We start from the raw sequence: 142,757 nt of genomic DNA on the forward strand, positions 1-142,757 counted from the left end.
CCCACCTGCAGAGCTGCCCCAGCCCTGGGGAACAACATCAGGAGGACGTGGAGGTGCTGGAGCAGTCCAGAGGAGGCCACAGAGCTGCTCCAAGGGCTGAAGCCCCTCTGCTCTGAGGACAAGCTGGGAGAGCTGGGGTGTTCACCTGGAGAAGAAAAGGCTCTGGAGAGACCTTAGAGCCTGTTACAGGGCCTAAAAGGGTGTCAAGAGAGCTGGAGAAGGACTTTGAACAGGAGTCTAGAATGAAAGGAAAAGGGGGAATGACTTTCCACTGCCAGAGGACAGGGTTAGTGGACAGTAAGAAATCCTTGGCTAGTACACTGAAGCCCTGGCACAGGTTGTCCAGAGAAGATGTGGCTGACCTATCCCTGGGTGTTCAAGGCCAGGCTGGATGTGGCTTGGAGCAACCTGGTCTAGACAAAGATGTCCTTGTCTATGACAAAGAGGGGAATGAGATGGATTTTAAGGTTCCTTGGAACCCAACCCATTCTGTGATGATTGCTTTTTCTAAATTAGTGCCATTCATTTATTCTTACCAAGTTTTGTTGGTTCTGCTGTTATATTCCTGATGGACAATTCTCCTAGCAAGCAAACCAGATGGTTTCAATGCATGGTACTTGCAAAAGGAATCAAGAGCCTGGCTCTTGGATTCTGCCTTGGATTCTGTGATAACTTGTGAAGGATGTAGTCAAATGGTGGGCACTGTGCATGCTGTTGTTAAATGAGCCTTGAAGCAATCATTAATGGTAAGATCAGAATCATGAATTGCTCAGTTTCTACCCCCTGTGCCAGCTGCTGTTGACTAATGCATAGAGACTGAGACCATGCAGTCAGCTCTGGTGCACCGAACAAAGCAGCCAACAAAGTATGGGGCACCATCAAGAGAATGAGAGCACCAGCGTGGTTATATACTGTACTCTTTGGACTGACCCTCTGTGACCATAAAACACTCCGACATTTTGAGCACTGTGGATTTCTGTAGAGCGAGATGTCACAAAGAACAGCAAACACAAATGGAAGGGATGGAGCAGCATCCTCCCAAAAACTTAAGAGTTTGAGTCTTTAGTCTGGAGAAAAGGCTTGGAAAGGTATGATCCATGACTGAAGTGAATGGTATGAAGCTGTGTCATGGGAGGTGTAGGTTGGATATAAGGCAAAGATTCTCCCAGAGGTGAAGAACTGACCAGGCTCCCCATGGCAGTGGTCACAGACTCAAGGCTGCCCGAACTCAAGGAGTGTTTGGACAATGCTCCCAGAACCAAGGTGGGATTGTTGGGCCGTCCTCTGCAGGGCCAGGAACCGGACTTGATCATTCCACTCAGGATATTCAATATTCAGGCTGACAGCATCCCAGAATCATGTCCTAGAGCAGGCGCTGCATGGGAATTGCTGCTCCGTGAATGGCCCGAGCAACGGCACTGTCAGTGAAGGACGTGGCACCAGGAGCAGCTCATGGCCTGCCCGCCTGGCATCCGCAGCCACAGGAGGAGGTGCGGAGGGCAAGGCCACGCACGGGACGGAGACCCGTGGCTAACTGGCCCCGCTCCGACGGCCGCGTTCGCCACGGTATACACGGTACCCGAGCCGTAGGGAGCGATCGGGCCAACGGGGCCCCGTAACGAGCGGGCGCACTGGGACGCTGGCCAGACCGCCCGCCCGGAGCTGCGGACCCGATCGGTAACCGAACGGGAACCGACTGAGAACTGATCGGAAACCAATTGCGAACCGCGAAGAGTCCGCGAGTCCGCCGGCGACGGCCCCGCCCTCCGCGCACGGGCGGCACGGTCGCGGAGCGGCCGTAAATCGGGGTGTGCGCGGCGCGCGGGGCCCGCCGTGAGCGGTGCCGTCCGGCCGCGCGATGCATTGTGGGCGCGGCTGAGGAAGTAAAATGGCGGACCTGGCGAACGAAGGTAGGCGGGAGCTGCAGGCGTCGCTGCCCCGGCCCACGGCGGCCCTAGCCCTGGCCCACGGCGGCCCTGGCCCTGGCCCTGGCCCACGGCGGCCCTAGCCCTGGCCCTGGCCTCGCCGTGCGATCTGCGTTCAGGGGTGCATCCGGGAGCGCCACCTCCCCGCGGCCGTGCAGGTCCCAGTGGGGCGAGCGGCCGGACAAAGGCAGCGCCTTGGCCGGGCCATCGCGCTGTCCGCGAGGCGGGGGCGGACGAAGCCAGGCTGGGGCCCGCGTCTTTAGGTGCCTCTCGCGGGTCGGTGGCTCTAGGCCCGCGATGCGGCGAGTCGAGGCCGGTGGCCGCCGGCGGGTCGGTGCTCCATGGACAGGGACAGCGGGCCCAGCGCTGGGCACGGGCCCTGGAGCGCGGCAGCGAGCGCTGCGTCTCGGTCCCGGGTCTGAGCCGCTTTGTGCCCCGCCTTGTCCTGTTGCTTTTTGAAGTTATTGTCCACAACTTTCACACCACTGTAAATATTTCCTTTGCTTGCAGTCATGTTAATCCTGTCTTTAGTTAAAAGGATTAATAGAAGGGCTGTAAAAAAAGGTGGGGTATCATTGTAGGTCGATGCATTGTGATTTTTTGAGCTGAAAGCATCAGAGGTCCGCTAATAAAGTGGCTTCATTTTTTTTTTCTGAAGAGCGTGAGGAGAACCTGAGCTGCAGTACTGCAGTATTTGGGTATTCTGCCCCAAGGTGCGTACGGTCGTGTTTTAGGTGGCAGTAGGTATCTATATTTTTGCCTTTGGGAATGACAAATGTCTCTGTGTTTTGGCAAAAGCCAGTTTGCCCTGTTGTCTCTGTTCTCATTATTCCTCTCAGCTAATGGAAGAGGGAAAGAAATGCTCAGAGGAAGGTTAATGAAACTGTGTGTGAGGCCCCTTCTTTCAGGACTGTCTCTTACTTTTGAACTCTCTGTCAGTGGCAATTACTGTTCTGATATTAATGTTAAACAACAGGAAGCAAATAAATATTGCAGATGCAGCCTTTGAAGATGAAGCTTATGAGCAGCTAACAATACAATTACACTTAAGTTAACAAATCCTGTGATCCATGTGTTGGGCCGTTGGCTTCCAGACTCAAGATGAGTTGTCAATGCCGGAGGAGGCACGGCAAGTGGTGTCAAGAATAGTAGTAGTCAAATCTGTAATGACTATTTGTGAGAAACTTAATGTTAGTATTTAATTTTTATGCTGCCATTATAATTACCTTATAATACATTTTAATGGGTTTTTTGTTCTCTTAGAACCAGGAGCTTGGCAGTAGCTATCTTAAGTCATGCAAGCCCCTCACTTTACCTCCCCTTTCTGCTGGGGAACATTAAGCCCAACCGTTTAACAATATTTATTACATCTTTTGATGATGACTTGTCGTGTATTTCTATGTCTACTTCTGTTTTTCTGCAGGGTCTTATAGACTGGCTGGGATGGCAAAGGGGAGTGTGATCCAATCCTTACGACCCTTTCCTACCTCCAGAGAGTTACCTCACCTGTAAACCTCTTTAGTTTATATTCGCCCGCCTTTCCAGCGTTGTCACCTTCATTTGTTGGTGTTGTTTCTTCTTGCATTAAGAGTGTGATACAATCTTTCCTCAGATGAAGCAAGATCTGCTTGCTTTGAAACTGTCCTCTCCTCGATATAATATCATTGACTGTTGCTAGTTTTGTTCAGTTATTTTTTTGGAGGTGTATGTTCTTTGCAGAACAGTGAAAATACATGCACTCCTGGAATTTGTATCTTTTTGCTGAAACTCTAAGAATTCTGTAGTCTTTCTACTTGGCTTATTTGCAGTCTCTGTCACAGCAAGGATCTTCTAAGGTGACTGTTTTCTCCTAATTCTTAAACACATCAGTTAGTTTTATTTTTCCATTGTTTAGGTGAATGCTTTACTTCTTTGTGCCCAGGTATTTTCATCTAAATATGTTAAGTAACTATTTTGGTACTTATAATTCTTTGACATTCTGCTTCATATTGTTCTTCTGTTGTTTGTAACATTTGATAGCTCAATATTCATGTTCACAAAAAAGTGTGATTACAGCGAAGTTCTTAACATTTCTTAATCTTATTGATCCGTACAACAGCGTTGCCTTAATCATACTTTGTTGTGAGGTGTGAAGCTAATTATTCTTTGACACATAGTAGACACAAGTACCTAGAATGGGGTTTCAGTCATTCTTGCAGACTGTTTTTGTTTGGCATGTTTAAACAGTAGCTTTTACTGTCTGTTCATGCAGGTGAAACTCAAGGTTTTACCTGTTTGATTACTGCAACAAACCTTTTCCTGGCTTTGAAAAGTGCTAAGTTTCATGCTGCCTGTGTCCTCTCATCTTATTAATACAAAGCTCCTTTAACCTGTAACTTTTACCGTGACACCTGTCTTTCAATTCATGGATTGGTATTTCTGTTTCCAACAGTACATTAGTTATCTTCTAGGTTCTGATGTCTCTTAGACTACTGTATGTCACTGCTGAGCTGTCAGTACCACCTCCAAGTAACCATATTACCAATGTCCTTTGCAATTTTGAACTATTTTAATGGATGATCTTCTTGTGATACATTTCTTCAAAACTACAAACATTTCCTCTAATAAGTACTTCTTTTTTTTTTTTTCATTGTTACTGTTCCTCAAATCTTTTTCACCCACTCATCTTACCTTTGTTTTTAGTGAGTAGGTGAAACTGCTCCTCTGTCTCTTAATATTGGAGTGATGACCATCTGTATCTTGACAGAAAAAGGTTCTTGGTTTAAGGAGATCCTGTGCTGCATAGAAGGGGGCTAAAAGATGAGGTAATCTTAGTGCCACTTTCCGAAGAAGTTTGTACTGTGAAGTTTCCCAGGATCCTGGTCTCGGCATTGCCTGGCGTGGTGGGAGGTGGGCTGGTAAGTGTGGAGCTAATGAAGAGAGGAGAGAGTAATTTCTCCCTAGCTGTGTGAAGTTTGATTGACTTTGCTGCAAAGATTTAGTGACATTGTGCTAAAGGTTTTGGGGACTGTCATTGTGAGGGTGACTATTAAAAACCAGCATTTTAGATGGGTAAGCACAATTGTTACTACTACTATTATATGAAGTAGTTACTGAAGGTTCTTAGAAACTTTCTTTGAAGTCTTTGGTACTTCACTGCCACATGTGTGAAGTGTCGCTTTTAAGACAATCTAGCTAGAATACCAAAGAGGATCAGCACCTTCCTGTTGGTCCTAAATATTTATGGGAACCTGAATGCTTTTCTCATTAACTTGCAGCTAGAAATTTGCTTGTCTGGAACTTGCTGCTGAAGCTGTGCTTTTAAGACAACAGGATCCCCTTGTGTGGGGAATGAATTACTGTATATTTTCAATGGCTGAAAGGTGATACAGATTTTTCTCAGGGCTAAAATTTGATGGATGTGTTCACATTTGCCTTTCAGGAGGTGTCTGCAACTTACTTGGCTTTATGAAACTGCTGAGCATACAGTTCACAATTGTAATAGGTTTATTATATGTAACACCCTTAAGTTAATTGGAGGTTAGAGAGCAGTGGTGCAGGAAGGGATCCGGGGGTTCTGGTTGATGGCAAGTTGGATCTGAGTCAGCAGTGCCCTGGAGCCAGGAGGGCCAGCTATGTCCCAGGGGGACGTCAGGCCCAGCCAGGCAAGGGAAGGGATTTGTGTCTCTCTGCTCTGCACTGGGGCAGCCTCATCTTGAGTTCTGGCAGCCTCACATTGAGTTCTGGCAGCACTTTGGGCACCGCAGTATAAAAAAGACATTAAGCTAATAGAGAGTGTCCAAAGAAGGGCCACAAGGATGGGGAAGGGCCTAGAGGGGGAAGCTGGATAAGAAGCTGCTGAGGGCGCTTGATTTGTTCAGCCTGGAGAAGGGGAGACCTCAATGCAGTCTTCAGCCTCCTCATAAGGGACAGGTACCAGTCTCTACACTCTTGTGACCAATGACAGAGCTTGAGGAAACAGCATGAAACTGAGTCAGGGGAGGTTTAACTTGGATACCAGGTAAAGGTTTTTCGCCTAGAGGGAGATTGAGCACTTAAGACTTCTCAGGGCAGTGGTCACAGCACCAAGCCTGAGTTCAAGAAGTGTTTGGACAATGCTCAGTGACATGGTGGCCTTTTTGGGGTGCCCTGTGCAGGGCCAGGTGCTGAACCCAATGTTCCTAATGGATCCCTTCCGACTCAGCATATTTTAAGATGAGCAAACTGAAGTAGTTCTTTTCAGACTAACCAGTATCATTTCTTTACCAGACTTGTAGGATGCTGACATTGTTTCTGTGCTGTTTTGGTGGTGGGGGGTGCAAGGGGTTGGGGGTTGCCCTGACTGTTTATTCTACTTGTCATGGTAGCTTTTGGGTACTCATGGTAGCTTTTGGACAGAGGAAAGTCTGCTGTTACTTTGAGGGAAAATGTGGCATTCACCACTGACTCTGCAGACTCTAGAAACAAGATATTTTTTTTTTTCCCCCATGGTGACTTCAGATGGATTAGTGGGTGCAAAGTTAGGCTGAGTGACATGTCCTAATAATTTACGCCCAGACACCATGAAGATCTATTTAATTGACAAAACAGAGCTATCTAAATACTTTAATACTTGTTAACACTCTTGAATTCTTCGTGTATATTTTATCTACATTACAAAAGAGTTGGCCTGCCTCATGTGTTCTTTTTTTTTCTCTCATATGAAAATAAGCTACTTTTTCTTTTCTGTCTTGTAACATTTGCAGCAGTATCTTTTCCCCATGTGAGTTCTGTTCTTCATGACATCATTTGTGAAGTTTGGCCATAAATTATCCAGTTGTGTTTCTCCTTTCTGACATGAAGTATGGCTGGATTTTGCTTGTGGAGGTTTTCTGCAGATAAGCTCTTAGTGGCAGCTCTCTCTTTGCTTTGAGTCTCTTGTTAACTATTGGAAGAGAATCTTGTTTTGTTGTTGTCAACACCTTTTGAATTTTATAGTGCTGCAAATTGTATCTCTTCATATGTTACATTTAGCGTGATTATTCTGCTCTTTGTAATGTAAATGTGAAAAAATCCCCAATAATATTTTTTGTGGCCTGCAATGTTCCAATAAGCATAACTAAACCTAATTCTGAACTTTTGTTTTCTTGACTCTTAGGTAAGTGTTTCAAAAGCAATAAATTATTACTGTGAGGATTTTCAGTCAGGTAACAGCCTAATTGCTCTTCTTTGTAGTACATTCGTTGTTCACAGGTACACTTTTTCTCTCTGATGTACTACAAAGAGTTACAGTTGGAGTAGTTATTCTCAACTTGTATGCTTCTGTGGTGTCAAGAGTGCTTCTTGGAATAAAAGCAAGGAGTTGCTTGCCAAGCAGTTGCACTGTAGGTTTTTTTTTTCCCCTGCCTCATGTAGTTTTGCATGTAATCAGGCACTATTCAATTTCTAAATGTAATTTGGAGTAAATTTTAAAAGAAAAAGTGTTTGAAACATTGTAGTTCTTAGCTTTAAAAATAAATTCTCATCTTAATAACATGGCTACAGCAGATCTGGCGGGGTCTTGAAAGTTGTTTCATTATGTGGTTCCTTCTAAAATGTAAAGATTAACATGAGTTGCCAAGATATTTGGTGATCTGGGTTGCATGTCCTGTGAGGAGACTGGATGTGTTCTACCTCGAGGAAAGAAGTCTTCAGAGAGGCGCATCCGGAGTTGTGAGGATGTTGTAAGAGATAGATGAAGGCCCTTCAGAGCAGTGTATGTTGAGAGGACAAAGACAAAAGGTGAAGGGTGGAATGAGATGTTCTGACTGAAAATAATGGAAAGGTTGGGTTTTTGTTGTAGAAGTAGGCATAAGCACAGTCAAGCAGTAGAGGAGAGATTGCCCTGGGAAGCTGCTCAGCCTCCAACCTTGGATGTTATGACCAGGCTAGATAACCGATTCATCTGGCCTGATACCCTAACTGACCTTACTTGAAGCAGGAGATGGGACTAGAAACCTCCAAGCTGATTTATGCTGTATCCTTATGGCAGAGGCACAATGGATTCAGCAATGAAGCAGGTGACTGCTTTTTTGGACCTTGTTACTGCTGTGCCATGAATGTTGTCAGGGATGCCATCCACAGGTCCAGGAAGCAACTTGTACCAGGGCCTCACCACCTTTGAAGGGAAGAATTTCTTCCTAACATCTCATTTAAATTTACCCTCTGTCAGTTTGAAGCCGTTCCTCCTTGTCCAAAATCCCTCTCTTGTGGAGACCCTTTACGCCCTGTAACAGGCTCTAATGTCTCTCCAGAGCCTTTTCCTCTCTAGGTGAGCACCTCCCAGCTCTCCCAGCTTGTTCCCGGAGCAGAGGGGCTCCAGCCCTTGGAGCAGCTCTGTAGCTTCCTCTGGACTGGCTCCAGCAGCTCCACATCCTCCTAATGTAGTTCCCCAGGGCTGGGGGCAGCTCTGCAGGTGGGGTCTCACCTGAGTGGGGCAGAATCTCCCCTCCCCTTCTGCCCATGCTGGGGGCTCAGCCCAGCACAGAGGGAGTTTCTGTGTGCCCGTGGCCAGGGCATGTTGAGCTTCTTATCCCCCTGCACCCATAAACCCTTCTCCCTAGGCCTTTTCTCAATCCGTTCTCCACTCAGCCTGTGTTTGTGCTTGGGATTTCCCTGTTACATGTGCAGGAGTTGTTCTTGGCCTTGTAGACGTTCATAAGGTTTGCGGAGTCCCACCTCTCCACCCTGTCCAGGGGCCATCCCTTCCCTCCAGCATATTAGCCACGCCATACAGCTTGGTGTCATTGGCAGACTTCCTGTGTGTGCCCTCAATCCTACTGTTCATGTCAACAACAGAGATACTAAGCAGTGCTGGTCCCAAACTTGGTCTCCACGTGGACCCTGAGCTATTGACTGCAACTCTTGAGTGTGCAGCCACCAGCAAATTCCTTATCCAGGAATTGGTCTGTCTGTCCAATTTAGAGAGAAGGATCTCCTGTGGGACTGTGTAAAATGTTTTGCACAAGTCTAGGTAGATTGTCAGTTGCTCTTCCTTTGTCCACCACCACTGTAACACAATCATAGAACCAAATCGGTCAGACATGGTTTGCTCTAAGTGAAGCCACGTTGGCTCTCACCAATCAGTGCCTCATTTTCCATGTGCCTTAGCGCAGTTTCCAGGAGGGTCTGCCTGGTGCAGAAGTGAGGCTGGCTGGCCTGTAGTGCCCCAAGTCTGCCTTTTCTCTGTTTTTGTAAATGGGGGTTATGTTTCCCTTTTTCCAGTCACTGGGAACTTCCTCAGATGGCCACGACTTATTGAATGGAGAGTGGCTTTAGCCACTTCCTCTGACAGTTCCCTTAGGACTCATGGATACATTTCATCAGTTCCCATGGACTTGTGCACCTTCAGCTTCCTTAGATGGTCTTAAACCTGTTTTCCTATAGCAGATGCTCCTTCGTTATGCTAATCCCTGTTGCTTTCTCCTTTTATTACCCAGGTGGAGTGTTTGGAGCACTTCTTGGTGAGGACAGAGTCAAAAATATCATTGAGTATCTCAGTTCTCCATATCCATGGAAAAACAGCTCTCCTGTTTCCTGCTGGAGAGGGCCCACGTTTTTCCCAGCCTTTCTCTTATCACCAGTGTACCTACAGAAGTTTTTCTTGTTGCCCTTGACCCCTTGGATTTTTTTCAATGAGTTATTTCATGCTGCAGTAATAGTGTGACACCTTGTGGCTGCTAGAGGTGCACCAGCTGCCGTGGTTACGTTTGTGTGAGTGGATGCTTTGTCTACCTGTGGGAAATGTGGTTGACATGGGAGAATTAGCTGCAGCTGATAGTGGTCATGCATCTGGCTTAAAAACCTCATAGTAAATAGTATATATGATTTAAAGATGGTATCTCTGCATCGGATATAGAGGTAGTAGTTTCTGTTTCTGCATTCTGATTTCCACAGCTTGGGAAGGAAGCTCAGCGGGTTTAATAGTACATGTTTTTCTGACATCACATAGGGCATTTATCAATAGTTAATGACGTGATGGTAAAATATGTTAAAGAAATTTAGCCTGTGAAATCCAGCTCTTGAGGTTTTTGTAGTTATTCATGCAGGTTGAAATATCTGCAAAGTGAATAAACTGCAGGAAGGAGTTCTGTGGATTCAGTTGGTTTTTGGTTGTGGATTCAATTTGATTTGACAGCTTAAAATCATTCATGTTTGTAAGGTTTCAGATCTTGAGATTGGAGAAGTACTGTCTCTGATGCTAATTTTTGAAGTCTTGCTTTTGTTCTTACATCCCTGGACTTTATCTGAACACCTTTATCAAGACTGACTTGGTCAGAAAATTGACATTTCTCTAGATCTTTGTTTTGTTTCTGGCTGCTTCTCTGAAGAAAAAAAACAAGTCTAATCCTTAGTTTTTAAGAACTATATGCTCTGACTGCTCATCTCTTCGTGAAGGAGATCTCATGTTTTCTTATATGCATTCTAACTGCAGTTTGAAGGTTAAGGGTTTTCCTTTATATATCATGCTTTATTTTCTTTTTAAGTTGCTGACAGTTTAGTGGCCCTGGCAGATCCGTTTTACCATAGGTCATCCTTCAGACACCCTGCTGTAACAAAAGCATGCTCAAGAACATGGCCGTCTGGCCCAGAGGTTGATTAGTACAAATAACAATGGAATTCTTGTTTTGGACCAGCACTTGACTGGAAAAACTGAAGAACTACTTAACATCTGCATTTTTGATCTGTAAAAATAAAACCTGGTGTGGGGGTTCTTCAGTTGATTGAAACATGGTATGTGTAAGTGCTTTTGCACAAAAAAAATAAAATGCTAGAGAGCTCTACATAAATGCATTTAAAAACATAACTAGAAACAAGAACTAAAAGCTGGAGCTGGATGTTTGAATGGGAAAATTCATGCTAGAATTGTTTCCCAGGTGCAGAAATGGATGATTGAGGGCATTAATACTTTGTTTTTGATGCTGTCATGGGTTAGTACAGTTTAGTTTTTTAGTCATAGAGAAATGTGGAGTGATTTTCTGGGTGAGGACCTGGGAATTGCTTTAGAAAAGACAGGGACCTATCAGAAGATTAGTTGGAATATTGGCATCTATTTTGACCACTGAAAATTGTCGGCTACGACTTTGGGAAGTACTGTATAAAACCCCTTGATTTCCTGCAGGTCAGCCTTTTCCTTTTTTCCTTTGGCCAGAGAGAGACAGGTAACATTGAGTTGGGCCTGCTGGTCCCCCCTTTTTGGGGGGAAGATGGCCTGAGGCCTGGCCGGATTCTGTTGGCTCCCAGGGAGGGGGGGGGAAGGAGAGGTTGCTGCTTTACAACAGCTACTTTCTCCAAACTTCCCTGGAGCAGGGAGAGATCTCTGCTGGGCTCCTGATAAGGGCTGTGGGCACCATTTAGGCTGAGGCCACCCTGATTTACACCGAGGGGTGGGCTGAGAAGGCATTTATGATCCTGCCTGTTTTTTATGTGATTCCAGACTGCCTCGGTGCTCTGATCTCTGGTGTTTCTCTGTGAGTTCTTCCTCACCAGCTTGGCCTTGACCACCTAATACTATGAGCTACCTCGGGAGAGAAGAGACTCTAGGCAGATTTAACCCTTTCCTGGCAACATGAAGCTTCCAGAGCTTGGCCCTTCTCTGAGAGAAAAGGACAGAGTGAACATTTAGAAGAAAGAGCATGAAGTCAGTAGAGCGAGAGTGAAAGGACTATTGGGAGAAGGGGTTGCAAAGTTGGTTGTTCCATTCTTCTTTGAGCCACGGAAATGAACTCTAGATTATTCCTTTCAATCATGGGACAGATATGCATTTGGGGAGATGATTGTTTAGATTTGTATGTGGATTCGAGCAAAGGTGTTTGTGATGGACTAAGTAATATTAAATCCTATAAGATACTTGAACAGAGAAAGAGATGAGAAGCCCTCTGTGCCAGTGAAGAAGTGAGAAGATATCTCTGTACCTTGAGGTGAAGAATCTTTTGCTTTGGAGTTATTCATCTTTAAAAGGTGACACCCCAGTATGCAAAAGTCTAAGACCCATGACCCATAAGCAGCTTGGGAACCTGCTCCTGGGAGGGGTGACAAAGGCAAGTTTCTCTGGGCAGTTGTTTTTGAGACAGTTTAAAACCCACAAGAGAACTGTTCTAAGTTGTCAGTGGGATCCATGACTCTGAAAGATACCCTTTCAGATAGTGAAACTGACTGAAAATTACAAGTTTTGTCTGTTTATGTTGTTTTGTAAGAAAGTGAACAGTTTGTAAGGGGAGGGAAGAGTGTTTTTGGAGTTTCTCTGTTTTGTTTTAGGTTTTTTTCCCAACTTTCTTTTTCCATTCTTGTAGTGTGTGTTAATAAAACTATTTGTTCATTTACAAGGTTAAGCTTGCTTTGCTTTTCTCCTAGTCTCTCTCCCACAGAAAAAGAGTGAGTACTAAGACCAGAATTTAGTGAACGTAAAACCACTACAGATGCCTTCAATGAAAATGCTTATCCAAGATTTAAGTAAGGCTGAGAAAAATATGCAGTATTTAATATAGGTGGTCAGATTAAGCAATCTAGTGATCCCTTCTTGCCTTGGGCTAGAATTAGGGAGATGTTTCCAGCACTGTGTTCTTGTTGCAAACTTCAGAAGGGACACAATGAAGAAGTGTTCTCTGTGTCTGTTCCTGAGTAAGCACTGGTACAGTTGTTAGCTGTGGGTGCCTGTTGTCTCATCGTCATTCCTGACCCTGTCAGGTGGTCTCACAGTCAGCAAGAGCAGTAGTGAGATTCTTGGACCTTGAATACTGCATGACTGTCCTTCAGTGGACAGAGACTACCAAATATGGTGCCAGTGGTCCCTTCTTCAGGCTTACTAACAGGCCTGGCCATAGTGTGCTTTATTAGATGCTTTTGCCATTCTTATTTGTCATAGCTGGACACAATCTCAAATAGTTGGAGTTTTTTCACTCTCTTTTGTTCTTTGTTCTTTCATCTATTTAGTTTTTTTTCCTGGGAGCTTTCTGCTGTTCCTGGCATCTATCTTCTTTTTTTCCTGAGTGCTTAGTTTTCAATCACTGGACTCCATCTCCTATTTGTTATTTCGCATCAATTTCTCTGGCTACCCTTTCCATCTTTCCCCAGTTGTCCAGTGCTTTTCTCTGCGCTCTGCATCGTTGTTGGATCTTTTCCTTTGCTTACTTCTCTCTCAGTACTTCAATCCTTTATTATGCACTAGACAGACAAGTAGGTTTTTTGTTCAGTTCTCCTTGGTATTTGTGGAATTTGATGCAGGAGTCTCTTGTAAGGTGTGCATGATAATCAAGTCCCACATTCTGGTAGATCTCCCTATTGATTGTTTTGGCAGAGGGCATGCTGCTGTAGCAGTAGCACTAATGAGCACTAAAGTATACCGCATGGTACTAAAAAATAACTGTCACTTTGAAGTCAAGGGTTAAAAGCTTGGCCATTGCTTCATTGAAGCCTCCCACAGGCAGGTTATACCGAGGCCAAGGGAATGAAAATTGATCCCTGGCTTGTTTCAACACACTCTGGTTTTTGAAGCAGGTAATACATTTAAGGGTCTGTATTGTTTTTACTTCTTAAATGGATTGTCTGCATTGCTCTTATTAATAAACATTTTTAAGATTCAGCAGTATTTGATGGCGAGATGAACTTAAAAAAAAAGGGGAAAAAAATAGCAGGCAAAATGATGTCAAAAGTAGCTTAATTTCTTGGTTAGTTTTACCATTTGTAAAACAAGTTATGCCAGTCTTGCAAGATCAGTCTTGCAGTGTTTTTTGGTATTGCTGACTTATCCCTTTGAGTTAGATCCTCAGAAAAGTAGAAAGAGGCTCTTCTACCCTCACAACTAAAATGCACAGTTCTGTTAATAATTTTGTATATGTCAACTAAAGTTTCACTTTTTCAGCCAAACTGATCTAACGCTAGCAGTTCCCAAATGGACAGTTTCATCCCTTTTTCCTTATATGGTGATCTAAGTACTTTACTGATGCTGCAATTGATTTATGGAAGATTTTGTGATACTGTTCTTTTTTATTTTTGGTGCAAGGTAGCTTTATATATATATATTTTTAATGCTAGCCTTTCAATCTGTGAAAGTTTAAAAATTTTTGATTTTCTTAGATATCTAGACTTCTTTATTAGACTGGATAACTGCAAAGGTGGAACTTTTTGGCTAATTCATTTACAAATAGCCAGATTGGAAGCTCTCCCTAAATGCCATTTTTCAGACTGAAAGACAGACTGAAATATTGTACTCATCTTTAGCCCGACAAATATACCGGAGGGCTGCTGACTGCATAGTGTGTGTGCAGCTTCTCTTCAAATATAACTCACACACATCAGTTTGTTGAACTCTCAGGAATTCTCACCTCTGCTTTATCACACACACTCTCCTTGTGTATGTGTACTTTTGTTATTCAGGACACTGAGGTAGGTGTTAAATCTCGAAGGACAGTGGAAATATACACTCATTCTAGACATTAGTTCTACTCTTGTAGACTACATGCTGATGTGCTTATTTAGAAAATAGCATCCTACTGATACTTGGTTCAGAGCTTTAAGATGAAATCACATGTGCTCTTAAATTATGCAGAAAAGACTGGTTACTCTGTAATATGTAATATATCTGTTTTGAATTTTAGACCTGCTAATATTGATTTGGGACTTTTCTAAAGTTTTCAATGATAATACAAGTGTAATCAAATGTCAGTGTCGGCTGACCTTTAAGAAAGGGGTATGTGGGCGTGTACAACAGACTCTCTTTTCATTAATGCATTAAATGGGGAAGGAAAAGTATCTATTCAGCTAGTGAACTGCTGCAGCAAAAGGTCTTTTCCTTCTGATATGGTAAAAGTACTAGCTTGAGAGTGATCTGGAGGGATACACAAATGGCTTTCAGATATTAGTAGTGTTGTTTGCTTAAAATATTCCTTTTTACTTTTGAAGATAAAGTCCTTAGAAACATCTATTACCAGGAACTGGTAGAAACAATATGTGTAATTGAGATTTAACCAGCTTAGGGATTAATTGTTGGTAAAAGCATCATAGAACATAACATTTTCATGATAGTCAAATATGAATGTGGTTGGAAAAAACCCCAATGATTTCTCTTTTTACAGAAAAACCTGCCATTGCTCCACCCGTCTTTGTATTTCAGAAGGATAAAGCACAGAAGGTAAGGAGATATTGATACTTTTGTTTTGTTCTTAGCACTGACTCCTTCCTTCCATGGTGATCAACCCTTTGTCTATATTGTTGTGAAGCTGAAGAGGGCTAATTAACATCATTAACAGGCATAGGGCAAGCAGGTACTGAAGGGCTAAAAGTGGGAAGATGTATGGTGGTTTCACAATGCAGATAGCTCTTCAGACAGAAGATGGACCGATGAGGAAGAGAAGTATGGCATATCTTGAGTAAGTGGCAAACCTGAGTTGCATGACAAAGCTACAAAATTTTTCTGATGATAGGGTTAAGATAAAGCAGATAAAACTGGTCTAGATTATTGCTTTTCACTTCAGTGTATTTAAATGTCTCTCATATATTTGGTTAGTATGCTGTGAAGTGTCTGGTTACCTTGGGAAATGGTAATTCTGTTCCCTCATGTCAATATGGTATTTAATTCTGTCTGTTCAGTAGTAAAAGCTATTAAGATTTATGGGGGGAAAAGAAAATCAAGGTTACTCTTGTTTCTTTACTCTTGTTGAAGATGGTTGGAACCAAAAAAAGTGCATGATACACTTTCTGTTGGCTCACTGGATTGTTTTGTTATCTGTGGAATCAGAAATGTTTGAGTTGAAGTACTGAACCACTTATCAGTTGATAGCTTTTCTTTGGTTTGGAACAAGTACCAGACTCAAGCTTTCTCACAGGTTCAGTAGGCATATTCCTCAGCAGGAGCTTGAAGTAGTCTCTCAGCTTGGAAAAGATTTAAGTCTGCTGTCCTCCTAATATTAGCTGATGAAATTAAATCTGCCAGAGTAAGTACTTTCAAGACATTCTTTTAATTACACTTTTTACAGTGAGTGTTTATGTATACCTTGGAATGAAGGGAGCGGTAGTGTTTGCGCTACCAATTTTGATCACATTTCCTTTTAGGAAACAGCTCCCAATCACCTACTCTTGCTTAGACTGTTCTGAAGTCCCTTCTGAGTTGCATCATGGTGAGTGTTCTCTGCTGGTGTACTTTACCCTGGTGGTGATCATAGCCGTGTGCAGTACGGGCAGAGTGACATGGTCCTGTGTCCTTTTTTGCTGGCTTGGTCCTTACATGCCAAGGTAGCAGTTCTTGTATTCTCAAGTTCATTTATACCTTTGTTTCTGCACCCCTCCAGCGGCCTCTACACTGCATGTCTTCAGCATTAAGCTGTGCAGGCTCCTACATCAGGCTGAGACAGATCTGTTGTACTCTGATAGGTCTCAACAAAATATTTGTAAAAATATATTAATTAAAGGTATAATGTATTTTGGGGCTGGCAGAGAGGATCTAGGAAGGGAGATCTGTTATTTAATCTGCCCAGCTGCCTCAGAGGATACTGAGTTGGTGCTGAGTAGGTAGCTGTATTCAGGACTGCTTCTGCCTTGGCACAGACAGAAAGTCTGGCTTTATTGGATGGAGAGTCTGGGGGTTCATGAGCATCTTGAAGGTGCAGGAGTTAGAGATAAGTTATAAATTGATCTAAATGCCAAGTGGTGGTGGTGCTGGGGCTACCCACTGTTGCTTTGGGCATGGAATAAGCCTGGCTTGTCGGGAATAGGGCCCGTTCCTTGAAATAGATCAGAGAGTCTAATAGTAGCATCTGTCAGTTGCCAATTTTCAAAGCAGTAACAGACATAAATGCTTATGCTAAACTGTGTATTGCATGGAGATGTAGGATTTTTTTAACGGGAAGGGGGAGTGATTTATAAAATTAGTCACTTTTATTGTAATGTATTTGACACTGAAGAGAAGGACTTGCAGAAGCATCAGTACTGTGCTTCTTGCAGCTTGATTAAATTAAGATCTTGTTGCTTGTGCCGGTAGTTGTTTTTTGTAGTATAGATACAATAATAGTGTAGTCAGAACATGATGCTGTGAGCCCAAAGTAACAGCCACTTGATTTATGCTGTATATGCCGGAACCTAGCATTCAGGCCGTCTTTAATCAGCTTAATTAAGGAAGGGTGCCTCAGGTTACATACTGGTTGAGATCTTTCACTGTATTTTCAGAATGACTTAATAGTGTTTCTGAGAAGGGTAAACTCCATTACCATTTCTGTAAAAGGTATTTGGTTAAGTGCGTTGTCTACTGCAAAAACTATCCTTATTAAGGTTAACAAAGGCATCCTGTAAACAGGAGTTTTTGTAGAGCAATGTTTTGAAGAAAATGCAAAAGTAACTTCAAAGTAGTTGTCAAAGAACACACACCTTGAATATGTAATTTCTCAATGTAAATTACAATTTTAATTTAGCAAAATGTCTGTCAAGTAACTTTTTTCTGTAAGCAAAAGTGTTAGTGGAGGCTTTATAGTGCTGACACAGCAGACAATAAGCTGAGGGGGAGGAAAAAGCATTGCATTGTGTATTCAGTTAACTGTCTGTGATTGTTTATATGTTTGCCTGGTGTTTTTCCACATGAACCTGGACATCCTGAGCAGAATTATTTCATTTCAGCATCTACACATCCTCTTAGTATTACAGCTGAGTTGATATAATTCAGTGGTCTTACTGACTTTTCTGGAACTAACAGTAATGTCTACTATTAAGTTAAACAGTGTTCTTTTTCTAGAAATCTCAAGTTTGTGCTTAGAAGGTGTCTGACATTTGGGTCATACCAACACCATGAAACGCTTGAGGCTTGGAGCAGAGTGGCTGGAAAGCTGCCTGGTGGAGAAGGACCTGGGAGTCCTGGTCAATAGCAGCTGAACGTGAGCCCCGGTGTGCCCCGGTGGCCAAGGTTAATGACACCTGGCTGTACTGGCAATAGTGTGGCCAGCAGGACCAGGGCAGCCACTGTCCCCCTATGCTGGGCACTGCTGAGGCATTTCAAATCCTGGGTTCAGTTTTAGGCTCCTCATGACAAGCAAGTCATTGAAGGGCTGGAGCATGTCCAGAGAAGGGCAGCAGAGCTGGGGGGAGGGTATGGAGCACAAGGTTGATAAGGAGCAGCTGAGGGAGCTGAGGAGGCCTCAGCTTGGAAAAAAGGGGGCTCAGGGGAGACCTTCTCACTCTCTACAACTCCCTTACAGGAGGGTGGAGCCAGGTGGGGGTCAGTCTCTGCTAGCAGGGAAGAAGGGACAGGATGAGAGGAAATGACCTCAAGTTGTGCTGGCATGGTTTAGGTTGGATATTGGGAATTTCTTCACTGAAAGGGCTATTCAGCCCAGTTACAGCTGCCCCAGGACAGTAGTGGAGTCCCCATCCTTACAGGGATTTAAAAGCTGTGTGGATGTGGCATTCGGGGACGTGGGTTAGTGGCGGACTTGGCAGTGCTGAGGGAATGGCTGGACTCTGATCTTGGAGGAGCTTTCCAACCTGAACAATTCTATGGTTTTATGATCTTTTTCTCCACTAGAAATTGGAAAATATTCAGCATGTTCTAGGACAAAGTTTGTACTAGCCTGGAAATTAATTTTTAAACTGCATCTTTCAGCTAAGGATGTGTACACTTGAGTAAAACATTAGAACTTGAAATTTGACATGTTTATTTAGAGGGGACAAAAAGCGCGTGGTGTTCATAATGCTGCCCCTTAATTTTACTTTCCATAAGGAGGTTTGAGTTTTCTTTTGCAGTTAAAGACAAGATTAGTCTGTCCTTGTTTTCAGTTTAGATGTCAATTAATGTGGATGTCAAGTTGGTATTACTAAATATGAGAAAGTCTGCATTTTCATGATTTTCATGTCTCCTTAACTGTTTGAGAACTATTTTCACAATGTGTGAAATACAATCTTGCAAATATCTGAATAGCAGCACTGCTGTTCGTGTTTAGCAGAGCTTCTAGTGCGGACACCAGTTGGAAAATTGCATCGGCTTAAGGCTCAAACTGTTGAGATCTGAATGGAATATTTAAATTGATGGATACAACTTATATCTATGTTTAATATTAGACACTTCTTTATCTGGTGTTTCTGCTCTGAAACTGATTCTAGCTTCTGCCTTAAAACCATTTCATGACAAGTTTCTGGCCGTGGGCTACTTCAAGTCATTTTCTGAAGTTATCTTTTGACATGCCTTTCTGAGGTGAAAGTATTCTGTTGTTTTTGGATTGACACGTTTTTAAGCAAGTATATTAGCTCAAACAAATTTAATCAGTAGTAATGTAAAGGAACATTTTGTCCAGAAATGTTTTTCAAGTAGTGTCATTTGTTCTGCAATTGTGAACAATGGTAATCTGGTCATTACTGATTGTCATTATATAGGAGGATCATTATGATCTCCCTAGTCACAAGTATAGGAAAAGGTGGATTCTCCACAGACTTAAAAAATTTTTGCACTTGAAAATGCGGTTGTTTATGATATAGCTTGTGTCTTGTCCTCTTCCCTCCACCAGTCTGGGTTGGGGTATTGGTAGAATATAGAAAAGAGCGCTTTATTTCTAGTTTGTTGTATAACTAGTTTTGATCAGTGTACTGCTTTCCATATGTGAATTGATAGTGGTGGTCTTTAAATACTGACTCTGAAAGAAGGTAGGTTATGTGATAGTTGGGTCATGTTCCATACTTAAGCAGTACAAAGAGGTTAAGGGGTAACTGGGTCCTAAGTGCAAAGGTTCAGGAGTGAATAAGGGGTTATGTTGTTAAATTGTTCTAGCTGTCATCATGGAATGTCAATGTCATCATGTCAGCCATGGAATTTTAAAACTAGGTATGGAGTTGTAAAACTGATGTAGGTGATTAGAAGTTGGCATTCCCAGGTAGCCTGGAAAGCAAAATCGTGAGGGTTTTTGCAAAATCATGAGGGGTTCTTTTGTTTCTTGGAGGTTTTTCTTAGATATGTAAAGTAGGGATTTGTTAAAGTCCTGCTTTGATGCAGTGTTATTTGGAAATGCTTGGGTTTTGGTGGTTTGGAGAGGTGGATGACTAGAAAAGGTTCTTCATGTGTGGCCATGACTTACAAGTTTAGGATAGTGGCAGAGAGAATTATGAATTAAGTAATTTGTGTGTGGAGAGGCAAAGCATTCCTTTTCCCAGTCTGTCTCAGCATTGTTAGCATGTCTGCTAAGAGGCTTTGTTAGGATACCCAGTGGAACTGTATTGTAAGTCCATAGTATACTTAAGGAGTTAAAATTTATGCTTAAGAGTTCATAATTGTGAATATATTGCTGTATTTAAAAGAGCAGCTGTGAAGCTATTTGGACAGACAGTCGTGCGAGAAAAAGCTTGGAGGAATATAGAGAGGCTGATGAAGTCAAAGGCTGTTAGGCATATAGGCAAGAGTTGTCCCCTTGGCTCTAAGCAGGTAAAAAATGTGAAAAGATATGCTGGGAGTAGTCTTTTTAGACTATTGGATAGAGGTGCTAGAGTGAGGAGAATGAGGAAAGGAGTTGCAAATAGCTCAACTTTGGACTGGGAGGAAGAGCTGGTCCAAGAGTGCTTGTGCCAGTCTTTATTGAAAAAGAATATTATTTCCTTGCCTATATTTGGTGACTGTAGTATCATGCGAGTCTTAGCTTTTAAATATACCTGCATGTCTCTCCTTATTTTCTGCAATGCAGAAGAAGTCAAATATCCAAATAGACTTAGCTGTATTTAGTCTGTGTGTGCTATTTTTAGTTTTAATAAAATAGAAGTTGCTTAATCTGGCTGAGCAAGGTGAATTTGTGTAGGTGGCTTCCTAACATTATTCATCTCTCCCTTGATATTTGCCATAGTGTTTAAGGGACAGGAACAGGTTTCTATCAAGTTCTCCCTAGAACAGTATTTTATAAGGAATGTTTTCTCTAGAGAAGAGGAGGCTCAAGGAGGGACACATTTCTCAGACAAAATATTCTATCAAAAAGGAAGAGAGTGGACTGTTCACAAGCTCCAGAGAACTTCCAGAAAGAGCTTAGATCAGAATTCTTGAAGCTAAGAGACTAGGAAATGCTTTCAATAGTATGCATGACTAAGGATTAAAATTAATTTTAAGAGTTCAGTTTTCTCTGGATATGCTTTTTTGAGAACAGCTGTACATCATCTGCCTGGAGCAGTTCTGGTTTGATAAATCCTTGATTCCTTTGTTGGTCTTGTCTTCTATTACTTAAACCACATGCTATTCACAAAATTCTGAAACTTACAGTATTTTCAATTAATAATTTTTTTCTAATAAATTTTATGTATTTTTATGTATTTATATATTGGCCATGAAATTCTTATCTTGGATTCAGCTTTTTCTTCATAGAAGTGGTGGTTTGCAATAAGTATTTTTTGCCTCTTTCTTTTGTGGGTCTTGAAGCAGATATTACAGTCTTGCTTACAATAGAAATCAGATTTATGCTTATTTTCACTTTTTGAAATGCTTGCCACCAAGTGTTTCAAGTATTACAAGAGTTATTAAAATCTGTTAGATGTTTACTTAGCCTACTTTAGGATATTCGTAACTGTGTCGAAATTGTACTTTCCAATTTTAAGTGCTTAGCACAAGTGTATATTGAATGTTCTTTCCTCCTCTTCATTATTAGCAATTTTCTGAACTGTACCTAGAAGTCAGTGTAAATTTTTTTTTACATCTATTGTCAGTGCTATGGCCAGTTCCAGGTAGCCTTTTCCTGCTGTTATCCCCAGATGAAAAAGTATGGTTAGGTTGCTAGACAGCTAGATTTTATTAAATGTTAGGTGAAAAAAATGCTTATTTCTCTCCTCATTTTGTGGGGTTTTAAGTTAGTGTTTGGGTCTGTTATTAACAGCTAAGTATTAAAATGTTAGATAACTTTGACAGAACAAAAACCTGACATCCTGAACTTTTACCGGACATCCATAGTATTATCCCCATAAATATATTTTTGACTATTTTGAGCCTTAATTATAGTATTTTCTTGCACGATAAAAATTTATATATTGCTGGCTTTTGTTACCAGGACAGGACAAGTGTTACTTGAAGAACTTTGCTTGTAAGATGTTAGTGGCTGCTGTTTATTTTTGAGGCTATTGCTTACTTTCTTGCATGGACCTGGGCAATGATGAGCAATTTTAGTCTCTTTGTTCTACCAAGTATTTTCTGGGTGCAAGCCAAGGTTGTGTGCTTTTGAGGGCCATCTTTTCCTTACTGCTTAATTCTTCAGATATTTCATCATAAGATTCAGGGAAGCTCAGCCCACAGATTGCAAGTGGGAGCACATCTTTGGCCTGCATGTTATCCATGAGCTGTAACTTAGTCCTTAATCACAATACAGTTGTTTGTGCTTAAAGCCTTTTTAACTTTTTCATTCTTCAGATGTGTACAGAATATGATAATGCTAACTTGTACAAGCAGGGATGTGCAGCATTAAATGATGTGAAGGAATGAAAAGTCTGTGGCAGAAGCTCCGCAAATACCAAGTCCCATTAGGGTGCACTAGTTATCCCTCCTTGAAATAGATTGAAACTTGCTAATTTTTGAAAAAAAGCATCGGTCTTGCTCTTCTGATAACTCACTGTTTTGTGAATATGAAGGGATCCTGTGTCTTGTGTGAATGTTAAAATAATTAAATTCTGTGAGAGTTTTATAACCAACCTCACCTCCCTCAAAAGTGGGCTGAAGAGGCAGCGATAGGCACTTATTTAGAGTAATTGTCTAACTTTTGTATCTGAATGTGTGGGGAAAAGCCGTAAGCTGTCCTTGAGAAGGGGAGAGGTTAAACCCCAACAGGTCTGTAGCAGGCAAAATCCTCTTTGCTGCAAACACAGATTATTTTGGTAACTTTCAAAAGAGTGCCGTTTCTCCAACTGAGGCTTTTCGCAGGGAGGGAGCTGACTCTGTCAGCAGGTTCTGTTACAGAGTTTCTATGTGTATTAATTGGTGTCTCAGCAACAAGCAGCTCCTTCTGCCATACTGTGAAAACAGTGTAATTTAAAAATGGATCCTCTCACTAGAATGACCAATCTCTCATGTTGCAGCCTTGCATTGAAGGGACATTGTCTTTTCTGCTCACAGTCCCCTGCAGAGCAAAAAGCTTTGTCGGATACAGGCGAGGACCCCCAGGCAGAGGTTGAGCCCCCCTACCATGATCTGGGTCACACAGAACCAGCTGGTGAGTGCGATTCTGAGCACCCTGCTCCTGCTGTGGCCTCAGTCAGTGCTACCCTGAGTCCTGCTTCTGAAGCCCAGCTTGCTCCTATTCAACAAGAACTGGCAGGGGTAAGTGTCAACCTACCAAGTACTTCTGCTGCTGAGGGGATTAGAGGAAAAAGTCCCTTCCGCTAGGTGGAATCCAATACTGTTCACTTTAGGTAGTGCAAATCACAGTCTGTCTGGTTCTTTGATCTCAAGTCTTAGTCCTCTAAACCCTTGTTCCAATTAGAAGAAATGTAATTTGTGAGTCTCCCCAGTAGCGTAACTGTAGAAGACACCTCAAGTGTTTTAAAATTTAAGGTTTAAACTGTGTTTGCTAAGAGTAAGAGCACCTCTAAATAAGTGAGAAAGCAGGTCTATATTTGCTTCAAGCAGTTAGAACTCTTTGTTCCCTCTGGGCCATAATGCTGCAGCTTGACAAAGTGAGCAGCTAATACTGCTTCCAATGGATATGTCATACCAATCCATAAGGTATTTAACAGATTAAAAACACCAAGCATCATAGCAGAGTTTTGAATTTGGGTGTTTGGAGTGGGAAGGAAACCAGTATCTTGTGGAAAAGCTGTCAGTGCTTATAAATTGATTTTTCTACTGGTGATGTAGCAAGATCTTCTCTGAAAGACTGGATGACTAAATGATTGCTACCATACAGTCTTTCAGGGCAACTTTAGGTGTTGCTGATCTTTCTGGTTGGTGGGTTGTGTTTTGTTAGTGCAGGTGGGTGTCGCTGTTCATTCTGCATCACACCCTAGGCATGTTGCTCTTTGCTACATCTTTAAGGCTGCTTCACCTAATACCTGCACCCTTTTCTTGCACTGGTTGGTTTGGGGTTTTTTTGTCCAAGAATCAGCCACTTGAAGTAAACCCAGTACTGAATGGATTGTCATGACAAGGTTACTCATGTAGGTTACTGTAGGTTACTCATCTCTTAATGTTCAGACTGTTGCTTGATTACCTGCAGAAATCTTGCAGTTTCTTTTCTGAAGGTTAAAATTCTCAAGGATTAATATTTTGAAATATAGCTGGTAAGCATGTGTGGAAAATCATGCTCTGAAAAGCTGATATCCATAAAGGAAACAGAGGAGTCCTGCAACTTTATTCAAATAAAGGGAGAGAGTCCGCTAGGACACATGCCCCCACTGGGTTTTCTCTCTCAATGTTTTGGAGGGCACAGCCTCCCTTTTATCCTAAACTCCCAGCTGCACGGTGCCCTCTTCCTTTCCTCATTGGCTGAGGTACTGGGAAGGTACAGCCTTCCTGAACCGCCTACCACATATTCCCCCTTCAACCTGTCATTTTACCCCAAGTTCAGAAGTTCAGACTTGTGCAGAGTCCGCCACTTGTCTGTTTCAGGGGTCAGGCTATATGGGCACTGGAACAAACCTGCTGCTTGAAGTTAGTGGAGACATTAAGACCCATTTCAAAGACGTTAACACCCATACCCTCACCCACAGAATTGTTTGTAAAGACCTTACCACACATCTTTCCTATCAAACAAAATCATAGACTTTTATCAGTTTTCTGTCATTTGAAGTTGCAGTGTTACTAGAACTGTCCAAGACAACGGTATTAACCAGACTCTCAGGGAACAGCAGCAAGTGCTTATCGTTGTCTTGTTATTAGCAGAAAATTTTACCCCAGTTAACCCTGTTCTGAAAAAAATTTAAAACCCACAAACGCTGTTGGGGATTGTATGCCAAAATTAGTGGCTGTACGGAACAGCTGCTTCAGCATTCTTCTTGACTCCAGTTAAATGTACTGAATTGTATGGTGCTCAGTATGGGCATGTAACTGTCATGCAGGCATGTAACTGGCATGCACTGGCTAGTACTTCTCAAATTATTCCAGTATCTTAGAGTAAAGCCATCCCTTACCATGAAATCTAGAGAAGGTTGATGCATCTTAAGAGTACTTGTACTAGTTCATTGTAGGGGCAGTTTTCATGCAGTCTTCCCAGGGCCTGGGAAGTTAAATGAGTTAAGACAGAAAAAGAGAGAGACACTGCATATTTCTTGTTTACTTGTTTGTACACATGCTGGCAGATATTTTTGATACAACATTAATTTAGTGTAGCCATAGACACAACCACTTGCAGAGCTGATGGTTATGTCCTAACTCTTTGCTAACCCACACCAGCCTCCCACAGCATGTGGCCGTCCCACAAGACTGCTGGTTAAGAGGTTCTGGAGCAGCCTGTAAGCAAACCATGGCAGTTCAGTAATACCCATGTGTGTGCAGAGTGTTTGGACCGAAGATTTACATTACTGTGCTCTGAAGTCCTTTATATGTGGCTTTTTGCATCTTAAAATGCATTTTCAAAGATAAACACTAGGAGTGTACTCTTAGAGCTTTCCCCAAATTACACTGACCTTTTCTGCTTTACCCAAATTCTCCCTTTCTGTCCCTGTTTCTGCTCACTAGTGTGAATAAGCAAAACCTGACAAATTTGTTGAAGATTTGAAATTCTTCTCTTAGCTTGATGTAACAATTGTGTGAGGAATTTTTGTATTTAGTTGATTACTGTGACTTACACTTTTAAGAAGCAGTTGGTAGCTTTTATGAAGCTAATTTTCTTAACTAGAAATGTGTCATAATTCTAAGAGCCTTATTTATATATAAATGTAACTTTTCTCTAGCTGGATTTCTGAAAGCCGGGGGCAGAGGGAATAAGTGATAACTGGCTTCTGGTCTTGAATGAGAAAATTCTAGGTATTCTAGGTTGGATTTTGCTCCTACCAGTTTGTGTCTCTTCAGCATCTAAATCCAAAAAACTGAATGGAGATAAATTTAATCATCTTGGTGGTTTCTTACAGGATGAGATGGTCCTGCCTTTTGTTTCCATTGTGTGGGGTATTTGTGTAAAGCACATGTTCCTGTAAAATACAGACTGAGCAGGTTGAGAGAAGAAGCCTAAAATGGAGAGACAGGGCTCTAATGCTGTTCATTGTCACTAAATGTAATTTGCTTTTTTTTCCAGTCTGTCAGGCTTGTCATGCATATATACCTGTTTTTTGTCTAGTCTATCCAGTTGTCTCTGAAGCAGCACTGGTATGCAATTCTTCATGCAGTGGCAACTTACTTTATCTGTGGCTTCACAGAAAAGTGAAGCTTTATGCTAGTACAGTAGATCTGTGTCCCCCCACCCCCGTGGAATCTACCTGGCATCTGTTTGTCCAAAGGTACATAGCTTTAATCTCCCAAAACTCTTGGGCCTGGAAGCATGGAAATAACTCAGAGCAGACTCTCTGTTCTGCTTTGCCCTCAGTAGGGTACAGAGTTGGTTTTGGATATTGATACCTGTTGCCCACTAAACATGGTGATGGTACATTAGTTGTGCTTGTTAGTTACGACATTACAATAAGATGATATGAGGCTTATGCTATATAAGTTTGACTTTTTTATATGTGCTAATTGAGCATTAAGAAAGAAGCATATGTTGGTAAAATCTTAAGTTTTTGACATTCAGGTGGAAATCACTTGTTTATTTTTGAGGACTTTTGCATATAGAGATCTACAGTTCCACTCATGCAAATTGTTTATCTAGTGTTTTCTTTTTGCTTTCAGGATTTTTGATAAAAGTGGGAACAAATTGCTTGTGTATGAGTTAGGACTTAGGTTTCTTTCTCTCTTACTTATAGATTTTTTTTTCCCATAAGTTGCTAGAAAATTAACTACTAGGTACTTATGGGTAATTAAGCAAAACAGAAAAAGTGGCCAAAGCCAGGAGAGGAGTGTAGCACCTGGCTACACTTCTTATGTCTCTAGGAGTTTATCTCTGAGAGAGAAGATACTATGAGTTTTGCAGGGGACAGGTAAAAGATGGAGCTAGGGCCAGCTGTGCTCTTGTTCGCTCTCAGCATCAGAAAGAAGAGGGTCAAGCTGTTGCTTACTGTGGAGAGAACTCACTGTCACCACTAGAGTCCAGTCCTAAAATTCTACCACCATCTGCTCATGTGCCCAGGAATTCTGAGCTCGCCTTTTCCTGCCTTGCTGGGAGCTGGGCCGCCACTGTCCTGCTCCCTGCTGCTTCTTCAGCTCTACTCTAAGTCTTTTCTACATGGTATCCCCGCACCCCCTGCCCTGCCTGGATACCCTGCAGTTCCACCTACCACCGTGGTAGCTGGTACAGCTCATCCACTAGCCCAGGATTTCTGCTTTCCTGCCATTCCAGCTTAGTGCTCCTCAAAGTCCTGCAAAGGGCACCAGGGTCAGACTGCCCCGGGGTTTTGTGAAGCAAAGCCTCTCTTCCATCCTTCCAGTCTCAGCCGAGAAAGCTGTCACAAAGTTCCTAGCTCTGTTTTTGTTGTTAATGCCATAGTTATTGCTGTTTGCCTTGTTAATACATACTAGTAAAGAACTGTTATTCCTATCCTCATATCTTTGCCTGAGAGCCCTTTAATTTCAAAATTATAATAATTCAGAAGGAAGGGGTTTGCATTTTCCATTCTAAGAGAGACACCTGCCTTCCTAACCAAGGAGACACCTGTATTTCCAAACCAAGACAATATGTGACAACACTTAAAGTGCAAAATGGAATCTTTTCTGAGTTCAGATGCTGGTTGCTGAAATACATACTATCGTGGTTTTCCATTTTAGCCTTATCTTTTGGGAAGGTATTGTGTGTTGGCAAGGGCAGTGACTAATAAGACTGCCTTCTGGTAGTATTATGGACTGCTTGACTAATTATGTGGGAAGAGCTGTGGATCATCAAACACAGTATTAGCACAGCTAGGCTGATAGGTGTGTGTGAATGCAGGGAGTTGGGTTCCAGAACTGTCAGTAGCTTCTTATTCCCAGTGTTAAAGGTTTCGAAAGTACTCAGCTAGGATGCTAGTAAGGTAGATACTTTTCTGTGAACGTAAAATGAAACAGAAAAGCCCTTAAAGGTAGTTAAATAGGCAAAGTGTAAGTGTGAGTTTTTATTAGCATTTAGTGGAGCACTGATAGTATAGTTTATCTGGGTTCTAAATGTGTGCAGTGCTACACAGAAAGTTTTGTACTTTCTGTTATTCTTACACCCAAGGTATGCCTCAAATGTCAGTCCTGTGTGGGCTTGGCAGTCCTGTTTGTCAGCCTGCTCTCAGTGCTCAAGTGGGTCAAATCATGGTGGGGAAGGCGGTTTGAGGAGTCAGTGGGCTCTGCCCATGAGCTGCCATTCCTCCATTTATCAGCCAATCTCTAAATTGAGACTGAATGAGATGGGGGAGGTGTCCCTTGCATGTCCTGGGGCAGGAGTGGGATGAAAGGGTAGTCTTGGACTAGGTAGATTGTCCAATACATCAGAGCTATCTGAAAGGATGGTGTAGCAAAGGGGGGGTTGGTCTGTTCTTCAGGTTGCAAGGTATAGGACAAGAGGAAATGGCCTCAAGTTGACCCTCAAGTTGAACATTTAGATTGGATATTAGAAAAAACATGTTCCACAAAAGGTTTGTGCAGACCTGGAACAGGCTGTGGTGGGGCCATCATCCCTGCTTGGATTTGTAAGATGCGTGGATGTGGCACTTGCGGACATGTTTTAGCATTGGGCATGGCAATTCTGAGGGAATCTCTTAGACTTGGTGCTCCTAAAGGTTCTTGCTAACCTAAGCAATTTGATTATTCTAAGATGTTTTGTAATGAGATGAAGATGCTGATGCAGCCCTAATCACCTTCTGTAGTGAAAGCAATCTGTCATGGGGTTATTTTTTTGGAGGAGCAAGGGAGATTATATTAGTTGAGGAACTGGCAGAGACATAGGAGGAAAGAGCCATAGAAATCCTCAGAAAATACGTAAAACCTTTTTTCAAGGACTTTTTGAATATCTATGATAGTTGGTAACCTGTGCTGCTTCTTTTTTTTTCCTGGTACTGTAGAAGACGTTGGGGGACTATCCATTGCTAATTCCAATGAAAATAGTGTCATAAAGGTTTTATAAGAGCATGCTTAGAAAGACATTCCTCCAATGTTATAATTTTGTTGAAGGAAGTGACATCACTTAGAATAATTAGGTAAAGTGCTTTAGAATGAACTCCCAAATAATGGGTATGTTTATGTTGAGCTTGAAACTTTATATTTTAAAAATGAAGCCAATTTTGAAAATTGTCATTTTCAAATTTTCAGTATATAGAAAATGTAACTGTAGTGATTGTCACACAGTCCCTAAAGATATTAGTGCTTGGGATATAAATTTTCAGGAATCTTCCTTTGTAAATATTTTGAATTTATTGTATTTGATAGTATCTGTGTGAAACTCTATGCTCACATGTAAGTCACAGAAGATTATTGCATTGAGTGTATATCATTGATAGTAAAGAAAAAAAAATCTCCTAACTGATGCTTAAAGCTTTTGTATGAAACTGAAGAGACTGAAATGTTCAGTATGTGATTTTTGTTTGATCAGTGTAATCTGATTTCAGAGATCTGCAGATGGATCAAGTCCAGAAGATGGAGATGGTAAGAAATTTTATTGTAAAATTAAAAGCCATCAGTGTGTCTTGCTGGGATATTTTGCATTTTCTCTAATATCTTTTTTTTTTCCTACAGAATCTGATCGAGAGGATGGAAGCTACTGTCCACCTGTAAAACGTGAGAGAACTTCATCTTTGACTCAGTTCCCTCCTCAGTCAGGTAAGTGTTGCTACAGTATTATATATGAGGGATAATTTTCATTCCTAGACATTCTTTTCCCAGTCATGTAAGCAGTCTCATTACTGTCTGCTGTGCTTTGGGTTAAGATCACAGCAACCACGTACTTGTGTTAACAAATTTGGTGAAACCCAAAGGAGTTGATAGGTTTTTAAAATCTTTCTATCTGTAAGTTTATGTGTATTTGTAGTTTCAGCCTTTACTCTTGTGCTGTTAAATTGCAGAATTAACCAGAAATCTTCCTGATTTGTTGTGATCAGATTGCTTCTTTCCGAATTTATAAGTGCTACCTTTTTCTTAGTTACTCTGCTGCCAGGGAAATTTTTCAAGTCTCAGCTCATATTTTAGTACTTTTCTTTTTTCCCATTCCATTTCTTAAACACCTGACATACACAGGAGAGAATGACCACAGCCTGTGTGTGTGCACAGTCAGGGCAGTGAAATCACCAGGGTAAATTCATGCAGTTCACTTGCACAGAAATGGTCATGTTTGATATTTGTTCACTCACAGGAAGAGTCTAGATTTGTGCCATCTCTCCTCACAGATCATATGAAGATTTTAGCTTTGGTCAATGGTTATGTTAATTAAGATATGTCAGTGTTTGAGGCAGATTTTGGGACTGCTACTTTATTTCTACCATCTTAAGTTGAAATTGAGGAGATCAAAAACCTTGAAGGAGAGAACTATAAAAAAAATTCCTCTTTTATGCAGCACATTCTGTAGATGTGACTAAAATGTGAAAGGCCTAGTTGTTTTGATTTTAATTTTAAAGACATAAATGACTATGAAGTCAAAAATGTAGTTGCTGATACTTTATGGGCCCAGCATTCTAAATTCATGCACCAGTGCTAGTCAGGGGAAGAAGCCCTTCTCTTTCAGATCCCAGTTTTCTGGTGTGCAGCTCAGTGGGTCTCCAGATCCTATCCTGTGGATTGAGTAACCAACGTTGTTGCTGTCTGCTTGCCAACCACTCTTAGTAAAGGAATGCACAAAAATAATGGGGTTTTGTAGATTGTATGTTGGAGTAACAGTTATGTTCCCCGTAATCTCTAACACTTCCATTCCACAATGTCTTTGTCTTAAAAAATTAGAATCTCTATGCTAACATCTGTTAAGAAGCGAAGGAAAACAATTTACTCAACTTTTTAATGGTTAAATACTGGATGTTCCAAGAGTCCAGTATCCTTTCTCAACACTGCTTCGCTAATGTATTTTGAGAAGATGTGGTAATTTATTCCCTGACACCTTTGTTCTCTTCTGATGTGTGTTGTTGTCAAGCAGTGACAACTTTGATTTGAATTGCAACTTCCATAAAGACCTCTTTGAATATTATTGACATTATTCAATGGCTTTGGTTTCCAGAAAATCTTTTACTTTCCCACCTTCTTATTTATTTTTGTGGGGTTATGTTTCTCTTAAGAATAGGAAAATTTAACTTACATGAAAACTGTGTCTTGTTTAAGCTTAAGGCAGACAATAATAAAAAGAGAAGGCGGAATTAAAGGAAATATGAAAAAATATTTAAGACTTAATTATAAAAGGTAAATGCCACAGCTCTTAGTACAATGGTGTTCAGAGATGAGCTTCATTTCTCTTTTCAACACACTTAAGCTTTCTCCTACAGCCTTATAAAAGATAAGAGCCAGTAAATACTGTTATGCTTTTCTTCATGCAAAATGATCTGTTGGAGAAATCTGTCTCCTTCTCTGATTATTCTATTTCATAAATGGTACTGTGATTTTTCTATAACATTGAAAATACTAGGAACTGCTGGACAGGGCATCAACAAAACTCTTTATTACTTGCTTCTTTGGTCCCACCAAAGGGTGGAAAAGGAATGCTGTCCTTTGGCTGTTTTTTCAAACATTTTTTTCCCTTTTGCTGACTATTATGCTGCTGAGGTGACATCTGACAGTACTCTGATGTTCTCTCCTCTGTTTCTGTAGGAGTTTTGTCTTTGCAGGGTAGTTCAAACCTAAGTTGCCTCTTGGTGCAGACAGTGCAGTCCATCAGAGCTCACGTGTTCACTCCTACTCTCAGGCAGTACCTGTACATTACTTTACTTTTACCTTTCTGTTCTCTCTCTGAAGGGGCCTTTTGAAATGGTATTATACATTTTGCAATGCTGTTATATATTCTAACACCACTTCTAATTCCTAATTCAGATACAATTCAGATTGGGAATCCTCTATTTATACAGGAGTCAAAAAAAAAGATTTGTTCTTTCTCTGTTTCAGGAGACGCTGAGAGGATTTTATGGACAGTGGCTTGTTTGCTACTTCAGCTTTAATGCTGTTTTAGTTTAGAAGAAAACAAATTACTAGAAAAGTAATTTTCAGTTTGAGGTCTGGGAACAGGTTTATAATAAAGAGCAATGTACACAACTTCCCTTTTTATTCTTTTTCCTTGACTGCAGTAACAAAGAACAATGTCTTTATGCCATCAAGCTTCTGTGAACCCTCTACAGGCAATTCTGACTCAGAACCAGGTGAGCTTCCTCATTTTCTGCTTTTTTTCTTGAACTGTTGTTAATTTGTCATGATTCAAAGTACTCTGATACTTCAGAAGTAAGACCCTATCTGTGAGAATGGAAATGATGATGGTTCTGATCTTAGAGCTGTTCTCTTGCTCACTTCGTTGTTCAACTTCACCCTTGATGGCGGTAATTAAAATAATATCAGAATTGCTAAATGTGTTGGCAGTGATGATAGAATACTTCAGTATGACCCTTTCCTGCTAGCCTCACAATAAAGCATACAGGGAATTCTCATTTATCTACTTCGAAAACTATTCTTTTGTATTGGAAAGCAGAACAACTGTAAGGTATGGTCATGATTGTGTTCAGCTGTGACCTGTGAGCCCTGTGTTGACAGAACTGCTGATTTTGTTAGGGTAGTTCTGGTTTGGTTTTGTTAGTGTCACTGTAGTGCACATCAGTATCGTATGCTTGTATCCAAGCACAGTGAGGCTGTAAGATGGTGAGTTGTCTTATTCTGAGTACGGATATTAAGGCCCTAAAAGGAAAAAAGTATAATTATTATAGTTCTTTGGAACTTGATTTTTAATAGCTGTAGATTTTGAATGCATTTTTTTGTGATTTTGGTACTCAATTAAAAAATTATTTCCTGAGTGTGAGCAAAGGAATTTCTTTTATCTTCGTACTACAAAAGCATGAGTAAAAGCTTATTACAAGAAACAATAAGCAATTAAATTTAACTTAATTTATGACAATTAACAGTTAGATACTTGTTAGCAGCTGTCGTGTTCAGTCATAATTTTGATAGTTTTCTTTAGTTTGATTCTCACTTAAAACCTTTATTATCTGTATTAGGTCCTTCACAGAAGGACTTAATGTCTTCATGTCTTAATGTTTTAATGTGTTCACCCATTTATCTGGTGAACACAGCCTTTTTCCTGTTTCTTTTGAAAAAAAAATCTGAACTTTTTGCTTGTGACACCATGTGTTTATCTGTGATGTATATTTGCTGTGATGATCACTGGTAATTCAGGTTTCTTTGAGAAGAAGAGAATTTGTTCTTTGGAAATCTCTAAATAACTGCATATTTCTAGAACTTGTGGATTGTTATAATGGGGAAAACACGAGGAATTTTGTGACTGAATATTTCTAATATGTTATGGCTTTGTCCTTGTAATTTTTGTATTTCACTTCTAGAGGAAAAGAGCAGTGGATTCCGGCTGAAGCCACCAATACTTATCCATGGTCAGGCACCTAGTGCAGGTGAGTTCACTGTTTACTGCAACAGTACAAATAAACCAGCTCAAGCATTTTATTTAGTTAATAGCTTCATCAATCAGCTGTTGTAAATAGAAGGTGGCAATACATATGTGTCTGCAGAAAAAAATTTTGTCTTATCTAGGGTGGTTGTGCCCATATCCACTGTGTAATGAATATTGTTGCATCCATGTTTTGCGTTGGATCAGCTGTGCATGTCTGAAGTGCATCTCCCGGCTGTCGTTGCTTAGCAAGCTCCTGTTTGTGCTTGGAGTAATCCTACAGACAGGGAATGCAATTCCTTTGGTGGCAAACTGTAAGAAAAAGGGTGTTCCAGGAGTGCCTTGAGTGGGTTCTAGCCATTGCTGAATGTTCAGTCTGTGACCAGGCCAGGGCAATTGTGTCAGAGAGCACACACTTCTGCTCTCCCTGGCTTTTGGCAGCAGTGTGAGCGGCGGGTCCTTGATCACACTTGTTCTGCACTACAGGTTGGCCATGACTGAGTTTCTTGTTTACTGTTGCAGATCCAGTCACTGTCAGAAAGATTACAGCTCCGTAGGAATTTGAGGGAGGGAAAAAAACAACCCCAAAACAGTTTAGGTAATGAAAGCTATTATTGCATAATGTCCTAGATGTAATAATGTAAGATGTGCCCAAAGTATGTATTCTGTCACCATCTACATGAGCTGTTGAAGCTAGGTTGGGCAGTGTTTCCCTTGCTCCCTCTCTCCGGATTATCTTCTGTTAATGGGCCATCAATGCTTTGCCTCATGACTCATAGGTAATTCCCTCTGGGAGCTCTCTCTGTTTAATTGGCAATCAAGGACCCATTGCAAGACTCATAGAATGATATCAGCCCATTGTGAGGAGCTCTGCCTGGGGGAGCATCTAAGCATTCCCACCTGGATATAATCTGGGATTTGGGACAGCACAAGGAGCATTACCCACTAGATTCCCAGAGGACAACAGCTACCAGACCTTTCTATGGGATCACTGCTTCAACAAGACCACTTCATCTGGACTGCTACCACCACTCTAACTAACAGGGCTTCACATTGTATTCTGACTCTGTCAGTACTATTGCATTTATCTTATTTTACCTTTTTTTTTTCCTTCTATTAAATTGTTTTTCTGACTTGCAGTCTCTTGCTGGTTTTGCTTTCAAGCCAGCACATATTTTTTTGTGCCCACTATGGGGCACAAGGTACTGAGAAAAGTAAGAATTACAATTTTGTATTGAGAAAAAAACCCCACCTGCGCTACGATGCTCAACATGCTTACATGTCTTATACCTAGCTCTCAAGCTTTTTGCACACATGGGGCAGTATCTGCTGGTCTTAATGCTCATGTGTAGACCAGGGTATGGTACCCAAATTGCTTTATTGGTCTGTTATGTCTACTGTATGATAATCTCTGAGGCAATGAACATCATTTAGAATATATACTCAATTTTGTTTGCTTGTCCTGGTCTAGGATGCTACATCTGGGGCTTCAACAATTGCACCCAGCCCCTGTGGGGAGGGGTAAAGAATGATTTTTTCCAGCCTTTCAGGCCTGGCACAGCAGTTTTCAAAAATATTGAGTTGTCTCTGGGTGACAAGGACAGCATAATATTGTTAGTTCTGCTTTGTCTTCTCTGCACGGCCTGCACCATCCTTAGAAATCAAACACTACATGGTGTGGTGCAGCGTCTTCTTGAGGAAGAGGGAAAAAAAAACAAATGCAAAGCATCAGTGTCCGTGTCTACACAAACTGTCACAGAGGAGATAGGAACCGCATCTACGTAGACTGTCACAGAGGAGAGAGGAACCAAAACCAAAGCAACAATGTCAGTGTCTATGCAGGCTGTCAGAGGAGAAAGAAACCAAAGGTGCCATCAGCATCTCCATACAAACCGTCACTGAAGCAGAACAGCCTCAACCAGTAGCAGTTGCCCCTGCTCAGAAGAAGAAATTGAAGAGCAAATCTGTCCGCATAGTGACTGATGAGGATGTGGCAGGACCTTCGCACCCAGCAGAAGAGACAGAGCCAGAGATCATCACCCTCTCTCTGTCCCTGGGTGGACTGCGTGACCTGCGGTGGGAATTCACCTGCCAGACAAACGAGTCAATCCTGACTTGGCTGCTCGGCATTTGGGACACTGCAGCCAATGACACCATTCTGGATGGAAGTGAGGCCAGGCAATTGGGATCACTGTCCCGGGATGTGGTCATTGACCAGGGGATCGGGAGAACCCAACAAACTCTCAGCCTCTGGCGGCGACTGCTAACAAGTGTGAGGGACAGATACCTTTGTAAAGAAGACCTCCAGGTGCACCAAGGAAAATGGAGCACAATGGAGCAAGGCATGCAATGCCTGAGGGAATTGGCTGTGCTGGAGATCATTTTCTCAGAAGACGAGAGATTTCCTAAAAGCCCAGATGATGTCCAGTGCACATCGCAGATGTGGTTAAAATTCGCACAGCTTGGACCAGAGATGTACTCCTATTACTTGGCAATGCTGCAATGGAGGGAAGGCGAGGACAAGGTGGGCATCTTGCTCAATAAACTAAGAATTTATGAGGACACTGTCGCTGCCCCATTTCTTGTCCATGGAAACAAGGCTGGCTGAGCAAGTCCAGAGCTTGATTGAAGGGGGTCATCAGAAACTGAAAAAGGAACTTAAGGAAGAAATTTATCACATCTCACCAGAGTTAACAAGAGTCTCTGTCATTAGGAGCAGGCATCTGCCAGCCAGGGAGAGAGGATGCACTCCACAAGATAACCTCTGGTCTTTTCTTCAGGAGCATGGAGAAGACGTGAGGAAGTGGGATAGAAAATCCACCTCCTCCTTAGCAGCCCGGGTACGTGAACTGAAAAGAGAGACACCTACCACAAGGAGCTCATCTAGAGTCAATGCTGCTCCAGTCTCTCAGGCACAGAACTCCAGACAGTATAAAAATGGTGATATGACTGATCCTCTTGAAGGGATCTCAGGAACATATTTACAGAAAGAGAGCAACATGTACTATGACCAGGAATATGGGGGCCCTGCCTCTAGCCAGGTGGAGGAAAGGGACAGTTGGATCTATTAGACTGTGTGGATCCGATGGCCTGGCACATCTGACCCACAAAAATATATGGCTTTAGTTGACACTGGCGCCTAGTGTACCCTGATGCCATCAAAGTATGTAAGAGCGGAATGCATTTCTAATTCTGGGGTGGCAGGAGGGTCCCAGCAGCTGACTGTATTAGAAGCTGAAGTGAGTTTAACTGGAAATGGGTGGCAAAAACACCCCATCGTGACTGGCCCAGAGGCCCCATGCATCCTTGGCATAGACTGTCTCAGAAATGGATATTTCAAAGACCCAAAAGGATACCGTTGGGCTTTTGGGATAGCTGCTGTAGAGACAGAAGACGACATCAGACAACTGAATACCTTGCCTGGTCTCTGAGATGGCCCCTCTGCTGTGGGACTACTGAGAGTTGAAGAACAACAGGTACTGATTGCTACAGTAGCAGTACACCGTTGGCAATACCGCACTGACAGAGACTCTTGTGATCCCTATCCATGAGATGATTTGTAAACTGGAGAGCCAAGGGGTGGTCAGCAAGGCTCATTCACCTTTCAACAGCCCTATATGGCCAGTGCATAAGTCCAGTGGAGAATGGAGACTGACTGTGGATTACCGTGCTCTGAATGAAGTCACCCCACCACTAAGCGCTGCCGTGCCAGACATGTTGGAGCTTCAGTACGAGCTGGAGTCCAAGGCAGCAAAATGGTATGAGACCATTGATATTGCCAATGCCTTCTTCTCCATTCCTTTGGCAGCAGAGTGCAGGGCCCAGTTTGCTTTCACCTGGAGGGACGTGAAGTACACCCTTGAACCGACTGCCCCAGGGGTGGAAACACAGTCCCACCATCTGCCATGGACTGATCCAGACTGCACTGGAAAAGGGTGAGGCTCCTGAACATCTACAGTGTCATCATCGTATGGGGGAACACAGCAGGGGAAGTCTTCGAGAAAGGAGAGAAGATTATACAGATTCTGCTGAATGCCGATTTTGCCATTAAGCGAAGTAAGGTTAAGGGACTGGCTCAAGAAATCCAGTTTCTAGGAGTCAAGTGGCAAGACGGACGTTGCCAGATCCCCACAGAGGTAATCAACAAGATCACCACCTTGCCCCCACCTACCAACAAGAAGGAAACACAAGCTTTCTGTAATGGTTTTAATTTAATAAAACCGGGCAGAAACACCAATTAATGTAGGGGTTTTAGTGTTAATATTTTTGTGGGAGGGAGAGATCAGGAGAAAAAATAAACAAAGCAGGCTTAAGCTTAAAAAGGAACAAACATAGTTTTATTAGCATATATTAAAAGACTGAGAAAAGAAAAAAAAGTTGAGAAACAAGAAAAACTTAAAGTAAAACAGAATGATACCTTAAAACACGCTTCTTTCCTCTTGCAAACTATTAACTTTCTTATTGAACAACATAGAAAGACATAACTTAGGGTTTTCAGTCAGTTTCACCACTTAGACATAACTACTCAGTACTTAGGAGAAGAGTCTTTCTAAGATCTTTTTGTGAAGACGTTTGCTACAAGACAAAATAGTCTAATACTCTCTGTCACACATCTGCTGCCGCCTGGAGTTTTCGCAGACTGTGATGTTCTATCTGCGGAGCTTCTCAGTGTATGTGGGGTATTATTTACGAATACTTCTTCTGATCTAAAATTATCTTTGTCTCAAAAGGCTGAGACCTCCGTTTTGACTCAGGAGCGGGGGTTTCAAAGTTCCCAAATAAATCTCTATTACATCAGTCCTTAATTTTGATTAGAATAGCATTCTACCCAAATAATACTAAGATGCTGCAAAGAACAGTTAATTTCTTCATAATTTACCTTAGAAAAGTCCGGTTAAAAATGTGCACTTCTACAATCCTATTCCAATATTGTTAGTTCTTTCACTTCTCATCTGACATCATGCAGTATCTGTTCCATGTACCTTCTGTTTTCTTCTTTCTTCTTTCTCTCGAGGAAGAATTGTGCTTTAAAAGTTCCATGTTGCCAAGAAAGGGTTAAATTTGTCCAGGCTTGCAAAGGCCATGTGCACGCTCCGGGCTGCAGGGTGGAAGAAAAAAAAAAGTGCAAGGCCATGCTGGTAGAAGAAATTGACAAATGTCCTTTTCTCCACCCCTCGGTCCTATCCAGGGCGGTCCAGCTCGGAGCTATCACTAAGCTGCAAAAAAGGCTTCACCCGGGCTGCTCTCATGCGAGCAGCAGTTCTCAGAGGCTTGGCAGGGCTGGGCCCAGCCGCCCAGAGGCAGAAGGGCCTGACCTGGGCCTCCCCGGCGCTGCATGCTGGCAGCAGTTCTCAGAAGCCTGTCCGGGCCCGGCCCAGCCAGCAATAGGGGGCCCAACCTGGTCTCCCCCTGCTCTCCATGCAGGCAGCAGATTCTGAAAGCCTGGCTGGGCCCGGCCTGGCCACCCAGAGGGGCAGCACAGCCTGACCCGGGCCGGGCCTGGCCCCGACCACAATGTTACCTCATGACAGATCACCGAAGCAAGAGAGTGGGCGGTCAGCAGCAGATTAGTTTTAAATGTTCCTTCCAAAGTTGCACTGACAGTTCTCATTGGTCAGCTTAGCTGCCAATATCCCAGCCTGCTTTCTGATAGGTCCTTGTCCTCCCTCCCAACCCATGCTATGGTTAGGGCAGGGAAAAAACATTTTACATTTCTCTGTATCTAGAAAACAAAATTGTGTCAACCCATGATACTTTCCTAGGCGCCATAGGTTTCTAGAGGATGCACGTTCCTGAGTACAGCCAGATTGTGAGGCCTCTCTACCTGGTTACCCACAAGAAGAATGATTTCCACTGGGGCCCTGAACAGCAAGGAGCCTTTGCCCACATCACCCAAGAGACTGTTCATGCGGTAGCCCTTGGCTCAGTCAGGATAAGACCAGGGGTGAAGAATGTGCTCTACTCTGCAGCCAGGAACAATGGCCTGTCCTGGAGCCTTTGGCAGAAGGTGCCTGGGGAGACTTGGGGCCGACCACTGGGATTCTGGGGCCGAAGCTACAGAGTGTCCGATGCCAGATACACTCCTACAGAGGAGGAAATCTTGGCCCCCTATGAAGGAGTTCAAGCTGGCTTGGAAGTAACTGGCACTGAAACGCAGCTGCTTTTGGTACCCCAGCTACCAGTGCTGGATGTTCAAGGGAAGGTTCCTTCCACATATCCCACCACCGACACCTCATGGAGCAAATGGATTGCCCTCATGACACAGTGCGCCCGTATTGGAAACCCAAATCACCCTGGGATTCTGGAAATGATAACAAACTGGCCCAAAGGTGAGACTTTTGGATTATCTTCTGAAGAAGAGGAGGAACAAGTGATATGTCTTGAGGAAGCCCCCCCCTATAATGAGCTACTGGACACTGAAAGGCAATATGCCCTCTTCACTGATGGTTCCTGCCGAATTGTAGGTGCTAACCGGAAATGGAAAGCTGCAGTATGGAGCCCCATACGACAAGTTGCACAAGCTACCAAGGGATAAGGTGGATTGAGTCAGGTTGTAGAACTTAAAGCCGTCCAGCTGACTTTGGATATTGCTGAATGAGAGAAGTGGCTGAGGCTCTATCTCTACACCAATTTGTGGATGGTAGCTAATGCTCTGTGGGGATGGCTGAATCGCTGGAAAAAGGCCACCTGGCACTGCAGAGGGAAAGCCATCTGGGCTGCTGAGATTTGGCAGGACATTGCCGCCTAAGTAGGGAGGCTGACCATGAAGGTTCGACATGTGGATTCACATGTACCCAAGAGTCAGGCTTGTTGTCGCAACAACGAGCAGGTGGACAAAGCTGCCAAGGTGAAAGTATCGCAGGTGGACCTAGACTGGCAGCACAAGGGAGAAGTATTCCTAGCTTGTTGGGCCCATGATGCCTCTGGTCATCAGGGGAGAGATACAACATACTGATGGGCCTGTGACTGAGGGGTGGACCTTACTATGGACAACATCTCACAGGTCACCCACAACTGTGAGACCTGCGCTGCAATCAAGCAGGCCAAGTGGGTGAAGCCTCTGTGGTACATTGGATGATGGTTGAAGTACAGGTATGGGGAAGCCTGGCAAATTGACTACATCACCCTTCCCCAAACCCGCCAAGACAAGTGCTATGTGCTGACCATGGTGGAAGCAACCACAGGATGGTTGGAGACCTACCCTGTGCCTCATGCTACTGCTCAGAATACCATCTTAGGCCTTGAAAAGCAGGTCCTGTGAAGACATGGCATCCCAGAGAGAATTGAGTCAGACAACAGGACCCCTTTCAAGAATGGCCTTTTAAACACCTGGGCTAGAGAACATGGCATTGAATGGATATATCACATCCCTTATGCACCAGCTGCTGGGAAAGTTGAACGGTGTAATAGACTACTTAAGACCACCCTAAAGGCGCTTGGCAGGGGGACCTTCAAAAATTGGGAAGTGAGCTTAGCAAAGGCCACCTGGATGGTCAACACCTGAGGGTTGATCAATCGAGCTGGTCCTGCCCAGTCTGAACCCTTGCCCACAGTGGATGGAGATACCTTTCATGTGTACCACAGGGATTTTATTTTAGGAAAGACTGTTTGGATTAATCCAAATCAGGCAAAGGCAGACCCATCTCTGGGATTGTTTTTTCTCAAGGACTTGGTTCCACTTGGTGGGTAATGCAGAAAGATGGGGAAATCCATTGTGTACCACAAGGAGACCTAATTTTAAGTGAGAACAGTGTGAAAGGTTTCATTCTCTACGTATGTATATGTGTATCTACAAGTATGCGTATATCTGTCTGTAAGAATGTATTCATTTGGGTGTGATAGAGATGGCAATAGAATAAGGGGTGGATTATGTCCTAAGTTACAATGCAAAATGGGTCCAAAGTATGTATTCTATCACCATCTACATGAGCTGTTGAAACTAGGCTGGGCAGTGTTTCCCTTGCCCCCTTGTGGTGGTTTCAGGCAGATTTTGGGAGAAACCCTCCCACTGGGCCCCCCTCTCCTGCCCCAGCCGGTTCGGGAAAAGACTTCCTCAGACAGAAGTGGTTTAAAAACCTGTTTATTAAACAGGCAAAGCACTCCCAGCACAGTACCTGATGACAAGAGCTTCGTGCTGCTTACGGAAGGATAACAAACTTAAAGAAAGAAAGTCTCCGCTTGAAGATAGTCACTGTGCTCCGCTGCTCCGTCTCCGCTGGCGCTGGGAGAAAAGGAGATGTGCAGGGCTGGTCTTGGTGGGGTGGGTCCCCTGTGGAGGCCCCTGGTGCTTCCCCCAGGTCCTTAGTCCGGAGAGGTTGGCACAGTTCCGAGGAGAGGGCAAAAAAGAAAAAAGGAAGGAAGAGAAAAGGAAAAAAGAAAAAAAAAAAGTGGGGGGGGGGGAAGGCAAAAAGCTTCAGCTATTCTACAGCGTCTAACTACGCTAGCACTAAACTAACTAACTGCCAGGGAAAAACAACAGAGCCTCTTTCATCTTGCAGTGTTCCAACTCCCCCGCTTCAAGGTCACTCTGAGCAGCAGAGCTGTCCTGGGGAAAAAAACCCTGTGCTTCCCCTCCCCTTTGCGCCCAATAGACCATTGGGGGATACACAGTCACCCTAGGACACCCCTCCCTCCGGATTATCTTCTGTTAATGGGCCATCAATGCCCTGCTGCATGACTCATAGCTAACTCCCTCTGGGAGCTCTCTCTGTTTAATGGGCAATCAAGGACCCAGTGCAAGACTCATAAAATGATATCAGCCCATTGTGAGATGCTCCACCCAGGGGGAGCATCCAAGCATTCCCACTTGGATATAATCTGGGATTTGGGACAGCACAGGCAGCCTTGCCCACCAGATTCCCAGCAGACAAGAGCTACCAGACCTCTCTATGGGATCACTGCTTCAACAAGACCACTTCATCTGGACTGCTACCACCACCCTGACTAACAGGGCTTCATGTTGCATTCTGACTCTGTCAGTGATCTTTTGTACTACTGCATTTATTTTATTTTACCTTTTTTTTTTTTTTTTTTTTTTTTTTTTTTTTTTTTTTTTGTCAGTGATCTTTTGTACTATTGCATTTATTTTATTTTACCTTTTTTTTTTTTTCCTTCTATTAAATTGTTTTTCTGACTTGCAGTCTCTTGATGGTTTTGCTTTCAAGCCAGCACACATAACTATATGGAATCTTAATTTCACTTGCAAGTAAGAGTGATAAATTAAGAAAAGAACAAGCTGTTTTGAGCTTCTGAACATTTGAATTTAGGATAGCTTTATAATCTGATGTCATACCTTTTGAATATGGGTGACCTGAACTGGAACTAATTGCCATGAGTGAGTTCTGTTGCAGTATTTAATTTGGTCAAGCGTTCATCTTGACTTTTTCCAGTGAAGAAAACTGAACCTCCTGGGCTTGTCATGACCTTCTGGAGTTTGTTACAGTGTTTGGGATTTTTTTCATTAGGTTGTTTAAGGTCAATTAGCTTTTTGAATCATAGCAGAATTAGAGTTATAGTGCTGTGCCTCTTACTATTATAACAACCAAAGAGGCCAGGTTAATTCAAAAAGCCAGAAGATTGTTAAGTGACACAACACAACTATTATTGTAACAATATGTTTGATTGTATGGATTAAAAAAAAAATCTTACTAATGTCTGGAAATTCCTTTATTGGATGGAAAAAAGAAGACTTGGAATGTGTAGCTGAATAAAATGTCAGTGCATAAAAGTAGGATTACTGGTGTACTGTGTGTTTCTCTTACATAGTAGCTTTTATTTCTGGATCAGTACTAACTTCTGTTCTGTGCTTTCCTAGGTTAGGTAGACGATATGTTTTAAAGTGTCTTTTTTGGCTAGGAAATTGTCTTCCCTATTTGGGACTAACTCTTTTGGGGCAGAGTAAGGAGGGATGGAAAAGAAGTGAGTAGAAGCTTTTCTAGTGTCTGGTTTTTTTATTGTGTGTTCTGTTGGAAGCAGTTAGAGAAGATTAGATGAAGCTGAATTTTCCAACTTTAAAGCTTTATACTTCTTGAAAAAACTTTGCACTTGCAGGTCTCCCTAGCCAGAAACCGAAGGAACAGCAGAGAAGTGTGCTTCGTCCAGCAGTATTACAGGCACCGCAGCCAAAAGCTTTCTCACAGATGGGTAAATAATGCCTTTGCATTCTAAATACAGTGGAGAGAGAACAGAAATACTGATTTGTTTAGTGCAGTGATCTGGTTTTACTCAATCCACCTTGGCTGTTCTAATTTTCTCCTTTCAGAGAAGAAACATCTTAAGTGGTAAGTGTATCTGTATTATATGAAGGGCAACATAGTGGAACCTTCAGGTCTTGTGTAGGATGACTGACTGATGTTGGCAGACCTCTAACTTTGTTGTAGTCCATGCTTGAGTTTTGGAATAAAAAGACTTTTAAAAGTGTGGTATAGCAGTCAATCTCAAATGATCGCATTGACCATAGTGTAATAAGCTGTTACTGGTAGTTGATCAAGTACCAGTTGATAAAGTACCTATATCAGTGGGAGGTGCCTCTGGGCTTGGGGACCATTTTGGAGTTGGGACTTTGAAGTACAATTTTAATTCTGAACATAGAATTTTAGTTTTTATGTTTGGTCATTCATATAATGCTTATTGTATTATGGAATTACATACAGAATTTTATATAGCTGATGGAAATAGGCATGATTAAAGTGTGGAAGTTAATGCAAAAAACTGTTTAAAGTGTCCCTGTCTCCTAAACCCCATGTTTCCCCAGCTTGATGCCATTTGTTATGTTTAGTTTAGTTGAACAGAAACAGGAGTAACTTCAGTAAATACAGATTCTGGCATAGAACCAAACATTTCTAGCTTGATTTCTTGACGTGCCTCCTGACACAGACTAGTCTCTACAGAGGACTTAGTATTGGGGCAAAAATATTCAGTGGAAGTTCAGTATATGAGCAGGTAGATTGGTCTGAAGAGAAGTCCTGCTGGCTGTGAACAGTATTAGATTGGAGCAGGATGGTTGCTTGAAGTTTTGCACATTGGAGTCCTTAAACATTTGTATAGAGTAATTTGCTGACTTGGGTTTCTGCATTTGGAATTTTGATTCTGCTAAGAAGTGCTTGAATTGTGGTCATGTCTCTTGCAAAATACTATGGGAACTTTTTGGTTTGCTTTGCAATGTTTAATGCACTTAAACAAGAAAATTGCATGCAATTTGCATAAGAAAACTTATGACAGTCTAAGTATCTAGGGAGTTAATGTATTTTTTTATTTCTGTGTTGCAGTTCTCAGCAGTGGCACCAATGGTGTAAATATCCCTCCAGATTCTGCAGCCACATCAGAATCATCAAGTGATGCAACACTGAAAAGTTCAGACTTGGAAGACAAGGTGAGTTGGAGAAGAAGACTTAAAGTGACAGACCAAAGGTGCCCTGAACAGAGTAAAAAGCCAGTAGCAGCTCATGAATTCCCTACAGGAAGTGGACAGTGCAGGCAATGAGGGGCTGAAAAACTTCACCTAGAGCAAAATACATCTTAAGTGCGTAAGAAGTTGTTTATTTGCTATTATGAAAGAAAGGCAATGAAGTATTTTCTTCCAGTTCTGTGTAGTGTGTCCAGTCCTTTCCTTCAAATTTTGAGCTAATCATTAGTATCTGAATGTCTTGATTGATAGCGTGAGGGGGATGTTTGGGGACTTGGAGTGTGTTTGTAGCTTCATTAGGCAGTTGTTTGCCTTTTGTTGCCATATTGAGCATAGAAATAATGTTGATAAGACAAGAATATGGAACAGTTCACTTGAAATTCAGGTCTTAATCCTGAATATGCTAGCAGAAACACATGCAGTGTGAATGGCTTTTTAAGGTTTAGTGAAAAGCTACCGCCACAACTAAGTATTGATAAATAAATTGAATGTATGTACCAGTATGAAAACTGTGAGACATGCTTGTAACCCAGCTCTGTGTGTCATTAGGGACACCCTCTATCTGCTTTAACATCCACAAGTACTCTTAAGTTTTTTAATCAACTGACCTTGGAGAAGGTTTTCTGGTAGAGGAAAGCTCTTAAACCTGATTACTAAGAATTTCTGGAAGCTCAGTTTAAATGGTACAAAGCTTCATGACTGAACATTTGCAATTTTACCAAGGGTTGTGGTGAGATAGTTTATTGCCTTGGCATTTTTAGTCAGTTTTGTCTCCCTGAAGCTTTCTAGCACAGCCAGAAATCATTTGAGTCCATGCAGTAGTTACGTTAAATTCTGGAATCTCTGCAGAATATTACATGGCTTGGTGAGAGTGAAAGATTACCTCTGGAATTGTTTCATATGGGTAGTTGTATGTGCAGATCGGTGGCATAGATTTGATGCGCCACAGAGAGAGCTTCTTTGTGAGAGCAAGTATATGTTATTTGCAGTATTACATGAGCATGGTCTGCCTTTGTTAGAGCAGATGTGAGTCATTGTCTTATTTTACTGTCAGAAGAGATTCTTCTCTGATGTCTCTGTCTTGTGCTTATACAAGGTAGCCGGGGGGGAATGTTTTCAGTCTGGTGGTTGTCATACCCTGAGCAACCCTGAGCTCTGCAGCAACTTCGGCCTATCTGGTCTCTGTCTTGAAAACCCATAGGCAACTATAGGAGCCCTAAGCAACGTTGTCCTCAGATGGGTACAAGCTGCAGCCTTTGATCCAACCTTCTTCAACTGGTAGGAGAGTCAGGTGGCTGAAAGTCATCAAGGAAACTTGACAGCCCTCAGCCTTTCTGGTAGCATGAGATGCTGATCCTTATGCAGAAGGAAGTGGACTTGTTAAGGAAATCCTAGGCTAATGATTTTCCCTTGTGTTCAACAGAATGCTCCTTTACCCTGTGTATCATTCAGTGGTGAAGAACTACTCCCAGTGATCAACACTGGCTCATTTCTAATTGCAAGCAGAAAAATGATGTCTTGAAATGCCAGAATTAGAATCTGAAGGCAGATGATACAGCTAGATTATGCCAAGGTTGTCCCTTAAACCTAAAATGTGATTTGTGAAACTCTTGCACCTAATCTAGTGCTGTTTCCCTACTGCTTTTTTTGACCTATGTGATATGTGCAGGAAGTGCCATGGCTGGCACATGGAGGTAACAACACCTGCATGAGAAACTAGCAGAAGGAATTGGCAATCTGTGTTCAGTGAGTTTTCATTGGGATCATGGATAGAGGAGGTTCACTTGGGTAACTGGAGTACTGCATTAGATAGCTAAGGACTTTTTAGGAAATAAAGCAGGAAAGAGAGACAGGGGTGGGTTCTGCTATGCTAAAAGAAGCTGTTTGAATGCAAGAAGGCACTGAATTGGTAAAGGCTTTATAGATTAAGATCTGAGGGGAAGCCAGAAAGAGGGAGATGAAAGTAAACCTTCACCAGACCTGGACTGATCAAGTAGAGAAAGTAACTGATGCTCTTGAAGAAACTAGAAGCTTCAGAATTACAGGCCTTGGTTCTAAAGGAGAACTTTAATACTTGGACACCTGATAAAATGGCAACATGTCTTGGTAGAATCATCCAGAATATTTCTGAAGATTTTAGAAATAAGTTAATGAGAATATTTGCGTATGCTGTATAAGTTGACATGGGAGGCATTTAGCTGTACCTGGTACTCACAGCAAAGAACTGGCTAGAAATGCAGTGGTTGAGAGTAGCTAATCATTGCAGCATCAATAAGATGGAGTTTGAGATCCTGAGGGAACTAATAAGTAGCAGAATAAAGATCCAGACTTCAGTGGGGAGAAGACTTCAGGCTGTTCATTGAGCTGGTTGATAGGATTCTGAAGGACAGTAGGGCTCATGAGAGCTCATTACCTCCATGGACAACCACCTCAGAGAACGAATAATCTGTCCCAAAGTGCATGAAATTGTGCAAATGTGGCAGGAGGCCAGTGTGTATGGGCTGGGAGCTTAAATCCAGAAAGAGAATGTGCACATAACTTGTGAAAGCAGTCAAGACACCCAAGAAGTATACAGAAGGATTGCCTGGATGTGTGGGAGAACTGGGAAAGCCTAAATTTGGCTGAAGTTGGAAATGAGAGGGAATGAAAAACTGCAGGCAAGGCTTCTGCTGGTATTGGCAGCAAAGGTAAAATGAAGGGAAATTGTAGGCCTTCTGCAAAATGTTGAAGGGAATCTAGTGGTGGAAGAAGTGAGGTACTCAATGCCTTTGTCTTGTTTTTATTTTTGCTGAAGAGGTCTGCTGTCAGGTCTACCAAGTCCCTTTTTTTAGGGGAAGTTTGATGGAGTGAATTATCACAATAAATTTGCCTAAGGACTGTTCTAGACAGTTTGACATACACAAGCTTGTGGGACCAGACAAGATGTATCTATGGGTGTGGAGGGAGAGTCATGGTTTAACCCCAGCTGGCAGCTAAGTACTATGGAGCCACTTGTTCACTCTGTCCACTCAGGTGTGATGGGGAGAAGAATCAGGAAAAAAGTAAAGCTAATGGATTGAGGTAAGGAACAGTTGTTTAAGTGTTGAAACACAGTAAAGTATAATCATAGTAATTTTAATTAAAAGGGCAAGAGAGATAAACATAACAGAAAGAAGTGGTGCCCAGTATAGGTTCTCAGCACCCACTGATCTGTGTTCTATTGTTACCATTCAGGACGGCTCAAATAACGATACATAGAACTCCGGTTTCTTTGGAGGGCATTATAGCAAAGGTTTATTGAAAGACAAGGTCTTTTATGCAGTATTTCAGTACAATGGGTATTATTGGTTGTTTCAGACCAGCACCTCTTAGTACCAGTAAACAACTTGGAAAAACACCAGGTGTCAGAAAGAAGATATCTACAAGGATTGTTTTGGGTTCCTCCTTGTGATTTCGCAGGCCCAAGTGAGAGAGTTACATACTTGGCTTTTCCTACAGGCTTCAAGCTACTGCCTGGAGCCTAAAATCTAATTTCTGACTACTGTCAGTTCCAACAGTGTCCAGTCCTCCCAGCAGCAATCAGCCCCTCACCAACAGTTCCCCCAGTTCACGTACTGGGTGGGGCATTCTGTGGTGTGGAATATCCCTCTGGCCCGTTTGGGTCAGCTGTCCTGTCTGTGCTCCCCACCAGCGTCTTGTGCAGCTCCTTGCTGGCAGAGCATGAGACACTGAAAAGTTCTTGACTTGGGGTGAGCACAACTGAGCCACAACCAAAATATCAGTATGTGATCAAGATTATTCTCATCCTGGATCCAAAATACAGTGTTGTACCAGTGTTGTACTGACAAGAAAATGAACTCAAGGTAGGGAGCTGAGGGCTGCTAGTGTGAGACCACTATCTGTCCTCAGAGAGTTATGGTACTGTGGTGGGTCCCAGTTACTGAGGAAGGAGAAAGCATGACATATGTTTGCACAAATGGTTCCAGGAAAGTATAAATCGCTCAGGTCTTTTCTTTCCCTTTGTGGTGAAGGAATCCTAGGATATGAAGCAAATTAAAGGGATTGAGAACAGCCAGCATAGATAAAACAGAGACCAACCTGATGTGTTTTTTATCCTCTGAGATGATTTGCTTTGCAGAGAGCCCTACTTGTTGATTGGGACTTCAGGCAAGATCTTTGTATGGTCTGAAGTATCATCATAACCAAAATGGAGAGGGGTGTACTGGTGGGGTGGAATTTAGAGTGGGCAAAAAATTGGCTGAAGCAGTGAGCTTTGAGGGTAGCAGCCAGTGGTTGGAAGTCTGACAAGTGTCAATCATTAGAGGCATTCCTTAGGACTGTTCAACATGTAGACAAACAGCCTAGCAAGGTGGAATAAATCTTGTTAAGTTTGCGGATACTACTCTGGGAAGGGGAAATGGTGAATATGGTGGAAGGTAGGGGCTGTTCAGGTTGGAAAAACAATCTGAGAAAAACTAGTTGATGGTCAGTAGATGCAAAATTCTGTACCTTGGGTTAGAGAACGCATGTGTCACAAGGACTGTCTAGAGAGCAGCTGTGCAGACAAGTCTTGGAGATTCTGATACTGCTTGAAAAGTGTTGAGACAAGTTCTCACATACAGAATTTATTAGCAGATCTATAGCTGATACTATTGCTTCTAAAAGTGACTGTTATTTTGAAGGAAGGGAGATCAAAAAGGGAACACTTCACATTTGCCAGTCATAAAGACTTGTAATAAGTTCCCTAGACAGGCATCTTCCCCCTGAGTGTCCTCTCCAGTGGAGCAGGTGGTACCCCCTAATACTCTTCCCATAGTAACTATATAGTTTTCTTCATAATATGCTCAGACTTCCTGTGGTTAGGGTTTTTTTTTCTGCTTATGGTGCTGTTGATGCTGATGGGAGTGTCCTTGCTGAGGGGCAACTGCAGTATGTGGGTCACTTCTGAGTGCTGGGCCTTCCCATCAGTGTCAAAAGCTATAAATTAGGAAGTCAGGATAGAAGCAGGAGGGAGTGATTCCCGTGTAGGTCGCAATTGCTTTCCAACACTACTTTAGAGGTTTGTAAGTGCAAGGCTCTGAATATAGTGGAATAAGGACTATAATATGGGAATAATGAGGAAAAGTGCCACCACAGCATGTGCACGGAGAAGTCAGTAAGCCACTTGTGGAAAGCAGGTGGCAGAGGTGCAGAATAGAAAGCCCTTAGGAGAACAAAAAGTTTAGGAACCTTCAGGTGCTGTGCAGCAGTGGTGAACGATTGATTGGACATGAATAACTATCCTTTTGTTGATTAATAACTTATGGGCTGCTTTAGGAAAACTGCAGGCATTAAGTTCAGGAAAGTGATCTTTTTTTGTGCCATTGGTGGATGTTACCAGGAATACTATATAGTTTGGGGCTTGACAGTACATGAAAGACACTTAAAAATCACCACGGGGACTAGTGGCTGGAGCACAAGATGTGATGAGAGAATGAAAAACCTGAGTATGTTTTGCTTGGACTAGGGCAGGGGAATTGGGTTGTTCCCCTCAGCTCTCAAGTAGTAGGCAGTGACAAGATTAGAATGAAATTAGAGAGTGTCTGTCAAACAGATGGGAAGCTGCAGGTCTGGTGTGAAGGGGATTCCAGATGGGTTTTAGGACATAACTCTCATACTTAGTGTAGTTGAACATCGAACCAGACTACCAAAATGTAAAACTGTAATGTAGAGTTTTTTGAAACTTGGTGTGAGATCTTGGGCGGCCTAATATGTTTGAAGTTGATGCTGCTTTGAACACAGTTTGGACCTAGTGATTGTTAAGAAATTCCTTTGAACCTTAACTATTCTGTGATTTGATAAGAAAAACACTTAACGACAGAGACATTATTTAAATGCAAAACATGCCTTGTTGATCTTGAAGTGTTATTGGCTTGTCATTGTAAATGTGTGTGAGTCACCTGGTCCTAAGGTATTTTTATTTGAAAAAATTGAACTTCTTAGGCTACATTTTTCTATTTCTTTAGGCAGAAGAATGTCAGAAAAAAGAGTCAAACAGTACTTCAGATGATGACAGCTGTGAGAAGGCTGAACTAAACGCACAGCAAGCATTTGTTTTTGGGCAAAATTTAAGAGATAGAGTTAAGGTAAACATGCGTTCTCTTATCTAAGAGTTGATGAAGTACTATGAAGCTGATGTATGAAAAGGTTAAAACCTCCATGTATATATGTAAAATTAAAAGCCATGAACACAGTAGACTGTTTAATAAAACTAGTATTCTGGACATTTAATAAATTAATTCTGTTAAGTAGCATAAGAAGCTTTTTCAAAAATTAATGTATCTACTGCAATCCTGAGTACGGGCTAAAGCTCAGTAGAATGTAGTGTTCTCTTAACTTTTGGGTTAGATTGAAGTTGAAATGTGGTCCTCAGATGCTCCCATGCAACTGTGACTTCACAGAAAAGACGGAAAAATCGTCAGAACCTGCGCTCAAACTTGTGCATAGAATAACTGAGTTGGATTGTTAGTATGTCCTGTTGAAGACAGGTTTGTTCAGGTTTCCTAGCATAATAAAAGAAAGTGTAATATTGGGACATAGACTTAACTTGTTTTATGGTAGAAATCATTTGTAGATGAAACTTTGTCTTTAGGAAGAATGAGTTGAAAAAATTGTGGTCAGTAATTAAAAGTATTGATATATACTTGTTCCTTTTCTAGCTAGGAGATGAAAGTGATGAAACTGCTGATGTGCCAAATGCCGGCCTTCTGACATCAGATATACCTTCTGCAACAAACTATTTTCTACAGTACATCAGTTCCAGGTGAGACTACAGGGAAACCAATGGAATAGTTCTCTGTACTCCATTGAAAATTTTTTATGATTCTGCTCTTTATTGGGTTCAGGGCTTAGACTGTGGGGACGTCAGTGGGGACCCAGACTTCTGAAGAATGAGATGGCAATCTTCAGATCTGTGGGAATCCTCAATCATCTCATCAAGGGAGATGCATTTGATACTATTTATTTGACCACATCCTCACCAAAAGAAAGAAAACCAACAAGCTTGATGGCTTGAGAAGGCTTCTCATGAATGATTAGAAACAGTGATGGACTAAATTTGAGCTACCAGTGGAATCTTGTGGAGATCTGCACTGTATTTGTGTTGTTCAGTAGGTTTCATATATAATAAAAGGAAGAAATAGTTGAAAATTTTTCATGATAATAAGCTTTTCAGAGTGGCCTGTATGAATAAGTAGGACCCTAACTGTGGGAGGTTTTTGAGAGAACTTCTGATGAGGCAGTAACATCAGAAGAAATGTGATGTATTGGTAAAGTAAAGCAGCCTGGAGAAAACTGCTAATCCCGTTTTAGGCAGTGATGAGCTCTGAGCTGACAGCCTTCACTTGAGGCTACAGTGGAGTGATACAGCTGTGTGAAAATGCTAGCTTAGTAGTGGTCAAAAAAAATGAAGTAGTGTACAGAATGAGAAAACAGAATATAGAGCTGTGAATTCAGGTAGTAACTGGAAAAGTGTGAGGGGAAATCCCACCAAGAGGGGTGAAGCAGAACAACATCTCCGCTCTTGGAGTAAGCTGAAATTCAGATTGAAGCAATGAAATAATTACGGGAAAAGCACTAATACATAATTTCTTTGTCCTTATATTTGGCATTTTTAAGATCCTGTTGTTGACCCTGAAGGAGGCAGTAGGCAGTTTTGCAGTCAATGAACTTTTGATGCTGACCTTTTCAGATGTTGCACTTGAGAGGCAGAGAACACCTTTGCCCTTTTGATGCCACATCAGTGACTTTCCAGTAGACACAGTTAGACTTGTTCAGTCAGATTTGGCAGACAACAACTAATATGTGGCCTTCAAATACTGGATTTTTTTTTCCTATTTTTCAACTCATATGACATCTACTGTCATTTCATTTGAGTCTTTACTTTGGGAGGATTTATTCGTGGTGAGTCAATTGCCAGAAACCTAGTTTTGCACTTGTCTTAAAAAAAATAATGTCTCTAAGGGGAGTCGGCTCTGGTTTTCAGCTGAAATGGCAAAACATTATGGTAATCAACTTAAAAGGAAACTCCTCACTTTGTGAACACTGTCAATTCTTTAAAAACTCTAAATGTGCTAGATGGCATGGCAGATAATGGTAGGCCACTCTGAGTTCCCTGTCAACATTTGGACGGAACTGTGGTATTTAATTTCTTTAGTAGGTAAAGCTGTCTTCCACTGAGGATCTCCATTGTTCTAGCAATCTCCTTAATCAGAAATAGCATCTCTACATGTACAGTTTAAAAGTTTGTTTGGTTTCACTTGAATCAAGTAGATGTCAGTCCCTGTTTTCCAAACTTGGTGAAATGCATGTAGACTTGATTCTGAATGGTCTGCTTTTTGTGTGTTCACTTTGTGAGCAAGCTGGTGTCTTAGAAAGGTGTGCCTGATGGGAAGGGACAGGAACAATGACTTATTAAGTCTTTTGAGTCTGTAAAAGAATAAAACTCCTGTCCTTCCTAAATAGGATTTAAAATCTGTTAATAAAAATACTAATGGAAGGAGGATGCATAGTCTACAGCAAAGAAGTAGAGGCTGAGATTTGTTTGTGAATCTTCTTAGAGAGGCTGTGGTATTGCAGCTAATCTGATTAAAGGCATTACTTATCCTTGCTACCCTTGCTTCCTGTATGATATTGGAAGTGCTTTTGTTTCCATTCTTTCCATTTCTGAGAGAATTGAAATAAAAATGTGTAGTAGTTCAAACCTGTGCATATAGAATAGTGTTTTTTAAAAGTATGCTATATGATTAGACAGTGAGCCCTTACTTAGTATTCAGCATTGCTTTGTATGTTATTAGTTATCTGAAGGTGAAGATTTTTACAAAGACAAAATAATTTGTTGTCATTCTGAGAGAATTCTCATTCTGTAAAATGAATGCGTTTTCGTGTTAAGTTGAATTAGTTTTTACCTATGTTTGTGTCAGCCAGTGCTTACTTTTTTAAAGCCAGTGACAACTACTCACCTTCTGAAGAATTTTATTGGTAGAAAATAAAAGAGGTATTATTTTCTGTCTTATAAGACCTGGCTTATTTCTTGGGTTTTTTTTCAGTGTAGAGAATTCTACGAACAGTGCAGATGCATCTAGCAACAAGTTTGTTTTTGGACAGAACATGAGTGAGCGAGTCCTAGTGAGTATCCACTATGTATATGTTGTAATTTTGCCAGCAGTTTGTTATGGATTCTCGCTCAGGAATTTTGAGAGCCTTTAATTATACTTGTCACTTGAGTATGGCATTTTTTTCAGTGGTTTCCCTTGAAGGTAACTTTGAGTGCAACGCAGGAAGTTCATTGTGAGCTATTGTCTGCCCAGCAATACTCTTCAGGATTTCCCTGCCAAACTCTCTCAATGTAAGGGGATTCGGTGCTGTCTCTGTAATGTATGTACTTCTTCTGCCCAAGCATTTTATTGCACAGCTTGTTGCTTTAAATGACTATTGGAGTATAAGTATTAGAGGGTATTTTATGTCCTCAAAATTGAGAGCAGTTCAGTCATGTGACTCCCCCAAGGATGAGATTTCAAGCCCAGCAGTAAAGCAACTGCCTCTGCTGAGGACTGAGGTATGATTCTGGAAATGCTGTTTATGATATACCAGCCTAAGGAATAACTTCTAGTACCTGTTTCCTGCTGTTGTTTTTATTCCTCTGCTGGAACAAAATGGAAACATTTAATGCTGAGTATTCAGACCCAACTACTAAGCAGGAATTCAGTCAATTATGCTATGAGTAGCTGTTGCTGAAGTTGACTTGTGTTGAACAAAGCAAGTCAAAAAGCCTCAAAATAAGGATTGAAATTTGCTGTCAGTTCAAGGGAGAATAATTTGAACTGGTTTTTAGGTCATACTCCATTCAGTTCCTTGACTGAAGTAGTAGGATAGCTTTAACTGTGAAAGCATGTTGTCCATGAGATTTTATTTTACCGTATGGTTTACAAACACTGGAACTACCCTTAGTACTTGGTCACTAGTCCTGTTCTGCAGAATTAGTATATGTCTTCCCTTTTCTGTTTATCTCCTCTTATTTCTGTAATAGAGTCCACCAAAATCAAATGAAGGTAGTACAGAGAGTAATAAGGAGAATGCTGCTACGGAATCTGGATCTGAATCATCTTCTCAGGAGGCCACACCAGAAAAAGGTGAAAAAAAAATTATATTAGGAATGGTACTTAATCCTTTTTTAAATTACTGTGTTTTTCAATATCCTGTTATTTTTCAAAAACATAAGATTTTTATGTTGCCTTTACTGTCTCCTGTAACCAAAGATACAGGCTGGGTGTGGAAATTGCTGGATGCTGTAGATCCTCTAATATTAAACATGTACAGGCTGCACTGTCTTTTTCATTGTCATTTTGTGGTTGTGGGAGTATCTTCAACAGAATAAAATTAGAGGGAGTTAAGAGAACTGGTAGTAGGACTTGGTACAGAATGTAGGACAAGCGTGGCAGACTTCTTTTTCTACCAATTCTGTTTCATTTCAAGTGACTGAATTTCTGAGTCAAATGTGTATTGCATTGAGTGGGTGCCCCACATGTTGCTTGAACTCAGAACTGTTTGCTGGATTCTGGGACTTCAAATTGTCAAGATATTATGGAAATTCTGGGAACTATGGGTTTTCTTCATTTTCTTCATTATGGAAATTCTGGGAACTATGGGTTTTCTTTCCACTTTCATTTGCAAGCCCAAATGAAAGTGGAAAGTTAATTGCGCCATCCATGTGTAGGCACAGCTGTATGACTGGCAAGTACTGCTGGAGCATCTACAGATAAGCAGGTGTCTGTGCAAAGGTTTTGATCTATTGTGTGTAGGGACAAAAATTCTTGAGAACTTACCCCTTTTGTCCCTTATGCTTATAAAACAAGTATTAAAAGACAAGCTTTAACTTCTGCTTAATTTCTTTTTTTACGTGTTCTACTAAGGTCTGTCTTCTATACTTTTCAAAAGGTCTCAAAACTCTGGTGTACTTGTGTGAGACCTTTGTACATCTTATAATATTTTATGCTAATTATTCTCAGACTCTCAAAATGTTGTTCAGCTAATAATATTTCAGAATCGCTGGCAGAGTCTGCAGCAGCTTATACTAAAGCAACAGCAAGGAAGTGTTTATTAGCGAAGGTAGAAGTGATTACTGGGGAAGAAGCTGAAAGTAACGTATTACAGGTAAGAAACAGATGAGAGTAGAGGAGATTTTAGTTTGTGGGGATTCATATGGATGTCCAGTGAATGCACACCATCTGATACCCTACAACTCAGCCTTCCTCTATATCTCTAATGTATTTTCTTGTATTAAAATGTAAACTTTAGATATTTATATTGGATCCTTATTTATCAATTTGTTATCCATTGTTTTTTTATTTCTTCTTTCTGAATAAATTTTTATGTATAAGCCACCCAGGTGTATCTTAAGCATACTTTCCTGAATCCATCACATAGAAGCTTTTCTTTTCTATGAGGCAATTATTTGAAGAAAATTTAAATAAACTAAATATTTTTAAGTTCTTTAATTGTTGTCCTGCTGAAGATTTTCTAAAACTTGGAATGCGCTATTTATGCCAGCAGTCTAGTTTCTTGCAAAACAGAAACTATATCACAAAACACTCTGGAATTTGGCTTGAAGTACTTAATTGAATTAGTGATGTTGTAGAAGGATATTTAGTTATGACTTAAAATCTTGATTTTAATCATGATATATTTAACATTGCAGTTATTCATTAACTTAAATATACTTAAGAACTCAAGTATATCCTTAAGAAAAACATGCAGAGTTTTCATATAAAATGAAGTGGTATATGTATTTTTTTCCCCATCTCTCTTTATCCTCCAATTATACTTTCATTTTTTGCTTGAGATATATTCTTTCTCACAGCATTTGAACTGTGTTATTTTCAAGGATAGTTTTTTTTATTCTTACGCACAGAATGCTCTATTTTGACACCAAACAGTTGCACTGTCAGTATCTAATGCCTATCAGTTACACTTGTATTACCTTACAAAAAGATATTTTCTAATGTTTATCTTCTTGGGCTTCTTTTTACCAGACATAAATGGTCTTTAAATAGTTCTTCAGATATGTCTCTGTTTCTATGTAATTCAGAAGTGTCTGGATGCTTTACATAATTGAACAAGGCATTGAAGAGATAAGAATCCCATTTCACGTAGGAAAACCACAACTCTTAATAGGTTATATGAATATGTTGTATTTTAACAGACTTTTATTGCCTTTAATTTTTTTTCTTGTGAAATGTAATGCATTAAAATTCCATAGGGGACTTGTACAGACAGAACTATGTTAATGTTACAGAAACATACTGAACTAGATATTTTGGGGTGAAGAAGATGAGAAATGGAGGGAATGAAAATGGAAGTATCTTTTCCCCTTAGTGCATGCTCATCTGTGGGGAGCTTGAGGGGGTGATGGTTTGAGGTATAAAACCTCAGCATTAGCAGTGAAATTGGATTAGAGAGGGCGGTATAGAGTAGAGATGTTTGGCATGGAAGAAAAAGGGAGCTTGCAGGTCAAGAAGGAGTATTCCTTCTGTTGGAAAAAATACATACACCTTTAGAATTTTATAACCTATGAATCCTGCAGGGAGGCAGTACAAATACCTCACTTATTAATGACTTTGTGTGGTTCAGGCTTTGATAATGAATTGATAATGAGCTAGCATGTTTATTTATCCTTTGCTTCCATTATGTTTGCTGGGTCTTCCCAGCAGTAAGTACTATTTTCAATCGTCCAGTGTGTACCTAAGGCTTTTAAAAGAATTGACTGATCTAAGGTGGTCTCTTATAACATTGTTTCCGTTGTGAAAGTTTATATTTTACCTGAAAATTACTTGTTGCTTTGATCTTGAACCATTTTATTCTTTAAGAAAATATAGCTTCTTTTAATATAACCTGATGAAAACAGACAGCATATTTTGAGACATTTATTGCAAAAGAGAGGATGACTGTTTTGCTTTCCACAGCTATAAACAACAACAACAAAAAATTCCAGTGTGAAATCTGAATATTTTTTTAACTAACTGTAGGTGACTAAGAAAAATATGATTACTTCAATCGACCACTATGCCATAGAGATATTTTCTGTTACAGATTCAGTGCAAGCTGTTTGTATTTGATAAAATCTCTCAGTCTTGGGTGGAAAGAGGTCGAGGGCTTCTGAGACTCAATGATATGGCATCAACAGATGATGGAACATTACAGTCTCGACTGGGTAAGGGGAACCAGGGGAAATGAGATACTGGATGGCAGTCATGCTATTTTCATAAGGCTCTTCTTTGACACACAGCAGCATTCACTTTAGTTTGTCTTAGATCCAGCAACTCAGAAGCAGATTGGACCTTTTCTTTTGCTTTAGGTAGTGAATACGGCCTCCAAAGAGAGTATCTTCATACTCTTCTATTGCAGCAGATGTTCCAATTACTTTTTCCCCCCCATAAAAGCAAGTCATCTTTAGTAACTAGAATATTTGCCTAGAAATTTATGGTAACACATTATTCAGATCTGGCTGTTCTGGATGGGTTGATTGTGATGAGGGAAGTCTGTCTGAATAGTGCACAGTTGTTCAGGTTAGTAGGAATGTGCATTAGTCTGAGATTATCTGCTCAGATACAACTGCTGAATTTTAACATATTGACACATAAGGCTTCAGACTAAATAGCTTTAGATATGACTCATTATCTTTATTAGCCTTGTTGCAGTTTAAGCCCATCCAGCAGCCAAGCCCCTTGCAGCCATTTGCTCACTCCCCCTCCAGCAGGATTAGGGAGAGAATTGGAAGTGTATAAAAGTTAGAAAACTCATGGGTTAAGATAAAAACAGTTCAATAAGGAAAGTGAAAGTGTTGCATGCAAACAAAGCAAAACAAGAAATTAATTCACTGCTTCCCATGGGCAAGCATCCATCTCCACGACACCAGGACCCCATCAAACGTATTGGTGACTTGAGGAGACAAACATCATCACTGCAAACATCTTCCCTTCCTCTTCTTCCCTCTGTTTTATATCTTGAGCATGGTATTATTTGGTCAGTTTGGGTCACCTGTCCCAGCTCTGTCTCCTCCCAAACTCCCACATAACTCCAATCTTCCTCATCAGTGTAGTAGTATGAAAAGTAGAAAAGGCCTTGGCTCTGTGCAAGCAGTGCTCAGCAATAACAAAGACGTCTCTATATTATCAACTGTATGTTCAGCGCAAACCCAAGACACAGCTCCATACCAGTGACTGCAAAGAAAGTTAACTCTACCCCAGCCAAAACCAGCAAAAGCCTACATTCTTCTCATTTACAGTTGTGACAAAAGCCCAGGATGGCTTATTTGTAGAAAGACTGAAACCTTTATACAATGAAAAGTGTCTTGACTGTTTTTAGCTTCCTGATGTCTTTTTCCACCTAACTGATCTTGTAACTTGGCTTTAGTGATGAGGACTCAGGGGAGTCTCAGGCTAATCTTAAATACCAAGCTGTGGGCTCAGATGCAGATCGATAAAGCCAGTGAGAAGAGTATTCGGATCACCGCCATGGATACAGAGGACCAAGGAGTTAAAGTTTTTCTTATATCAGTGAGTACAGTTTTTTGTTTGTGACTTAACCATCCTACTAAAGTTGATGCTTACTTAAACTGTAGTTGATGTAGCATTCCTGTTTTACTTTGCACCTTACACTAGCTTAACATCACCCCTGCCCCAAAGATAAGGCACTTGGCAGATTTGGTTGTCTAAAAAGTCTTGCTAGTACTGAACAAATGCCACATCAAAGGCTGCCCTAGGAAGCCAGAGCATTCCCCGTGGAGTCATGGGATCTGTTCCACACATACTGAGACTCAAACTATAGTGTTTAATACAGATTGTTTTCTGATTTAAGAAAAATGCACATTGTGTCATAGATTTTATGCAGTGGTTTTACCAAAATTATATCTACTGGAACTTTCAGCACAGGAAACCTGTCATTGTCTGCAGTGTGGGCGGGTGGATGATAGGTTCCCACTGAAAAGGAAACCCTAAAATGGTCAAGAACATCTTAATAGTATTAAGGGTTACACATTTTAACATCAGTTTTCTTTTGATGCAGAGTATTAAAGCAGTAACAGGATAATGAAAGTGATTTCTGTGTTTGCTAAATGGGGAATCCGAATCAGAATTACTAAAACACTCAGGATCTGATCATATAGTCAGCAAGGAAGAAAAGTCATTCCCTAATGCCTGCTAAAGTGCCTGTAGATATGGAGAGATCTGAAAACATTCTTTTGATTTACAGTGACTCTACACAAGGTGTTGCAAAAGGATTAGTGTTCCTAGGGATCGGAAATTGAGAGCATTAATAAATGGTCAGCTTTCCCTGTGACATTAGGTTTGTAGGGCTGGGATCTGGAGTCCCAGAATGGAACTTAGTGATACCAGATATGCCTTGATGAAGAAAAATAAGTGAAATTATTGGATTAGGTTTTTTCTCCATATTTTCCTAGATTTGAAAGTTCTGAATTAATATGTGATCTGGTTATTCACTCTTGATTTTAGTACTGGTAAAAAGTATCTTGTTTGGAATTATTTTTTCATTGCAGCTCATTGCAAGCGAATTTTGCAGATATAGAGGTGACAGATTCATGTGTAAGATGGGGTGGATGGAAACAATGCATATTTTTTATGCAAGAATTTGATAGGTTTCAAAAATGCTTCCCTCTGAAACAGACTGTTCAAAAAATAATTGGAATAACTGCCAGCCTGACTGTCCATTGAGTTTTCTCATTATATCTCATTGAAATTTTATGCCAGTGCCTCATGAAACAATTGGATTGATTATGCTTAACTACTGTGTGAAATTGAATTATTGACAGGCCAGCAAAAATCTGCAAGATTCTAATTGACGGGCTTTTTAATATGAGCTTTTGCAAGGTGTCAAGAAAGCTGTGTGATTCCTGTGTGAAGAAGGCAAATACTGGGTATGTTAGCCAAAGAAAGTTGAAATTAAGCAGAGGAATATATTACTTGTGAGTTATTCAGGAATGAGAGGTGGAGCTTCCTTAGTTGCTGAGTGATTGTTTATAAGAGGCCTCTAGGGAGCGCGGTGAACAGGAGTGGGCAAACAGGGGCGTGGCATGTCTCTGGGGCATGACCACGGTAGTGTGCGTGGCAGTTTGCGCAGACAGGGGCAAGCAGGCAGGGTTGCAAGTTCTCTTGTTAGTGGTGTGCTGTGTGTTCTTTGAGTTGTTTCTGCTGGCTGGTTGGTCTACGGGTGTGTCTTGGTTTGAAAGACAGGTATCAGCTAGGGAGAGGCGGGGCCTCTCTAGGAATGGGGAATTCCAATCCCTTCTCTCCAAGTTATTATAATTTGGAAGATTTAAAAAAAACCTTTTCAGTCAGAGCTATGGGGAAAGGAATAATAACAGTCCTTTACTAGTAAATATAACAGGACAAACAAACAACAACAACTACAGCAATAATAATAATAATAAACAGAACCAAGAACCCCGAGGGGCTTTGTTTCACAAGCCTGGGGCAGTCTGATCTCTTGGGACCAGAGAGCACCAAGCTGAAATGGTGGAAACTCCGGGGCTGATGGCTGGAAACGGTGGGTTGTCCCGGCAGGCAGGGGGAATGTCCCGGCAGGCAAAGTGAGCAGTGCTGAAGAAGCCGCGATGGCTGGACCCGAGCTGAACCAGATCCAGCAGGGCAGGAGAGGAGCTCCAAATTCCTGGGCACTCCAGCAGATGATAGAATTCCCAGGACCGGACCCTCTGTTAACAGTGGACTCCTCACGCAGCTAGCAGTTGCCTGACTGGCCTCTCTGATGCCGAGTACACCATCAGCTCCCAGAGCCCCTGAGCCTTTCCCTCTCCCAAACTTAAGTGATATTTCCCCACCCTCGACACTTCTTTTGTGTGGGTCAAGTACCCTTTAAGCGTCAGTATTTAGTCTCTTAGCAACTTATGGGAGGGGAAAATTCTATAGAGAAAGAAAAAAAAAACAAACCAAAACTAAACCTAACCCCCTACAGGGTGTCTGTTAGTAATGGTTTCAACACGGTCAAAAACTGTGGTTGATACAAGGGTATGTGGCCGGGTGGAGCCCTCCAAAAAGGATGCGTCTGTACAGACCCATTCCTGCCCAGAGTGTTTGAGTTTATTGGTTTTTTCAGGGGGTGTTGTGGAAGAGGCGTGCCTGAGGTGTGAACAGGTGAACGACCTCCTTTCACTTGTGGCTGAACTTCGGGAGGAAGTTGAAAGGTTAAGGAGTGTCAGGGAAAGTGAAAGGGAAATAGACTGGTGGAGTTCAGCCCTTCCATCTTTAAGGGAGGCCCATCAAAATTCAGAGGATTCATATGCCTCTCCCTTCCAGGCAATAGAAGGGCAACTGGTAGATGAAGGGGAGTGGAAATTGGTCCCTGCTCAGGGAGGTAATAATAAAAACTCCTCCCGACCCCCATCCCCTAGCCAGGTGCCACTTCAGAATAGGTATGAGGGCCTGGATCTAGAGAGCCAGCCAGATGATTTAGATGATTTAGAGGGAAATTATTGGCCCACTGAGCCTCCCAGTTATGATCCACCTGTAAGACTGATCTCCACCTCTAACATCAAGAAGAAAAGAAGGGTAATCGTAGTAGGTGACTCCCTTCTGAGGGGAACAGAAGGCCCCGTATGTCGCCCGGACCCATCCTACAGGGAGGTCTGCTGCCTCCCTAGGGTCTGGGTACAAAATATCACTGAGAGACTTCCTGGGCTGATTCAGCCCTCTGATTATTACCCACTGCTGATACTCCAGGCCAGCAGTGATGAGATCGAAAAGAGGAGTGTCCAGGCGATTAAAAGGGACTTTAGGGCACTGGGTCAGGTGGTTGATAAGACAGAGGCCCAGGTAGTGTTCTGCTCAGTCCCTTTGGTAGTGGAGAAAAATGATGAAAGAAATAGGAGAACTCATATCATTAACAAGTGGCTTAAGGGTTGGTGTCATTGACAAAATTTTGGATTCTTTGATCATGGGGCAACTTTTACGGCACCTGCTCTGTTGGAACCAGATGGGATACATTTCTCTGTTAAGGGCAGAAGGTTCTAACTCATGAACTGGCAGACCTCACTGAGAGGGCTTTAAACTAGGTTTCAAGGGGGAAGGGGATGCAGCTGGGCTGCCTGGAAGCAGGCCCAAAGTAAGCCTGAGTTAGGGGTTAAATCAGTAGCCCAGCTGAAGTGCATGTGTACCAATGCACGCAGCATGGGTAACAAACAAGAAGAGCTGGAGGCCATGGTGCAACAGCACATCACAGAAATGTGGTGGGATGACTCACATAGCTGGAGCACTGCACTTGATGGCTACAAGCTCTTCAGAAGAGACAGGAAAGGGAGAAGAGGTCAAAGGGTGGCCCTTTATACTAAGAGGGCTTTTGATGTCGTAAGTATTGAAACAAATGAAGATGGAGTCGAATGCCTATGGGTAAGAATTAAAGGGAGAAAGCCAAAAAGGCTGACATCCTGCTGGGAGTCTGTTATCGTCCACGCAGCCAGGAGGATGAGGTGGACAACTTATTCTATAAGCAGCAGGAGAATGTTTCAGGATCATCAGCTCTTGTTCTTGTAGGTGAATTCAACCTGCCAGACATCTCCTGGGGACTTAATACAGCAGAAAAGAGGCAGTCCAGGAAATTTTTCGAGTGCATGGAGGACAACTTTTTGTTGCAGCTGGTGGGTGAGCCCACCAGGGGAAGGACTATGTTAGACCTGTTGTTTGCAAATAGAGAAGGACTGGTGGGAGATGTGGTTGGAGGCCGAGTGTGGCCGAGTGGGAGATGTGGAGGTTGGGGCAGAGTGATCATGAAGTTATAGAGTTCTTGATATTTGGTGAAATCAGGAGGAACACCGGTAAGACTGATTGGACTTCTGGAGGGCAGACTTTGGCCTGTTTAGGAAGCTTATTCAGAGAGTTCCTTGGAAAGCAGCCCTTAAAAACAAAGGAGTTCGGGAAAGCTGGGCATACTTCAAAACAGAAATTTTGAGGGCACAGCAACAGACTGTCCCTGTATGCCGAAAGATGAGTAGACGAGGTAAGCGTCCAGCCTGGATGGGCAAGGAGGTTTTGGAGGAACTTGGGAATAAAAAGGAAGGAGGGTCAGGTCTCTCAGGAAGTAATTAAAGGGGCTGCTAGAGCATGTAGGAAAAAAATTAGGGAGGCCAAAGTTCAGTTTGAACTTAAAATGGTGACTTCTGTAAAGGATAATAAAAAATGTTTTTACAAATATATTAATGGTAAAAGGAAAGGTAAGGCCAACCTTTGTTCTCTATTGGATCAGGGAGGGAACTTAGTAACTGCAGATGAGGAGAAGGCAGAAGTGCTTAATGCGTTCTTTGCCTCAGTTTTCAGTGGAAAGACAACTTACGTTCAAGACAACTGTCCTCTTGGGTTGGTTGATGGTGTCAGGAAACAGAATGGTCCCCCCATTATCCAAGAGGAGGCAGTCAGAGAACTGCTGAGATGCTTGGATACTCATAAATCTAAGGGCCCAGATAGGATCCATCCCGGGGTGATGAGGGAGCTGGCAGATGAACTTGCAAAACCACTCTCTATCATTTACCATCAGTCTTGACTCACTGGTGAGGTTCCAGATCACTGGAAGCTGGCCAATGTGATGCCCATTCACAAAAAGGGTGGGAGGTAGGATATTAGTAATTATAGACCAGTCAGTCTGACCTCAGTACCTGGCAATATAATGGAACAGTTTATACTGAGTGTCATCACACAGAATTTACAGGATGGCCAGGGTATCAGATCCAGCCAGCACAGGTTTAGGAGAGGTAGGTCATGTTTGACCAACCTGATCTCATTTTATGACCAGGTGACCGCCTGGTGGATGCAGAAAGGGCTGTGGATGTTGTGTATTTGGACTTCAGCAAGGCCTTTGACACTGTCTCCCACAGCACACTCCTAAATAAGCTGGCAGCTCGTGGCTTGGATAAGAGCACTCTTCGCTGGGTTAGGAACTGGCTGGATGGCCAGGCCCAGAGAGTGGTCGTGAACGGTGCTGCATCCAGCTGGCAGCCAGGCACCAGTGGTGTCCCTCAGGGGTCTGTGCTGGGGCCAGTTCTGTTCAGTATTTTTATCGATGACATTAAAGAGGGTATAGAATCTTGCACTAGTAAATTTGCGGATGACACTAAGCTGGGAGTGTGTGTCTATTGGAAGGTAGAAGGGCTCTGCAGAAAGGTCTGGAACAGTTGGATGGATGGGCAGAGTTTAACAAGATGAAGTTTAATAAGTCCAAGTGCTGAGTCCTGCAGTTTGGCCCCAGTACCCCCTGCAGTGTTATAGGCTGGGGATGGAGTGGCTGGACAGTGCCCAAGAGGAAAGGGACTTGGGGGTACTGGTTGACAGCTAAACATGAGCCAGCAGTGTGCCCTGGTGGCCAAGAAGGCCAATGGCATCCTGGCCTGTATCCAGGAATGGTGTGGCCAGCAGGAGCAGGGAGGTCATACTTCCCCTGTACTTGACGCTGGTCAGGCCACACCTTGAGTATTGTGTCCAGTTCTGGACAAGAAGGATGTGGAGATGCTTGAGCATGTCCAGAGGAGGGCAGCAAGGCTGGTGAAGGACTTGGAAAACAAGCCATATGAAGAACGACTGAGGGAGCTGGGGTTGTTTAGCTTGGAGAAAAGGAGACTCAGAGGTGACTTTATCACTCTCTATGACTTCCTGAAGGGTGGTTGTAGATAGCTGGGGGTTGGTCTCTTTTCTCCATGCAGCAACTGACAGAAAGAGAGGACACTGTCTCAGGCTGCATCAAGGGAAATACAGGTTGGATTTTAGGAAAACGTTTTTCACGGAAAGAGTGATAAAGTACTGGAATAGTCTGCCTGCGGAGTTGGTGGAGTCACCATCCCTGGATGTGTTTAAAGAAAGGCTGGATGTGGCACTCAGTGCCATAGTTTAGTTAAGGTATTAGGCCATGGGTTGGACTCGATGATCTTGAAGATCTCTTCCAACCTAGACATTCTGTGTTTCTGTGATTATCACCGCCAGCATTCTGTATATCTAATGTCCTGTATGTGTACCACAAACTATTCTGACTGGTTTGAAAAACACTTTATGAGAAAATTAAAAAGTATATTGTGAAATTTGGCATGACTGGTGTGTACTATGTTAGCTGTGTTTTACTGTGTTATAATTCCATGCACCTTTTTTTTATTTCCAAATATTAAAAAATGCAGGCAAGCTCTAAAGATACAGGGCAGTTGTATGCTGCATTGCACCATCGGATCTTGGCCTTGCGCAGTAGAGTGGAACAAGAGCAAGAAGTCAAGAATGTAGCACCTGAGCCAGAGGTAACGCAGTCAAATGAGGAAGACAGTGATGATGATGTCATTGCACCTTCAGGATCAGTTGGAAGTGGTAAGTAAGAAAGACAATGGTACTTCCTGTTTTCTATGCATTTTCCTGTGTCATTTCTTAAGGCAGACTGTGCTCTTTGTGCATGTCTGTGGAGTAGGACTATTGCATGGATTTCCTTTCTGAATGCAACTATTTCTTACTTCTTCAAAATAGTAAAAGGCCCCTGTGCTGCCTCTGAGTTACATACCACAGTTTAGCAGAGGTTTTCTGTGCTTTTTTACAGAATTTCTAAGGGTGGTTCATCATGGCCAAGCATTGCACATAAAACGTGAGATGACTCAGGATCAATAGACAGCATCTAGACTGACCGTTCAGTAGAGAGCTGTCTGCAAAGCAGGTTTACAAAGGGGCATGGAAGGAGTGTAATATTTTTTATTGTGCATGAGGAGACCACAGTTTAAGAAAAATACTATTCTTCAGTTTGAGGGAGGCTTCCTTTTGTACACTTAACTTGGATGTTATCTCTGCTTTGCTTTCTTGTGGCTGAGAACATCCAGCCTTTGACAGTCCTCCATCCTAATTCACAGAAGGGGGAAAAAAAGAGAAATGAACATGAACAAAAGCAGTGGAAAGATTGAAGAGGTTGGAAACTGAGCTTTTAAGTTTTAAGATGCTGCTGGGATTCCTGAACCAGATTAGTCAAGAACATGAAATTCTACAGTAGAGAGATCTTAGTCTGGAGAAGGCATGTGCAAGGCAGGGGAGGAGGAATTCTGCAGCTGTCGTCGCTCATTGAACACTTGAATCTGAGACTTCTGTTGGCTGCTTGGGATGGCTCTCTTACTGCAAGGCAAGAAACAAAAGATATTTCTTATGACCAAGAACTACTTTTATTGTTTCAGGTCCTAATGGTGAAGGTGAGGGGCAGAACATTGGCAGCACATAGCAGATGTGAGCCGTTCTGCTTGCAAGGCTGCTGTGAACACCGTCTTGCAGGCATCTCTGGATACCCAGGCCAGCGATTATTTCAGGCGGTATTGAAAGCTCCAGGACTTAAGAACTGTGCATCTCTGTTCTGTTTGTTTGGGTTTTTGGTCTGGATCAGTAGATTCTATACAAAAAAAAGCAGACTTGGAAACTACCTGAATGTGGTTTGGGACGTTGAAAGCTCATCATATTGATGAGCAAAAAAAAAAAAAATCCAACCCCAAAACAACAAAACCACAAAATGCAACCATCCCCCCCCAACCATTTCTCCTCTTCCTTGTTATTAAAATGGCACATTACACCTTGTCACAGCTTTTCATTGGGACCTTTTGGCTGTTTCTTCAGTGGTTCATGTCTTGCAGGTCTCCAAGATAGAACTTTTCAACGCGGTTCCAATTTGATTTGAATTCTGCTTTTATAATCCCTCCTTCCCTTTACGCAGGGAAACACAAAACACAGTCTTCACCAGCTCCTATGCTTACTGGCTCCTTTTGGGTTCTTTTTTTTTTTTTTCCTTTTTTTTTTTTGGACTGCAAATGGGGCAGGTTATGTTTTTACCTTCTAATCCCAACATAGTTGTGGATGTGGATGCCATTGTTTGCTGTCTAGTGGGTTTGTAAACAGAAAGAAACAAAACATTGTGGTTCACCAGAAAAGCTTTTTTAATGCAGACTTTAAGGTCTGCAGGATGTTTTGCTAACTCCTTTTTTCTTCCCATTTCATTATTATTTTTTGGGGATTTATATTGTGGTGAGACTTTTTTATTTTAGTTTTTCAGTAAGATGCTCTTGTGTGTTGAAAAAGTGAAACTATTGTTTTGTACTGTTCTTTTCTGTTACTATTTAAGGGAGAGCTAAGCCACTATATATCATAGATGTTGCATACACTTTTTCTTAGAAAATTTTATGTTTCTGTGGCTACAGTAAAGTGCAGGAGGCATCCAGGTTACACCTTCAGAAAAGTTAAAGACAGAACAGCTGTTAGCCCTTGGAATAATAAAATAGGCTCATGTAATGAGCTTTGCCAGCCATTAAACTAAATCTGTATAATAAAGCAGGTCTCATTTAATGGCTTGATTCAACAAGCCATTTAAGCACTTGCCTGACTTTACTGTATATGAATTATCTTACTGAAGTCAATGCAACTCTTCATGCTTAAAGTTGAGGATATTTTAAGAAGCTTGCTGAATTAATGGCCTTAAATACAAAATTTAACTTCTAACCCTTCCTGTCCCCGTTCTGTTTCCTGAAGTCTTGCAGCATGAAGAAAAAGATAATACTGCCAGCCTTGAGTAGTTTGGGCTGAAGGTTATTGTATTCTGTTCCACCACAAATAAAAGCAAGAATGTGGTTTTCTGTGTATAATTCTAAAATACTCTTATTGTGACCATAACTCTTTGGGTGTTTTCTAATAATTTGAGCCTTTTGTGTAAAAATTTAGTTTTATTTTCTTATTGAAACATATGGTATGTTCTTGTCCAGCAAGGCTGGAATTTGGTAGTTACCAGGTCACTTTCACTATAAATTCCCCAAATTGTTCTATTTCCTTTAAAAATAATTTGCTGATAGGTAATTTCTGACTTGCATGTTTGCTCCTTTGTAGGTTAAGGCTCTAAAATGCATCACCTAAAAGAAAATGGAAGGGGAAGAAGCATTTGATATAGCATGAATTGAAAACAGAAACCCAGGTTATAGCACAGAATCAACTTCAAAAATGAGTATTCAAATGGCAAAACAGTCCTTATTGCCTCTATTTTAATGAAACACGCTTTTCACTGGCACTATATAACAAGTCTTCCCCTGTTTTCCATTGTTAACCATCACTGAAGACTAAAGACTGATGCTGTTGGGGCAGAGGGTGCTTTTACTTTTCCTCATAGCCAGTTGAAGGAACGTCTGTGATTACTTTCCTGGCAACTGAAAAGGGCTAATGATAAGCTGTGCCACTGCATCTTGACCTCTCTTGATGGTCTTCTCATGCCTTCTTGCATTTTGTTTTTCTTTTTCCCTCCTTAGAGTTACGGGGCTTTTTACCAATAAACAGACCTGTTGCTGCGCCCTCGTACTCTTGCCATGCTTCAAAAGGAGCATGGCAGGTTCCCTTTCTACTCACCACAATTATTTCTGCACCTCAAAGTCTGGGGACTTTCAGGTGAATGATCTGCAATTTGGATCTGGGATATTTTTACATTCTTGAGATACTCAGATTTAAACTACTCTTTTCAAGTTACCCTTGCATCGTAAAACTGCTTCTTGTCAGCAGCTTGTTCATAAGGAAAATTGATAAGGTGTCCTGGCTAGCACGGCCTACTTCTGGGAAAACAGGCATTTTTTCCTGGTCCCAGGCTCTGTGGGGTCCATGCTGAGTCTCTCTTTGAAATGTTTTACCTAAAATGCAATTGATGATGCATGAAGATTCAGAAAAATGAAATAAGCATTCTTGCTTTGGGGTTTGGTGGTACGAAGTCGCCTACAACTTTCTAAAAAAATCAGCAACTATTTACTGATGCATATTTTATTTTTAGCTAGAAGCTTTGCATAAATGTTTATAGTGAAAGCAGAAGTGTTGCTGTGCATCCTGATGGAATTGTGCGTCCCAGCAGAATTGGCAAATGGGTTGAGTTCAGGCCCTGCCCAACAAGATACAGTTAGGCCAAAGCAAAACCCTGACTTAGCTCTCTGCTTTAAGCGTTACTAAACCAGTGACAGGCAAAACTAGATAATGCCCATGTGTCTCAAAAGATCTGTGTAAGACTGTCATATCAAAATGTACATGGGAATTATATTAAAACCTGTGTCAGCAAGCAAGCAGACAAAATACCGTGAGCCCTGCGTTGTGATTCCTGTAACAAGCAGTGGCTGTTTAAGGGGAGGGTAATGGTGACCAGCTCTGCTGCCTTACAGCAATCTTCCCCTTGATCATGCTGCTGCTCCATCATTCTCCTTAGGCCTCTTGTTAACTTTAGTGTGGTTTTGACAATTCCTGTATAGCCTGTGTGGCTGCTCACCCACACAGGCACAGCCTTTCAGGTTTCCAAGTGGAAAAAGAATACTGAAGAGTGTCGTAAAGTTGAACATGCTTGCTGATGACTCAACAGTGTACTCTGGCAACCAGGAGGGCCAGCTGTGTCCTGGGGAGACATCAGGTGCAGCCAGGCAAGGGAGGGGATTGTGTCTCTGCTCTGCACTGGGGTAGTGTTCTGGTGGCACTTTTGGGCACCACATTATAAAAAAGACACTAAGCTAATAGTGTCCAAAGAAGGGCAACAAGGATGGGGAAGGGTCTAGAGGGGAAGCTGGATGAGAAGCTGCTGAGGGCACTTGATTTGTTCAGCCTGGAGAAGAGGGGACTGAGGGGAGACCTCAATGCAGTCTTCAGCCTCCTCATGAGGGGCAGGTACCAGTCTCTACACTCTTGTGACCAGTGACAGAGCTTGAGGAAACAGCATGAAGCTGAATCGGGAAGGTTTAGCTTGGATATCAGGAAGTTTTTCACCCAGAGGGTGATTTTAGAACTGGAACAGGCTCCTTGCGGCAGTGGTCACAGCACCAAGCCTGAGTTCAAGAAGCATTTGGATGGTGCTCTCAGTCATAGGGTGGGATTGTTGGGGCACCCTGTGCAGGGCCAGGAGCTGGACTTGATGATCCTGATTGGTCCCTTCCAATTCAGCATGCTCTATGGTTCTATGAAAATGTTGCTAGAATGGTGATGTCACTGAAACTAGAAGTAAGCCTCTTAGCTATAAAATGGAAAAAAAAAAAAAAAAGACACACACAGGAAATACAAACATTAAGGTAAGAGAATGTTGTAATTACGTCTTTCTGTAGTCCAGTTCCCAGTGCATCTTGCATTGTTTAGAGAAGACAGGGCTGGAAGTTATCTAAATAAATGAGTCCTCAGCCATCCCGCCCTAGAAACTAGGGTGGGAAGTGACCAGATTATTATAAGCCTGCAGGAATAAAAATCTTCCGACTTTGTAATGGCGTTTCTCTGTTCCCTGAAGTATCAGCTGATACCATTGCTTGCGTATTACTGCCATTAAATGACTGTTCCTAACATGTCCCATTCTGCAGTTCAACTGGTCTCTTGCTCTCCCAGTGAGTCTAGAAAATGATTTATTACTTTCTAGAACCATGTTACATATTTCAAAATTTACCATGTTTCCCATAATCTTCTCTAGTTTTAGGAATTCCAGTTATGATAATTGCCATAATTTGTCATACAAGATTTCATTAAACTGACTTTTCACTGTGTGCTTTTTCTCCCGGTGTTACTTGGTCTTTCTGTGCACTGACTGGCTTAAATTGAACTCTAGTCCATTGTGTGGGTAGCAGATTTTCACACAGGATGTTATAAAGATCTTTCTAGTTTTTTTAAAGGATTTGGTTTTTACCCTCCTGTGAAATCAGCACAGACCAACACAGGTGCAAGAGAGAATTGCTAAATCAGACAAAGTCAGTCTTGATTCTTTTCTGCTAGATGAAAGTACAGGTATCTCATTAAGAAATGTTTACAGACAATTTCTGTAAATAAAAGCCTCATTTGAAGGTAGTAGTCCGAGCTCCCTTTTGGCTTCCTCCTTTCAAGGACTCTTTCCCAAAACTTCCTTTTGTAAAGATACAAAAGCTGAATTTGTCATTGAGAACACTGGTAATTCTGATGCATGGATAGGCAGTGAATGCCTTTTCCAAGGTTATCTGTGAATTAAATGTGGGGTTGTTTCAAATTATCCACTCCTGATAGAACTTTGGTAGCTTACCATCAGCTTCTAATGAAACTGGGAAAACCAAGTGGTGATGTTATGTTTGATTTTCTCCTTCTGTTCTAGAGACCAGGAAGTGTCATTGAGCCCCCACTGCAGGGTGTGGACTGCTGGTAGCATGTACCTGAGCATCCATGTGTTGACTGTGCATTGTCCTGTGAAAAGCAGCTTGCTGTCTCTAATCTGTTTAGCAGACAAGAAAATTCTTATTCGGAGAATTCAGAGCAGAACTGCTCCTGCAGACAGGAGATCTATTGGACAAGGCCGTACAGAAAGCTCCCTAGAGGGAAAGATGGGAAAATGTTTTGAATGCAATTTGCTGATGGATGGTTCTGCCATTTCTGAAAAGATTTTGGAGACAGAAGGAACCCCAGTTATCTGCAGCTTGTAGTATGCTGGCAAGCCCCTCCCCTTGTTTAAGGGAACTAATATTCTGTATCAGCTAGTTTATCATGTGTTACATTAATTGTGCATTGCTTTCCCTGGAACTTGCCTGTTTATAGTAAGGTTACTGTTCCTTCCTATTGCAGCAGCTCTTTGAACAGCATCGACTGCTTGCAGAAGGCCTTGCAGCCCAGAGATGTGTATCTGCTGAATAAACCCCACCAGCACTGTGGCAAGGTTAGCTGCAGTCTATCCATGAGACAAGTGGAAAGCTGTACACACCAAGGTGCTGAGTCTTGCAGCTACAGGCACTGTACCTACTGCAAGGCAGAAGAGATGTGAATTCTCTGTTCCACCTCCCTTGTCAGTAGAAGAAGCATTATGAATCTACTGTATGGGATACGGCCTCAGAAGAGCTTTTAACAGCTGCTTGGATCCCAGAAAGCTATTTGTTACTTAATGGTGTAGAGTCTTGCCCTGTGCAGGATTTAGTGTCTTCTGTATGTTTATATTGGGGAGAGAGCATTTGCAGTGTGTGCCACCCTGCAGGCAAATGTTTTCTCCGTCCTGCTGTCTGGAAGGGAAGCCCTTTGACCAATGTTCTTAGGAAGAGCTTTGGAGAAGGGGCAAGCCTGGTCTAAAATATGCTTCCTTTCTTAAAGCACCTTGCCTGATGGTGGTGTTGATTCTGTGTAAGTGCAGCAAGCTCTAGCATGCAGAGGAAGTAGCGCCCAAGCCGAGGGACAGTGGAAGGCCCTCTCTTGTGAAAGCACTACACACCAGCTCCTTCTAGTGCTGAGACAGCTCTGGAATGGAGGTGATTTGCCTGCTGTGTTGTGAGCACATCCCAGCACATCTCTCGTGTGACACAGCCTGGTGCAGCTGCCGCACCCTGGCTGTGCCTCTTCTCCTTTCCCTGCTGCTGGGCCTCGTGAAGCCTCAACTTCACTGCGGGCAGGATACAGAACTACAAAAAATTGGATAATAAAGCAGTAGCATCCAACTCTAGCTGTTTTGAGCTCCTGTGGCAGAGAAGAGTTACTGTGGGGGACTCAGCATACTAGCAAATGCAGAAATCAAGTATTTAATATGCTTTTCACTTACAGGGAAAAGAAGTAGAGAGGTAAGAAATCTTGAGGTCACAACGCTACAGTTGTAGACTTCAGTCAGAACTCGGGAGATATTTCAATAGTCAGGAATACAACTGAAAGGGCTTTATTTGAAGGGATGTCACTGGTAGGGAAGACGCGTACTAATGTCTTTACAAACCAATTCAATTGATGAAGGTCTGGGTGTTAATGTCCCCACTAACTTCAAGCAGCAGGTTTGTTCCAGTGCCCAAACAGCCTGACCCCTGAAACAGACAAGTGGCGGACTCTGCACAAGCCTGAACTTCTGAACTTGGGGTAAAATGACAGGTTGAAGGGGGAATATGTGGTAGGCGGTTCAGGAAGGCTGTACCTTCCCAGTACCTCAGCCAATGAGGAAAGGAAGAGGGCACCGTGCAGCTGGGAGTTTAGGATAAAAGGGAGGCTGTGCCCTCCAAAATATTGAGAGAGAAAACCCAATGGGGGTGTGCCCCAGTGGACTCTCTCCCTTTATTTGAATAAAGTTGAAGGACTCCTCTGTCTTCTTTGGGGACACAGGCTTTTCATAGTATGATTTTCCATACCAAATGGGGACTCGTCTGGGTCCAGCATGCAGCAAGAGGAGCTGGAGGCGTGCCTCATGTCGTTTTAGATGACCAGCTCCCTTTGGCCCTGGCCGGCACCGGGCGGTTGATTGGGTACTTGAGATCCACAGACGAGTGATGGACTAGGAGGGTCTATGAATAGTCCACAGGAAAGGACCCCTGGAAATCCCACCAGTGACTACAGTGGGAACTTCAAGGAGTAAAACATGGCAGGATGCTGAGAGGGATCAGTAAAGGAAAGTCAAGAAAGGGTCTCAACTGTATGGCTGATATCGAAATATCTCTGACGGGTCCTGTGGGAGAATGTTGGGATTTCTTGGGTTTGCACATTCTCCCAGAGGCAGATCAGGATATGGATGCGCAGAGACGGCCATAAGGGGAGCCGAGAAAGGGTCTCGGCAACAGGGGACGGATACTGTTGGTTTGGGAAAGGATTGGTTGAAGGGGGGTGTGAAGGAATACGGTTAAGGCAAATAGCAATAAAAGACCATACAATAAGAAAAGAAACTGAGAACTGGGATGTTCTCCACCTTATCTTCAAAATCTGCAGTCTAATATAGGGCCGGCTGCAAGTCTTTTGTATTCCCAGCTTCCAGGATAGGGAAAACATAGAGCCTACAGCCCCGGTCATTATGGAGGCAGGATGAAGGATTTGGGCTTGTCCACTTACTACTCAAGGCTTAAGGGGGTTTCTCTATGGTGAGGACTGCCGGGGCCAGGTGCGAGAGTGCAGGACCGGTGGCTCGGCCTGGGGGACTGAGCCAAGACTGTAGGACAGCCGGGGCTCACTTCCAGGCGGTGCCCAAAGCTTCCACCCCCAGGGGCTGCAGTGGCTCCCAGCCCCATGGACTGCGGGATGTTCCATGATCCTCCCCGTCCCTGTGGCAAACTGTGCTGGCACCTGGTGGTTTACAGTGCTTGTGCTGCGAGAGCGGCCCAGGGTCCTGGACAGGAGTGCTAGGGGGTGTGTCTGGACACTGCAGCAGGACAAGGACCAACTGGTGTAAGGGACAATGTGTCACCAAAGTCTGGCTTGATACAAGAAGGGATTTTGTTTGGATGACTGGGAAGGTGAGTGATTTTGCAGAGGGTTTGAAGGCTGTGGGAGGTTGAGAGCTCAGGCAGCAGGAGCACAGGCTGGACAGATGGCAGGGTAGGCCCTTTTGCAGGAATTGGTTAGAAAAGCACATCAGGTATATAAAAGATATGAAAGATGGGATGAGGAAAAGGTACGGGCAATGATAATGTTACAGCTTTTACAGTCCTCAACAGGAAAAAATGTAGGGAGCCCCAGGACCAAACGGAAGGCAGCGGCCACCAGGACAGCGGTTGGGACGTAATCAATGTGCCATTTGTTCGAAAATAAGAATATTAGAAATGTTTGGATTGTTAAGGGTGTCAGGATCTCCTATTGTACTGAGGGCACTCTGCACTGGAGCATTTGCTGGGCTGAGAAGTGTGTTTCCTAGTGACACGGGAGCCTCTCTGTCTACTTTGAATTTTATGCCAAAGGGGGGACAATTGTCCAAGTCTTCTTTTGATAAGTGGGAAAGATGAGCATTTTATTCAATTGCTATTGGTGAATGTGGGAGATGGGTTTGACATGCATGAGTTTCTGTTTGTTTCTAGTTGTTAATTGTGCTTGCTAGGAGGGGATTTGATAACCGAGTTGGGAATGCAAGTTACTGTCATGGGAAGTGACAGGGAGGCTAGTGCTGTTGTGCTGATAAAGCTTATGCTAAAGTGAACCCAGAAGTGTGCATAGTCCCAGTGGAATGTGGAAAAAAAATGTGGATATGGAGCCTCTCTGTTATAAATGACGAGAAGTACTCCTTTATTCCATTTTCAAATTAAGCAATTTATTAATTTTGTGTTTGGCAAAAAGCAGGCAAGCCAGCGCTGGGGTACGTGGTGAGTCTGCGCTCCACCAACAAATCAACAAATTCAGTTTTCAAGCAGTAGTCTCTTATACCATGCTGGGCACTTCACTTCCCCAGATTTTTTGTTATTTTTTTATTTGCTTTTTTTCATAATCAGCAGTTGCGGTTTTCAAAGATCTTTCAGGGAGGTGGTCTTTCAGGGAGGTGGTCCAAGGTAGTCTTTTGATGTCTCTCCAGCCTCCTGTTCTTTTTTGTTTAATATATATATATATTTTTTTCCACTAGCATTATTTTTGCTTTTACAGTTTGCTTAAACAAGCATATATATTTTGTTAGTCAGCATACATTTTGTAAGTTTCTAGCATGTCTGAATAAATGTCTTTTGTAGGGCCCCTTCCTCAGGTATTACAAAACCCAAAGTCAGCACGTTAAAAATGTCTTTGTAGAAGCCTTTCCAGCTCATATTGGTTTTACTTCCCTTTGTTAAGTGATTACAAATTTTTCCATATTCAAAAAAACAATTTATAACTTATACAAAAAAATAGTTTAAAACTTACATTACAAAGTAGTTTAAAGCTTATATTAATTACTTGCAAACAATTATAATTTTATTGTTAAAGGGTTAGCTAAAAGCCTACTATTTTACAGTTGCCTTGTTAAACCCTACTTTCATGCTTTACTTAGCAAATTTTTAAAACTATTTTTTTTTTATATAATAATTCCATGGTCTCTGTTCACGTTGCTCACAAACACACATACATAGGAGGGTGTTATTTGGCATGAATCACAATCTGATTTCTCACATCTCCATATCCCTAGATTACTCTGAGGCAATCTGGACAACCAGTGTCTAAAATGCAATACTCTCTTTCGAAGGAAGGAAGGAAGGGGTTGCAGCCTGTGGCTAAATCCCTGTTAAAGGCAGATGTTTTGGAGCCATGTATGTCTCCCTATAACACTCCTACCTTGCCAGTTATGGTGCAGGACTTAAGAATAAATAATGAAACCCAGGCACTCCACAGTCCCAGATCCTTATACCGTCTTGAACCAGGTTCCTTCCTCACACTGCTCCTATTCACAACTTGATTTAAAAGACACTTTCTGGGGATGCCCACTTACAGAGAACAGTAAACAGTATTTGGCCTTTGAATGGGAACAAGATTATTTGGGCAAGATATTAACCAAATTTATTTCATCCCTAGGTGTCATTGCAGAACACAAAAGAAAGATGAGACACTCCAAATATTTCAGAAGGTAAAGAGTATAGAAAAGGCTTTATTGTCTAATTCTTACTACCTTTTATAAGGTGTTCCAATACAGACTTCACGACTGGTGAACAGGAACGACACCTCTCTAATCCCATTGGTTAAACTAGAGAAACAGCAAAACACCACCTGGTGAAAGATTGTTTTGAGAAAGGATAGTTGTTTGCCAAGATTGAGAAGAAGCTTTCTCGAGAAATGTTCTCTTGGGAAAAGTTAGCAGCTGCTAGCAGGCTAAAATCTCTTAGAGCCAGAAAAATCGTGCCCACACCTAGGAATTAGGTTATTGCAGTATATGAAAGAATTTGTTCTATTGGGAGAATGTGAGGAGGTGGTAGGGGAAATCCTGTTGTTTTCTGGCTGGAGGGGCCTTGGAGTGTCTGAAGGGAAGGCTCAGGTGACGGACAGAAAGGTTCAATGTGTGGGGCATATTTTGACTGAAGGCTTGCGGTGCATTGGCCCAGAGGGGATCCAGGGAAACTTGGAGGAAACATTGCCCAGGGCTGAAGGAGGGCTGTGACAATATTTAGGATTAATAGAATATTGCAAGAAAATTAAAAGAAAGGTTGATTAGTGCCCCAGCTTTAGCTCTCCCAGGCCCAGAAAAGAAATTGAAGCCTCCCCTTACTCTTTGTGACTCAGCTGTTGCTGGGGAAGTGGAGGGGTGGGGAGGGGGGTGTGGTGCTGTGTTTTCCACCAGAGGTGTTGGAGATAATTAAAGGTGGTGGGGTAGAAGAAGGAAGGGACAATTGATTTACAAAGGACAGTAAAAAGTGGATGCTAGGAGCTTTGACCCTGCAAATGTTAAAACAACTCTATGAGGGGGGCCATTGTGGGTGTCCAGGATTGGCAGAAGTCTTCCTCAAGATGAACTGCCTTGGATCTTTTTGTTTTAGTAAAACGAACTACTGAAGAGTGCCTGGCTAAAGTTGATAGTGACTTATTAAAGACATATGGGTATTGATCTAGTATCGATACCCAACTGTGACGGACAAAAACTCTCTAACAGTTTAAAGTTAGAAAGCGTATGTTTATTACGGCCGGGCAGCATGTGGGATATTTCCCTAATACACACTGAGAAGTTCACAGGTAATTACAAAGCCTTTTATTTACAGAAGTGTTGAATACCCAAAATACAAATACATATTCATATCCCTGTCACCTCCCATTCCTCACTTCGTATGTTAATTGGCAAAAAGACTATTAAGCATGTGCAGTTTGTTTCCTAAAGTGAGTCAGGGGTCTCTTCTGGGGAGGGGTCACCCAAAATGAGGAAGTAAGATGAGTCTTCTTCATCCTGACCTTTCTACCTTTTCAATGCATATGTGACAAATGAATCCTTGGTAGAACTTATAGTTTCCTGTGTTCAATGGGTCCTTTAAGCAGGAAATCTGCAGCTATCTTATGTCCTATTTACCACATTTAGTTTTTCGTTACAAGCACAGCTACACAAACATAAAGCTGACAAGCAATGAGTTACTAAATCTGGGATAGCTTATCTAAGATCCGGCTTCTGTTAACTGCAAACAAAGCTTACCTGTCTACTTCAGCTAATTCATTATATAAATTATCGTAACTTTCCTAAAAATCCTTAATTCTTTAAAATTAATATTTCAATAGCCAGACTACAAAGGAGATTGCAATGCAGGGAAATGACCTTGAGCTGTATGTCCTTTCCAGAGCTGTTGGATGTATTTTGCTGAGATGCTCTGGGTGAGAGGGCTTACTTATCCTCTGGTGGTGTATGCCAGCTGGCAGGGTGGCCAGAGGAATTTCTAGTCACTTCAGCAACTATTTGATCAGTTAACAAATGACTTCTGAATATTGGCTTGTGAAGGCAGTGGACTTGGATGGGGGAACTCATTTTACAGGAGGATCCTTCAAGAGATTATGGCTGCTTTGAGAATTCAGTGGGACCTCCATACCCTCTGGCACCCTGAGAATTCAGGTCAAGCAGAAAGGATGAATGGACAAATAAAGAAACACCTTTGGAGCTGATGACAGAAACTAAGATGCCAAGGGTACACTTTTTGCCATTAGCTTCAGCAAGAATAAAAGGAAAACCCTGAGGAAATCATTCCCCTTTTTAGGAAAATTAATTCGCAAACACCAGAGGTTTATGTTGAAAAAGGAGACAGAGGAGTCCTGTACCTTAATTTGAATAAAGGGGGAAGCCATGGGCATTTCCCATGGGGTCTCTCAAATGGTTGGAAAGCATAACCTCCTTTTTATCCTTTTTTCCCAGCCGCATTTCCCTCTCTTTTCCCCATTGGCTGAGGTACTTGTGAGGTACGGACTTCCTGAACCAACTAATTACAGACCCCCTTCTAATGTGTACCTCCCCTCCTCTTCTTCTTCTTTGTGTCTCTGCTCTTTTTCTTAAAAGTCCAGGGATTTAGTACAGCCTCCATTGAGTAACAATCTCTGTCAATTAATGGAATTCCTGTGGAATTTATGATTCCTTCCATTGCTTTTTTCACCTCTGTAGTGGTTTCATGTTTACTAAATTTTGGTCTTGGTACTTACTCTTTCTGTGGGAGACTAGGAGAAAAACAAAGCAGGCTCAGCTTTAAAATTAACAAATAGTTTTATTGACTTACACTAAAAGAATAGAAAAAAAGAAAGTTGGAAAAAAAAACCTAAACGGAATGAAACTTCAAAAACACTCTTCCCTCTCCTTACACACTGTTCACTTCCTTACAAAACAACATAAACAGACAAAACTTGAAATTTTCAGTCAGTTTCACTATCTGAAAGAGTATCTTTCAGAGTCATGGATCCCACTGACAGCTTAGAACAGTTCTCTTGTGGGTTTTAAACTGTCTCAAAAACAACCACCCGGAGAAACTTGCCTTTGTGACCCCTCCCAGGAGCAGTTTCCCAAGCTGCTTATGGGTCATGGGTCTTAGACTTTTGCATACTGGGGTGTCACTTTTTAAAGTTGAATAACTCCAAATCAAAGGATTCTTCACCTCAAGGTACAGAGATATCTTCTCACTTCTTCACTGGCACAGGGGGCTTCTCATCTTTATCTCTGTTCAAGCATCTTATAGGATATTAGTTCATCACAAACCCTTTTGCTTGAATCCAGACACAAATTAAAACAATCATCTCCCCAAATGCATATCTTTCCCATGATTTAAAGGAATGACCTAAATATAGAGTTCGTTTCCATGGCTCAAGTAAGAACAGAACAACCAACTCTTCAACCCTCTCTCCCAATAGTCTTTTCACTCTGGCTTTACTGACTTCATCCTGTTGTTCTTTATGTTCACGCTGTCCTTTCTTACTCTCTCAGAGAAGGGCTGAGCTCTGGAAGCTTCATGTTGCTAAGAAAGAGTTAAATCTGCTCAGAGTCTTTGTCTCTCCCTCTGTAGCTCGTGGTGTTAGATGTTCAAGGCTGCGCTGATGAGGGAGGAAGAACTCACCCAGAAACATCAGAGATCAGAGCACCCAGGCAGTCTGGAATCACAAAAAAACAGGCAGGATCATAAATGCCTTCTCAGCCCACCCCTCGGTGTAATCAGCCTAAATGGTGCCCAGAGCTCCCATCAGGGGCCCAGCAGAGATCTCTCCCTGCTCCAGAGAAGTCTGAAGAAAGTAGCTGTTGCAAAACAGCAACCTCTCCTTCCCCCACCTTCACCTGGGAGCCGATGGAATCTGGCCAAGCCTCAGGCCAGCTCCCCCCAAAACAGGGAGCAGCAGGCCCAGCTCGATGTTACCTGTCTCTCTCTGGCCAAAGGAAAGAAGAAAAAAGACCCACCTACAGGAAATCCACAGGGTTTTATATAGTACGTCCCAAAGTCGCAGCCAACAATTTCAGTGGTTAGAACAGATGCCAATATTCCAACTAACTCTCTGATAGGTTTCTGTCTTCCAAAGCAATTCGCAGATCCTGACCTGGAGAATTATTCTACATTCTTCTATAACTAAAAAAACAAACTGTACTAACCCTTGACAACCTCTCACTATTTGGTTTTATCTATCAGCAGGTCCACAGTTTGTAAAGACACCTTCTCATTCCTTTCACCTTTTGAATTAATTTTCAATGTGGTGGGGAGGTGAAGATGTATATTTAAACCAGTATGTGGGCAGATACTGTGTCTCATGAAATCTCTTTGACAGTTAGCATAGACACTGCCTTTGGACTTTGCTGTTAATATCCAACCAGGACCGCAGAGACAGCAGCCAGGACACCAGAACAGTGGTGAACCCATCATATTTGGGTCAAGGTCTCCAAAGCCCCAGAGATTTGAATTTTTCAGCAGGAGGAAAAGGATGGGAGACTTCAGCTGTCAGTAGCCACGGTTCATCTAGAAGGACCTCTAATAGTGGGCTAATATGAACTGTCACTGTCTACTTTATTCTCTGTATTTACTGTATTCTCTGTATTTGCTTGCCACACTTGGTGCAGGGGCAAGAGGTGGAAAAGTTGGGAGGGGTGTTTCAAATGTTAATCTTTATACCACTGTTGTTCTGTATACCATTGTTGCCAGGTTGTTGAAAAATGTTAATAATAACCTAGGGTTTGTGAAGTCAGATTGAGCAATAAGAAGAGGAAGCCTTGATAGGGTTTGCTAATGTCTTTTCAAAAATTCAGTGGATGAAGGTCTGGGTGTTAATGTCTTTGAAATGGGTCTTAATGTCTCCATTAACTTCAAGCAGCAGGTTTGTTCCAGTGCCCAGACAGCCTGACCCCTGAAACAGACAAGTGGTGGACTGAACTTCTGAACTTGGGGTAAAATGACAGGTTCGAGGGGGAATATGTGGTAGGCGGTTCAGGAAGGCTGTACCTTCCCAGTACCTCAGCCAATGAGGAAAGGAAGAGGGCACCGTGTGGCCAGGAGTTTAGGATAAAAGGGAGGCTGTGCCCTCCAAAACACTGAGAGAAAACCCAATGGGGGTGTGCCCCAGTGGACTCTTTTATTTGAATAAAAGACCCCTCCTCCTCCTTTACAGACGTTGGCTTTCCATTGCGTGATTTTCTGTACATCACCAAGAAGGCACAGTAGTCTTTTTATTAGCGTACTATGAACAACTAGAAAATTCAATGTATACAGCATCCCTATCACCTGTGTTAAGCATCTTTATTATTTCAGAAGGAAACGGCGATACAGCAGTATAGACACAGAGAATTACAAGAGAATCTTTGCAAATTCATTAAAAAATATTTCAAGCGCCATTAAGTAAGAGTCGTAGACCACCCCCCCAAAAAAAACAAACAAAAAAAAAAAAAAAAAAACCCAAAAAACACAACCCACCAAAAGACCCCATCAAAAACAACAAAAAAACACAACACGAAGAAAACCCCACAAACCACAAACAAAAAACCCCTACCCCACAAAAATTCAAAACACCCACAACCAAACAAAACCGCACCGATCTCCCGGCCCCGCAAGCAGCCAAAGACAAACGGCAAGGCCAGAGCCCCGGGTTTAGGCAAAAAGCCTGAGAGCCGCGGGTGGGGTAACTGGGAACGCGAGGTAGAAATGCCTGAGGCCAGTTGCGGTTCGGGTGCGCCCGGGCAGCGCGGGCGCTGAGCTCACCGCCCCGGCGCGGGGCCCCGGCGCGCCGCGGGACGGGAGAGAGAGGGGCGGGGCCGCCGCGCTCCCGCGGGACGATCCCTGGCCGCGCTCCCTCGCGGGGCGGGGCCGCGCCGTCCTCTCGCGATACCTCGGTCGTGCCCTTGCCGCCATGGCGGGCTATTGGGACGGGCCCGAGGGCGAGCAGTGTCCGCAGCGCACCTGGCTCACCACGCGCGTGGGCGCGGCCGCGGGTGGGCACCGGGGGGAAGGGGACGCATTGGGGGGCGGCCGAGCGGGGCCCGGGTCCGGGCAATGACGCGCAGTGCTGTGTTGCAGGCCTGGTCGGGGCGGCGTATCGCATCATCCTGCTGCGGCCCGGCTCGGCTCTGGCCGCGTTGCAGACGGCGGCGGCGGACAGTGTCACGATGGGTAAGGGCTGGGACCCTCGCGGTGTAACTATAGGGTGGGACTCCCACACACCGCAGGAGAGCCAGCCTCGCCTCTGCCCTATCTGGCTGCGCCCTCGCTTTTGCCCTTGCCTCTGCCCCTGCACGGTTTCGGTGGTTATCTCCTCCCGGCCCTGGGTCGTTGTTTAGCCGAGAGCCAGAACACTGAAATGGAAAAACATATCTTTGATTTGCAGGTCAGGTAACCTATTTTTTGCATATTTTTTCCAATCTAGAGTAAAAGTTACTTTTTTTTTTTTTTTTTTTAATTTCTAGAATACTCCGTTTGTGAGCAACAAGATAGTGTAAGCAAATTTAGGTTTTTACTTAATATATGTAGGCATTTTATTTAATAAACTGCATTTGCTAAAGAACAATGCGATGTTTTTGGTGGCAAAAGGAAAATAAACGTGGGGGTTTTCCTGTCATGTTCTATAGACAAGGAGAAACCATGTAGTTGTCGTGAATTGTCTTCGGAAGAGAAAATGAAGGGGCTGCATGGCTGAAGCTCCCTCTGCCCCTTGTCAAATGCAGTTTTCCTCTTAGCAGACTTTTCAGTCTAATTCAATGACTTGTGCCACCTCTGCCTCTCCGCAAGTGCTGGTGCTCTGAGCTGGGGAACAGTTGGTCCAGGTTTTGCGTTTTTGAGTAGTTCGACTCTAAACCAGAGTCTGGCATCTCCTGTGATGAGCTGAGATCATTATGAAAGGACTGGATCATGTAATTAACTGTGATTTCAATGAATCCCTTAATCCTAAACAGGCATATTGGGTCCTCTTACCAGTTTTATACTTGAGAAGGGTTTGTCCTGCCTGCTGTTCAGGAGCTACACCTCATGGACTCAAGCTGTGCATTTTGCCTACAGATGCTTAGTCCAAAGCAGGGAGAGCAGGAAAGTTGAAATGCAGTGCTGGGTCTGGGGATTTTGTTTCTACAGTGCTTTTTTCAATTGATTTTGGCATCAGCATGATTAATTTTCTGCATAGGTTTGTAACTGGAGCTGCTGGTTTTATATAGGGATTGAAAATTTTTGTCCTGGACATTTTTGTTGTTCCCAAGAAAGAGGAATTGAAATCTGCAGATGGTGTCTGGTAGACAGTTTCACGTTTCATGAGTAAGAGTTTGTGTTAGATACAAACCCGGCTTTTTTGACAGAGCTCTTTGCCAAAGTTTGCAGTTATATCAGTGTAGGGTCTGATGGGGTGAGGTGTGTAATTCAGTGGACAGGATGCTTCTGCTTTGCAGTTTCTTAGTTCAATTCCAAATTCTTAATTCAATTTCAAAGTTAGTTTACAAGCAAAAATAATTTACAAACTCGATTTATTTCTCTATTATCCCTTCATCATTTTGAGCCCCAGGCAAGCAGAGGAGGAAATTGTCAGGACCAGCAGTGTGCAGGGAGAGCAGAGACCTTAGGGTTGCTCTGTCCAGTGCTGTGAGGTGGCTTCACAGGCACTTGAGGGCTGAATTACAGTGCAGAGTCCAGGCAAAGCTGGAGAGGTGGCTGCACAGACACCACCGCTCCCCTCCAGTACCCCCAGCTGTCAGTGGTGCCCCATCGCCTAGCTGGGAAGGGCTTTCAGGCAATACCCAGGCAGGAAGCAGTGCTGTTTGGCAGAGGTGGATGTGCAGTGCTCTGAGGCTCCTGCTCACAGCTGAGCGGGATCCATGTGCTGCAGGGGGAGAAACCCAGGGAAACTGGGTGGGACTGGGTGAATGCTGAGTCTCACTGTAGCAGCTGGGATAGGATGTCCCTCGGAAATGGGAAACAGATCTTACTTTGTTTGCCATTGTAGTCACTGCTAATATTGAAATTGTGCTCAGTATGAATTCTCTGGTCCTTGAGGATTTTAGTGTTTTTACTTCTTGTTTACAGCTACACTGGGAGCTGTGTTTGGCTTGAGTACCTGTCTCAGTGCCCAGGTCCGAGAAGAACCAGAGGATCCTTTGAACTATTTCATAGGTGGCTGTGCAGCAGGAGCTGTCTTGGGAGTGAGAGGTAACTGTGGACAATGCCTGCATGGAAACGTGCCCTTGCTGGTTTTAGAAAGTTTTCTCTTGGGGAAAAATATTAAAGAATGTTGATATCAGGCTTCTTTGGTAACGATTCAGTTCAGCCTCTAACGATCCATCTTCATGCCAGTTTCACTGGCATTGTATAGGCCTGCTAAAATAAATTTGGCTGCAGGAGGGGAGGACACCAAAGGGAGCATGCAGTGATATACAGAATAAAAGGAGAGCTGACTCAGTACTGGCACTAAGAGCTACCAGTTATACCTTAAAATTGCAGGATAGGAAAAATATAGTTGTGGAAATCCATGTTTTCTTGGCAACAACTGTGATTTATTTTAGACAGCACATACAGTCTAATATCTGCCTTGGTAATTCTTCATGTAGTCTGAGGTACAAGCTATGTCCTTTTGCTGCTGCACCTATAGCCCTTTGTAAGGCTTAAGCAGCTCCTGCAGATACTGACACAGCTCTGTTTTCTGTAGACTTTCATTCTTGAACCTAAAGAAGGGGGGATTTATTTAAGTTGTAATTGTGGTGAACTAGAATTAATCTTTACTTGTCTCAGTTGCTGAGCTGATGAGAGTTCAAAACAGTGATTGTTACTTTTGTCACTCAAATGAACCATTTAAGATTGCCCACTTAAGGGGATGGGGCAGAAATTGGTATTTCAAATTGCAAGTCATAAGCATGAGAACTCAATTTTATAAAAAGGACACTTTTCTAATTCCTCTGGACGGTGTTGCTGATGGTCAAGGGACTTTAAAAAATAGCAGTCTATCAAGATCTGTTAGAAAGGACTTGTGCCTTAATGGGTCTTTTCTGGTTTGATGTCTTTTCTTCAGCTCACAGTTACCTCACTGGCACCACAGCATGTCTGGGGTTCGGAATCACTGCAGCTCTCATGAAGATCGGTAACAAGGAGGGCTGGAGGCTGACAGGACCTCCCAAGCTGTAAATGTCATGTTTCCCCCCTGTGAGCTGGCTTCCAAATACTGTATGTACTTAGGATGTTGTGTAATAAAGATTTGGTCCAATCAGCAGTTGTCACAACATTGTGGTGTCATGCGGCTGTTTCCCGGCATTTGGGCTGAGGTGCTTAAAGCTGGAGCTGCTGAAGGGGAAGCAGCATCTTCTGGTCCGGCTGTGATTTCTGTGCGCAGCTTACTTTGCCTCGGTATTATGTGTGCAAGCGTGAGCACTATGCTGTAGCTTCACTGAGATCCTTGTAGTTGACTGGGTCCTGTGGGGCTTCTTGACAGGGAGTGGGATTACACTGCACTGAGCCCATCGGTGAGTCTGGAGCCAAAGCTTCTGAAGATCTGCTTGGCTCTGAGCTGAAGATGGGGAAGGTGGAGTAGGGAAGAAGTCGTGAGTTGCCCAAGAAATACTCGGGAGCTTGGGGTCTTTCTCCAAAAAGCATTTCAGGAAGTTTAGAGCTAAGTGCTTCAGAGTTGAAACTGAGGACTATCTGAGGCTGGAGGGGACCTCTGAATGGCACCTGAGAGCTGGAACGGGTTGCTTATAGCTATGTCTGGTTCAATTTTTTATGAACAAACAAGTGTGTCCTGCAAACCCACTAAGGAGGTGGAGAGCATAGAGGCACAAGATGCACAGAGAGAGGTGAGAACTGCATCATTTTGCCCTGGAGAAAAGGTCAAAATTAGATCTAATAGCGTTTTTTTACAACTTAGTGGCTACAGAAAGTGCAGGCTCAGGTGTGCAATGAAGGATGGGAAATAAGATAGGGAAATTCTAACTAGATAGAAAAAACGTCTCACAAGCACAATAGGTAAGTGCTGAAAAATTGGCTTGAGGAGGATGTGAAAACATCTTTGGGGACACAATTCAATTGGACATATGGGAACAGTGCAGTACAGAGATGGGACATTAGGTGACGGGTGCATGGGTATAGAGACGGAATGTGAGCATGGGGGATGCAGGTATGTGGTGTGTGAGGGGAGGGGACAGTACGAGGAGACTGGGGCATCAGAGGACAGCAGAGGGAGGGACAGTGGTACCAGGACACAGTCACAGCCATGGCAGGCTGTGTTGCTCTGATATGTGCTCTGTGTGGGCTGGTGAGGTCTTGGGTGTTCGCAGGGTGGTCCTAGGTGCACTTGAGGCTGGGCCAAGGGTCTGGTGTTCCCATGTGCTCCTGGACGTAAGACCACCAGCTCTTTGGAAATCAGTGGGGCTGGGCTGCAGCTCAGAAGCACAGCAGGTGGTGGTAGTCCTATCACCCTCTAATCAGGGGCGGAGAGCAGGCCATTGTCTGTCTCCTACCTGAGGGCTTGGAAAGGGGCTCTGCTTCACCCTGGGCTCTGGAGAAGAACAAGGTTTAGAGAGGGGCCTGAGGGGCCAGGGATCCCCAGCAGGACATGCCCAGGGTAACACGGAGTTTACAGAAGCTCCTGTCAGCTTCAGCTGGCCTTGCTGCCTGTCCTTAGAGAATTCAGTGACCCACTGTCCCAGCATGGGGACTCTAGGGCCTTGGACCTCCCTCTGCCTGAGCCTCTCCCAGCTCCTGGCTGGGGCCACGTGTTCTGTCTGGTCTATAAATACCCAGGCACATTCCTAGGGGGTCACAGGAGTTCTGCAGAGCAGCAGCAGGCGGTAAGGGGGACAAGTGCACGGCACAGAATAATGGGCCACAGAGTAATGCAAGGGCACGGCATACAGCAAGCTCTTCACTGGGCTGTAAAGTGCATGGCCTGAGCGAGGACAAGCAACACTGCACTAACAGCGAGCAACATGGTGGGGGCAAGGGGTGGCAACAATGTCATGAGGGTCAGCACACCTCGACAGTACTCAGTGCAGGGGAGCATGACATGCAGCATTGCAGACAGCTAGCAGGGTAATGCATCACAATGTGTGACAGGCAGCATGACACATGGCAAGCAGTGCGCAGCAGACACTGCCGCGCACTGAACAGGTATGACAGGGGCTTCACTGGGGGCCAGCGGCTTGGTTGCTGTTAGACCAGCAGTAGTTTCAGCGATGGGGCAATGGCTGAGAGAGGGTGTGGGTGTGTGTACTATAGGACTGAAGGTGTGAGTGATGACAGTGGCCTGAGCTATAGGGCCTTGGGGCAGCAATGTTGGCTGTGGGTCAGTAGCTTAATGCTAAGGATTCAGAGATGAGACAAATAAGGAGATCAGGCTTGGCTATGGGGCAGTGAAATGGGCTGTTGTTCTCACCTATGGAGCTGCAGTTTTGCCAAGGAGCATCAAATTCAGTAATGGAGCAGTAGCAGAGCCAGGTGTCCCTGGCTGTGGGGTAGAGGCTTTGGTGGTGGATCCAGCGGCTTGGCTTTGTGCCAGTAGCAAGACCCCATCTCCCCAGCCAGTACTCCTGCCATGGGCCAGAGGCTCCAGCTGTGGAGACAGCACCCTGACACCCTGCTCCATGTGTTTCCACAGGCAAGATGTGGATTGCAGAGGGGCCGGCCCCAGACCGGTGGAGCCTGCGGGATGGGGCTCATGCTGGACATTTCCTGGCTGTGGCTGACCAACTCCGCACCACGGGACAGCTGGTGGATGTGGCCGTGGGCCCAGAGCGTGACATGGCCCATGCTGTGGTCCTGGCCTCCATCAGCTCCTTCTTCTATCGCTTCCTGGAGGGCAGGACCCAACAACTCCGCCAAGATCCTCCACCCCATGTTCCCCTGCCACCTGGGGCCACACTGTGGGGCTGGCGGGCTGTGCTGACCTTTGCCTATGGGGGAATTGTGCCCCATGGCAGGGCGAGAGAGGTGGAGGAGGCTGCCCGGGCCCTGGGGGCCCCCCGGCTGGTAACTGCCTGTGCCCTGCATCTAGAGATTGACCACCAGGAAGAAGGTCCTAAGCCCCTGGAGGAGCAGTGGGAGACACTAAGAGCCATGGAGCAGCTCCACGCCAATGGTGTGGGCTGTGACCTCCAGCTCCAGGCAGGGAACGAGGTCATCCCAGGTGGGCAGGATGTGGGGGTCCCCTGTGAGGAATGGGACAGGGTGCTCTGGGACAGCCAAGTCCTCTGGTGGGGATGATAAGACTGCAGCTCCAGGTGGGGATCAGGCTCTAGAGGTGTCCGCAGGCCTGCTCCCTTTGGCAGAGCTGGGGCTTTGGTGGGCAAGGGGCCAGGACACCTGAATTCTGGGGGGCTGCACAGTGCAGAGGGTCCCCTGCTGCCTCCCACCATTATTTCTCCTTCTTCCTAGTTCAGCGACTGGCCCTGAGCTGCTCCTGTGACTTCTTCCGGGCCCTTTTCACCTGCCCCATGCGAGAGGCCACCCACGACCCTGCCAACCCACTGGTCACAGGATTGTCCCCAGCCGAACTGCGTCTCCTCCTCTCCTTTGCCTACACAGGAGCTGTAGCAGGGCCATGGCCCATGGTCTTGGAAGCAGCTGAGACCTCCCTGCGCTATCAGGCCTGGGGGCTCCTCACTCTCTGCCTGGATGTTTTCACCCATGGCCTGACCCCAGAAACTGTCCCTGATGTGCTGGCCTTTGCTGTGGCCTATGGGTTAGATGAGGTGGTCCATGTAGCAGAGAACTACATCTTGGCCACCTTTCCCTGTGTGGTGGTTACACCGGCCTTCCTGGATCTTCCTGCACACCTTCTCATCCGCCTCCTCCGTTCTGATGGTCTCAATGTCCTCCACGAACTGGAAGCCTTGGAAGCAGCATCTCGGTGGCTTGTGGCCAATGGAGATGGCCAGGAGGATCTAGCCAAAGAGATCCTGTCATCTGTTCGCTTTGCCCTCATGTCCAGCCTGGAGCTGAAGAAGGTCCTATCTGTGACTGCAGGGGCAGCTGACCCAAAGGTCCTCCGCGAGCTCATGGTAGCAAGTTTTACCCCCATGGCCCACTTGCCGTGCCGAGTACGTTCCTTGCCAGAGGTATTGGTGGTTTGTGGTGGAGACAAAGTAAAGGGCAACCTGACTGGCCGGAAGCCCAGCAGACACCTCTGGTTTGCAGACCGCTACCTCAGTGCTGTGGGGCTGGTGAAACAGGTTGAGTGGCGGGCACTGGGACACTTTCCTGATGGCCCACGCTTCCGTCATGCTGTAACTGTGGTGGCCAACAACCTCTACATCATGGGTGGAAAACACTACTATGGCATCCATGACACCCTAGCCAGTGTCTACAGGTGAGAGTTACAGAAGACTTGAGAGTTGCCATGTGGTACCAGGACATTGTGGGAGGGATTGGTAGAGCTAGGGCTGCCCCCTGAATCCAAGCCATTGTGGCATTGCAGCTGGTCAAGTGGCCCCAAGACATTCTGGGAAGTGTGGGTTGTAGGACTCAGAGGTGCCCTCCTACTCTGGGGTGTTACAGGCTTTTTGGGAGTAGGAGCAGGAGGCTTCTATCTGGAGATGACCCAGGACATTATGGGTTTGATATTGTCCAGAAGGAGGGGATATTCTCATGCGTGGTGACCATGTGATCCCAAAGCATTATGGGACTGGCAGGTTGTAAGTGGGTTGTTGCCCTCAGCGGTGCCAACATCAGCTCATGGTATTGTAGGTAACAGGTAGTCTCTTGCCCGTTTGCCTCTCAAACTCAGGTACCAGCCTATGGATGATTCCTGGAAGCGTCTGGCCAGTATGACATGTGGACGGAGCTACTTTGCTGCTGTGGCTCTTGGTAATTTCATCTATGCCCTAGGGGGCAGCTCAGGGGAGCTCTACTGCACAGATACTGTGGAGTGCTACGACCTGGCCAATGACACCTGGAGGTGAGGCTGCCCCAGCAGATGCCTAGTTTCCCTTTTCTCTCAGAGCCCCTTGTCTTGGCCATGTTACCCACTGAGTGCTTTGTGTCACTAAGCCTCCAGTGGAGGATGGACCTGCAAGTGGTATTTGAGGTCTACTGGGTGTTGAACAACCACGTCCCTTCGGTACTGGATGTTGGCCAGTGTTGCTTAGTGGGTGGCAAATGAGTTTTTGGCCAGTAGTATGTTCATTGTGGGTCTTGTTTGCCATCTGCCAATGAGAAAAGTAGTTTGATTCCTCTCACAGGCAGAATGTTCATGGGGTGATGGCCAATGTCCATTGAGGGAGCCCACTGTGGGTCCACTGGACCAGTGGCATGGCAATTACAAAGTGTTGAACAGTGACACAACTGGGGCATCCATTCTGTGTCACCTGATGTTATGCACTGGGCTGATTGGGTGTTGCCAAGTGTTGCCTGCTGAGTGGTCAATGAAGACATGGCTCACCAGAGAACCCTTAGGTAGTCAGTCACTGCAGGACAGCCCTGTTTAACCTGTCCTTCAACCCCTCCCTCTCTCTTTGCCCAGGAGGTGCCAACCCCTGCCAATGGCTCTATGTGGGCATGCAGCGTGTGCCCTGGATGGTGTGCTCTACGTGTCGGGTGGGTGTGATGAAGCATACCAGTGTCAGGCATCCTTGCTCCGCTATGTCCCAGGTGTACCTGTCACACTCCTGGCCCCCATGAATGGCGAGCGAGCTGGCCACATCATGGAGGAAGCGGGTGGGCAGCTCTATGTGGCAGGGGGCCTGTGTCAGCAGGCTGGGCAAACTGGCTACAGGGACCAGCTGACCTTTGAGGTCTACAGCCCCAAGCAAAACATCTGGGTCCTCCTTAGCCCCCTGCCCCGTGCACATGTAGTTGGGGGTGCAGCTGTGCTGGGAGGGGAACTGCTTGTACTGGGAGGGTATAGTCATGAGACCTACCAGGACACACACTTGATCCATGCCTACCAGCCGGGTACCCGGCGCTGGATCACCCGGGGCACCTTGCCTCATGCCTATACTGACCTACAAGCCTGTGTTCTCACTGTACCCCCTGCCTTGCGTGCCCCCAGCTGCCTTAAGGACCCCTTGAAATCAACTGAAACTCCCAATAATGCTTAGGGTATACTCTCTGCACCCCATACTGGGATACCCAGGTAGCATCCATGGGTACCTCTATGGGACAAAGGTGTACACATCCCTCTCCCAGAGTGGGTTTCTTCTGTGGTTTTTGGCAATCCTTCACCCTCAGGTACATGATCTAGACTGTTGTGAACCTGTTGAACATAAAGATTCCCTGGACTGTAGCCCTGTCCCTCCAGGAATACTCAATCCCCTTGTCTGAGACCTTTACTGGGCTGAGAATCCTGCAATTTCCCCCCACATTTTATTTAAATAAAAGTGCTTCCTGAACTGTCTGAGTCTTGTTTCTGATGGGGAACCCAGACATCCAAGTGCTTCTCACAAGGAACAGGAGGAGAGCAGGAGACTAGTGACCTGGGTGTCCTGGGTGGGTGGTGCTGGGCACTGGGGCTCTGTGTGCCTCTGTTCATGGAGCACGAGGGTGTTTGTGTGTGTCTCAGGACTGAGAGGGATCTCGGGGTGCATAGGGGATCCTGAGGGAATAGAGTCCTGGGGGTGCTAAGATTTGTAGAGGTCATATGGTGGGATAGAACAGGGGTTCCTGGAGGTTTTGGGGTGACTAGGTGGTTTTGAGAGGTCTTGGATTCCTGGAGTGACCTGGAGTCAGGTCACTTGTTGTGTGCAGAGGTGGGAGAATTCCAGGGAGGAGTTGCAAGGAGAGACAAAGGTAATGGGATTCTGGGAAATACTGGTGTACCAGTAGTGTCTGTGGAAGGACTGGGTGGCTTCAGATGTGTAGAAGGCAAAAAATTGTAGTCTAAAGGGTTCTGAGGAGAAGGATAATCACTTCCATTGGCCTGCTGGCTCTGGCTCTGTTAACCCAGTCCAGGTTTTGTTGCCCTGCCTTTGCTGCCAGGTGCACTGCTGGACCTTGTTCACCTTTCTGTCCACCAAGATACACAGATCTTTTTCCACAGCTCTGCTCCCCAGATGTCTGTGCCCCACTTTTGAGACCTTCAGACTGTGCTAGCACTGGAGCTGCTTGCCTCGTTGTCCCAGGAAACAGGGATAGAGAGGATACTGTGGTTAGAGAACAGCACCGACAGACAGACAAGTGGCTCCTTACAAATGCAGTATGTGCATGCCCATGGACACACTTGCACACCAGACCTTCACCAGCACACATACTCATGCTGGCCAAGCACAGGCACATGTTCCCACCTGTGGACCCAGTAGTTAACCTGGCAGAAGGCCATGCTGACTCACAGGAGTTTGATAATACATTTGGGGCAATTAGAACTGGAACTGCGTTTCAGGCTGGAAAAGTGATTCATAGGATCCTGCTGCTGCATTTATGCACCAGTTCTGGGGTGAGCCATTTGACCTCCACCAATGGTGACTGTTGCCTCCTTCTCACACCGCTCAAAATGTTTGAGTGACATCTAGACAGGTGGTTACAAAGTTTGGCCAGCTCCGGTGTGCTTTGTCCTAGTGTAATCCCTCACAAGTCACATCATTTGCCCTTCTAAGCCTCCCACCCTACTCCTCCCTATCCGGCCATCCCATAATGGGTCATGCAGAGGCATCAACACTTGCACTTTCCTTATTACCTGCCAGTGGGATGCTTTGCCTGTGGGATTCAGTACCACAGGGAAGAATCACACATTTGGGGCCAAAGTCAGGAATAGGAGTATAAGTGTGCAGTTTTGAATGCCAGAATACAAGAAGGATCTAAAGCTGTTAAAGAGTATCCAAAGGAGGCCACAGAAATGGGGAAGGGTCTAGAGGAGAAGAGTATGAGTAGCAGTGGAGGGCACTTAACATATTCAGTCTGGAGGACATTGAGGGGAGACCTCTTCACAGAGACCTCCCATGAGGAGAGTGCCAGATCTGATCTCTGCTCTCTGGGACCTGGGACAGGACCCCAGGAACAGCTGGAGCTGTCATGGGGGCATCCCGATGGATCAATATTAGGAAAAAGTTCTTCCCCCAGAAGGTGGTCTGGCACTGTGAACAGTCTCCCCAGGGAATGGTCACTACAGGGCAGCTCCAAGGCTGCCAGAGCTCCAGGAGCATTTAGACAATGCTCTCAGGCACAGTGTGGGATTTTTGTGGTGTCTGTGCAGGGCCACACGTTGGACTTGATCCTCAGGGGTCCCTGCCAACTCAGGATATTCTAGAATTCTGGGATTCCATAGCCTTTTCTTCCCTGTCTTCACTATTCCAACTACTGAAGACAAATTTCTCATTTGCTGTGCACAGCTAGGACTTGTGGCAGGTCCAATGAAATTAAACCAGTAACCCTTTTAAATTCAGGCACAGAATATTTATTATGTGATTAAGAAACTGGCACTGAGTGAAAAGTGTATTGCATTTTTGTGTGCATAATTTGAACAGAAACAATTGCGACAGAGCACAACCTAAGTTCTGCTTGCCCTCACTCACCCCAAAACCCGGCAGTGGCAGACCCGGACCATCACTGACCAGTTTAGGACATTATTTTCCTCTGCCAAATACCTAAGGAATTATTTTAGCTCTGGAAACCTCAGGCTATTTGAAAATACTAGAGGAAGGAGCTGGCTGGATTCCCCCTAGGCAAGTAGACCTTTCCCTTTTAAAACAAAGCATATAAAGCAGAGACACAACCCTTGATCTCTTTCTCTGAGTGTACAGAAATATTTACATGGTGTTACCTGCATATTTCACTCTGACATCACTGATGGCCTCCACACCCCTGTCTAGGCTGTAAACAGATGGGGTCCTCAAGAAGCCAAGGTCTGTGACCATCAGCTTCCTGGAGAAAGGCTTGACTGATGTCTGCAGAGGACTGTGGTGAACCCACAACTCCTTTGTGGTACAGAAGGAGTAACTTGCAGGAGGATTGCGCTGTATACCCAGGTCTTTAATTGTGCAGTAGGTAACCTCAGGGCACAACTCCACTTCCTTGATCGTACAGAATGTGGGTCGCTGGAGGGGGATTTTGAAGCTGTTGAGATGCATCATAGGGTTTCCTGTTGACTCCCTCCATTCCAGCAGTGGATACCACACCTCTTGGATCTGTAGGGACTGGTCCCAGGAGGGCTGCCCCACCAGACACATCCATGCCAGCCAGCCTGCTAGAGCCAGCACGGTCAGGACCAGCAGAGCCAAGGAAGTCAGGTAGAGCACCCAGTGCAACAGGCAGCAGTGCCTCAGTATCCACTGCCCCCACTGAGGACCGTCTCCACCAGCCTGCAAATGCAGCACGGGTACAGCCCGTCCTGGGATGGAGCATGGGCAGAGGGGAGAAGGAGCAGGTAGAGGGGAACATGCAGGCTGGGTGGAGTGTGTGGTGTCCAGGGGAGGTGGTAGTGTTGGGGCAGGAGTGGAAAGCTTGGTGCTGGCCAACATCGGAAGATGAGATGGAGATGTGACAATGGAAGTGGCCTTTAGCATGGCAGTAGAAGGCACTGCTGTGGAAGTGGTGGGAAATGTGCCAGTGGACCCCATGAGACTGCCATAGATAGTGCTGGCAGCAAGGGTGGTTTGGGGATGGCCTCTAATGCTAGAAGGGTTTCTGGTCATAGTTGTTGGCAGCGAGGTAGCAGCAGTGAGAATGATGGCAGTGCTGGGGGTCTGTGTGGGTGTCATGGTGGGACTAGTTGGTATAGGAGTGGTGGTGTTGGGAGCTCTGATGCTTGTCAGCACCACAAGCAAAGGGCTTGGGGAAAGGGTGGAGGTACGAGGGGTGCTGAAGGAAGGTTTGTTGAGGGAAGATCTTGGGGTAGTGAGGGTAGGAAGGCAAGATGAGGTGACAGCATAGGGCATGGTAGTGTGCTCTTTGGGGATGAATGGATGTAGGGGGAAGGTGGTCATGGTAGCTTTCTCTGTTGTTTCTTCCCCATAATTATATTCATCCCCTCCTTCCTCATCTGCATCCTCCAAGATGCTGCAGTTAAGCTTGAAGTGAATGATGGGCTTCTGCCTATGTTCAGCAGGGCTGTGGCACAGTACCTTCTCAGGTGCGACCTCCACTTTTGTTTCCTGCAGGCCCCGCTCTGGCTGATAAACAATGTCAGCATTCTTCTGGATCCAGGTCTGGAGGTAGTGCAGGTCACAGTTGCAATGCCATGGGTTCTCAGTGAGAAAAACATACATGAAGAGGCGCCCCTTTGGGAAAAAGTCAGTGGGCAGGGTGTGCAGCTGATTCCCTGAGAGCCAGAGGGTCTCCAGCTTTTGCAGGTCCTGCAGCAACTCCTTGGGTAGCTCCTTCAGGAGGTTGTCTGAGAGGTCCAACTCCCTGAGTACCCTCAGCCCTGCAAAGGCCTTCTGGGGCAGCTGCCGCATCTTGTTGCCTCGCAAGTCCAGGTTCTGCAGCTGTGGCACTGTGCGGAAAGCCTCTGGGGCTAGTGTCTCCAGGCTGTTGTGGGCCACAGCCAGGTGGGTGAGTGCAGGCAGGCCCTCCAGGATGGGTAGGGCCACCAGTGCATTGTGGGAGAGGGTCAGCTCCTTCAGGGATGGCAGCAGAGCCCCTGTGTGTAGAGCCACCAGCCCATTGTTGGCCAGGTCAATGTCCTCAAGCTGGGCAAAGGGCAGAAAGGCAGTGGTGGAAACGGACTCCAGGAAATTGTCGCTGAGCAGCAGGATGCCTGTGTCCACTGGCAGGTCTAGGGGCACTGTGCTGAGAGCCTGCCCTGTGCAGTTCACCTCCAGGAGATCCTTGACCTTGTTCATCTCTGAGATGCAGGGCTGGGCTGGGGGCAGCAGAGCCAGGAGAGAGACCAGGGTCAGGGCAGGGACCTGCATGGCCTGGAGGGGGAGAACCAAGAGGTGTGAGTGCAATCATGCATGAACCTACACATTGCTTTTCTTCCCATGCAAGCACCATTTGTAGGCAAAACTGGCCTCCCCTGCTAGACCCTCTGGCACCCTCTGAGCTCTGCAGCTCCTCCCTGGGATGGTGGAAGGGAGGAATGAATCCCACGCCTACTGCCATCTTGTCCTTGGAGGCCAGCAGATTGCATTTTGGCCCTTTAACTCTCCTTGTTCTCTTTCATAGTGGGGAGAACCTGACTCATGGGCCTCTTCACAGCAGACCCTTCTCCACTGGAGCAGCATTGCTGCCCTCACCACTGTTAGAGCCATGGCTCTGCAGTGTTTGTGTCTCAGCATACCCACACCCAGTTCAACCCAGACAAACTGTGTGCTGAATCTCCCTGAATATGCTCTTACCCAACACCAGCTGAGCCCTCTGCTGGATTTGGAGGGTAGGAGCATGAATCATACGAAAGGAGCTCCCGGTGCACTGTCTTCCATGAGCAACCAGGCCCCTGTGAACACTGTGACTCACCTGTAGATCTTCCAGTGCTGGGTCTCCTGCTGCTCTGCCTCCTCCTGTCCACAGCCCAGGCAATGCTCTGGGACACTGCTAGTGGGGAGCTGCCCAGCTCTCTATCAGCACCCGCAGTTGTAGGAAGGGAGCTGTGGTTTCCTGAGCAGCTAAACCCATCTCCTGTCCTTTGACACAGCCCTTGCTTTGGCTGCACTGCCACATCACCATCTCTCCTTGCAAAATGTCAATGAGGATCAGCAGGCATTGCACTAGCAGTAAATGGCCATAGCCCACTGCAGTCTGCACTGGATCCTGCTTGTTCTGCTGCTCAAGCCAGTCTTCCCCTTATGATTTGCAGGAGCGCTTGCAGAGAATATTTCCATTGGCTTCTGGAGAGGAAACGGGCAGGAGCATTGGCCACAGCTTCTGAGAAGGGGCTGAGGTGGAAATAAAATGACTTTGTGCCGCTGATGCCGGAGAAGCATTTGTGTCTGGATGCAGGCCCATCTGGAACAGGATGCCTTGAGGTTCAGGACATATTCTACTCTCTGTGATAAGACTGGGATGGACTGAGGCTCTCCTCCCCCAGCAACTGTAGTTTAAAGCCCTCTTCTCCAGCATGGCAAGCCTGTGAATGAAGATGCTCTTTGCTTTTTCTGACAGATGGACTCCATCTGCCCCCAGTAGACCAGATTGTTCAAAGCAAGTCTGATGGTCTAAGTAGCCAAACCCCTGGCTGTGGCGCCAGTCCTGTAACCAATATGTTGATTCCCCAAATTCAACTGGCTCTTTAAAACCCCTTCCTTTTGACTGGGAAGACTGATGAAAAAACTACATATGCTCCAGTCAGCAGCTACTGCTGCTCCCACGCCTCTGTAATCCTTATTGATGCTGCTCAGACTGCTCTTGACTGTATCACTGGCACCCATATGAAACAGCAGTTAATGGTGGACTGTGCAAGGCATGGTAGTCTCTCAGTGACATCTCTGATGCAAATCCATGGTAAGCAGCATAATCTACGGAGTGCAGCAGGCCAGTAAATAATGCCTCCATACCTCTCAGAAGAGAGTCTCCTACTGGTACCCTCTTCTTAGTTGTGTTGACTGTAGTATGGGGAGCAGATTATGCTGCCTTACTGGTTGCTATATGGGGGGTAAATTGGGCTGGATGGAGGCACTGGTAGTAGAGAGGGTAGATAGTGCAGACCTCTGTGTTGGAGTTGCAGCCTTTGCTCTCAAAGGACTGTCCACCATTCTGCCTTGGGAGTCAGATAGGAAGAATGTCTTCAACCTGTGCAGATGGTCACACAACATGCCTGGGTACTGGAAGACAGAGCATGGATGCAAGTTACAAATGGTATGCATGATGGTAACTGCATTGGGGTACTCATCTGCAGATGCATTTCCCTCTGCCATGGAATCTTAGTTTATAATGGCATCTGCAGAATAAATGGAGTCTGAAATGATACCTACATTTACTGCCCTAATTGCAATGGCATCTGTGTCTGTCTACAAGACATGAGTTACTTACTCTTGGAATATAAGTTGTTCTTAATAATATTCTTGCCCTCTTTTTATTTTATATTTCTTTTTTTAATTCTTCCTTGTCCAAACAAATAAAACATGGACATGGTCTTTGGGGATTGAGACAGGAGGTGTTATTCTAACTAGAACCTCTGACTCCCAGGCTTTTTTACTTCTTTTTACTTTTCATTTTTACAGTCAGATGCACCTGTGTCCTTTGACTGCTCCATTTTCTAGACCCTCTTTTTTGGAAATTATATAACTTTTCTGATTTTTAAATTAATGATTTTAATTGGCTTCTAATTATTTTTAAAATTTAATCATAACTGGTATGTAAGTCATACATAGTGTGTTAGTCTTAAATCACTTTTAGCCAGCATTTAGTAAAGATATCATATGCTCCTTTCATGGGAACACAGCTTGGGAAAATTACAGAAACTCTAAATTTTGCTAAACTAACTGATATGCTTCAATGAAAAAAGCCTGGGGGGGAGAGAGATATTGTTAAGCTGGCCATTTGGAATGTCGAATTTATGGACTACAAGGACCTTTTGCAGAAACCAGAAGATAAAGAGGAGACTAACAAAGACTCAGTATATCTGTTGGAAAGTCCCTACTGGAGGAAGAAGATACTAAAAAGACTAAAAATATGGACTAATTAGCATAAGAAGAGAGAAATAAACAGCCAACAGAAGATAGAATACTAAATATGAGAGAGTTATGTAATTTAGAACCAATGAACATTAATTTCTTTGTTTGCTAACAATGTATAAATAAGTTAAAAATATTTGTATCGATATATTTGTTGGAAGCTGGAATTTTGTTGGCCATACACACACATCTGGACCAAGGATAAAGTAAAGCCTTACTTGTTAACACTGAAAAGACAGTGTTATTAGAGGGTTTTATTTATCCTGATGATGTTGGGGGATTTATTAACAGAAGGATAGCAGAAGCATGCTGAGTCTCAAGTAAGATAAGACTGGCTTGCCCCTGTTTTTTCTGTTTTATATATTGCCTGGCTCACATCTGTTTGCCCACTGTCTGCAAAAAGCAAGTGCAGAATATGTTCTCCAGTGGGGTCTGGAGATACAAACACTGGCTCCACTGCAGTTGTTGGTAGCTCCTTATCCTCTTCTTCAAGAAAGGGAAGGCTGTAGTCAGGTCTTTGTTGAAGCTGCATGAGTGTCGGAGGCAATAAACAGATTTCTTTTGGGCATGTTCAAAAATGCAGTATGGGCTGTGTCTTCTAGTGATCATTTCAGCTGGAGCTGCTGCTAGGCCAGCAGCAGGCTTGGGGGGCATTGCTGGATCTCTCCACTCCATTGTGATCCATGGTGTCTCCTCCTGCCAGCTACCAGAAAAAAGAGCCTGGCTGAAGCCCCACACAGTCCTGGTGGGCTGTGTAAAGCCCTGAAGCCTTCTGCCCAGGCTGAGGTGCTTTGTGCCCTTAGCATCTCCCTGGGAAGTGAGTGCTTGTGCATCCTTCCCCTATAGTAGTGTCCTACTGGCTGATGTCTCTCCTGTACTAAAGAGGAGGGGAATATGTGGATGTGGAGGGGGTCAAACACCATACATGATGTGGCATCCTGTATATTTGGTCTGAGCAGTGCTGAGCCCTAATGTGCTATATGTCTACATCTGTAATAATGTTGCTATCTCCACAGAATTGTGCAATGCTATCAACATGGGATCTGCAATGCAATCTGCATATGGAATGTTATGTGTAGTACTTGTCATGTCCAACAACCCACTGCAGATAACATTGCAGATGCAGGTAGGATTGAAGGTTAAGTTGCCATGTCGTGGTTTGAAACTGGCCGAAGGCCAGGCACCCACGAGAGTCATTTGCTTACCTTCTCCTGCTACAGCTGGACAAAGGAGAGGGAAAAAGATGAATGATGGGCTCATGAGTTGAGATAAGGACTGGGAGAAAAAAACACTAAGGGCAAGACAAGTTTGAATTTAAAGGTATAAAGTAAATTTATTAGCAGAGTCAGAGGAGGATAATGAGAAGTAAATTAAGCCTTTAAAACACCTTTTTTTCCTCCCCAGACACTCCCTCCTTCCCACCAACAGCACAAAGAGACATGGTGTGGGCGTTTTGGTCAGTTCATCACTCAAGATCTTCCGTACACTGAGGGAGAGGAGTCTTTTTTTCTGCTATGCCATGGGGTCCTTCCCATGGGCAAACAGTCATTCCAAAACTGTCGTAGCATGGGTCACTCGTCCATGGGGTGCAGTCTTTTAAGGATAGGCTGCACTAGTTTGGAAGCAATGGCCCTCTCTATCTCTGGAAGCAGGGGTCCTCTCTCTCTATTCAGTCTCCTACTAGATCATAGCTTTTTCTGGTGTCCCCCAACTCCAGAATGAGAACTTTTCCTATGGGCTGCAAGTGGATCTCTTCATTTCCATGCATTACAGACTTCATGCATTACAAGGGGACAGTTTATTTCACCACAGTCTTCACTACAGCTTGCAGGGGAATCTTGGCTTTGGCACTTGAAGCTCTTCCTCCCTCTCCCTCATTACCACAGACCTTGGTGTTGCCGTGTTGTTTTCCCTCATGAGTCTTCACTTCTTCCTCTTCTCTGACTAGAAAAAAACTGCTGTATGTACCATTGCCAACAAGTTCCACTAATTCAAAATTCCTGCAGGATCCCACAGCACCGAGAAGTTGATCTTGTCTAGGTTCCACACTGAGGAATCACTTACCATGTTTCTGTTGCCAGCCAGATGGCCCCGCTGCCATTGCAGAGGCAGTGGTGACCACCACGGCACCAGCATCATTCAACACCCCTCCTCATGCGGGGTGCTGAGAAGGGGAAGTTACCGCCACTGCCCCTGCCTGTCTGCCCGGGGCACAGCTGGCTGAGGGCGGCCAGGCAGGCAAGGCTCTCCATTGACCACACCAAGATGGCAGCAGAAGTGGCATATTGCTGCACGCTCTTCCAGGAATGGCCCCTGGAGCCGACCCTGGAAAAAAAATTGCATGTGTGCTGTTTTGATTTTCTTCTCAAATATGTCATCACAGGGGCATTACCAACCTCTCTTTGGGCCAGCAGCATGTCCATCTTCAGAGCCATCAGAGATTGGCTCTGTTGGACATGGTGGAAGCTTCTAGCAGCTTCTCACAGAAACTACCGCTGTGGCTCCCCCCTGCTATCAAAAACCAGGCTGTGTCAAACCAACACACCATAGTAGTCCCTGTTGCAGAGGAGGATATCCACTGTCAAGGTATCATTGCAGATGAAGATACCATTACAGACCCCATGGAAAATGCAGATGCTATGGCAGATGTCAGTGTAGATGCGTAAAAGTACCTTTTCCACTAATGATTTGAATCATTGGAGAGAAGAGCTTAAAAATGTCAGGAAAGACTACAGTAAAGTGGCAAAATCATTTGATAGTCAAGAACTAGGTCCCAGATTGAGGTGATACTGATTTAATGCAGACAGAATTAACAGAAGCTGAAAAAGAATTAGTGATTAAAACAGGTAAAGTACATGTGCTGGGACAAATTGCTAGCGGAGCCCTACAGGGTAATGTGGACATGTTACTCCCTACCACAAATCCTCTGTGGGATCCAAATGATCCAGGCTCATATGCCTCCCTAACCAGATACTGGGAGTTAGTCAAATTTGGATTTGCAAAATTTGAGATAATGCCATTCTGAAAGCAGTAAACTAGGCATGAATGTATAATTTTAAACAGGGACAGCATGAGTGTCCAACTGACTTTGTAGATAGTCTCCTAGATAGGGTGGCAATGCGAAAGTTTACAACGCTTGCTCCTGCTTCAGAAATGGGGAAAGCAGCAGTTAGTCTCCTTGATGCTAGGACAGTCCAGCCCAGACATCAGACAGAAGCCACAGAGATTAAAAATCCAGATAATAGAAATTTAGAAGCAATCATGGAAGAAATATGAAGGGTATATAACTCAAGCAAGAGACAAGCAAGAGAGGAAAAAACTCACAGGAGCCAGTAACAGTTTTAGAGCAACATCAAAGAGGAGAACATGGTCAGGGGTGAGGCAGAGGAGAGGTAAAGGTGAAAATAGAAAAGGTGGCTCAAATCAATCCCAAGGGATGTTAGGACCAAATCAGTGTGCTTACTGTGAGAAAGCATTGGCATTGGAAATGCCAGTGCCCAGATTTACCAAACACTACACAGGAAGCTGTTGTTGCAGCAATAGATAACAGTGAGTAATGGGGACCAGCATCTTTCCTTAGTGGACCCACTGGTTAAGATACAGTTAGGGAATGATAGAGAAATTGAATTCTTAATAGATACAGGTGTCACATTTTCAGTTTTAAATCAAGCTTTAAAGCAACTTAACAGGACAGTGTTACCTCAGGGCTTCAAAAACAGTCCCATGATTTTTGGGAATCAATTGGCCAAAGAATTGGAATAATTGCAGTCTCTGCCTGGGGAGCGAACACTCCTACAATATGTAGATAATATACTAATTGCTACAAAAACTACTGAAGTATGCCTTATATGGACAATAACTCTGTTGAATTTTCTTGGACTAAATGGTTATCGAGTGTCTTAACAGAAAGCTCAGCTGGTTGCAATACCAGGTGTTCTATCTTGGATATGAAGCCTCTGGAGGACAACGATCCCTGGGAACTGCATGGAAGGAGGCAATCTGCCAAACACCTAAGCCACAAATCGTAAGAGAGCGCTGTGCTTTTCTTGGAATGACAGGTTGGTGCTGATTGTAGATATACAACTACAGACTGATGGCAAACCCTTCATATGAGCTAATGAAAATTTTGAAACAAATCACTCCTTTGAAGAGGTAAAGCACAAGCTCATGAGGGCCCTGGCCTTGGGACTTCCTGAGGTGAGTAAACTGTTTTGGTTATTTTCACATGAGAGACAAGGAATAGCCTTTGGGGCTGGCACAACACCTGGGTCCTTATGAAAGGGCAGTAGCCTATATTTGACACTGTGAGCAAGGGCTGGCCCACCTGCCTTAGGGCAGTAGCAGCAGTGATCATGAACATTGAAGCAGCACAGAAGTTTTCACTAGGACAAAAGATGACTTAGTGTCTCACACGGTGTAAACCGTTTTAGAACTGAAAGGGAACCATTGGCTGTTTCCTTCCAGGTTCCTAAAATACCAAGCAGTCCTGGCTGAATCTGATGATATTGAAATTCAAGTGACCAATTATCATGGGTTGGCACAATTTTGTTTTTTGGTTATAGAGAAATGTGAGATGTTTTTTCCCTGCCCTGACCATGGAGTGGTTTGGGGGGAGGACAGGGACCTATCAAAAAGCTGGCTGGGATATTGGCAACTAAGTTGACCAATGGGAAATGTTGATGTGACTTTGGAGGGGACATTTAAAACTAATCTGCTGCTGATCGGCTCTCCTTCGCTTTGGAATCAGCCATGAGGTAACATTGTGAGCAGCTGGGCCGGGCCCAGGTCGGGCCCTGCTGCTTCTCTGGGCGGCTGGGCCGGGCTCAGCCCGGCCTCTGAGGGCTGCTGTCTGCACAGGGAGGGCCTGGGATGGCTGAGCCCCTTTCCCCTGCTTGCCGGCAGGAAAGAGAGGCGGCTGCAGTTCGGCAGTGTGGGGCCATGTGCTCAGAACACGGCAGAAGGGGGCCAAGCCATGCCCCAACTTCATCACTGCTGGCAGCAGAGAAAGCAAGCCTGCATCTCCGTAACAACTCTGAGCCGAGCTGCCCTAGATGAAACTGAGGGGTGGAAAAAAGGACATCTACCAGTTTCCTCCATCAGCACAGCTTTGTATTTTCTTCAGCTCATGCAGCCTTGGTGCTTACACGTGGCCCTTGCAAGCCCAGGCAGATTTAACCCTTTCCTAGAAACATGGAACTTTTGAAGCACAATTCTTTCTTCCTTGAGAGAAAGAAGAAAACAGAGGGTACGTAGAACAGACACCGAATTAAGACAGTTAGATCAGAAGTGAAAGAACTAATAATATTGGAAATAGGATTGAAGAAGTGGAAATTTTTAACCGGACTTCTCTAAGGTAAATTATGGAGAAATGGTTCTTTGCAGCATCTTAGTGTTGTTGGGTAGAATGCTATTCTAACTAAATTGAGAACTGAAGTAATTGAGATTTATTTGGGAACTTTAAAGCCCCCACTCCTGGGTTAAAAGGAGGTCTCAGCCTTTGAGACAAAGATGATTTTAGACTCGAAGGAGTATTCGTAAATAGTACCCCAGATACACTGAGAAGCTTTGCTGATAGAATATCACAGTCTGCAAAAACTCCAGGCGGCAGCAGATGTGTGACATTGGGAGCACTGGACTATTTTATCTTGTGGCAAACATCTTCATAAAAAATCTTAGAGAGACTCTTCTCCTAAAAAGTAATGAGTAATTATGTCTAAATAATAAAACTGACTGAAAATCTCAAGTTGTGTCTTTCTATGTTGTTCAATAAGAAAGTTAATAGTTTGTAAGAGGAGAGAAGCGTGTTTCAAAGTGTCATTCTGTTTTAGTTTAAGTTTTCTTTTTCTTAACTTTCTTTTCTTTCATTCTTTTAGTGTATATTAATAAAGCTATTTTTGTTAATTTTTAAGCTTAAGCCTGCTTTTTTTTTTTTTTTTTCTCCTAATCTCTCCCTCCCACAAAAAGAGAATAAATACTAAAACCCCTACATTAATTGGTGTTTCCACCTGGTTTTATTAAATTAAACCCATTACACCAATATTATTAGTCCAGCCTCTTTTCTGCAAGGAATTTCTGAAGCTGAACCTGTAGTACACAACTGCCTAGAGACCACTGAAGCTGTGTATTCCAGCCACCCAGATCTAATGGAGGAGCTGATCCCAGATGCCATGAACTGGTTCCCTGATGGCAGCAGTTTTGTGAGACAGGGAGTGCGACAGGCAGGGTATGCTGTGACTATAGTCTTGGAGGTAATTGAGTTAAACCCATTACCAGCAGGAACCTCAGCACAAAAGCCTGAGCTGATAGCCCTCATTCGAGCATTAGAACTGGCAAAAAGAAAGAAAGTTAATATTTGGACTAGTTCCTAATATACTTACAGAATTGTTCATGCCCATGGAGCCATATGGAGAGAAAGAGGACTCCTGACTGCACAAAGAAGATTGTCAAATATGCAACTGAAATCCTCAGGCTCCTCGAGGCAGTGAAACTCCTGTTGGAAATGGCAATTATACATTGTAGAGGGCACTCTAAAGGTAACACTCTCCCAGAAGGTTTTTTCCCCATTTGGCAGAGGGGTCCTGTAAATCTTCCCTATCTTGAGTCTGGAGATCTGTTACCTGGATACAGACACAAGCCTCCTTTCAGACTTTTTTCTCGGGACCAGTTAAACAGGAGGCTGGGTTCTCAATTCAAAACCCTCCTGTTCCATTTCACACTGAAACAGCTAAGTGCTGGTCATCCACCCAGAACATGGTGCCATACTTTAACAATCCTGCATTCTGTTATCATCAAAGCTGCGGCTGCACAACTCTGCAGACAACAGAGCTACTGTTATAAATAAAATCGACCAGATTCGATTTATCAGAAATTTAGAATTTTATTGTGAGACAAAATATCAGTCTCAGAAAGCCACAATTAAAAGGACAGCGTCGAGCCCGGGATCGCCGCTGGGTGAACACGGATAACAGACTCTGCCAGTCTGTTACCCCCCCCAAGTTCACAACTTCGGTCTCCAGCCGCCCCTTTTTATACACTGGATCGTGGAGTGAAGTCCGGGATTCCGACGGTCTTCCCTCCGAGGCGTCTTCATTAATCATGCAAGTCCCGGTATCGGGAGTTTGAATGGACCGGTAGGGTGGAACAATGCAGCTGATGGTTGGGCCCGGGTGTGTCGTGGATATGTTAATTTTCAACAGAGACGAGTAGAGATATCCATCTGAAGTGATTATCTCGGTCTCCGGACTTGTATCTCCGTTTTCCGTTGTCCTTTGTATCCTTTCAGGGATTCCTGGCAGCGATAGTTTCTAGGCCCCCTTTCTGGTAATTCCAATCATACTTTCCTCGTGTCCCTCCCGTGCTTCCCGAGTTGAGGAAATTCTTTTATTTTGGTTTTTCCCTTTTACTTTTATCCATATTAGTTTGAACAAATCTTTAACACTCATATTTATACAGTGAACATTTACCCTTTATAATTTGATAACACGTATTAACTTTAGCACATATATCACAGTTACTGTTAGAGCAAAAAATCGAGCCACCCCCTCAGTTCACAAACATTTTAGCACTAGAATTCCTTTAGCATAACCATGTACCGGAAGACCACATAGCTTATTGCAGTTCTGGGTTACCCTCAGCATAACCTAAACTTAGTAGAAATAGCCTATGTATCTCCTCTGCTCAGCAAATGCCTTCACCATTCCTAAGTCGAGGCATGGGATCACCAGAAAAAATGTATTTCCAAAGAGTATTTCCACACTCCTAAATAATTCACACAGAAGAAATCAGTCTTTGCAACCAGTCCATATAAAATTCCAATTCTTTTTCTGGGCCTGGGAGAACTAAAGCTGGGGCATTATTCAACCTTTCTTTTAGTTTTCTTGTAATACCTTATTAATCCTAAAACTTGTCAGAGTTTCCCTTCGGTCCTGGTCAACGGCGCCTCCAAGATTCCCTGGATCCACTCTGAGCCAATACACTGCAAGCCTTCAGTGAAAATATGCCCTAAAAACATTCAACCTTTCTCTCCATCACCTATGCCTTCCCTTCAGGCACTTCAAGCCTCCCCTCCAGCCAGAAAACTGAACAATTTCACAGTGACTTTCCATGAAATCTCATGGGCCCAGGGGTCCACTGTAGCCCCTTCCCACTGGGATGGCGACTTTGGGTACCTCCTGGACCCAAGCCCCAGCTGTCCCACAGCCTTGGCTTGGTCCCATACCTCCCCTCCACAGGCCTTAGCCCATGCTGCTGCTTGTACCTGGCCTCAGACAGAAACCCCCTCAAGTTCTGAATTGCAACAGACAAACCCAAATCCTGCCCCCTGGCTCCATAATGACCCAGGGAAGGGTGCGGGTGTAGGAACAATACCTCCCTCCTTTCCCTCTCCTGTGTCTTGGTGTTGAAAGACAGTTGTCTGCCAAGGAAAGCTAGAGCTTCCCTTGGAATGGAGAACGTAAACCCCCCTTCCCTCCAAATTATTATAATTTTGCAATTAGGGGCTTTCAGGCAAAGATATGGGAATAGAAGTAACAGTTCTTTACTAGAAATATTAAAAAAAAAAAAAAAAAAAAAAAAAAAAAAAAAAAAAAAAAAGGAAAATACAAATGTAGTAGTATTAAAAAATAAAATTAAAAATAAACCCAAAAAGCCCAAAACCAACCAACCAGCAAAACAAACAAAAACACACACAAAAAACCCAACCCAAACCAAACCAACCCAACACCAAAAAACCCCAACAAACCACAAGCAAGTAAGAAAACAAAAATCCAGGTAAAAACCCTGACAGAGTCAGGGATACAACCACAACCTGGCACCCTGTTGGTCAGGTGTTGCAAGCAGTCCAAATAAATCCTCCTGGAGTAACAGATGTGGTTCTGTGGAGTAGAGATATCTTGTAGAAAGTCCAGTGGTGGCGAGATGGGTCCGGTCTTCCTCCAGGGATCCAGTGGAAAAACTGGATACCTAGTGTTCTTGAATCTCAGTTTTTATCTAGCTAGCAACAGTTGGCTATCCCTCCCCGCCCCCCCCACCCCCCCCCAACTGTGTGGAGCATCTCACAAGGGGACAATGGAATGTGTCGTGTCATTGGTGGGCCCTAATGGCCCATTATCAGAAGATACCCCCCCAGAGGATGGAAGGATGGTGAAAGACATAAGAAACAGTGCCCCACCTGGGTTTAATGGCTGGGCCATTATCAGAAGGCATCTGCCCCCATCCCCCCTGGAGTTACAAGGATAAAACATGTCCCAAAAAACAGCTTTCAACAGATGAAATAGAATACACATTTTTAGGTTACATAACCCAAGACATCCTGGAAGCCCAGGAATACAAAATACTAGCAGCTGGACCTGTATTAGATTGCAGATTTTGAAGATAAGGCAGAGAACTTCCCAGTCCTCACTGCTCTTTCGTTATCACATAGCTTCCCTCTGTTATTTGCCTTTACCATTCCTCTACACTCTCCTTCAACCAATCCTTCCCCAAACACCATGTTGCCTGCTCTGGGCATGAGTTCCCAAGACCCTTTGGTGCCTCTTACTGTCCTCTTTGGCTGTCCATGTTCCCCATACTGCCCCCTCTGGGCATACACTATATTGCCCACTCTGGACACCCATGTCCTTGTAACTACCTATGGGAGAATGTGCAAACCATCTCAGCATTCTCCAAAAGGACCCCTTGGAGGTGTTTTGGGATTGTCAGCCCTATAGTCAAGACCCCTTTTTCAGCTTTCTTTTTTGCCCACCGTAGGTGTCCTGCCATGTTCTATTCCCTGAGAGAAATGAAGCCCACTCCTCAGTTGAATTATTAAAAAAATTAATAAAGGACAATAAGGGACAAAATCAATAAAGCAAAAGTAACAGTGTTGGGTGCATAGCTGTAGCTGTAGCCAGAGGCACACCAGCTAACCATAGCAACTCTTTTTATATTTTCTTTTGCATTTCTATTTGTCCTTTCTATTGCATTGGTCAAATACATAGCCATAAAGGATTATACATATTCAAACATTTCTTTGAACTTGTTTACATGTTCCAGGAACTTTTTAGTATGGTCCTTCTTCTGATCTGCCTTTTTAGAGCACGTGCAGTAATTTTGCATGTGGTTTTGAGGGTTGTGTGCCATCCCCTTACAATGGCCCCCTGTTCTGTGGTTTCAGCAGGTGACAGTTGTTGATAGTCTAAGTATCAGTAGCAGGGGTCCTCATCATGCCTGTTCCTCAAATGTTATCTGACCATGCAGATAGTTTAGCTACTTCAGTCATTGCAAGTTAACCACAAGTACTCTAAATCAACATCAGCTACTTCACAAATATATCTGAGTTATTTTAACTATTGTCAGTTAGTTACAAAAATAAAAGCATTAGTTATTACTTCACAACTATAGCTACTTCTGCAAAAGGTAACATTATATTATAATGCACAGCACATAGTGTCCACTTTAATATTTGCGAAAGCCAAAACTGTAATATGCGTCATCACACCCCAAAGTGGTACTTACTGGTGAGATTTGCTGAGACCCTTCTCGTCTCTCCTTTACTGTCCCTCTGGGCATCCATGCCCTTTCCTATTGACCCTTCATGGACCACCCCTGGTTCGCCTCTGCTTAAAGACCCCTTCATGGATGGCCCTGGTCTACCTCTCATCTGTTTCCTGGACAGTCTCAAGTAGCCAATCTATTACCCAGTGCCAGCCAGCACCAAAGGGAGCTGGTCACTGAAACTGGGTGAGGCACACCTCCAGCTCCTCTTGCCACATGCCAAACTCAGAGAGTGGAAGGATCCTGGACCGAGCCTTCAATTGTCAGGAAAATCCACAAAACACCAGAGGTTTATGTCCAAAAAGGAGACAAAGGAGTCCTACAACTTTATTTGCATAAAGGGTGAGAGTCCACTGGGGCACGCGACCACAGGTCTTTTCTCTCTTGAGGTTTCAGAAGGCACAACCTCCCTTTTATCCTAAACTTCTGGCTGCATGTTGCCGTCTTCCTTTCCTCATTGGCTGAGGTACTAGGAAGGTACAGCCTTCCCAAACCACCTACCCCATATCCTCCCTTGAACCTGTCATTTTACCCTAAAGTTCAGAAGTTCAGGCTTCTGCAGACCCTTGTCTATTTAGGAGTCAAACTGTCAGGGCCTGGTAACAAACTTTCTGCTTGAAGTTAGTAGACTCATTTCAAAGACATTAACACCCATGATCTTCACCCAAAATCTATTTGTAAAGACATTAGCTCACATATTTCCTCTCAAAACTTACATTTTTAGGTGGTTCAAACTTAAAAAATGGTGACTTTTAAGATGATTCTAAATATAATTAGTGTATCTTTACTAAGAGTCTGTGTAAGCCTGCTTGTAAGGTAAAACCAGAGATGGATAGATAAGAAAGGAACATTAACAGTTTACAAGGAATTGTTGCTCAACCAAGGCCATGTTAAGTTCCTGAATTTAAAGATGATGAACAAAAGTAAGGGGGGTGAGGTCAGGTGTGTGTTGTGTTATATGTTAAGGGTGTCCCATAGTAAGCAATTCAAGAAGTCAGTACCCCCCGAGTACCACAGCCAATGGGGAAAGAGGTAGCCAGTGGGGTAGGCAGTTTGGGAAGGCTGTACCTTCCTAGCACCTCAGCCAATGGGGAAAGGAAGAGGGCACCATCTGGCCGGGAGTTTAGGATATGGCTAGGAAAACAGGATTAAAAGGAGGCTTTGTCCTCCAGCAAATTGAGAGACCACAGGGGAATACCCCATGGCCTCTCCCTTTATTCAAATAAAGTTATAGGACTCCTCTGTCTCCTTTTTGGACATAAATCTCTGGCATTGTGAATGTTTCCACACAATTCTATTGGGTTTGGTCTTGGGGTTGATTTTTCTATGAGTCACTTTGGAGATCCTGTTTCCCCTATGTCCCAAATTTAAGAGGTGGATGCTCTCAAATGGCTTCTTCTCTTTATAGTTTTCATCAGTCGCTTTCCACCAATAAGGAGAAACGAATACGAGTAGATACAAGAAGTGAAAAAATAAGACCACTACCAGGTGAAACAGCAATGGGCAAAAATTAACAGTAATCGTCATTAGTTACAAAGTTGCTGAAGTCTCAGGGATACCCAGGAACAAAGAGAAACTCAAAATGGCAGAGTGACCCCTTGCCCCAGATGGTGGTCCCCACAGCCAACCGCATGTGGGGAGACAAAAACCAAATGGTGTCAGCCATCCCTCCTGTCTCCCTCTTGGGAAAGGCAGCTGGCAGCCTCTGGGGCCTGGTACTTGGTCAAGGGCTAGGATTCATGGACCAATTTCTTCCTCTAGGCAGAAGACATCAAGACAAGGCAAGGCAGCTGGGCTGGGGCACCTCAATGTCTACTCGTGTCAGCAGGGCACTGCTGGCAGCTGAAGTGGACCGGACAGAGCAGGGCCCCTCCACTCCTCTAAGCGTGAGGTTGCGGCTACAGACAGGTTTTGCAAAATTTACTTTGAAGCAGTTTTTTGACTGGGAAATGCAATCGAGTTGCTACTGTTGCCAGTACTGCCAAGCAGCAAGAAAATACAAGGGCAAACCACGAGGTCAGAGAGAAAAACAGCGCTCCTCCTGTGCGCTCTGACTTGAAAAAGCCTGAGCCCTGATCAGCCCCAGACCCTGTTCTGTTTTCTGGCTGGAGGCTCCTAAAGTGGCAGTAATGATTTTTTGCCACGGATAGATACGGACAACATTTTGGGTTACTCAGGACACTTTACATGAAGACATTCCTTGTTTGTGTTTGCTTTTACTGTGTTTATGGTAATTACAGGTACACAGTGTAATAAGTATTTATTATTAAAACTAAAGCTATAATTTGCTCCCATCTCAGAAGGGTCTGATTGTCAGACTAGCATTGTTCTTGCAAATGCTAGAATGAAGAAAAGCTATAGAAGAAATACAAATGTTCTAGCACTTCTTGCATTTGAGGGAGGCAGGGGGGTGGGGTATATGATATGTATTCTTAAACCCCATACCTGAGTCTTTTGATACTAGCTACAGAGGAAAGAACAAGGGTTGCCACTTATGCGAACAAGATCCATCCCTAAGACGGTCCTATTAGTTTCCAAAAGGGGCCTAAGGGAATATGGGGAATAGTAGTACTAGTTTGTCCTGTAATTAAGTTAAATTTCTTCATAATACATTTTATGGGGGCTATGTTTTGGATTTGTGCTGAGAACAAGGTTTATAGCACAGGGATATTTTAGTTTAAGCCCCCTTATTATTAGAGTCAGAATCTGAATCTGAATCTGAATCCCAAAGACAAACAAACAAACAATTAAAAAAATTAAAAACTACATCCCAAACCACATCTTCAAGGTTCAAAGTATTATTTTTCAGATTTAATCCTGAGTTTTTCAGGCACAAATACTATTTATATGATGCAATCCTTACAAACAGGGAGAACTGCATACATTTTAAGTCACCAGAACATGTATTTGGAAGAACAAATAGTTAATTTAAAGTCCACACCCACAATTTTAGACCACAAAGTTGCTAAAATTTGCTAAATTTCTAAAAAGCAATTTATAATAGCCAAGGCTTATGCATTTAGAGTTCAAAGATGCATTTAGAGGGTCCAAAGCATTATTTTTAAGGCCCAAGGTCCAAAGCCTGATCTGTGAGTCCAAAGGCTCATTTTTGGCCCCAAACCTTCCTTAATTTTCCAAAGCCTCAATGCTGGGGACCAAAGCCTTAATGCTGGGGACCAAAGCCCCTCTTTAGAATTCAGTCTGAAATTCAGCCGTCTCCAATCCTTCTTTTAAGACTCCAAAGACCCATTTCCTCATGCATTTATGAATAAAGTAGGTCCCAAGAGACTATGGAGGTGGGGTGAGAGTGCTCATCCTTCCTTCTCTGTGACGGTGTGGGTGTTCCCTGTGTCACACTGGGAAGCATGTCAGCTCCAACAGTCTGTCTGTGGGTGGCTCATCTTCAATAGCTTTTTGGGCAAGCTGAAAAATTTCTATGTACCAGCTGTGACATTTGAGACAGGGACCTGCAGATTTTAGAGGTTGTCAGGGCTTTTGCCACTGAGGATAAACTCACCAGCATGAGGCAGACCAAGATGGGCTTCTGGGAGAGAATGGAGCCCACCTTCATGATGCCCAGTATCACCCCTTGATGTACAGACATCTGCAGACACCACAGGACTGTCGCCAGGACCCATCATGCAGCATTGTGGGACATAGCAGTTGTCCTGTGGGTGTCTCCATCTGAGGCTGCAGACAGCAATGACACACCTGCAAATGCCCCACAGCCCAGGGGTGCTGGGGGAATTGGGAGCCAGTAGATGCAGAGAACAGCCTTGTCGTCTTGTGCCTGGTGATAAGGCACTTTGCAGAGGCACAACACAATCCCCGGGGTCCTAGAGTCCTAAGCGGTCGCCGCTGGTCAGCGTAAAAAGGAGTAAAGTGGGCTTCACATGCAGTCTGAGATTCCTTTATTAACATCACATAACTTGAATACAGTGCAGAGGTGAAGACAGGGGACAAACTTGGACCATGGGTTTTAAGGGACAGAAGCAGGGTGGAGTTTGGGGGTCAAGGGGCCAATAGGGAGAAGACCAAGGAGGGACACAAGGGAAAGTTTACAAAACATAAGCCCAATGGGAAGGCTAATGTGATGAGATTTATATAAGCAGACCAATGGAGCCTCAAAGAATAGGGGGTTCACCAAGGGGCAGTTCAGACAGGGGCTGGCACTAGGAAGGATTGAGAGGGAACATTCAAGAATAGGGGTAGGTATCGGAGAAGACAGACAACCTAGGCTAAACTACCACTCCGGGGGGTATTACAACGCAGAACTACACACAGCAACACAGCCTGGCTTTCCTCTGCTTTCCAGAGCAAATGGCTGTCTGGGACACAGTGGCTGGCTATATCCAACAACACCTCTTGCCGTACAAGAGCTGCACAGAGCTAATATCCTCATCTGCTCAGAGAAGTGGGGAGTGCCATGGCCCTGGAGCATAACCTGCAGCTCCTCTTGCTCTCCTCAGAGAGCAAGAGACCCACCTCAAAAGGTCCCATTCCACTTTCAGGAGACCACCTCCAAAACTGAATATGTTCAGGGAATGCTTCCACACAAAAGGTAACAGGACAGAAAAGTATTGGTGGCATTTAGCTCCCCATGATCACCTAAAGCTTCACTTCTTGGCAATAGAGAAGAATCACTAGGTTCTAAAGGGTCTTTTGTACCATCTCACCTATTAATTTTCTCATGCCTAAAGCCTCTACTGTAGGGCCACAACCCTAATTTGTGAGCTTCTAACTTGTTTCATATTGCCTTTTATTGCCTGTAGGATCTGATTTGGAGGGTCCAAACTTTCATTTGTAGGGTAAAGGTTCATCTGTAGGGTCCAAAGCATTCTTTAGAAAGTCCAAAAGGTCTTTCTGGGGTCCAAACCCTCTTTCTAGCCTCCACAGATCCCCTCTCTGGGACCAAAACACATGTGAGGCTCTGAACATCACAGATGAAGTTTTGAACTTTCCAAATACGACTTGGAGCCTTCAAAATGATGCCTCGAGCCCTTCAGATGGGTCATGGGGTTTGTTCCTTATCAAGGTGAGTTTGGACTTAAACCAGGATGTTTTGGACCCTAAAAATGAAATTGTAGTTCCTAAAAACAAGACATATATATATAACCTCAAAAATGGGTTTAACACCCTAGAAATAATTTGTTTTAGCTTCCAAATGAAGCTCTGGGCATGAAAAACATAAGGCATTGCGCCCTCAGTGAGGAGTTTGCACCCTAAAATGAGGCTTTGGATTCTAATGTGCTCTCCTGAGAGGTGAGTTCCAAAGAAACCTGGTGCTAAAAAGCCAGCAGGGATGAGAGAGGCAGGGTGAGACAGAAGCTAGATGAGGGCCTAGCAGTCATCCAAGGTCCACCCAGCAGCTTCTGAAGATGTTCCTTTGATGTTGCTAGTTCAGGGTCAGCCTGAATCTGACCTTAAGGGCAGAGAAAATCCTTTGGAAATGAACCCTAAGAGACCAGGTGATTCGCTGCACAAGTCACCTGGACACATTTGTGTACCTGGGAAAAATGGAACAGAAACCCCCAGCACTGTGAGTGTGCCAGCCAAACCAGGTTCATAGCTCTCAGCAGCCTTTAATTCCTCTGGCTGCTGCAGCTCCAGGAAGAGACAGGAGGTCCAGTGACTTCCAGTTGTGAGGTGCCTGGGTTGTAGTAGCCTGGGTTGTGGTAGCCACAGGGTTCCGTGGGCACAACAGGAGATGTCCCCATGCAGCCTCGTGTCACAAAGGGGCAGAGATGTGACACCTGTCCAGCCATTGTGACTTCACCTGCTCAATGCTTGGTATCCTGAGGAGCAGATCAGCAAAGATTGAGCTGGTCTTCAGGATAACTCAGCTCCTTTCTTTGCTACTTGCATGTCTTCATTTTTTTCAAGCATCCTCTGTCTTTGGCAGTGACTACAAGCACCAACAAAATGATTCTGACAGTTAAAGCTGTTCTGCGCATCGCATTTGTTTTTTTTTAATTTTCAATCCACATTTATTCTCTTTCTCAACAGGAGATGGCTTTAGTTCTGATCTGATCTTTCTAGAGGAGGATCTGGATCCTTTGTCATCCACACCTTTTCCATCTGTTCCTGACAGGAGCAACAGCTGCAGCAGGAAATAATCCCTATAACAGTTTTGCCAGCAGCCTTCAACTTTGTGAATGCCCACAGACAACATGGCTCATACTTCATTCCTGAGTCTCAGTGCACTAACAAACTAGAGTGAAATCTGGGGTGTCTTCTGAGAGCAGCCAGACAGACTCAGGTGATTTTGGTTAGACACAGGAAAATGCAATTGGTCACTCTGTCACTAGTGCAAAAGACTTTGAAAGAGGACATTGCTTGTAGAAAGACCTGACACCTGTAGGTACTCGCTTGTTCTTTTCACATTACAATGAGGAAAAAGGAACTGATAATCCAAGGCTCTAGAGGGGAAGGAAGGTACCCAGAGGTCCAGAAATCAGAGTGGGAGTTTGTTGGACTTTTGGGAGAGTAAGCAGAGGAACACTGTTTTCCAAAACTGTTTCCATACCAGTAGATGTAAATGGGCTGTTAGGCTTTCCCCATTGTTTCTGTGATGGTGGTTAGAGCTATTGTCCTTGGTGCTCCTTTAGAGAACTCAACATTTGAATGTGCTTTCAAGAAACAATATTGTCACATCTCATCAAATATCATTTCCCTGCAGGCATTGCTGAGGGAATGGCTCTGCCACAAAGGATTCTCTTTCCCCTGGAGGAGATTTGCATGGACTGGCAGCAAAGACAGAGACCTGGAGCAGGACTCTGCAACCTGGGCAGTACTTGCTACATTAATGTCATCCTGCAGTGCCTGACATACACACCCCCTCTGGCCAACTACCTGCTCTCTCGTGACCATAGCCAGTTATGTGAGTACTTTCAGGAATATCTCCTTGTAAATCTCTTGAGCACATCCTAAGGATTACAAAACCTGGAATTGTATTTAGGAGGACAGTAGCCCTTCTTTGTCAGCCCCATGAGCTTGTATTCAAAGAAGAAGAAGAAGCCATTGTTCCACTGTGTGTGTCCATAGATGACACAAGATGTGTGTCCATCTTCAGGAAGGAATCTCTTTCTAGCCTGGTATCTCTGTCTCTGCAAGTTAAGCCCCCTTGGATTATTGCTAAAAACTTATGACAATTTCTGAAAAATATTTCCCCTGAATTAAAATGTCCTGGGCTTGTTAGGAACAGTTGGAATGGTTGGATGGATGGGAAGAGTCCAATAAGATAAGTTTAACAAGTCCAAGTGCTGAGTCTTGCACTTTGGCTACAATAACCCCCTGCAATGCTATAGGCTGAGGATGGTGTGGCTGGACACTGCCCAGGTGGAAAAAGACTAGTCAATAGCTGACTGAACATGAGCCAGCAGTGTACCCAGGTGGCGAAGAAGGCCAATGGCATCCTGGCCTGGATCAGGAATGGTGTGTCCAGCAGGACCAGGGCCATGACTCTTCCCCTGTACTCAACACTGGTGAGGCCGCACCTTGAGTGCTGTATCCAGTTCTGGGCCTCTCAGTTTAGGAAAGACGTTGAGAGGCTTGAACATGTCCAGAGGAGGCCAACAAGGCTGGTGAAGGGCTTCCAGAGGAACACAAGCCCTATGAGGAATGACTGAGGGAGCTGGAGTTGTTTAGCCTGGAGAAAAGGGGATTCAAAGGTGACCATATCACTCCACAACTTCCTGAAAGGTGGTTGTAGTCAGATGGGAGTTGGTGTCTTTCTCCAGGCAGCAACTGACAGAAGGAGAGGACACAGTCTTAAGCTGTGCCAAGGGAAATTTAGAATGGATGCTAGGAAATTTTTTTTACTGAAAGTGTGATAAAGTACTGGAATTATCTGCCCAGGGAGGTGGTGGAGTCACTCAGTGCCACTGGATGTGGCACTCAGTGCCATAGTTTAGTTGAGATGATGTTAGGGCATGGATTGGACTTGATGATCTTAAAGATCTCTTCCAACATAGCTATGGTGTGATTCTGTGATTCTGTGATTCTGTGACATTGTTGACTTGGGAGGAGTGAAGACTGTTCTTAGAGCTTCAAGATCTCCATTAGGTTTTCCAGTGCTAGGAACGATGTGCTAACTTGAGGAGCTTCCCTCCCCCCACTTTTCAGGTCATCGGCAAGGCTTCTGCATGATGTGCATCATGGAGGCGCATGTTCGGAAAGTCCTGTGCTCTTCAGCCAATGCCATCTGGCCTAGAGCTGTCGTCAGGGATCTCAAATGTAAGTAATTTCAGATGCTTTGATAGGTTATCTCCCTTTCTTGTATGTGAGAATTACTAACTTCTTTCCTAGTCATAGGAGAAGAATTTGAGCCAGACATGGCTGGAGATGCCTATGAGTTCTTACGCTGTGCTCTTGAGGCCATGCAGAGAGCTTGTCTGAGTGGAAATAGTGAGTAAGTATAAGCAAATAAGCTTTCCCATGTTTCCAAGCCCACTGGACTCCTTGGATGTGCTCCCATCAAGGAAAACTTATGTCCAAGGTTTTCCAAGCTAATCTCTTGGAGGAGGGGATAACTCTGCTTTGCCATTTATTTCCAGTGTAGACATTTCTTCTCAAACAACTACCATCATCCATCAAATATTTGGGGGCTTTCTGAAATCCAGAGGTAATGTTTCCACATCTACTGTTCTCCTTAGCATTGTTTTAATCTTTCTGTCTGTCTGTGATAAATGGCTCGTCCTGTAACTGGCATAATTGGTACCATGAGCATAAAATGTCATCATAATTTAATTTCCTCCTTCACTCAGAATTTTGATTTTCCTTCCAGTCACATGCCTGAGGTGCCAAACAGTTTCTGATTCCTACAAGGCCTTCCTGCATGTCCTTTTGGATATCAAAGTAAGACGGCTTGCAGTTGTGCTTCAAGAGATCCCAAGGCCCCTGTAGCTTTCCAGATCCAAAGCATTTGTCTTAAAAATGGATCCTGTGAGCACAAGGGAACTTGGTGGTGGGTGGGAAGGAGAATGTATCTCCTTCTGCAGCGACCATGGCACTCATCTCCCCATTCTACAAGAATGGGGAGAATATCCCTCCCCTCCCCTCCCCTCCCCTCCCCTCCCCTCCCCTCCCCTCCCCTCCCCTCCCCTCCCCTCCCCTCCCCTCCCCTCCCTCCCCTCCCCTCCCCTCCCCTCCCCTCCCCTCCCCTCCCCTCCCCGGGTCATGCTGGGTCTCCTCAGCATCTGCTGCCTGGATCTTCTTGTTGACTCCTTGGAAGTGTTCAAGCATGGGCATTTCCCACAGCTCAGCAGCTCCTTTCTTGCCTCTCTAGGCACCCTCATCCCTCACCACAGCTCTGGAAGACTTTGTGACACCCAAGAAGCTGGATGGAAAATACTGCCTCAAATGTAGCAAGTAAGATGTTTTCTAACAACTTATTAACACTTCATTCTGTGTGAAGGAGCTGTATGTCACTGAGAAAAATCATCTTCTCATGGAGGTTTAGAGCACAATAATGAGACACAGGTATTTTTAATGTGACATTGTGGCATGGAATAGCCTTAAAATACTGTAAGGATATGTGAGACACAAAAGCTTGTCTGGTCTCTTTGGGTGAAGATAGGGTGCATTTCAGCACTTGGCTCTGCTTTGTTTCAAGGTGTGAGAAGAAGGTAACCTCCTCTAAGAGGATTACAGTCCATCGTGTGCCCAAGGTCTTCACGGTGTGCTTGGAAAGGGCTGCTGATCACACCGGCAAGAAGATCAGCAAGGTGTATATGCAACTGCAGTGCAACTTTCTCTTTGAAGGAGATTCTCCAAACCAGTACACTCTTTCAGAAGTTGCTCATGTTGGGGCTTTTGTGTTCTGCTATGGGGAGAGGAGAGTCTCTATGAGAAGACTGTCCTGGGCTCTGCTCCAACAGAGCTGCTTCAGCTGAGAACAGTTTCCTGCTGCCTAAATCATTATGTGCTGAAGGGCTATTTCATGTAGTAGTTCAGGATAATTTCTGAGTCCACTTGTCTTTGTAGATCGTTGAGTATCCCGAGTACTTGGATCTTCGGCCATACATGTCTGACACAGCTGGAGAACCCCTCCTCTACTCCTTATATGCTCTTGTGGTGCACAGCGGTGACACCTGTCTTGATGGACACTTCTTCTGCTACACAAAGGTAAAGAGCAACTTCTCTCTTAACAGAGTAACGTGCTGGGAAGACAAACTTCCTTGTCAGTGTTACCCATATCCAAGGCTTTTGAGAGAGAGAAGGTCTCCTTCAGGGCTGATTTGGATTTGTTTTGGTGTGCTCTTTGTTCAGCTGCTCTCTCTCTTTGGTTTTGTGGAGAAAACCTGCAGTTCCTTCTCAGAGATGGATGATTTTCATTGCAGGCCAGCAATGGACTATGGTACAAGATGGATGATGAGTCTGTGGATAATTGTGGCATCCACGCAGTTCTCAGGCAGCAAGCCTATTTGCTATTCTATGCCAGGTAATAACCAGAGTCATGCATTCAGAATACGTTTCCTTTTCCTGGCTTTGCTGTTTGTCTTCTCATCCTCCTGGGTATTTCTGTAATAGGAGACAATTCTTGCCTGCTTACTTCAGTGCTGTCAATTCTGAACTATGTCATGTCAGTCCTTCTCTTGCTGGCCTGTGTAAGCTGTTCCTTGTGTGCTCTCTGAAACTAGGTCATGTCGAGAGGACTAAAAGGGGACTCCAGCAAAGATGGAGAGGGATTCTTTATCAGGGAATAGAGTGATAGGACAAGAGGTAAAAATTTCAAAGTGAAGAGAGATTTAGATTAGTTATTAGAAAAAAATTCTTGCCTGTAAGTATGGTGAGGCACTGGCAGAAGTTTTCTATGAGCTTCTCTAAGGTGTGGCTGCCTCATTCCTGGAAGTGTTCAAGGTCAGGCTGGATGGAAGTTGGAGCAACCTGCAGATGTCCCTGCTCATAGTAGGGGGAGGTGGAACTCGGTGGTTTGTAAAGGAATCCTCCAAACCTTTCTAAGATTCTGTGAAAAGGAGACTGTAGGGAGAATAGGAATGAGGACATCTTCTGACAGGGGCAGACCTGGTGGGAAGACCCCAATCAAATTTTCCATTGGTGCACTCGGTGAAATCTTCTCTCTGCTGTAGAAACCACTCCAAGAAAATTACTGAATCCCAGAGAAGTCTACAAGGCATGCCCTAAACAGAGATCACTTTTCTTTTTCCTCCAGATGCTCTGATTTGAAAATGGCGGGAATGGTGGTTTCCTCTCTGACACCATCCTATGCCCATTCCTTACTCAGTCAGTGGGGGGCCAGCAGTGAGCAGGCGGGTTCTGCAGGGACACACCATCGACCTTGTAGGACTATGTCAACACATTACCAGAGGAGAAGTGTCAGGGAGAGGATCCAGAGTAGATCCCTGCAGTGGAGCAATGATCACTGCATCTGGTCCATGAACGGCACTGACTCCAACAACTCAACAGGAAGGAAGAGAAAGAGAACTAGTCCTCCAGGTTGTGACCATGCTCTCAAGAATGGCACAACTTCAGGGCCCTTCAACAGAATCTGTTGGTGGGCTCCTGAGCCCAGTACTGCTTGGGTACAACTGCCAAGAGAGAGTGAACAAAACCAGTCCTCACGGCAGGGCTATGATCTCCGCAGACAGTTTGTGGAGATCATGGACTACCACCAGTCAGTGAGGAAGAGGAGGAGGAGATGGTGGAGAAGAAGACCTTCACATTGTGACCAAGACTCAAGGGATGATACACTGGAAGGGTCCTCGAACACTAGCTCCAAGAGGGCTACTGCATCCAGTGCTGCTAGGGAGCAATCTCTGCCAAGGCAGAGAGAGCAGGGCAGATCACCACAGCGGGGCTATATGATCTCCGCAGACAGTTTGTGGAGATCACAGACTACCACCAGTCAGCAAAGAGGAGGAGGAAACACTCATTTGGAACAAACAAGCAGAAAAGACAAAGCCAGAATTAAAATCCATTGTTAGCCTTCTGTATATAATTAACAAGGTGTTTCCTTCCCTGTAGGTTTTGGGGCAATTGATGGAAATACCCCCTGTGGCATGTTTGTATAATGGGATTTTGAAAGCTGTATGCTTGCATGTGCCCAACTGAAAATCTCTTCTTTTTTAAATATGGAGTTCACATTATTCGAAAGGACATGAACTGGACGAGCCAACAGTGTTTGGGACTGAAAAAGGCTAGATGGCTGGGCCCCAAGAGTGCTTCTTAGTGCCACCAAGTCTCTTGTGTTGCCAAGAACAAATACTGTCTCCCAGGAACCAGCACTGGGATTTATCCTTGTTAACATCTTCCTCAACAAACGGTCTGTTTTCTGGGGCAGAGGACATTCTCAGCAAATTGGCACATGACAGCGAACTGGAAGAGTGGCACTTAGGCCAGGGGTTGTGCTGCTCTCCCCGAGGGATCTGGGCAGGCTGCAGAGACAGGCTGGCAGGCACCCCTTGCAGTTCAGAAAGGGAGCAGTAAAGGCTGCCAAACACCCACAAGAGGCTACTGAGTGAGCCTGTGGAGGCTCCATCCTTGGATATATTCCATAGCCCTCTGTGCATGATCTTGGACAAGTGGCTGCAGGTGCAGATGCCCCTGCTTGAGAAGGGGGGTGGGAAAGCCCTGTTTCACCCTGCAGGTGACCTTCCTCCCAGGCTCAAGGTGTCACAGATGCCTAAAAGAGAATCCAGGCAGCACTGCTGTCCCCCTAAAGTGACCATCAACAGCTCCACCAAGAAGCTGGAGCCTATGGAGACCATAGGCCAGGGCAGTCCCCTGGCAGGTGCTGCGCCTCCAGAAGAGCAGCCATGAGTCACTGGACACTAAAAATGCAGGTATGAGACCTAAAAATAAGTGTTTGGTCCCTAAAAAGGCTACCTTCATAGGATCATCCAGGCACAGAATCACAGAATAACAGGATCCTAGAATCCTAGGATGTCTTGGGTTGGAAGGAACCTTAAACATCATCTAGTTCAAAATCCCTTGTCACAGGCAGGGGCATGTTCTACATGACCAGGCAGCTTCAAGCCCTGTCAAGGCCTTGAACACTTCCAGGGATGGAACAGCTGTTCTCAGCGACTCACAGCAACCTGTGCCAGGGCCTCACCACCCTCTCGGGGAAGAATTTCTTCCCAAAATCTAATCTAAACCTAATTTTTGTCTATTTGAAACCATTACCTCTTGTCCTGTCACTCTGTACCCCTTTGTTCAATGTCACTCTCCAGATCTCCTGGAGACCCTTTTGGGACTAGAAGGTGCTAGAAGACCCTGGGGCATTCTCTTCTCCAGGCTGAAAAACCCAAACTCTCTAGAACTGTCTTTTTGAGAGAGGTGCTCCAGCCCACTGAGCATCTTTGCTTCTCTGAAATTGAACTATCGTGTCCCTCTTCTTTCAAGCCTAGAAGCAAAGATTTGGGTTCTATAAATGAGGCTTGGGGCCATAAGAGAGGGCTTTGAATCTTGCAGATGAAGGTTTGGACAATCAAGATGTGGCTTGGACCCTAAAAATGACTAGTTAGATCCAAAAAATGCCTATTTAGAGTGTAAAAGGAAGTTTTGGAGAGGAAAAAATTTGTTTTGGACTGCCAAAAGGAGATGTTGAAAACTGAAATGGACACTTTGGACACTGTAACTGAGGCTCTGTAGCCTAAAAACAGCTGCTTTGGGAGCCAAAACCAGGATTTTGAGAAGGTCAAAAGCCTCGTGTTTTCTTCCAAAGTAACTTCGGAATGATAGCAGAAGATTTCTCTCTGTCAAATGAGTTTTGAATCCTCAAAATGAAACTGTGGGCCCTTAAAAAGTCTATGAGCAATAAAAGAGAGAGTGGGAGGCTAAGAATGAGGATTTGGGCCCCAAAACAGTGGCTTTACAAGAAAAGAATATGTAAGATGCTACAAATGATTCTTTGCACTGTGCAAAGGAGTCAATCTCTGGCCTCAAGAAATGAACCTCTGTGCCGCTTAGAGGGCTTTTGACACTCCAGCAAAAATTTTAAGCTGTAAAAAAGGGCTTAGAACTCTTACAAATAAGGGTTTGGGCCTTCTAAATGAAACCTTGGGCCCTAAAAATGGGTCTTTGGAAATGAAAAGGAGGGTTTGAACTCTGAAGTTATGTCTAGTGTCTTTAGGGATGATTCAATGTCACAAATGAAGGATTTTCAGCCTGGAAATGCCTCTTTGGAGGCTTAAAAGAAGGCTTTGAGCCTGCCAAATTGAAGACGGAATCCTAAAAAGGAGTCTTTGGCCCCTGACAGCGAGGCTTTGGAAGTTACAAAGATGATTTGGGCCTTAAAATGAGACTTTTGGTCTCTACAAATGAGGCTTTGGACCTTCCAAATCAGACCTGGGCCTTCAAAATGATGCTCTTAGCCCTTTGGATTGGTCTTGACACTTTAAGAGCAGCACATGGAGCACATAAATGAGGGTTTGGACAAATTCCAGGCAGTTTTGGACCCTAAAAATGAAACCGTGGTTCCTAGAAAGAGTCTGAGTACTAAAAATAGCTTCAGATCCTTCAAATGAGGCTTTCGGCCCCGAAAAAGTGACTTTACAACCTAGAAATGGGTATTTGGACATTCTCAATGGGACACTGGCCATGTAGCACCTGAGGCTTCGAGCCCTCAATTTATCCTGAGTTTGTAACCTGAGGTACATTTGACTCATAAGTAGGCAGCTTTCAAGTCTAGAAGAAAAGCTCTGGTCTCTACAAAATACTGTCTGGGCCGTGAGAGAGCCTTCAGCTCAGCTACCAAAACAAGGATATACCAAAGTGGGATCTCTCATCTGCAGCAGTAAGCTGTATCTTTCCTTCCTCAGGCAGTATTATATGGCAAGGGAGGCACCAAACAGATCTGCTACTGCAGGTGATAAGCTGCCCAGAAGAGGGAAAGGCCAGCAATCACTTTCTGTCCTGGCACCTTTTGTGTGGCAGCAATCCCTGGATATATTCTATTTTGGATATCCTGTTGGAGTCCAGGGCATTCCTTTGGTTGCCCTGGAGGGTCAGGGACCTGGGCAGGGGGGTCTGGGACCCCAGCCCAGAGCTCAGAGAGACACTGGCTTTGATTTCAGTCCATGGGAAAAACTTCCTACACTGAGAGAAGGTTTACAGGCCACAAGAATGTGAGAAATGGTAGTTTAGCTTATCACAGAATAAGAAAATAGTAGTTTTAGGTTTCTAGCATTGAAGTGAATGAGGACAAGATGGAGAATCTGGGGCGTTGTCTCCTTCTTCTTCTCCTTCTCCTTCCCTCACTCCATTGCTGCATTGACGTGGCACAAAGTAGTTAGTGAGGATTGGGTCAAAGTAAAGATGACCTTTTTAGTAATAGTGATAGACATTGGTAAGAAATAGTAAACAAGAAATACGTAGTAATTAGTATAAAAGATAAGAACAGCCCAGCTCGGGGGGAGACGTGAGGAATCCATGCAGCTGTGAACATCTTGTTGGACTCCGAGAAAATTGTAAGATAAGAAACAATAAACGAAGTATGCAACCTTGAAAAATCTAAACCTGAGAACTCCATCTCTTCCTTCGGCTCGGCTCGGAGCTGTGCAGAGGAGCAAGGACCCTGAAACCACCTCAATGTTGGGGTAAGCCCCCGACAATATCCAAATTTTAGATAATACCTTCTGCAAACTATGGCGGCACTCTTATTTTGGCAAAGAAATCACCTAGCCCCAAGTCAGATGGGAGCTGCCCAGCTGCAGGATGAGAGGCTGTCCAAGAGTGGTAAATGCCAGCAACATCTTTCTGTCTGGACACATTTTTTCTGTGGAAGCAATTGTCACAGCCTATTGATATAAGGTGTGATGTTTGTTATAAATTCTTGTCAGGCTAAAGAAGGACACTGGACATCTGTTAGGCAACTCTTATGCTTTTTGTACAGTCACCATAACTCCAACAACCAGGCAACTATTTAGAGTCGACAAGTGTTGACTAAAAAGCTCTTAAATTTTATAATAGACCTCTACAAATGTGATGGCTAACAAGCCCTTAATTTTGTACAGTACACTTCAATGAGTTCTCAGCTCGCACAATGAACTCCTCAAAGGAGCTGCCTAACAAGCCACAACACTTCCACAAGCTCTCCCACTCACACAGCAAACCTCAGCATGGAGTATGGGGTAGAATATGATAGCCATGTTTTGCTCAGAGAAAGCAAGGAAGGAGAAAAATAAAGGTGAAGGAGAGAGAGAAGCAAGAACACCACCAGTCTTTAGATCCCACGTTGGTCTTGCCACATGGATGATCTGGAGCTGAAGTTGCAAAAGAAAGCAAGCTGTCCTAGGATGACTTTATGATGCTTGTATCCCCAGTCATCTGTTCTGTTTGTGCTGTATATTGAGTTTTGTGCCTTTAAGACTGGTTCTGAGAGAAAAAGGAGAGCAAAAAAACCCACAGAGTTTGTTTTAAGAAAACTACCTAACTCCTCCATATTCTTCTCTGGACTAAGTGTTCAGCTGAATCTCAACAAAATTGCAAAACAAAAATCTTTTTACTTTTAATTAATTTTAACTAACTAGAGCAAAGAAGATCCCTAAACTGTTTTTTCTTTCTTTTTCTCAAAACTATTTAAATCTACTCTAAACTAAAAAACACTCAGGGGAGCACTATGAACTTGCACCTGTGGCCCACTGGGGCCTGGACTTTGGCATTTTCCAGCAGCATCAGAAAAACTAAGACTAATAAAAAACTAAAAAAAAAAAGGCAAATTCCACCTACAACAAAAACTTTCACAATTTACCATGTCACTCCAGAACAAAAGCAAAAGACAGGAAGAAGTGAGCAATTCCTTTAGTAGTTAGTTAAATGGGTGCAGCCTCTCATGCAAACTAGGCTTTTTGTGTCATTTTGTTTGGACCTGGACAGCCAGCCCTTTGAGCCCTCCTCCAGAAGTGAGTTGGGGCAGGGGAGAATGGGCATGAGTCTCAAGGCAGAGCAGGAATTTGGCTCTGAACCCATTGCCCCACCTCTGCAGGACACTGCCCTCTATCACACCTTTCCTGTCATAACAGTCAGAATGTTTGATACAAAACATGCTTATTCCCGATTCTCCACAGCAATCCACAGATGTATTCAGTTCTGGAGGTCTATCAAAATTTCAGAGGCTGGGGTCCTGATAGAGAATGACAATACTTCTCCTCAGAAAGAAAATCACCTAGCCCCTGTACTGGTGGCTCAGGGGAGAGACTGCCCATGGCAGATGGCCTTGATCTGGGCATCCTGGAAGGTGACCAGCAGGGTTTGCTGGCTGCTCTGAGCTGGGAGTCCCCAGGGCTTTTGAAGCATCTGTCATGGTTTAATCCCAGCCAGCAATCAATCCCCTTGCAGCCACTTGCTCAGTCCCCCTCCAGCAGGATCAGGGAGAGAATTAGAAGTGTATAAAAGTTAGAAAACTCATGGATTGAAATAAAAACTGTGCAATAAAGAAAGCAAAAGCGTTGCATGCAAACAAAGCAAACCAACAAATTAATTCACTGCTTCCCATGGGCAAGCAGGTGTTCATCCATCTCCATGACAGCAGAACCCCATCAAATGTACTGATGACTTGGGGAGACATCATCACTGCAAACATCTTCCCTTCCTCTTCCCCCTGCTTTATATCTTGAGCATGGTATTATTTGGTCAGTTTGGGTCACCTGTCCCAGCTCTGTCTCCTCCCAAACTCCCACATACTCCAATCTTCCTCATCAGTGTAGTAGTATGAAAAGAAGAAAAGGCCTTGGCTCTGTGCAAGCAGTGCTCAGCGATAACAAAGACATCTCTATATTATCAACTGTATGTTCAGCGCAAACCCAAGACCACAGCTCTATACCAGTGACTTCATAGAAAGTTAACTCTCCCCCAGCCATAACCAGCACACTCCACCCCTTTTTCTGTGCCATTTACCTCATGTCCAGGTCTCACACTATTCAATACTGTGGCAAAATGGGGAAAATGTATAATTTTCTTAAGAAATTATGTTCTTTAATGTTTGATCTTTGTATACTTTCAAATCTAATCAACAGGAATGGATATTTAATCTGTGAAATAGAGAGCAGTTCACGAGCAAGCTCTAGGTGAAGTCAATGTGTTAGAGAAAACAAATTACTTATTGGTAGAACTTACCGAGGTTTAGGCCTGAGCATGCTTCAATGATCTCAGACTTAGAGGGAGGTTAACAAAGCTTGAGAAAAAAGATGTTCCACTGATAGTGGACATCAAGAATGCAAAATTTATTGGACAAAAGGATGTCTGGCAGAAGTCCCAAGATAAGGAAAAGCTAATAAAGCCAACTCGTCAATTGTGCCAAAATCAGCTCCATCTGGGCAAAAGGTAATTCCTGCAGGAGGAGATCATCGCTACCAACTCATAGACCACTGACCCAAAAAACCCCATCAACTGAAAAGAAAAGAAGGACTAATTAGCATGAGAAACAAGAAAATCCTTAACCAATAGAAGATAGAATACTAATAAATAAGAGAAATGTATAACTTGTAGTCAATGAACATGAATTCATTTGCTAAAATGTATAAATATAAATATATATTTCTCTATACATATATGTATATATGTATATATGTATATATGTATATATGTATATATGTGTATATGTGTGTATGTAAATATGTATATTTATATGAAAATATCTTTATATATAAATATATAAATATATAAATATACAAATATATATTTATATAAATATATAAATATACAAATATATAAATATATAAATATTAAAAAGGCTGAGGCCTTTCCCCGTTGCTCTGCACAGACTGATGGAGCAGCACTGCTGAACACGGGGATACACAGTGGGACCAGAAGCAGCTGCCTTTGTCCACCTGAAGCTCCAAGGCCCAACCTCTGAGCAAACTGGGCTGGAAGAGACCCACAGGCTCCCTGTTTGCTGTGCTGCTCCACTTGTGCCCGACCCAGCTCTGTGGGAGGCAGAGGAAGAACAAGGGGCAGCTCTATCCCAGCCCCCAGCCCAGGGACCCCTCCGGCCCCGGGGCTTGGGGCACTGTCAGCACCCGCTGCTCCAGCCATTGCTTCTGCTGGCACTGACAGCAACAACTGAACGGTGGCAGATCCTGCCTAGAGAGGCCCCGCCTCTCCCTAGCAGGTACCTGTCTTCCAAACCAAGACAATAACCCAGTGCCCGTTGTGACACCGACAGCGTCATGGAACTGTCTTGGGGATGGTTCATATCCCATAACCATTTTGGGTTCTTGTTTGGTTTGTGTCCGGAATGGTCACTACCTCCCCTCCCCTCCCCGGCTCCAGGAATATAGCAATGGGTGGAGGGGCAGCCCAGGATCTTGCTGGGGTTGGGGGCCAGGGGCTGCTCTTCCTTCTGGTTGGGATGATTGACTCAGTGGTCATGTGGCACAGTGCATCTGATTTGAGATCCTGTTGCCATTTGGTTTTGGCCTTTTGCTTTTTTCCTCTTGCTTTTTTCTCCTTTGGCACTGTGACTAGGGCTTGCCAGCTTGCTTCTCTGCTCCTCTGCCACTTTGGAGCCCAGGGCTGGTGCGTGGTGTGCCAAGACCTGGGAGCACCCTGTCCCAGCTGGGCTGCTCCCTCTGCTTGGTAACCAAAGCTCAGGACTGGCCATCACCAGTGAGCTGTGTAAAGGGGAAATGTCTCACCCAGCCCCTGCTGTTTTCTGCCAGGGCTTAAGGGGGTTTTGCTACACTTTAGTGTGACACCCTGCATCTGCCAGGACCCCCTGCTGCTTCTGCTTCTGCTTCTGCTTCTGCTTCTGCTTCTGCTTCTGCTTCTGCTTCTGCCACCGTTTCAGGGTTAGTGCTGTGCGTTCATTTGCCATCCCCAGGAATCTTGTCACCTCTGCTGGTCCAGACACTGCTCCGAGGTTCCTGCTACTGTTCAGTTTGCTCCTGGAGTGGCTCTCAGACTGGTTGTTCCAGGGGTTTGGAAAAAGTAGTCCCTTTCCTCTCTCGGCTGCTGCCAGAGCTGCCAATGCCAGTGGAGAGGCTGCTGAGCTCGCACCACAGCGCTCCCTGCAGCTGTGGGGCGATCATCACCCCTGCCCTTCCCGTCTGGGAACCACCAGCGCCCCTGCTGGCTCTAACCAGAACTGCACCCAAGGGGCCGTTGCTTGATGGCCAAGAGAGGGCCGCTACTGGGATTCTGGTTTTGTTGTTGTTTGTCTTATTATATATCAATATTACTAGAGAATTGTTACTCCTTTTCTTGTATCTTTGCATGAAAGCCCAGTAAACTCAAAGTTCTAATAATTTGGAAGGAAGAGGGTCATATTTCCCATGCCAGTAAGGTTCCTGCCTTCCTTGGCAGACACCTGTCTTTTAAACCAAGACAGGGACCAGGAGACCATTGTGACTCCTGGAATTTCATGGAACCAAGTGCCCATTGTGACACAGCATGGCCTCACGGAAGCCAGAAGAACATTCTGATGCAATGGAAACTCATGGAACCAACAGTCCTTTGTGGCACAGCACAGCCTCATGGAACCCAGAAGAACATTCTGGGGCAATGGAATCTTGAACAACAAACTCTTTAATTGTAAAAAAGCACATCCTCAAGGAATGTAGGCACCACTGGGACATTGCCACTGTGGAACCAAGTGCCCATTGTGACACAGCAGTGCTTCATGGAACCAAGGAGACCATTGTGAGGCAATTGAATCTCATGGAAAAAAGTGTCAATTGCCAACACAGCAGGGTCTCCTGGAACCAAGGACACCACTGGGACTCAATGGAATGCTGTGGAAGCAAGGCTCCATTGTGAGAGAGTGGGAACTCGTGAAACCAAGGACACCATTGTGATGCAATGGAATCTCTCGGAACGAGGAGTCAGTTGTTACAAGGAGCGGCCTCATGGAACTCAAAGGCCATTATGATGTTTCAAGATCTAGTGGAAACAAGGCTCCATTGTGGTACAGCAAGGACACATGAGACATAGGAGAGCACGGTGACACAATGAAATCTCATGGAACCAATATTCAATTGTGAAACAGTAGGGCATCAGGCAGCAGCTGACAGAAGCAGAGGACACAGTCTCAGGCTGTGTCAAGGGAAATATAGGCTGGACATTAGGAAAAAGCTTTTCACAGAAAGAATGATAAGGTACTGGAATAGTCTGCCTGGGGAGGTCTTGGGTGTTGCTCCTGAGATTCACATGGTTTTAAAGCCCTTTGCCTTCTGAAAAGCCCTGAGCCAGATGCAAGAAAGAAATGGAGTCTTCAGGTTCTGATTTCTCTAGGTTGCACACTTTGTTTATTATTTCCTATCTCACAATTCTTTCTGTGCGCAGCTAAGATCTGTGCAGCTGCTCCGGCATCTGACGACTCCCCCTGTGCTGGGAGGTCGCTGAATCTTCTACTTATTATTATGTGTTCTTTCTTTATAGTTACTTGCCAATACCTACTACCTGTACTAAACAGGTCATCTCTACTCTGACCCAATCTCCTTAAATTACTTTGTGCCACCATCACTGCAGAAGATGGAGTGAATGAAGAAGAAAGAAGAAGCAAGAGACAACGCCCAAAGTCCTTCATCTTGCTCCCATCCACTTCCATACTAAAGAACCCAAAACTATGGTTTTTCACCTTTTGATAAGCTAAACTACTATCTTTCACAGTCTTGTCGCCTGTAATTAATCTCTCAGTGTTGGAAGCCTTTCCCATGGACCGAGATCAAAGCCACTGTCTTCTTGGGCTCTGTGCCAGGGTCTCAGACCCCCCTGTACAGGTCTCTGACCTTCCAGGGCAACCAAAGGAATGCCCTGGACTCCAACAAGGAGATGGTAGAGTCACCATCCCTGGACATGTTTAAAAAAAGACTGGATGTGGCACTCGATGCCATGATCAAGTTGAGGTGTTAGGGCATGGGTTGGACTCGATGATCTTGAAGGTCTCTACCAACCTACACATTCTGTGATTCTGTGATCAGGAAACCCAGGAACCACTGGGACATTACCAGAGCTTGTGCAAGCAAGGGGTCAATGTGACACAGCAGGGTCAGGAGACACAATACAATTTTGCAGAACCAAGTGCAATTGTTAATGCAGTGGGGCCTCATGGAAGCCACGTGCCACTTGGATATTGCCAGGGCACATGGAACTCAGTGTCCATTGTGACACAGCACAGCCACATGGAACTCAACAGACCACTGTGACAACATGGAATCTCATGGATGCAAGGCTCTACTTTGACCAAGTGGGGCCTTCTGGGATACAGGTGCCACTGGGACGTTGCCAGCTGTTGTGGAATCTAGTACCCCTTGTGACACAGTGCAGCTTTGTGGAAACATGGCGACCACTGTGATGCAATGTATTCTCATGGAACCAAGTGTCAATTGTGAACACAGCATGGTCTCATGGAACTCAGGTGCAACTGTGATTTTGCCATGGCTCGTGGAATCAAGGATCCGTTGTGACACAGTGGGACCTCATGGAACCAAGGAGACCACTGTGATGCAATGGGATCTCAAGAAACCAAGGGTTAGTTGTTAACTGTTAATTGTTCAGGCTCTCTTGAAACTAAGGACAACATTGTGAACACAATGGAATCGCATGGAACCAAGGTCCCATTGTGACAAAGCATGGCCTCATGGAAAGTCAGTGCCACTGGGACATGTCCAGCCTTGGAGGAAACAAGTGTCCATTGTGACACAGCACAGCCTCATGAATGACAGGAGAACACAGTGCTGCCATGGAATCTCAGGGAACCAAGTGTCAATTGTAAACACAGCAGGGTCTCATGGAAGCCAGAAGACCATTGTGATGCAATAGAACCTCATGGACTGATGCTTTAAGTTTTAGCATTTATATTTTCCAGATTCTGTACTGCATTAGTTTCTAACTGAACTTCATATAGAGTGTTAGCAAGTTCTCTTCACCGTTCAGCTAGACAAAGCAATCATTTTGCAGCCTGAAAACCAAGGTCATCATTGCAGCTTCAGACCAAAGAAAGTATAAACAACAGCAAATTCAAGAGAGTAAACTGGGAGGATGGGACTTCATTACCTGAAGCTGTTACTGGACAATTAACCCCAATATGTAAATAAACCAAACTTAGAAAAGTGTGAAAACTCATGATCTGTCATCCATCTTGGGTGTAGCCTCAGCCAGGCTCTTGTACAGCCCAAGGTGTGTTCTTTGAAGGCCTTTTTAATAAATACCTACTTTACTTCTTTACTCTGTATAGCCCCTGTTTTAGGCGGCCTCTCAAGGCATCAGTTTTTGGCGACTCTGCCAGGACAGGCAAGGCATATGGAAAACCCCCTGGAACACAGAGACATCCAGCTCCTGCCCCGCACCACGCCCCCCTGCCTCTGGCCAGCACCCCCAGGGGGGCCCCAGCTGTGGTCCAGACAGTATCAGAGCCCAAGAATCCTTGGATCCGACACACAGGCATGTGACTAACTGAATAAAGGTGGTATTTTGTTTGGTTTAGAGCCTGAGTTCAGTGTTAAGACATCTTTTACAGTTTTGTTTGGTGTGGAAAGACCCCGGTGGTCCAAACAGAGCTGTTTGTCAGGCATCAGGGACCAAGCCTCAATTGTTACAAAGAGGGGCCTCATGGAACCCAGGAGACCACTGTAACACCATGGAATCTCATGGAAGCAAGGCTCTGCTTTGACCAAGTGGGACCTCATGGGACACAGGTGCACCCAGGACATTGCCAGGCCTAGTAGAAACAAAGCTCCATTATTGTACAGCATGGCCTCATGGGACCTGGGAGGCCACTGTGTCACAATGGATTCTGATGGAATGCACCCACTGCAATGACCACACCCATTCATTGGCAACTCCATTGATCAAACCCACCTCCGTGGCCACATCCCCCTGACTGATCATTTCCCCACTAATCACACCCCCACCCCATTGACCACACCAAATTGACCAGACCCATCAAAATGGCCACACCCACCTCTTTGACCACACTCTAAGATGACCACACCTGCTCCATTGATTAAATCCCTCACATTGACCACTCCAATACCAGTGACCACACCCACTTCAGTGACCACACCCATCCCATTGACCCTACCCACCCTCCAATGACCACACCCTAATGAGTACAATGACCACACCCATGGCACTGACCACACCCAGTGACCACACTCACCATCCCTCTGACCACCCCCCTGACCATACCCACTGACCACCCCAAAGACCACCCCACTGATCACTCTAATAACAAATCCACAGACCATGCCTCACTGATCACATCTTACTGACCACACCCATTGACCACGCCCACTGATTACACTCACTGACTACCCCAATGACCACAGTCATTGACCACACCCCACTGGCCACTCCCAGCTGTCCATAGCCAGTGACCACACCACTGTCCCCACCCCAGTGATCACCCAACTGATCACACCCACTAACCACACCCACTGACCACACCCACTGACCACCCCAATGACCACACACCCACATTGACCACATGTACCGCAGTGACCACACCCAGTCCATGACCACACCCCTCTGACCGCCCCATGATCACACCACAATGACTTCTCCGCTGACCACCCCCAAAACCACACCCACTGACCAACCCAATGACCACCCCACTGATCACTCCAGTAACCAAACCCACTGACCACACCCACTGTTGCCATATTATGTGAGCTTTTGTGAGATGTTTACAGCTGTGTAGCTGAGTACTCACAGTTAGTAGTATAAACAATCATGTTTTTCACATTCCTTTATGATGAGAGTCAACTGATTGACTTCTAGCCTGGCCAGTGGGATGGAGAGGTAGTAACCTTGTTCTCCAATCCCTGGTCATTGTTCAGAACCTATATAAGCAAGGTCTTTGTAAATAATAAAAGTTTTTCTCTTCAGCCTTCTGGAGTCAAAGATTCTGTGAGTATCTTTTATGTCCTCTAGCAACATCTGGTGACCTGCACCAGATGCAGGTGGAACTGCAGTCCATGTTTTGTGCAGGTACGGTAGGCCCCCCGTGAGGGTACCCCCCCCCCCCTCCCCCCACGTTCAGCTGCAAAGATGGTAGTATCTGCATCTTCTGCAGGAGATACGGTGGTCTTTGAATTTTGGATAAATCTGCTGGAAAAGAAGCAAGTTTTTGTTACGGAGGATGAATTTCAGAGATTGTATCTGTAAGGAAAGGATCATGGTTTTTTTGTTACCCCTGAGAATGCATTCTCTACAGAGAGTCGGGGCAAATTGGGTGAATATATGATCCTGACTTTATCTGCAGGATTCAATGCAGACATGGCCGAATTGATGCTGTTTTGGAAATGCTGCTATTCTCTAATAGCAGGTTGTGCATCATCCTCTCCTAGCTCAGCAGGGGATCTGTCTGGCTTGGACAGTGAAACTGAGGGGTAGGAGCTGCCGCTCTCGGAAGCTGAGACGGAGCTCTCCCTTCCCCCCCAGGCCACTGAAAGAGGGAAGGTTCCCCTCCATGGTCACAGAATCAGTTCCCCAGGGGTGGATGGCACCCCCAGCAAGCTGGTTTGGCTGACCGGCAGATGGGCAGGAACCTGCGGGTCTCTGATGGTCCCATGGAGATGGCTGCACTGACTCTGCCCCTCCCTGAGCCTGGGAGACGGGAGGGCAGGGGGCAGCTGCACTCTCCATTGGCCTTCCCAGTGCTGGGGGGAGTTGGGGGATTGTGGGTGCTGCCTGCGGTTCTTCTGGACATGGATTTTGTGACAGTGCAATGTTCGAGCTGTGGCGTTGCCATGAAATATTGCCTTGCAACTCCAGAGGAGAAAACTGGCATTTTAATAGACCTGTTGGACCCAGTCCGGAGTGGGCAGCACCCGCTATGGGTTTCCGTGACATAGGTGAGACTCTATTGGGGGCAGTTCTGTCCGCTCCCCTCCCTGTCCCGGCCCTGCCGGGCGTGGCGGGTGGCATTGCTCGCAGCACAGGCACCAGCCCAGACTCCGCTGGCCTGGCACTGATCCCCACCCCTCCTGGGGCTTTTCCCCACACCAAGTGGCGCGTGCAGCCAGTCTCGCTGGCGGTGGAGTCTTTGATGGCAGAGTGGGGCGGTGCCGCGGCTCCACTGGCCGCACCCCCCTCTGCGCTGCATGCTGTCACCCCCAAGGTTCCCTCCGCTCCCTCATCATCCCCTCTGTCACCCGAGCCTTTGGCAGTGGCGAAAAATAGAGCTGCAGCTTTGTGGGCCACGCCCCTCCCTGTGTCCCACCCCCTCCTCATCCTGGGGGAGGGAGGGCCCCAGCCGGGCCTACTCCACCCCATGTCAGAGTTGCATGCTGTCCGCGGAGGGCGGCGCTAGCCAGCGCAAGCCCTGTGGTGTTCACTTTTGGCACAGGTGGAGACACAGCCATTATGAGACCAGTGTCTTCTCAGAGCAGGGGGTCCCAGGCTGGTGGGTCTTCCTCAGCTGGCCTGTGGACTTTACCCCCGTGTCAGGTGACTGTATGTCCGAGAGACCACACACAATTTTGGGATGATGCAAAAACAAGGTCAAGAAGATGGTCGATTGTGACTCAGCACATTGCCCCCTGGAGGGTGGAGATGAATTCTCTAGCCTTCTGCTGCTGCAGAGACCACTGTGATATCGGGTGATGTTGAAGTGCCCCTCAGTCAGGCCTCTGGCCCTGTTCCAGTGGAGTCCACAGGATGAGATTTAGCAGATGCGGCAGCCTCCCCAGGAGGCCATCAGGCTTTCCCTGTACTTGAGGGAGCAAATTATAACACCCATTAACCTTTATAGTGGAAAGCCATGAGCGAGCTCTGGATTAAGGTTGGAAAATATGGGCTGGGGTCTGCTGAAGTACCTGCTGAAGTAGGTGCTTCAATCTCTTGATGCTGATGCCACCCTATGACATCCAGCGTTTGGCTCGTGTTCCTTTTCGGCCTGTAGAATATGACATCTTTGAATGCAAATGGACTCAGTTGGCAGGCAGAGTTGTAGCGCAGAATACTGCATTGAGTCAGCAGGATCCCAGGTGTGTGATTGGAACTGATGTGTTGCTGGGTATGGGTAATTTTGCTGATCTTCAAAGGCAGGTTGCCCTTCACCCTCTGGTGCTTGACTAGCGCCACAGAACGGGCATGGCAGCATTGGTTCAAACCATGGAAATGGCTGCTCCAAAGGAGTCCTTTGTGACTGTTGTTCAGGGAACACACGAACTCCTTCTGCAATTTGCAGAGGGGTTGACTGCCTCTGTTGAGAGGCAGGTGGAGGATATGAATAAAAGGCAGCTTGTGCTCAAAAACCTTGCGAGAACTAACTGCAATGCCAAGTGTAGGAGGATCACTGAAGCCCTTCCTGATGATCCTTCTCTACTGCAAATGGCACAGGCCTGTGCAAAGGTAGGTGCCACAGATTATAAGGTGGCTGCTGTGGCTATTGCTCTGCAGCCGGCCTGGACTGGGCTGCAGGGCAGACAGCAAAAGCAGAGGAATGCTCAGGCTAGCAAGAAACAGGGAAAGAAAGTACAGAAGGAGATAACTGTTGTCTGATTCTGCAGTCGGTGTGGAGGACTGAATCATACCTTGAATACCTGTAAGGCAACAGTTCATGTTAATGGTCAGCCTTTGTCAAGCTCAGGAAACGGGAAGTGAAGTGCAAAGAGGGGACGCACTCAGTTTCCAGGGCTCGGAGCCAATGGAAGTTTGCTTGGCTGGCTTACAGCGAGCACCTGCGGCTCAGCAGGTCTCGATGCCTGCACAGCAGCAACAGTCACCTTAGACTCTTGTGGAGTGCACAAAGTTCCCTTGGATGCTTTTGGTCCTCTGGGTGGGGGTATGAGTGCTTTCCTCATGGGGAGGTCTAGTGCCACCATGGTGCATCTAGGACTCATTGATGCAGATTTCACAGGACAAATTTATGCCATGGTTTCCACACCCATACCCCCATCACTATCCTTGAAAAGACCAGAATTGCTCAACTTGTGCCTTTTAAGTCTTCTGTTCACAGAGCAGAGAACCGATTGTAGGGAAATGGCAGCTTTGGATCCACTGGACTGCCTCAGGTTCACTGGACTGCTGTCCTGACCAAAGACTGTCCTGAAAAAATGTGTACTCTGTCCATCCCTGGTGAACACTGTCAGAGATCCACCTCTACGGGCTCCTCAACACCGGTGTGGACATCATGATTCTCTCCCTTGGCGCTTGGCCCCCGGAGTGGCCACTGGACTTGGTGCAGATGTCTGTCGCGGGGTTGGGAGGAAAGGTGCAATGCTACATGAGCCAGAGGCCTGTGATGATCACAAACCCAGAGGGACAGACGGCCATGGTTTGGCCTCATGTAACAGCTGAAACTCGTGTCAGTCTCTGGGGGAGGGATGTTCTGGCCACATGGGAAGTGTGCATTGGGATGGAATTTTGATGAGGGTCACTGCAATGAAAGGTGCAGAGTGTCCTCCCATGCTTCCTATATGGTGGCTGGTGGACAAACCTGTTTGGGAGAATCAGTGGTCCCTTCCTCAAGAAAAATTATTAGCCCTTCGTGATTTAGTTCAGGAGCAGTTGGACCAGGGTCATCTGGAGTCTTCTACCAGTCCCTGGAACACTCCTATCTTCTGCATCAAAAAGAAATCTGGGAAATGGAGGTTGTTACAAGACCTCTGGAAAGTTAATGCCGTGATGAAAAGCATGGGGATGTTGCAGGCTGGTATGCGTCATACACCATTCTTCCCGCAGATTGGCCAGTCCTCATTGTGGATCTGAAGGATTGCTTCTTTACAATTCCTTTGCATCCCAATGACAGACTGAAATTCGCCTTCTTGGTGCCAGCTATCAACAATGCTGAACCGGCACAGTGATATCAATGCAGAGTTTTACCTCAGGGTTGTCGCAAATTGCCGGCTATATGCCAATGGTATGTGGCCTGAGCCTTGTCTTGAGTTCACAAGCAGTTTCCTGATGTTCAGTTTTATCACTATATGGATGACATATTGGTGGCTGCATCTACCCAAGATGAATTGCTGAAGACACAGCCTCAGTTGATCAATGCTTTGCATTCTCATGGGCTGCAGGTGGCTCCAGAAAAGGTTCAACAACAACCTCCTTGGAAATATTTGGGAGTCCAAATTTTGGAACGAACGGTCCAACAGCAAGAGGTGCAATTTGTATATTCAGTGAAGACACTGAATGATGCCCAGAAAATGGTGGGTGTCATCAATTGGTTATGCCCATATCTGGGACTGACCATGACACAACTGTCTCCTTTGTTTGATTTGTTAAAGGCAGATTAATTTGAAGTCACCTTGCACATTGACCCCTGAGGCACGTCAGGTGCTGGAGGAGGTTCAGTGAGCTTTTTCTGCTAGCCAAGTTTATCGCATTGACCCCTCTGTTGATGCCACTGTTTTCATTATTACTCCAGATTTGCATCCCACAGGCATTATTGGCCAATGGAATGAAAAATGGTCCAATTTCTTGCATGTTTTAGAATGGTTCTTCTTGCCTCATCAGGCGCAGAAGATGGCAACTGCGTTGTTTGAGCTGATCACTCATTTGATAATCAAATGCTGACAACAGTGTTTGCAATTATTGGGTGCGGATCCCGCAAAGATCGTACTCCCGGTACAGCGGGAGGACTTTGACTGGAGCTTTGCAAACAGTATTTCTCTGCAAAGTGCTCTGGAAAACTTTTCTGGACAGATCACTTATCATCTGCCCGGCCACAAGCTATTGTATGTGGCAAAACTCACAGAAATTTCTTTGCTGCCCAAAATTAGTCAGGAGCCTGTCCAAGAACCCACTGTCTTTACTGATGGTTTGGGAAGGACAGGTAAGGCCATTGTCACTTGGAGGGATGGATCTGAATGGCAGCTTCTGGAAGGTCATTAGGATGGATCAGCCCAGTTGGTTGAATTGAGGGCTGCTGTCATGGCATTTCAAAGATTTTCCCAGCAATCTTTCAATTTCATCACGGATTCTGCCTATGTGGCCAACATAGCACAGCGGTCGGGTTATTCAGTTTTGAAGGAGGTCAGCAGTGCTACTTTGTTTCATTTGCTGAAGACGCTGTGGTGTGCCATTCAGGCCCGAGTTCCTTCCTACTACATTCTGCATGTAAGGAGTCATACCAATTTGCCAGGGTTTGTAGCGGAAGGCAGTGCGAGGGCTGGCAAGTTGGCTAACCCAGCGTGGGTAGCACCTCAGCCTGATACACTCATGCAGGGCAAGGCATCACATGAGTTTTTCCATCAGAATGCACATACCTTGCAGAAGCAGTTTCAGCTGACGCCAACTGAGGCCCGTGATGTTGTCGAGTTGTGTGACGACTGGCATGCGCTTGCTGTGCCTTTGCCAGCAGGGGCAAACCCCATAGGCCTTAGGGCCTTGGAGATTTGGCAGACCGATGTCACCCAGGTTGCCGAGTTTGGCCGGCTCAAGTATGTGCATGTCACTGTCAACACTTTCTCCTCTGTGATGTGGGCTTCTGCTCACACTGGAGAAAAGACTCGCAATGTCATTGCTCACTGGAGGCAGGCCTTTGCTGTTCTAAGCATGCCTTCTGCTGTGAAAACCGACAGTGGTCCTACTTACGCCTCACAGAAGGTGCGGCAGTTCCTGCAGTTGTGCAATGTGTCACACAGGTTTGGTATCCCTCATTCTCCGACTGGTCAAGCTACTGTAGAATGTGTTCGTGGTACTCTAAAGTGGGTTCTTCAAAAACAAAAATGGGGAATGCAGGGTGAAACCCTGCACAGTCGGCTGGCAAAAGCTTTGTATACCATTAATCACCTTACGGTGCCGCAGAATTCAAATAATCCTGTTATTCTGAACCACCATCTTTGGTTGCAGGCTTCGAACGAGATGCATCAACCTCAAGCGAAGGTTCGGGTGCAGAATTTAGTCACCGAACAGTGGGAAGGTTCCTACGACCTTGTCACTTTGGGGCACAGGTATGCGTGTGTATCCACAGATACCAGGGTACTCTGGGTACCTGCAAAGTGTGTTCGTCCTAACCTGGAACTGCAAAGGGAAAATCCGGCCAATAGGCAAGCTGGAGACCGTGACCAAAATTAAAGTCATTAGGTGGATGAACCATCAAGTGATGACTCAGATGCAGATGATGTGAGTGATCACTCCGACGGTCCCTCCACAAACAGAAACTGAACTTTCCTTTTTCTTTTTTTCTTTTTTCTTTTTTTTTCTTTTTTCTTTTTTTTCCTAACAGAAAAAGAGTGAAATGTGACACCCCACCAACTCCCCCAAAGACTGCATTCATTGACAACACCCACTGCCCACCCCAATGACAACTCCACTGACCACACCCACTTACCACATCCACTGCCCATGCCAATGACCACCCAGCTGAGCACACGCACCAACCACACCCACTGACCAGACCTACTGCCCGCAGCTACTGGCCACACCAATTGACCACACCCCAATGACCAGACCCACCGACCACCTCAATGACCACCTCAATGACCTCCCCTATTGACCACACCCACTGACCACACCCCACTGACCACTCCCACCCCATATACCACAATTGACCAGACCCATCAAAATAGCCACTCCTGCTCCATTGATCACATCCCTCACATCGACCACTCCTATCCCAATAACCAAACACCCACACTGACCACACAGACCCTAGTGACCACACCCATCCCATTGACCCTACCCACCCTCCAATGACCACACGCATTAACCACACCCACTGACCTCCCCCCAATGACCACTCTGCTGACCACCCCACTGATCACACAATAACAACATCCACTGACCACAACCTTCCTATGTCTCCCAGCCCCTCCCCCTCAGCCAGTCTGTTGCTGTTGGACATAAAAGAAAGATGAAAGACTCTAAGTATTTCAGAAGGCAAAGAGTATAGAAGGCTTTATTGTCTAACTCTTACCACCTTTTATAAAGTGTTCCAATACAGACTTAACATGATTGATGACTAGGAATGGCACCTCTCTAATCCCATTGGTGAAACTAGAGAAACAGCAAAACACCACCTGCAGAAGGATTGTTTCGGGAAAGGATAGCTGTTTTGCCAAGATTGTTTTGAGAAGAGGCTTTCTTGAGAACTTTTCCCTTGGGAAATAGCACTGTTAGCAGGCTAAAATCTCTTCAGACTTAGAAATATCAGGCCCACACAGTCCTCCTCTTGTCCCTTCTGTTGGACAGTTCCAAATCCCGAATTTCCCTCACCTGCCTCGTGTCCTCCCCTTCTGACCATGTCCGGTGTCACTTCCGCTTCTACCGTGAGAGCTCCAAGACCACCGTGAGCCCCCAGCCCCATATCTCCATCCCTGTTCCCTTTTGGCCACGACTGGAGCCAGGTGCTTCAGCCAACACTACAAGGAACAGCTGGACACAGCCTGGGTCCTGTCCCGGCCCAGCGCCACTGTCGCTGTCCCTGGTGAGCCCTGAAATTGGGGGATCTTGAGGAGGTCCAAAATGTGGGGAAAGAAAATGAGGGGATGGGGTAGGGTAATGAGGGTTTTTGGGGGGTGTTTTGGGGGTTTTGTGGGATTTGCTGGCTCAGAGAATTTTTTGGGGGTGATTTTGGGGTATTCACTGATGCAGGCTTTGGTTTTATGGGGCTGTTTGGGGTTTTTGGTTTTTTGGGGGATTTGGGGGATTTGCTAATCCATGGGTTGATTTTAGGGCTAGTTTTTAGTTTTGGGGGGATTTGCTGACCCTGTGGTTGTTTTTTGGGGGTGGTTTTGATAATTTTTTTTGTGATTTGCTGACCCAGAGGTTTTTTTGGGCAGGAAATTTTGGGGGTTTTGGTGATTTGCTGACCCAGGAGTTTTTTTGCTCCTGAATTTTGGGCCACCATAAGGGGATTGGGTGCAGTTCAGGAGTTTTAAGGGAGATTTTGGGGTGTGGGGTGGGGTAATGAGGGCAGAATTGGGGTCAAAATTG

General features: G+C 44.5%; 4 protein-coding genes across 10 annotated transcripts; 3 read left to right on the plus strand and 1 right to left on the minus strand.

Moving 5' to 3' along the window:
• Window positions 1-1,823: 1,823 nt before the first annotated feature.
• On the plus strand, window positions 1,824-68,532 carry RANBP3 (RAN binding protein 3). 7 transcript variants are annotated; one of them, XM_040086571.2, is made up of 19 exons: window positions 1,869-1,910; window positions 14,996-15,051; window positions 15,972-16,036; window positions 22,963-23,166; window positions 29,496-29,532; window positions 29,623-29,706; window positions 32,142-32,213; window positions 33,399-33,464; window positions 43,511-43,603; window positions 44,728-44,831; window positions 50,849-50,968; window positions 51,542-51,645; window positions 53,930-54,008; window positions 54,910-55,012; window positions 55,909-56,033; window positions 57,969-58,089; window positions 59,292-59,434; window positions 66,061-66,241; window positions 67,084-68,532. In XM_040086571.2, exons 3-19 carry the CDS (start codon window positions 16,034-16,036, stop codon window positions 67,125-67,127), a joined length of 1,683 nt encoding a protein of 560 aa, XP_039942505.1. In that variant the 5' UTR covers window positions 1,869-1,910; window positions 14,996-15,051; window positions 15,972-16,033; the 3' UTR covers window positions 67,128-68,532. The 7 variants fall into 7 exon arrangements, with proteins under 7 accessions (XP_039942503.1, XP_039942507.1, XP_039942505.1 ...); XM_040086569.1 differs by lacking the exon at window positions 15,972-16,036 and having other exon boundaries at window positions 1,824-1,910; XM_040086574.2 differs by lacking the exon at window positions 22,963-23,166 and having other exon boundaries at window positions 1,886-1,910.
• Window positions 68,533-82,809: 14,277 nt separating this feature from the next.
• On the plus strand, window positions 82,810-86,170 carry NDUFA11 (NADH:ubiquinone oxidoreductase subunit A11). Its single transcript, XM_040086668.2, has 4 exons — window positions 82,810-82,925; window positions 83,011-83,103; window positions 84,997-85,119; window positions 85,976-86,170. Exons 1-4 carry the CDS (start codon window positions 82,844-82,846, stop codon window positions 86,086-86,088), a joined length of 411 nt encoding a protein of 136 aa, XP_039942602.1. The 5' UTR covers window positions 82,810-82,843; the 3' UTR covers window positions 86,089-86,170.
• A 1,182-nt stretch (window positions 86,171-87,352) lies between these two features.
• KLHL33 (kelch like family member 33) lies at window positions 87,353-92,282 on the plus strand. The gene is made up of 5 exons (XM_040087005.2): window positions 87,353-87,746; window positions 88,553-89,080; window positions 89,329-90,262; window positions 90,680-90,850; window positions 91,415-92,282. Exons 2-5 carry the CDS (start codon window positions 88,558-88,560, stop codon window positions 91,989-91,991), a joined length of 2,205 nt encoding a protein of 734 aa, XP_039942939.1. The 5' UTR covers window positions 87,353-87,746; window positions 88,553-88,557; the 3' UTR covers window positions 91,992-92,282.
• Window positions 92,283-94,329: 2,047 nt separating this feature from the next.
• On the minus strand, window positions 94,330-97,368 carry GP1BA (glycoprotein Ib platelet subunit alpha). The gene is made up of 2 exons (XM_040086816.2): window positions 97,282-97,368; window positions 94,330-96,740 (listed from the first exon to the last, which is right to left on the minus strand). The coding sequence occupies exon 2, from the start codon at window positions 96,735-96,737 to the stop codon at window positions 94,632-94,634; it is 2,106 nt and encodes a 701-aa protein (XP_039942750.1). The 5' UTR covers window positions 96,738-96,740; window positions 97,282-97,368; the 3' UTR covers window positions 94,330-94,631.
• Between the last annotated feature and the right edge of the window lie 45,389 nt (window positions 97,369-142,757).

Source organism: Hirundo rustica, chromosome 26 (genome assembly GCF_015227805.2).
Source record: "Hirundo rustica isolate bHirRus1 chromosome 26, bHirRus1.pri.v3, whole genome shotgun sequence".
In the NCBI taxonomy this organism is placed as follows: Eukaryota; Metazoa; Chordata; class Aves; order Passeriformes; family Hirundinidae; genus Hirundo; species Hirundo rustica.

Bases quoted from the DNA above. Each gene is read 5' to 3' on its own strand.
- RANBP3 (XM_040086569.1), top strand. From the start codon at position 1,889: ATGGCGGACCTGGCGAACGAAG. The intron at 32,214-33,398 runs GTGAGCTTCCTC...TTTCACTTCTAG, and splicing joins CAATTCTGACTCAGAACCAG to AGGAAAAGAGCAGTGGATTC. The intron at 44,832-50,848 runs GTGAGTTGGAGA...CTATTTCTTTAG, and splicing joins GTTCAGACTTGGAAGACAAG to GCAGAAGAATGTCAGAAAAA.
- NDUFA11 (XM_040086668.2), top strand. From the start codon at position 82,844: ATGGCGGGCTATTGGGACGGGCCCGAGGGCGAGCAGTGTCCGCAGCGC. The intron at 82,926-83,010 runs GTGGGCACCGGG...GCTGTGTTGCAG, and splicing joins GCGCGTGGGCGCGGCCGCGG to GCCTGGTCGGGGCGGCGTAT. The intron at 83,104-84,996 runs GTAAGGGCTGGG...TCTTGTTTACAG, and splicing joins GGCGGACAGTGTCACGATGG to CTACACTGGGAGCTGTGTTT.
- KLHL33 (XM_040087005.2), top strand. From the start codon at position 88,558: ATGTGGATTGCAGAGGGGCCGGCCCCAGACCGGTGGAGCCTGCGGGAT. The intron at 89,081-89,328 runs GTGGGCAGGATG...CCTTCTTCCTAG, and splicing joins AGGGAACGAGGTCATCCCAG to TTCAGCGACTGGCCCTGAGC. The intron at 90,851-91,414 runs GTGAGGCTGCCC...CTCTTTGCCCAG, and splicing joins CTGGCCAATGACACCTGGAG to GAGGTGCCAACCCCTGCCAA.
- GP1BA (XM_040086816.2), bottom strand. From the start codon at position 96,737: ATGCAGGTCCCTGCCCTGACCCTGGTCTCTCTCCTGGCTCTGCTGCCC.